Source organism: Urocampus carinirostris, chromosome 4, assembly GCF_059441175.1.
Source record: "Urocampus carinirostris isolate Australia breed hairy pipefish chromosome 4, RoL_Ucar_1.0, whole genome shotgun sequence".
NCBI classification, from domain to species: Eukaryota; Metazoa; Chordata; class Actinopteri; order Syngnathiformes; family Syngnathidae; genus Urocampus; species Urocampus carinirostris.
In genome coordinates this window covers 49,856,463-50,000,641 of record NC_142352.1, presented here as the reverse complement: position 1 = coordinate 50,000,641, position 144,179 = coordinate 49,856,463, and the positions used below count along the sequence as shown (strand labels likewise).

General features: G+C 40.5%; 2 protein-coding genes, 2 long non-coding RNA genes and 1 pseudogene across 4 annotated transcripts; 2 read left to right on the top strand and 3 right to left on the bottom strand.

The window, feature by feature from the left end:
- Positions 1-5,766: 5,766 nt before the first annotated feature.
- LOC148368076 (uncharacterized) lies at positions 5,767-14,241 on the top strand. Its single transcript, XR_015850218.1, has 2 exons — positions 5,767-6,011; positions 13,778-14,241. It is a non-coding gene; the product is annotated as an uncharacterized LOC148368076 (long non-coding RNA).
- On the bottom strand, positions 8,556-13,173 carry LOC148368077 (zinc finger BED domain-containing protein 4-like). Its single transcript, XM_088333300.1, has 3 exons — positions 13,089-13,173; positions 9,172-10,562; positions 8,556-8,966 (listed from the first exon to the last, which is right to left on the bottom strand). Exons 2-3 carry the CDS (start codon positions 10,397-10,399, stop codon positions 8,575-8,577), a joined length of 1,620 nt encoding a protein of 539 aa, XP_088189426.1. The 5' UTR covers positions 10,400-10,562; positions 13,089-13,173; the 3' UTR covers positions 8,556-8,574.
- Positions 14,242-14,324: 83 nt separating the features above from the next.
- Positions 14,325-15,485, bottom strand: LOC148368075 (uncharacterized). The gene is made up of 2 exons (XR_015850217.1): positions 15,118-15,485; positions 14,325-14,700 (listed from the first exon to the last, which is right to left on the bottom strand). It is a non-coding gene; the product is annotated as an uncharacterized LOC148368075 (long non-coding RNA).
- A 30,839-nt stretch (positions 15,486-46,324) lies between these two features.
- greb1 (growth regulating estrogen receptor binding 1) lies at positions 46,325-126,046 on the bottom strand. The gene is made up of 35 exons (XM_088334776.1): positions 125,941-126,046; positions 115,576-115,736; positions 108,385-108,492; positions 106,929-107,105; positions 106,653-106,835; positions 102,665-102,778; positions 102,461-102,588; positions 99,172-99,180; positions 98,860-98,998; positions 98,665-98,787; positions 98,378-98,563; positions 98,141-98,277; positions 96,873-97,143; positions 96,678-96,806; positions 96,371-96,541; positions 96,091-96,288; positions 95,165-95,348; positions 94,903-95,086; positions 93,210-93,346; positions 92,773-93,124; positions 91,753-91,868; positions 91,465-91,670; positions 90,781-91,378; positions 76,160-76,316; positions 75,986-76,088; positions 75,749-75,904; positions 75,518-75,654; positions 75,279-75,440; positions 74,603-74,807; positions 74,359-74,521; positions 70,851-70,969; positions 64,942-65,174; positions 64,676-64,876; positions 52,109-52,247; positions 46,325-49,161 (listed from the first exon to the last, which is right to left on the bottom strand). Exons 2-35 carry the CDS (start codon positions 115,727-115,729, stop codon positions 48,998-49,000), a joined length of 5,943 nt encoding a protein of 1,980 aa, XP_088190902.1. The 5' UTR covers positions 115,730-115,736; positions 125,941-126,046; the 3' UTR covers positions 46,325-48,997.
- On the top strand, positions 88,189-90,003 carry LOC148368074 (insulin-like growth factor 1 receptor pseudogene; annotated as a pseudogene).
- Positions 126,047-144,179: the final 18,133 nt, after the last annotated feature.

Here is a 144,179-nt window from a genome sequence, read left to right as displayed (position 1 = left end):
ACTCCACAAGGGAAGGCTGCCTGTGGGGCTGCATGCTAACCACCCAATCGCCGTGCCACCCGGGAACTATTATACCAATGTTATTTTTTTATGAGAAATCATAGGTCGGGAAATTTGTATTTCTTTTACATAGTGGAATACCTACCTAATGTCACTGCCATGTTTGTTTGTCATCTTTCTGCTACGCTGTGCTTTGTGGCACTGGTTTTTGTCTGCATTAGTCAACAGTGCCATTTAGTGGTCAACTATTACACACTGGGGCTTTAAATAAAAGGGGACACTGAATGGCATTTGACCACAAGATGTCCCTGTATTGTGTAGTGCAACTGGAAATGAGTGCTACAAAGCACAAAGAAGATTACAAACTACAGAGACCCAAAGTGACAAAATGCACCATTTGTTTTCATTTTTTTATCAGGCCTCCCATGAGGCTTTTTTTGGGGGGCACCCTTAGCAGCACAAAAGCGGACAATTATGTCCGCTCCCTCTAACTGAATCTCATTTATGTCAAATAAATACATATTGTTTGAACTTTAAACATTATAGATGCATGTTTATGTGATAGTTCATATATTTGTCTTATTATTCCAATCAATATTGTTTTTTAATGCCCTTTTACCACTACGAGGTGGTAAATAATACGCATTGTCCCTCTAAAATTCACAATTGAAATTAAGTTGAAAACAGTTCTGTGTTGCTAGGCAGACCTCACATCAGGGGTCAAGTACTTTTTGACCCAAAGAGCCATAAAAGCAAAAGTATTTTAATTTTTTTTAGATAGCCACACCATATATTTAAAGACAAAAATCAACAAATCCGCAAAATGCGCTCTACATTTAATTTTCGAGCCATAATAACGACTGTTGGGAATAACACCGGCGTTTTTTGTTTCTTTAGGAACGGGGCAATCGAACATAGTAATTTTTTCCTCCGAATGACGGTTAAAAGCAGTGAATTACTTTGCCTTGTAGAAATCAGCATAGAAAAGCAGGGCATCCTTGGTCAGCCTTTTAGCATATTTATTCACCAACAACACATGAATGTGAACACAGCTTTTATTCAACCTAACATGTCAGCCATCTACAATTGCACAAAACAATGCTTGCGTTATGACGTCACACAATGGAGAAGGTCCTACCGTAATATTACGAGTAAGAGGGCATTTAGTGTAGGATTTTATTTCTCAGTGGTTCCTGCGTATTTAAACACTAATTGTTTCAAAACTGCTGGAAAGAAGATCAAAGTTCAGATCAGATTAAATCAAAGATGGCTGTTCGGCTGCGGCTACATCGGCTCGCTACAGTTTTTTACACTTCGGTCATAAAATCCAGTCTTCGACTCAGTTTTGACGGCGCACAAAGTCAACTCAAACTGCAGATTAATATATGATCGCAGTTTTTTTGCTGGATATGCGATCATCCAGAAATCAAGCGCTCGGTGCAACGACCACTCGGGAGTGTTTATTTAGCCACGGACTGCTACGTCAACAAGACCCAGCGGCCTACAAAGCAGCGAAGCAGAGTGGCAAGAGAGCGGTGTGACCGGAGGAGGAAGCGATGTTGTCGGGCCGGGCTTACCACTGGGCTGAAGGCTAAACCTTTCAAAACGCCTCTCTCATCCATTTTCCTCTCCAACGTTCGCTCTCTGGACAATAAACTGGACCATTTACAACTGGAACTAACATCGAACCGCGAGATGACGAACTGCTGCGCTAAAATTCTGACGAAGACATGGTTAAACTTATCTATCCCGGCTGACGCTCAAGGAAACTGTGCGGGTCAGATGTATCGACATTTCGTTCTGTATACACGTGTACACGAATGACAATAAAGTATATCTGAATCGGAAGAAGGATAAAGAGAGGGAGAAAGGGGAGGTAGTGAGAGAGGTAGAGCTTGGAAATGTATAGTCACTTTATACTGTTTTACTGTCTATCTATCTATCTATCTATCTATCTATCTATCTATCTATCTATCTATCTATCTATCTATCTATCTATCTATCTACCTACCTACCTACCTACCTACCTACCTACCTACCTACCTACCTACCTATCTATCTATCTATCTATCTATCTATCTATCTATCTATCTATCTATCTATCTATCTATCTATCTATCTATCTATCTATCTATCTATCTATCTATCTATCTATCTATCTATCTATCTATCTATCTCTCTCTCTATCTATCTATCTATCTATCTATCTATCTATCTATCTATCTATCTATCTATCTATCTATCTATCTATCTATCTATCTATCTATCTATCTATCTATCTATCTATCTATCTATCCATTCATCCATCCATCTGTTTTTTGCACCGCTTATCCGCAGGGTCACAGGGCTGCTGGAACCCATCTCAGCCACCTTCGGGCAGTGGGCAGGGGACACCTTAAACTGATTGCCAGACAGTCACAGGGTACACAGGGACAGATAACTCACTCACTCATTTACACCAAGGGACAATTTGGACCAGTCAATTAACCTGGCACACGAACCATAGCTTGCCAACCCCCTGCCTCGCAGGGTATAAATTACAACTGCAACTACGGCTATTGTTTATAAAAAAGAGCGCTCGCCAGGATGCAAGATAGCAACTTTTTTGTAAAACATTTGTTTAGCAATTCTATCACTGCTTTTGTGTTGGATTTAAAAAAAAAAGTGTCAACACAACGGCTTGCGTCAGCATGTGTGTTCAAGTGCAGGATCGTTTGGCGTTATCAGTCCATATCTTTAACCGTGCAGCCGTTGGAACAAATGACCGTTTTGATTTGCTTACAAACGTATGCATACACACACAAACGCACATTATCGGATGCATGTTGGAGGAGAACAAGGCAACACGAGCTTTTCCAAGAAACAAATGTTCCACTAAGCAGCTGCCAGCAGAGAGTTCAGAGGGAGGAGACAAGAGAACAAACTTCTTTGGAGGGAAAAAGTCTGTGTGTTTGTGGGAACACTGTTAATTGCCCAACTGTGGTGAATGAGTTGCATTCAAATGTTGCATTCACAAAAATGATGTTCTGTCTATTTCACAAGTCATTCCCTCTGCGTGACGTTAAAAACACATTGGATGGCGGCTATTTTTGTATAGGGGCAAAATTAATGTAAAAAAAAATATTTATAGAGTTACGGCATGTAGTTTAATTGTTTATCACGTTGTAATATTGAAATGTGTCACTCACTGCATATTTACAGGGTGTTCCATTACTCATGGACACATTTGAAATCCCCAAATTTGCCTAACTATGAATGATGGTAAGAGCAAAGTTGTTCCATTTTAAAGCTATTTACATTAACACTTTTTTGACAGTATCATACAGGCCGCTTGGATTTGTCCGTAAAAAAGAGTCAGAAATCATGTTATGAGTGATTACTTTTGGTCCGTTTGTTAGATTATGATGTAGATCACTGAGAATGTTGTCAATATTTGTCACTAGTTTTCTTTCTATGTTTTTGATAATCACGTTATTCATTTTACTTGTTGTAAATACACCACATATTTATCCACATATTTTAGTAAAGTATTTACCTGCTGATTAGTGTAGATTCAAGCAATGGCCTTATCACATAACTTTGAAGACAATGTGCAGTACATATCTTGTAAAGGGAGTTCCTGTTTTTTGCTTTGTAATTTGAGGTCTGATTTCTGAGTGTCAGAAATGCTGGCATGTACAACTTTTTCCCTATAAGACAGGAGCCAAATTATTCTTGCATGCCTTTAGTGGGAGAACGCCTCTCAATCAATTGGTCCGTAGTGCACTCTGATTATATCTTTATTTTGGAACTTTGTAATAAATGTTCTCAACTGCATTGCTTCTTTCCAGCTCTATTTTTTCAAAGTCCGAACACTCAGTCTATACCGTAAAATAACGTGGCGAGACACCGGAATGTCCTTCGCCTTAATTTTTTTTTTTTTTCAGAACAACCCCAAACTTTGATATCTGGAATTATCTACCATAAATATGTGTTAAGACAATGTAATAACAATATGAAATGAAAAAAAAAACAAGAAACAGACTAAGATTTTTCAGGATTATATAGTGGTAACTCTACTTACTAATTTAATTTGTTCAGGGAGTAGCTTCGTAACCTGAAAATCTTTTAAGTAGAGACACATTTTAAATGTAAATGCGTTAATCTGTTTCAAGCCCCGCAAAAGTACAGTGCTACAAAAAGCACTGCACACATTTCACGGAGTGTGAATTCAATAAAGACTGTTCAAAGAATGCCACACATTTTAAATTTACCAAATCTGGACCGCTTTCTAAAAACTATGGACACTGCTGCCCTACAAACTATAGTTACACCAAGTGGTGAAGGACAATCATAAACCGGCTTGTCGTGACTTTTGAATTGGAATGCAAAAGAAGATGGATGACGAATTTGAAGACCGACTTGTTTTTAGCAATGAGGCCACTTTCCACGTGAATGGGAAAGTTAACAAGCATAAGACTCACATATCGAGCACTGAGAACCCACCTGAGCTTCTTGAGCATCAGCGAGATTTCCCAAAGGTGACCGTGTTTTGTGCTGTCAAAGAAAGTTGTCTACGGACCATTCTCCTTTAACAGTCAATGGTGAGACGTACCTCAACATGCTGGAAAACTCGTTAATGGGTACATTGAGGGAGAAAGAGTGGTGACTTAATTTTCCAACAGATGGGGTGCCACCACATAGGAGCCTCGGGGTTAGACAGTTTCTGAACACAACACTGCCAGAAAAATGGACAGTCTGGGCAGAATGATTAGAATCTCATGTCCTGGCCACCCAGATACTACACTATGCGATTTTTTTGGGGTGATTTGTGAAACGTTTGGTCTATGTACCCCTTATTCCAAGAGGATAGGATGAGCTGAAGGCACCAATAACAAGCTGTCGCAACCATTGGCAATGCAATGCTGGGACACGTTTGGCAATAATTTGACAATGGGCTTGACGTGTGTCGTGTGACAAATGGTGCTTGGATTAAACAGCTTTGAACATTCCATGGAAAAACTAAGTTTACAAGCTTTCTGAATTTTCCAGACTTGTGTTTATATCCTTACTAGTTTCCAAGATATTCAAAATAAAAATATTCTCCAGACTTTATGAACACCCTGTATAAATAAAGTCATGACTGGATGATTTCTTTCTTGGCTACCTTTCTCCTTTCATTCATTTATAATTAATTCATTTATCATTTATTCAGTAGTAATTAATTAACTTCTTCATTTATTCATTTGGTTTAGCCATGATTATTTGACTTCTTGATCTATCAATGTATTCAGACATTATTATTCATCTCCTCCACAATTTTAGTTGTGTTTAATTTTTTAGCCACTAAATGTCGGTGTATTGTGTCGTGAAACTGAAAACAAGTGCTAAAAAGCACAATGAAGAATACAAACAACAGGGACTCAAAGTGACCAAACCGCACGATTTTTCCTCTCATCTTTCTGCCCAATTTTTCAGGTACCTGTAGCAGCAAGATGGCCGGCAAATATTTCAGCTCCCTCTAGCTAAGCCTCATGTTGTGTAAAATAAATGCAAATTCCTCAACTTATTTTAAAACAGACTAGTTCATATAATTTTTAATGGACTCTTGCTTATTATTCAAATCAATATTGTTTTTTTTTAAATGAATCTTATCTTTCTTTCTTTCTTTTATCACTAGGCAACGCCTAATATTATTTACTGTCTCTTTAAACAATAACAGTACTTCTTAAAACCAGTTTAAATAAAGAGCTGCTGTGCACCGGAAGTTTTCACTTCCACTATACTTTGGCTGAGTCCCATTCTTCGCACTTTCACTCGCTATGTGCCCTAGTCACTCGGTTTGCGCGTTCACGTGAAAATGGGGTGTGTCCCGATACTCTCAAGTCCGAGGCAGAAGTGACCTCAAACCATGTCGTAACCACTTCAAGACCGAGGGGGCTCCCTACCTCACTTGGCGGCGAAGTGACTACCCAGAAGGCTTTGCGAATTCTCAATATCAACAAACATGCCCGGAAAGGAACCGCACAAATGTAAGTAGTTTTCCACAACCACGCATGTATTTGCAACAAAATGTATTGAGATATCTTAGTTAGACGTAAATGCAATAGAAAATCGTACTTTCGCGTTAAAACATGAACATTGCAAAATCGCTACTTTACGAAGTGCACAAATCTACCAAGGGAGCTGCCAAAAAATAATCTTCACGCTACAAACTGTAAAGTAGGATAACTGTGCAGAAAATCACGGTTCAGCCCATCCCTGTTTTTATCTTAAACGAGTCGTACTTTTACATCTACATGGAGCATAGTCAGAATACCGTTCTGGACATAAGCCCTTGTTTACTGCACACAATTTCAGGTGTCGTGTTTTATTTACAATATGATTATTTCATGTGAGATCAGAATGCATTAGTTTTCATCATGCATTATGAGTAATGTCTCCGAATTTCACGTGGAAATACAGTTGAAACAAATTACTATCACATAGTTCACTGCCTTCTCTGTAAACACATATTAAGTAAACTAATTACCAGACATGGGACCAAGTCACACATGTGCAAGTCTCAAGTAAGTCCCAAGTATTTTTTTCTTGGGCAAGTCAAGTCAAGTCAAGTCACAGGCTGTGTCAAGTCAAGTCAAGTCAAGTCCTGTAATAGGTCAAGTCAAGTCCAAGTCAAGTCACCTTTGGCGTACTGTTGTAATTTTAGCTTCAGAATCTGATCTTAATAAAGTGAAAGGCAATATATAAGAAATCAAGTAATCATCCTTGGCTAATGTGCCTAACCTGTAATAAAATATTTGTATCCTAAATACTCATGTTCAGTAAAATACATCATAGACTCAAACAAACAGTGATATCGTCAGTATTTGGTATTTATTGACAGAAAAAGTGATCTGTAGATCGAAACCCAAACTTTTACTTTTTTTTTACTTTTACAAAGTAACAATAACAGCTAAAACAAATACTAACTTACAGAGGATTAAACTGTCACATTTCTCTTGCTCTTTTCTTTGCAGATTTCTCTCTCACACGCTTTCTGTCACTCACTCAAACAGTATATCCATAAGTCAATCCCTTTTTATGAGGAAACAAATAACAGCTAAAACAAATAGCTTATTATTATTAAACTTTGTTACATTTCTCCTCTCTCTCTCACTCACACACTCACACACACTCACACACTCTCACTCACTCACTCACTCACTCACTCACTCACTCACTCACTCACTCACTCACTCACTCACTCACTCACTCACTCACTCACTCACTCACTCACTCACTCACAATGACACAAATTAACTCACTCACTCAGTCACTGTATATCCATACCTGCCAAGTACTACGGTTTTGCCGTAATGAGTACGGTTTTCTTTAAACCACTACGGTGATACGGTGCCATGACAGAAACTACGGGTTTCCACCGCAAGATGGAGACAAAGTACCATTTCAAACAACGGCTATATCAGCACTGCCAGTCCTGGCTGCTTATGCGCGAGGTTTATTTTTTAGCTCAATTGGAGCACCGCCATTGTTTAATTGGCAGCGGGGATAGAGGTCATGGAGTCTACCGGAGAAGTGCAGAAAGTTGTATAACATGGAGAACATTTGGATATTATTAATTTTGCTGAAGTGAATCAACCCATGAATGTTTATGGCTTTTCAGCGAATAAAAATCTTTCAGCCTCGCATGTTCAATTGACTCTGGTGTGCCTTGCTTCACTTTGAGAAGTGACTGATTCAATGGAGCAGTGACACTTAGAAATGTGCCAGTGAAATTGTTTGCATGATATATATAGATTTAGCCTTTAGTTTGTTTATTGCTTAAATATGTGCTGAAGTCAGTTAAGTGAAATTGGGAATTTCTAAGATGAGAAGTGACTGCCTCAATGGACATACACTTGTATGCAGTGCAGTGACACTTGGAAATGTGCCAGTGAAATGTTTTCTTAGTTAGATAATTAGTTTAATTATTGTTTGCCAAATTTTGTTTTATCTTCAACTGCTTCCAATAGTTAAATTGCATGTAAAATTTAACTATTAGTCAGTGTTGGGCCTGGTTGTTATTTTATTTATATAAAAACTGATCAAAATCAATTATATAATTATTCACTCACAAATATATTGGAATATCTCAAATAACAAGTTTCCAAACTAACCTGAAAACCAACCCAAGAACCAACACTGAATAATATTACTTCAATGATAAAAAATTAAATGTTTTGTTTCTTATTGTATCAAATATTGAAAAGAAAAGAAAACTATGAGGGTTTTCTATGACTTTGTTATATTAAATACATTGTTGAGCTTTAAAGAACTTTCTTTTGATTATTTCCATCAGTACAGTTTAGGTAAATTGACTGTAAACATGAGGTTGTGATTGTGAAAAAAATGTAAAATTTGTTACTTCTTAGCTGCATTTTAAGCCCTGAAAATGCTAAAAATCCTTTGACTTCAGGGGGGCTTCACCCCCCTGAACCCCCCACCGGACATCGTCCTGGACCTGACCAGGGCCTGCGGCCCCTGGACCCTAGCTACTAGGCTTTTTCACTTTCAAAAGTTGGCAGGTATGTATATCCATCAGTCATTCCCTTTTTACAAGGTATTGCATTTGCAAAATAGAAGATTAGACAGGGTCTTATCTGCAAGCCGAGCTCGATGGGGTCTCATAATGATTCCACCATGGCTGAAGACTCTTTCCACTGGGGAACTTGAGGCTGGCACTGACAAAGCTTTCATTGCAACAGGAAAAAGGGCAGGGAGGACAGCCCTGTTTGCGTCCCAGAAGGACAGACAAGGCTGCCCACAACAAAGAGAAAAATAGTTATTTAGTTGTGTCTCTGGGTTGGTGGTTGGGTCCTGCTTGCGGCGTTTTTTGTAGCCTGAGAATAGGCCAGTGCTGTCTTCTTGCTGGCTTTCGCTTTCCTCCTCTAGGAATTCAGGACTCTGGGATGTTGTGTGAGGTTGCACCTCACGTAGAATCAGATCTAATTAAAACAAAGAAAAAAAAGGGCAAGCGTAAGATCTCATGAGCATTATTCAAAATTGAACATCCACAGTTTGATACGCTTGCAAAATCATCTCTAAAATGGATTATAATACTCATATAACTGTTTTGAATTACATTTCCATAATTTGATAATGGTGACACGCCTAAGTGTACATCACGTTAAAAAAAAAAAATCCACTGACCTTTTACCATGTCAACAATGTTATTCTTGACATCATCGGTGACAAGCACATCATGCTGAAGCCACATCATGGAGAAAGCCGGGTCCAGGACAGCTGACCTGATGTAGACTGGGTCTGCAAATGGCAGCTCTTCCCCTGATGCAGCTGACAACATCTTCACATTAACGAAGATTCCCCGGAACCGTTTCTTCAAAGAGAATTGCAGGCTATGGATCATGCTTCCCAGGAAGCGCACTTGCGGCTTGAGTCTTTCCAAGTGGTGGTTAAGAGACAATACACAGGGGAGGACAGAGCTAATCGTCACAATCTTCTCTCCCTGAGTAAGATCAGTGGCCTCTGCAAATGGCTGTAGCACATCACAAAGTTCCTTCATCAAGTTCCACTCCCTAATTGAGAAGACCAGCTCACTGTGTCCCGTGTTCTGAACAACACTGCACAAGTCCTGGTGACTGAATGAGAGCACTGCCTTGACTTGTCGGAAAGTTGAATTCCACCGTGTGTTTACAGCAGCGGGTATCCCTCGCTGATCAAACTTCTCCTCAAACGCATCTTTAAAGGTGCTGGATGTATGCAAGAGAGAGCTAAGCTTGGAGCATTTTGCAAAGGAACTGTTCATGATCCGTGCATCCTTGAGACCATCACCAACAGCTAACTGCAGAGTATGCGCAAAGCATTGCTGACGTTTAGGGCTTCCTCTGTTGATTGTGCGGTCCACAGTCTCCCAGTCACCTCTGGAGAGGTCTTCCCACAATTCTTCATCATCCAGATTGTCATCATCGGTTACTTCGTCATCTTGATCCTTCGGAAAACAGACTGAAAATGCTCGCTTCATATTCGCAGCATTATCACAGATTATGAAGTCGAGTTTTTTCCGAATGCCATAATCCTCACACAGGGAATCAAAGGCTTCAGCAATGCGCTCTCCTGTGTGAGATCCCTTGAATCTGCTGCATGCCAGCAGGTATGACTTCAGCATGACTCCTTCTGAGGTTGTTAAGACATGGCCAGTGACTCCCAAAAAGCCGCGCATCCTCCTATCTGACCAAATGTCTATGGTAACCGACACATGGTCTACACCAGCAAGAATCACTTTGATCTTTTCTTGCATGTCTGCAACAAGTGATTCTATTGTTGAAGTTATTGTTCTGCGGCAGATAGGCTGGTATTTGGAGTCGACCACAGACATGAAGTGCCTGAAATGTTTATTTTCCGTCATTGAAAGGGGCATGCTACATCCAATCACAAGATCTGTAACAATAGCATTGGTTATGGACTTCTGTTTGGGATGATTTGCTGAATATGCTTCCAGAGGACGAGACTGGATGAACTGTGATATTGCAGGCTGTGTAGTATCAGTGCAGGCGTTTCTTGTCCTTTCATACTCTGCATATCTGTGAAGCAGATGCAAAAACAAGAATGAGATGTCCTGTATGGTTGGGCAGACATGAAATCATGACATATGGTTAAAAAAACAGTTGTTTGAAACTTTCTGTATTTTTTTTTATCTATCTTCTGGATGATATTACTTAATATCAAATCAACTGTAACTGAAGCTTTTACCACATTTTTTTACTTTTTTATGCTCATAAAGCTGGTATATCTTAACCATGTGATAGTTAATAAATAAAACAATTTATTTAACATTTCCAACCATGAAATCAAAATTTTTAAAGAAAATAATGAGCTAATATTTATTTTTATACTAAAAAGTTACTAAAAAAAAACTACAAAAAAAACTTCCATAATTGTCGACTTAGTGGTCTTAATTATAAGATTGGATTAACATTATTGTCACTATTTGATTTGGAGACTACTGGCATAACTTTTGATCTAGCCTGCACGATTGAGGCGGTTTTAGCGTGATGACGTTGTAGTCTGATTGGTTGTAGCATAGTCCAGTAGTACACAGAGGCATTTGATCAACGCAGCCTCTCGGATGGTTGGCCAGACTAAACTCGTGTGATGAGTTTATCACACGTTTATCACAGTTTATTAATAGTCGCGATAGCCAGGCTTTATTGTTGCACTTTTATTGCACTTTATTGTTGTCAATGTCTACGCATAGGACAGTGTGGAACGTAATTTCGATTCCGTTTTATGTCAAGTACATTTGAAGGAACTGGCAAATAAAACTGACTTTGACTTGACTATGTACGATCAGCATGCCTGTGAAAAAGAGCGGATCCCCCTGCAGCTGCCGCCAACCCCACACTCTCCCCAATCGTGGAAGGTGCCCTTTTGCCAACACTTCCAAATTATATGCAGATTGAGACTATAACATTAAGGCAAAGACACATTTTTCAGGGATGTGATTTTTCCGCTAATTCGCGGAATTCCGCTTTCGCTCCAAAAATAAAATTTTAAAATTTCCGATTCTTTTAAATGGTAAAAAAAACGATTTCGTCTCGACAGCGTTCCATTTTAGTGTTTCCGTAACTGAAATGAAACGTACTTGCGATTGGTTGAAGTCTCCGTGTTGACCAATAAACGCGCTCCTTATAAAGGCGTAGGAGTATGCCATTGTTCATTTCTCACACGTTTTTGCCGAGTGTTTAAAGAAAGATGTCCGAGATCGAACGCAAAGATGCTCCGCGAGTTAAAGAAATTGCTAAGATCGTAAAAAAACAAGTTTCGATCGGACTGGTTAGAGAAGGAATTATCTACAAATGTTGGTGACCCCGACGTGATCCAATGTAGCGAGCAGAGACGGGAGTCGTAAGCGGAGTGTCAAACAAAGGTGCCAACGAAAGCTGCTTTAATGACATTTAAACTGGCGATAACAAAACAAACACGAGAGTGGCTAGAACCGGCCGAATTAAGAGTCCCCCTAGGAACTCGCTAACTAAACAATGGTTCCGTGGGTGAATTATGTACAACCCACTACAGTACTTTCATTTATAGATAACATCTTCTTCTATAACAAAGACATTTATGGTATGTTCTAATATGAGTTACTTTTCATTTGGTCATGATACAATTATTTGTTCATGAAATTTGAACTCTTCAACATGATTTATGTGTTAACTTAGTAATCACATGAGTTAGATATGATGATATTCTCAGTGATAGTTTTTAATAGCAAAGGCAGTCCAATGTTTTTTAATGTGACTGATTTTGAGTTGACTTAAACTGTAATTTTATATGGGATAGTTCAAAATACATTGAAAATGTATGCTGTTGTTTTGTCTATTTCTTTGTCATCTGAGTGCATTGAAAGTACTTAAAAACACGGAAAACCCATGACCTCCGGGGGGCTTCGCCCCACTTCTCCCCCCACCAGGGCACTGCCCTGGACCTAGCTGGGTGCCCGCGGCCCCCAGACCCCCGCCTAATTTTCAGATAATTTCACTTTGGTCAAATCACATCCCTGATTTTTGATCATGTACAGTGCACGTGTCCTTCTCAACTTCACCGCTTAGCCTACCCTATTTTCTCAATTAGACAGCCCGTTTATCCGTAGCTCCTAGCTCAATATGCCTGGCTTGTCTTTTGCGTTACCCGTTGTAGGATAGACGAGGCACTATGAGCACAAATGCATTCGTTTTACTCAAACATACTGCAATGTTTATAAAAGTAAATGAATGAAGCATCATTGACGCAGGTTACGATAACCTCTCGTCTCTGCATAAGAATGTCACAATGATAAACTGAAACCCCCCTGTGCAGCGGCTAAATCGCCCTGCCGCTCACTCTTAGCTAACAACCAAAGAGTAAGCAACTGGACTTTTTAGAGATTGAGCTGTAGATGTTCCTCATGGAAGTTCCTCAAGCTCAAATTAGAAGTCCAGTTGCCTACAACTAAACTGTATGGATAAAATGACCTGGGTGAATGACAATATTCACAGACATTAGCCAACATCCAACTCACCAGATATTAACACATTGACAAACAGATATTAACACTGACAAACACTTACTGGGCAGAATGGCTCTTCAAATGTCGGATGAAATTTGAGGTGGTGGTCTGGCTGTCCGAAATTTTCCCGTTGCAAAATTTGCACTGCGCTGTTCGCCGTTTACCTTCTTCACAGAAGTTTTTGAAGCCAAAAGTTACTACCCTCGGAGCAGACATGCTGACTTCAGGTGGTTGCCGTGGAGGTGTGTGGCGCATGGGCAGAGTGGGCGTGACATGAGAGCGTTTCTCAGCCCGCATCCCGTACTGTAATTGTCAACATTATTTAAATAATGAAATATATATATATATATGAACACGCAAGTCATTCAAGTCATCGTGGCTCAAGTCAAGTCAAGTCCCGAGTCTTAGATTGCCAAGTCCAAGTCAAGTCACAAGTCATAAAAACAGCGACTCGAGTCGACTCGAGTCCAAGTCACTAAGTCTCAAGTCCCCATGTCTGCTAATTACCTTCTCAAAATGTTGTCCAAATGTGGAGACAATTCTAAAGCATATGTGATGCTGCCCAATAGAAGGCTCTTACAGCCATAAGAATAACATGTCATTTTTTGTATCTATTCACTATCAAATAATTATCCAGAACACATCCTATAATTTCCTGTCTCATATCAACTTGTTGAGCATCCTATACACAGTTGTTTTGTACAATACATCAGCATTAAGTAATTCTTGTTTTTTCCACCCAACCTAAAGGCCACTGTAGAACGTCCCGTGGAAGAGCTGGTCACCATCACAGCTACCACGCCATCCACACCACCGGGCACGTCGTTGGCACCTTCTAATCCGGCGCCAAACCCCAAATCACCCAGAAAAAAAAGGAAGCACGATACACTCCTTGACTTTTTGAAAGCGGAGTCTGCCGGAGCGAGGAAAAGGCTCGAAGAAACTGTGGCCAAAACTGAGCTGTTCCCGTCCTTTTTGGGAAGCTCGTGGACAAATTTCCAGAACAGTGACATCTCTGCAATGTTTCCCTTTGTTTTATAAAAGTTTTTTTTTTTTTTTTTAAGAACTCAATGAAGTTCCAGTTTGTGTTTCCAGCTTTATGGAAGTATTGGTATATTTTTGTTAAAATTTGTGACACATTATTTATTTACTATTATGTATTTTGGCCCAATGTGAGTTTGTTTTTCTGAAAGTAAACTATTATTTAAGCTGGAGTGATTTGTAGTTGTTTTCTGTCCAACAGTCACATAGTTCACACACAGTATCTCACATCATTATGAAATAAACCACCAAGGTGTTACTCAAAATGAAGATGTTTATTGAATAGTAATGCAGAAAAGCACATAATGCAAATGTGGGTCTGACTTCCAGAGCCTAAAATATGGCTTTTGGGCAATTTATTCCATATTAACTGTGGACAATTCTTTGTACGGTGGACCTGGGAACCCTGAAGACCCGTGACACCACACGGTAGGACAGAGCGTGGACCAGCCAGTACACGTAGATCAGGACCTCCAGCCATGGCCCTGTTCCCTCTTTAGCAGCTCCTGCAGGGCCCACATAACCTTCTTGCTCAACCTTAAGTCCTGAATGAGTTCTGACTCCACATCCAACCATAAGCACAGGATGGGAACATTCCTGTCCAACCTGTCCACGCTTATGGGACAGCCACTCTGGAACACAATAGATAACAAACAAATTAGACATAAATGTGGGCATAGAAAAGAAAAAGACCGCTTTAACTGTGATGTAAGCATCATGAAAAAATGTTGAAATGACCTTTTTATATTCAATGACAACTCTTTTGAATTAAATTCCTTATGAACTAAGGTTTTTGGGTTGTACAGGGAAGTTTGGTGACGATATTATGTCAGCTAAAGGGTCAGGTGGACTGTTCTTGTGTTTGTTTACGTTTCGTCATGTCACAGATTCAAGACCCCTACTATATGTCATAAAATGGCATTAAGATACTAATAAGTAGATTGCCATTTATGTCTACACAAACATAGGGTATTATGTGAACGTGCATTGTATGTTAACTCTTACTGTATTTGACCGAACGGGTCATTTTTTTTAATGAGTGTACGTACCTTGTAAAGATGAATCAGCACTACATAGCGCCGAAGCTGTCTTCAGTATAGCACATTTCTCCTCCGTTGATTGGAGACACGGAAAAGATGATGAGCTTTCAGGCAATCGGTAATAACACAGCAGTAGCGGGCATTTTTAACGTTGCACGAACTCTCCAACTGACACACTACAGGTTGAGACTCGAGTTGTTTACATGTGACGTAGACCAATACGTCACTGAGGTCTACAGCCAATTAATATTACCGCCATCTCCTGGACAGGGGTGGAACCTTGCAAGTCTTGTCCAAACCATCTCCACTTTGCACTCAACTCGCGGAGGGCACTCCTCTATCGAGGGACCTCACTGGAGGGTTCTCAGGGCCGAGTGAGAGAAATGGGATTGGGCCTTTGTCTTCTTTTCGTCAAAGTTTAGCTTTCGGTTTTCTGGACCACCCTTTGAATGTGTTTGTCCGACATTTTTTACTTTTTTCGGTTTCGTTTAGAGTCGTGCACTGTCCTGCTAGTAAAAAAGGAATTTTCAGCCATTTTGACTCCGTAGTTGTGAATTTGGAGCTGTTGTTGGTTAGCTCATTTGTCCCCTGAATATTATGTGCTAAAATTTCAACAGAACTGCTAATCTCTTTAGCTATTATTTGGACCGACCTCTTGTCTCTTAGTAGAAAAACCTTTTCATTTTCTTTTAGTAAATAAATATTTTTTTCACAATCAAACCCTTGGTCTTGGTCATAGTTAAATTATTATTAATAATAATAATAATAATAAAAGTAATAATAATAATAATAATAATAATAATAATAATAATAATTATGTAATAAACACTACTCTTTTGCTACGAATGTCAAGCCACAAACATGAACTTCTCTAGTCTTCTGTAGGATAAATCTTGAAAATTATTATATTTTTGCCCTATTTGATTCACAGATTACAATCAACCCCGGGGGACCTATGGCTTTAGTTTGGTTTTCTTGAATATTTTTCGGTCAAATGATGGGGAGGGCATTACACTACACAGGATTTCAGAAATTCATAGTCTTCGAAATGGTGAATGCAACACTCCTTGAAGCCTACACAAATGTTATTGTGACTAAAATTAATACATTTCTATTTTAGTGTTAAATATATCCTATTTTGAATATAAAAAATATATGTCTTTGTCAATTTTCCAGAGTTAAAAGTCAGACAAATCTTCCAATCTCCAAGTTATTGGGTATTGTTGTTGATTTCAAAATGTAACCCAAATTAATCTGTACATGATATGATGCTAACAATTGTAAATTATGAATGTGCTGACTCAAGTTACACTGACAACATATTGGAGGACAGAGTGCTTTCCTTCATTTATGCTTCTTGAGCAAACATGTGTGTGCGGTTAACCCTACAGTTGTCTCCAGCTCAAAATAAGCCACCATTGTGTTAAAAACAAAACAAAACAAAACAAAAATCCCCTACATAAGAATTTTATAATTTAAAACTATGACTTTTCTTAGATTGGCCCCAACAGTACAAACAGAGATTCTGTCTATAAAAGTTACGAACAGAAACGGTGACAAAGGAAAGCCCTGGCGGAGTCCAACTCCTACTGGAAACGAATCTGAATTACTGTCGGTAAAGTGGACCAGACTCTGGCACGAGGTATACAGGGACCGCACAGCCCGGATAAGACTGTGCGGTACCCCATACTCCCGAGGAACACAGTTGAATGCCTTCTCCAAGTCCACAAAACACATGTAGACCAGATGGGCAAACTCGCATGCACCCTCAAGGACCCTGCAGAGTGTCCTAGGATGTCGTGGTGCCAAGTGCACAGATAGACACCCTTATGTCTGAATATGGTGTCCGTTATGGACAAACCCTGACGGGCACATAAGTCCAATAACGATACACCACTCAGGTTTAGGTAATTGGGGCCCTTCTTCCCAATCACGCCCCTCCAGGTCTCACTGTCATTGCCCACGTGAGCGCTGAAGTCTCCCAACACTAGAAAGGATTCCCAGGGGCACGCTCTCAAGCACATCCTCCAAGGACTCCAAGAGGGGTGGGTACTCTGAACTGCTATTTGGTGCATAAGCACAATCAACAATCAGGACCCGTCCCCCCACCCGAAGGCGGAGGGAGGATACCCTCCCATCTACCGGGGTGAACCCCAACGTACAGGTGCTGAGTCGTGGAGCAACTAATATGCCCACGCCGGCTCTGCGCCTCACACCACAGGCAACTCCAGAGTGAAAAAGAGTCCAACCCCTCTCGAGGGGACTGGTACCAGAGCCCAAGCTGTGTGTGGAGGTGAGTCCGACTATATCTAGTTGGAATGTTGTAGAAATTGGAGGTCCGATAATCGAGAGAAAAGTCTTCTCATATGTGGATAAAAGAAATAGACAGAGAGCCAGCCTCGTTACGGAGGGAGATGTCACTTTATTGATGCGTCAATAAAGATCTCACAGAGCTAGGAACATGACAATGTATTTAAAGCTGGTAGTGACGATTAGGCTTCGATTGAGTACACCCCAAAAGGCGGTCCTGTATTACGTATCAAGTACAGAGCGTCCCGTCCCTTGCACGCTATCTTCAAGGAAACTTAATGTCTGCCAAGAGTATCTTCAAGGATGTCTACCCGACCGTTTCCCACAAACGTAAGCAAGTCTTTCTAAATTTCCACATGTATGCAAATCCATTCTACATTTGCAAGTGTATTTGCCACAACATATCCCCCCTTTTTTTTTTTTTTTTTTTTTTTCTTCTGTTACCTTATCCCCCCTTTTGGGAGTTTATACTCCCACTTTGAATGGAAATTAAAATTGAAAATCAATACAGAGTAGTGGCAAAGTATTACAAATCATAGACATCAATACACGGACAGAGTTTACGCGAATCGAAAATAAAATAAAATTCTGGCGGTCAGCCTGCTGTGATCATTCTAATTTTCATTGTTCATGTTTCACTTACAAAAACCCCCAACACTCCAAACATCTGACCCATGCACTAACCCCCCCTTCATTTATCTTTATCCGTACACACTGGATTATACACGCGGACCGTCGACGGTTGATCGGTACGTGATAAAGGTAAATGAATAAATGAACTGATAAGTGAGTGATAACAAATTTTGGTAACAGTCGTCGATACATTTCAAGATGAGTGCATGACTGGATAGTGATACAGCATACACATCGGCCTTTGGCCTGACTCCCGTGAACAATTTGAAGACCATGCATTGTCGTATTCGTCAACGGGTGTCGTGAAGTCAGATGTTTGAGTGAGTGTTCATCCCAGCAGGCATCACGCTCAGTTTCCATGCAGCCAAAAACCCGGAAGCGACGATGCATCCTGACCATCCCAGACAGCAGCTTGCTCCCCGGCAGTGTGACATACCAACAAAAGAATCACAATCAGAAACCAATATATTTGTTGTTGTTATTCCTAGTGCTATATAGTGTGTTACGTGTTTAACAATAGTGCTACTTGATATTGTTATTAGTGCAGATCATCATTTGTGTCTCTCTCCGCAGATGCTCCATTTTTTATTATAATGTAGACTGACTATCAACGTTGCCAGATAAAATTCAAGGCGTTGAATTTAGTTGAGTCATCTGTTCTTCCTCACTAAGGAATAGGCTTGGATATTTAATCACTAACTGTGCTCATTGAGCTTCTGCCACCCTAGTATCGCCACTACTGTCATTTGTTCTCCAAAAGTCTTAAGCATTCCTCTTTTAAGAATAGGTATGGCACAGAAACACAACAAACACATAATTATTACGACAGTTAGCACAATAATTTCCCCTTTCGCTAACAGACTACCCCAGTACCCAAATGTAGACGAGAACCAATCAAAAGAGATACTGTTCTTTTCAGTATTTACTGTCACTTCATTGCTCAACTCACGAATCTTCGACAGTGCTTTTGTGAAGCTTCCTGCTTCGGATGTATTTAAAGGTATATACATACAGCCTTCCTCCTTTATCATATGACACACGCCTCCTTTACTGGCTAAGAGAAAATCGCTTTGCTCTCCTACTGCACTAAAGGCCTCGTTAATGTAATTAATAAAACGTTGCTGGTTGTAATAAATGTAATTAATCCATTCTGCGTTCTTATTCGGAGTTATCCAGATAAACATTGATTCTAATCCAGACTTAATTTCATTCCTAACTTTAAATCCCTCTGGAATTCCTCTCGGTTGTCTGATGGTATCTAGATATACACGTCCACCCGGAACATATGCTTTCTTTACTGCGGCCAATTGTCAACAAAAATATTTCATTTAATTACTTTTTCCCCTTTACATTCCTTTCTTTTTGTCACTTGCATGTCCCCCTCTTCTCTTTTCCTCAATGCCTACTATCTCTCCCCTTTTTACCTTCTTTTACTAACATTTATCTTTCTGTATTTGTAACTTCCTTACTTGCTCTGCCAACAATCCATTTTCCACATAACTTTCCCTTCCCCTACGCCTTCTAACACTTTAGCCCATGGGAAAATTGACATATAACCATCTCACTTATCTATTTATTTATTTATTTTTCTTTCCAAACCAATTCAATCTACTATCTTAGCTTCACCTACTTAATGTGAAAATGACGTGCATTGATCTACAATGATTCATCTTACTCATTTTTATTCGACCCAATGAATATTTCCCTCCATATTCAATGAAAAGAAAGTATTTACACTATTCTCGTACAACAATGCTTCCATCTCAAATTACTCCATTCCAATTCACTCAATTGGATTTTTCCTAGTCTTCACATTCCCTAATCTTCCGATTTTGAACTGAAAACCGGAATAGGTTAACTTTTTTCTTTTTGTTATTGTATCTTTAGTAAGTGTTATTCTGGCATTAACTTCATTTAACGCATCTAAAATAACTCAAACATAAGTTCTCTAAACTTATCACATCTAAATTTATCGTTTTCCAATTGAAAAAACAACAAAAAAAATTTGGACCGAAAAAAAAACATTTTTTGGAACCCCTTAGGCCCGCAGGCGTTATGTTGTACACCGTTAGCGTCAAACCGATTTCTAAAAAAAAACGAACGTTTTCGATTCCTAACGAGACGTGCTATCGATTTTATCTAAAACAATACATTTTAAACCGTCTCCCTCTTTAAAAACGTTTTTCTCGTCTCAATGAGTACTGTGTTGTTCCCTTTTTCCTTTTCCTTCGATATTTTTCTGTTAATCCTTTCAGTTACGTGGGCCGATTAAACGCTGGACAACCATATAGACAAGAAAGATAAGAATACAGGAAAGAATACAAACACTTACAACATTGAACAAACATAAAACATAAAACAAGACAGATGGCCCACACAAATTTAAGTTAACTAGTCTAATTAAGTCAGTGCACACTGAGGCCATGCGCCTACACAACTACCGAGTTAGGGTTATGGTTTTCCTCTTCTACACAATTTCCCGAATTTTACGTACTGGCCGTGCACTCATTTTTGGCTGTCGGCGTTGTAACCTCACTCTTCAGTGCTGTCGCCGTGGGTGTAGGTTTTTCTGGACTTTGGCGTGTCGGTACCCTTCTCGCCTGTATCGTCACATTAAGGTTTAGCATATTATCCGTCACTTTAGTCTGTACTGTCGTTAACACATTTGGTTTTCGGTAGTCCATCGGCACTCCGACTGGTTGCACGTCTTTATATTTATTTTAAGTGAAAATCAAAATCCCCACTATAAGATGCCCTATCCATTTTGAGCATTCTATCCCAAAATTCTAACTAGAAAATAAACAATTTATTTTTTAAATTGTCAGTTCTAAATTTCAAATTTTGCTTTTTCACTAAATACAGTCACTGGATCAGTTTAACCATTATCCTTGTCAGAATCATTTACCCTGATTTGAGTGTTTGAGTGTTCTCTTTTGTAGATTGATCACATCCGAGAAAAAATTTGTATGCACTTTTTATTTGCATTTCCTTTTGATTTTCAACGTGTTATCTTGCTGTTGGCCATTCCCCTCGAGGCAGATGACCAGGATAGATTGTTAAATTGTCAATTTAACCCAAGAAAAGACGTTTTTATTGTTATGAGTCACTCTTTGTTTTGCCTTTTATAAAAATCATAACCTATATATGATCTTTTCAGTAAGTAAATTCGTTCAATATAACAGTATTTTGCCAAGAAAGTAGGTAATTCACGCTCAAAGTGAATGATTTTGCCAAAAATGAAAAATACCATCCCAAAATGTTCTCAATGTGGGCGATTTGCTAATGGTGAATGGTTATCTTAATTGATTTTTGTTAATCAATTTGACAAACATTGTAAATTTTGTAATATTACAACATTTCTTCTGTGTAATATTTTTCTATCCGTCCAAATTTCGTAATTTGAATCTCAAAAAACAGTTATATGGAGAGCTTATTCAGAAGACAATTTTTCATCAATTTCGGAAAAAACTAGGTTTTAACTTATTTTTACGGAATGTCTCAACTTCCCCCCTGAGTTAAAACCTAAGTTCACAATCTATGTCTCTCCTTCGTCTGACTCATCCCATAATACTCGGAATTTCAGTAATTCAAACTTGTCTTCTATCGCAATTGCACTATTTATACACGTCCTTCTACTCAATCAAGGAAGCAAGGTTTAGGGCGCTCTGAGGAGAGGGATGACTGAGTATGGGCGCCAAGAGTGGACTGAGAGTGTGATCGTGGCCACTGTGTTGTGCGGTGCAGAGACCTCTCTAGACGATTCAGTTTTATTAAGACGACAGCAGTGTGCGTGTGTGTGTGTCGTCGTATCGATACTAATAACTAAATGGAGTGGAATGGAACTATGACGACTATAACATGAAACCAAACGAGACGTCACGCTCTATAGAGAATTTATCGACCCATTTCATCATCGCCTACAATCAGCTCAAAAATTTTTTCCAACATTCTGCTTCTTAAAAGAACCTAAAAAGAAACCCGTCATTAAAAGCGCAATAAACCACCAGTCCATCGTCCCAAAAACAATGGTTCTAAGTCAAGGGTGGGCAAACTTTTGGCGTCACGAGCCTGGGGACACATCCAGTTTTTCTCATTTACAGTTATGATGTTATATTTCATTATATTTATTTCATGTTTATCTATTTTGTGTATATGTATGAACCCCTACTGAACACCAGCATACCTTCAGGGCAATTGCAGTTGATTCAACAAGGTTCGTTTGCTTTCGGAACGGACTAATCCCGTTTCAATCCAATTGATTCAAATTGATAATGTGTTTCGATTTACAATAGTTTCATCATTCCATATTTACTGCTAGAACCAATTAAACTTATAAGTAGAGGTACAACTGTGTCATTGTAGCTGTGCACGTATGTAGTATTTCTGTCATGTCCAGCATGGTCGCCGTGGCGACCGTCTAATTTGCGTGTGTCCTTCTTAAGGGCTTGCCCGTTCTGAGTAAAAGCCTGTTTTATGAGTATTCCTAGTCTGAGTTCCTGTTTGCCTGTAAGCCAGTTGCTGTTTTGTTTATTCCCTGAGCGTTGGACAATTTTGCTGAATAGAAGTAACCGGTCGTTAAGCGATTGAGTTCTGGTCCGCTCTGCACTTAACTCAAACATTCCTGCAGTAGTATCTTATAATACTTACAAAATAAGATTCTGTAATATTTTCGAAGTCTGTTGTAGTATTTTTGAAGGATTTTTTTTAGTAGCGCTAGTATTAATGCTGTTGTAGTTTTGTAGCAGTATTCTTGCAGAATTTCTGTAGTTGGTCTTTTTAGAATTATAGCCGTACCATATACTATGTCCCGTTTTCCAAGCTCTATATTCCATTTTCTAGTAATTTCATAGAATTTCTGTAGTAGGATTTACATTATTGTAATATTTTACCATCCCATTTCTTGTTTTCTTTTGGTTAACTGCACATGAATGGCATGATTAAACCCTAGAGGTTTAATTCTGACCCAATTGTGGAAAAATGTATTTGATAATGTTACTTCCGGCGCCGTCACGAATGGCAGCCACTCCAGCAGCTCCCGTGTTATTTTCGCTACTTTTGTGATTTATTTATTTGTTTATTTATTTTTGCTTACTTTATCAGTGCCCTGCAACACTTGGATTACTTTCTATCCTATGGATATGGGTTTCAACTCGCAAAAATACGTACATTAAACAACACCACCTACATTGGACATTACCGAATCTTACTGCAATATGTATTCTGTGTAGCACTATTTAGTTACTCTATATAATATGCTAAAGTAAGTAAGTGTTCTCAGCTCAGGGATGCTGCTGGAAATGTGAATTTCCCTCAGGGGATGAGTAAAGTATCTATCTATCTATCTATCTGATCAATTCGTTCACCCCTGTGCTCAGCATCTTTTTCTATAATAAAATTTTATGTATTGCGTGGTACGTATCTTCTTATTCTAAAGCAAAACAACATGTTATGTCTATGTTTATTTGCCTTCAATTAGATTTTGATCCTTTTAATAATTTCTTTTTATTTTCATAGCTTATCTATAAAAATACTGTTATATGTTTTGCACAATGCCGACAACTTTTTTTGCACTACAATGACTATTCTTCACCAAATGCATATTTACACAAACCTCAACTGTACATGCACATTTTTGTGTAAATATTGTATTAATTATAACTATAACCTTATCTTTTCCGTTCTTTTACCTAACTCTGAAGATGGAGTGTCACGCCAAATTTTAATTGTCAGTTACAATATGTGAACCCGTTTTGTAACTATGTCCGTAACGGTATATTCCATTCCATCATAAATGATCTGGATTTATATAGTACTTTTCAAGACCCTGGGAACTCCAAAAACACCACCTAATGTGTTGTTTTTCATACTTTTGTCTCAAGTTTTTCATACCCAATTTTCAGCAAATTATCCTTATTTAAATAACTTATGTTGTATGTTTGTCTTAGTGTTTCTTTTTCCTTTTCTTTCAGAATTAAAGCAAAACAATATACTAGGTTAACTTTTTTTGTGGAATTCAGGGGCACTTAGAGTCTCGTTAAGTTTTATCGTGATTACGTACTGAGATGTTTTAGTAAATTAGCCAGTTCATTCAATTTCTAAATTTTTCTCTAAATTTAAGTACTAGTAGACATTAATTATCTTAGTTTAATTAATTTCCATTCATTTCCCATGCAGTTATATTTTTAAATCACCATGATATGTCTCGAAATCCACTAATCCGTTATTTTTAATTCCTTTAATCCTTTCCAGGGTTGATCAATCTTTTTCTCATTGTCTTCCAAAAAAAAAATGCTCTTTTCCATAGACAATGTTTCATTTTAACTTAACCAAACCATAAGTCAGCTATTGTTTCACATTTATTAATCATTTGTCAAACGTAACACTCATTCTAAAAAATTCAGTGTGGAATCAATTGTCCTAAAAAACTGCCAACTCGAACTCAATGTCAAAAATTTCTAATTGTCTTTTCATCCCTCTGTAATCATAATCTCTTATTGTTGATTCGATATAAAGCAATACATACTCGTCACTCATGAATTATCTTTTTGACTCGTATTTATTTTATATTATTATCATAATCTTTTATTCCGCGCAACAATCTTCGTTTTTACGCAATTGTCTTAGTTCCCTTTGTTTTTCTTTTTCTTTTCTTTTTAAAAGAAATATTTCATTCAGTGACTGAAATAGCTTCAGCTACGTTATTAATGATTTCTAGTCTCGAATTTTCTTCCCTGGTGGTAATGTGTCGTCATTTTCAAACTTCTTTCAATTTTTGATAATTCGAAATCATTCATACCACTAGTAATCTATTATTGAATATGAGAAAAACTAAGGAAACAATCTTTTTATGTATTACGCCTCTTTTGAATTTGTCCATTTATAACCAACGAAAAGATGGACACTGAAATTATGGACGGTTTCCAGTCGTCTTCTTTGTTTTACTCGCCCTTGCTTTATTAGGAGCATAACTACACGTCTTAAAAATTCTTACCCTTTTGCCATTCGCATATTCAACGAGAGATGATTAGTTCTGTTATTTAAACATTCTTTCTTTTTAAACTATTCTGTATAATTATCTTGTATTATACACTCAGTGTTTTCATTTCACCATGTACCTGTGTCCCAGATGCATCATTCATGCTGGGGACGCAACCTTTTCCTTTAAATTGTCATTATCATTTAATTCCTCTATAACAAAGATTCAACGCATTACATCATCGTTACTTTGGTTTTGCTGTATGAGTTTTTATTTTTCTGCACGCCGACCTTAGCTAATGAGATCTCGTCGCTTCGAGATTACGTCATTGCTGTTGGTAATTGGTTAAGTCAGTCTTTTTCATTGGACAAAACTGCTTTTTTCTCAATTTATTGAAGAGAGCCAGCTCATAAATGCCCTTCTTGCACTTAACTTGGTATGTAGTTCTGTAGTTATTTATTTTTTATTTATTTTTAATTGATGTAGTGTACTATGTCTTTGTTTTAAAGTATTATATTGAATCGTTAGTTTTGTGATACTGTTTAGTATACCTCTAGGGCACAGGTGTCAAAGAGGCTGCAGGTTGAATTATGAAACCCAGGTGCCTTGAACAAAGACACTGTTCTGTATTTCTTTCGCTTTCTCTCTCTCTTTTCCACCCCTTTTCTCCCACTTTGTCTCTGTCTCTTTCACTTACTGTGTCTCTTTTTAACTTCTTTTGCTCTACCTTCATTTTTTCCTTTTCTCTCTTTTCTCTTTATTCCTACCCTTCACGCTTTCTTTTCTCTCCTTCTGTCTTTCTATTTCTCTTTGGATTTCTTTCTTCCTCCCCCTTTCTTTTCCCCCTCTCTCATGACTTTTTATCTCTTTTGTTTCTCATGCTCTCTCCGCCTCTCCTTTTCCTTCCCTCTTTTTCTTTTATTTCTCTCTCATTTTCTTTCTCTTGAATCTATCAGTCAGGCCCCCGACAGAATGTTTGTTCTATCGTGTGGCCCCCGAGTTCAAATGACTTTGACACCCTTGCTCTAGGGGCATTTCTCTATTACCGTATTACTGTCGTAGTATTTTTACGGTACTTTCATTTAGCGATTTTAATTTTCACTGTGTGACGTTTTGAGTGTCGAGCGACTTAGAATTCGACTCCCTCCCGCCGTCACTTATGAGTGCTGAGGCTCATTTTGTCTGTCATTTTGTCTCAAATTATTGATTCAAAACCTGATGCAAGCCAAGTTATTTTGTGAAAATGTCAAAAATTCCTACAACTGAAGATACTTACGTATTAACTTTTAGCACAGGCGCTGGGCAATGGAGTAAAATGCGCATGTCCTGTTTATAGTTCCTAACACTTACCCAATCAAAACGTTTGAGTTTCTTTGCTACAGCTTCTGGATACAACGTTCGTTCTCGGTTAAGGTTTTTTCCTGCGAGTTTTTATTAGAAATGTCTTGATAGTGAACCTAAATCGTTTAATTAGCTTTCTTATAAAGTATTTTTAGCAACTTACATCCAAAACAGGGACCGCTGGTGTGACTACGTGACTGTAAACTAGAGTAATAATTAGAAGAAAATAGTGCTTCTTTGGGCACTGTGACTCTCCTTATTTATCCTGTTCAGCACTTTTACTTCGGTTGCACTCCACAGTGCAAAGACATCTTGGGGTCAATGTATACACACTGTCCCTTTAAAAGATTTCGAGTGCATGCTTCTTATGGCACCATATTTTAAACATTATATTTTACACATTTTCGTCATATCTCACATTTTTTCTCTTTTCCTGTAATATTTTTGATTTTGGTACTTTCGAGCTTCCATACCTCAGGGCCAGTGAGCCCTTCATGAGGTAAAATGTACTTGTACTTCCCAAATCCTCAACCGTTTTGGCATGTCATACAGTAGTGTCACACTTAACCGGGCCGCTGTCTCTAGGATGCGTCATAGTCTGCAACTGCAGCGTCGCTTTTTGGATCTCCGGTTGCACTTTCGGACCCACAATTTCCATTCGCCGCTGCGATTTCTCGAGCTCTGCTCCTAGTAACAATCATATCAGACAATTTATTATCACACACAGCTTTGTCACCCACATCTTGTTTTCCTAATTTAACGTTACTGCCCTGTTGATCTTGCTTGGTCTCGTTGACGGTGGCAGCGTGAGCCGTGGTACAGTGGTTCAGATGGTACCATTTTGAGCTGCCCTCGACCTGGACTGCGGCCAGCGTTGCCCTCACGACGGTGTACGGTCCCTCACGCCTCGGATGGTTCCACTTTCGTTGAAACCTTGATGTAGACGAGATCCCCTGGGACGTCTTTTCAAATGGTTGTTCGACCTTGGGCTCTTGTCTCTTAACCAGCCGGTAGATGACAGCCGTCAATTGTCTCATACAGTCTCTCAGTTCAGTTTGTAGTTGCTCAAGTGGCGGCCCCTTATAGGGACCTCCCAGATGCGGCGCTGGTCTGCCTGTTAGCATTTCATGCGGTGTTAAATGCGTGATCCAATGAGTTTGCATGCGATAACTCATCAGCGCTAACTGTAGCGCATCCCCTCAGTTGAGCCTAGTACTCACAAAGATCTTGTTTATCTTTGATTTTGATATTCCATTTACTCTTTTCCACCATCCCTTGACTTTGTTGATAAACCTCACCGAACCGTTGTTTAATGTGTAGTTTTTGTAAGATGCCCTTCACGACCTTTTGAACAAATGTTATCCGAGCTTATTTCTGATGGTATGCCAAATCGCGGAATAACTTCTCTAATCAAAAACCTAATTACTGTTCCCGCACCTAGATCTTTTGATGGCACTGCTCCTATTATTCCTATTACTCCTATTATTATTATTCTCTCCGTCTACCGTGGCCTGTATCTGATATAAAGTCAAAGGTATTCCCCTGTTACCTATTCTCCTTAATAATCCTCCTGATGCTCCTGCATCTGGAGACACATCACCGTTTTCCTGGAAAGCAGATTCAAAATACAATTTTAGCAGTATTTCTGTGTCAAAAATAAAATAATTCACAATCCAAACGTATCAATATTCCTCAGATTTGTAAACACTACGTCAATCAACAAGATTCTAGCGTGATTCAACGCAGACTCGTGTTGTTCGTTATCACCGCCTCGTCGACGGCCTTGGCCGTCTGGCTCAGTCCATCGTGACGTTCCACTCGCAATCCGCTGCAGGAATGTGCCATGAGCTTTATCAGTGCCACACTGACCTTGGTGCCCAGTTGTCTACCTCTTTCTCCTCGAAACTGGCTGCAATCAGTTCAGATTGCCACCTGCTCACTGTTTGAGGACAGCCTGGATGTGCTCCAGTGTCCCCACGACCCTGCTGTAGACAAGCGGCGCAGACAACGGATGAGTGAACGTCTTTGTTTGTTCTTCAGCCTTTTTCAACAGTGCGTCTGACTTCTGAATCCTGTTAAATCGGTCATGTTTACAAACTCGGATGTTTAATCTAGGTTAAATGACCATGAAGACATCACCTTAGCAATTAAATTCTTAAATTTTTCATGGTCTTCCTCAAGATCGAGTAATCTGCTCCTCATTGTCTTTTGAAAATGCTTGCCAAATTGTTTCCTCAATTTACCCAAACTATACTTATCACGTTCATCGGAACAAGATCTCACAAATCAAAAGGCCACACGCAAACGGAGCACTTGACGAATTAAGTAATCCCTCCACTTTTTTTTTTTTTTCCATACAGTAAAGGAGCGAAAGACGGGGGAAAGACGGGGGTGGGGCGGGAATACACACGGTTGAGCTCAACTCACACAGAGCGAAAGACGGAGAGTGGTGGGGGTAAGCAAAACACTCTAAAGCACATACAAGACCGTAAAACGTAGAATAAGCAGTCACTCCATCAATCATCCATGCTTCCTTAACTCCTCTCCCAACGCCAAACAAAACAAAAAAAAACAAAAAACAGTTAAGTATAAATCACCCGCGCACACTCACTCAGGCGGGCGGGGGAGAAACCGAACCGAACAGAACACACATCCACAGACAGAGAGACACACGCACAATTAACGCCAGCTGGCACACACACCAACATCCCCGAATGAGACATCTCCCAGACTGAAAACATGTCAGCAATTCTCACACATTCTGTGTATCGCTTGTTTCTATGCGAATATATCTTAATAATACAACATCTGATTACTGCTCATTTTTCTAACGCCGGTATAACCTTTTAGATTGTAGAAAATGGCGAGGTTCCATGCACCACACTTTTTCTTAAGTGCAAGGTTACATTTCCCTCCCAAATCATCAATCGACTAGGGAAACACATAAAACATGCCCCGTATTAACCATACATAGATCGTCTACTCTCGAACTGTCACTTTAGCAAATGACGACGTCTTATCACAGCTTTACACAGATCTCAAGACAATCATAAATATACAAATACCGACGCCGCTGCAACCTCTTATCCAGGTTAAATTAGCCTTTTTCTTTTTTCAAGCAGCCTATGTCCCAAAACAGACAGGACTCTCTGAGCTCAGAATCCCGTCGGACATAAAAATCACAACTCAGCCTATATATCTCATCCGTCCGAACTTGGGCCTGACTATAGACGGAAAATCCCACGTGCACGCATTTTCATAATTTAGCTCCGACGCCACAGGCTCCTGTCCACCCACGAATCTCGACAAGCAAATTGAAACAAGGAGAGAAAAAAACTATCCTTACCTCAACCGCTCATTCGAGACCGTTCCACTGAGAAGTCTTTTCTCTTTTCTGTTTATTTAATTAGTGCCAATCCACGTTGCGGCGCCAAATGTTGTAGAAATTGGAGGTCCGATAATCGAGAGAAAAGTCTTCTCATATGTGGATAAAAGAAATAGACAGAGAGCCAGCCTCGTTACGGAGGGAGATGTCACTTTATTGATGCGTCAATAAAGATCTCACAGAGCTAGGAACATGACAATGTATTTAAAGCTGGTAGTGACGATTAGGCTTCGATTGAGTACACCCCAAAAGGCGGTCCTGTATTACGTATCAAGTACAGAGCGTCCCGTCCCTTGCACGCTATCTTCAAGGAAACTTAATGTCTGCCAAGAGTATCTTCAAGGATGTCTACCCGACCGTTTCCCACAAACGTAAGCAAGTCTTTCTAAATTTCCACATGTATGCAAATCCATTCTACATTTGCAAGTGTATTTGCCACAACAGGAACATCTCAACGTCACACACCAACTCGGGCTCCTTCCCCACCGGAGAAGTAAGATTTCATGTCCCAAAAGCCAGTTTTTGTAGCTGGGGATCGGCTCACCAAGGACCCCTCCTTTGGCTGTTACCCAGCTCTCTACACACCCGACTCCATTAGCACCTCCCACAGGTGGTGAGCCCATGGGAAGAGGGACCCACGCCGTCCCTTTGGGCTGTGCCCGGCCGTACCCCGTGAGAAAGGGCCTGGCCATCAGGTGCTCACCAGCGGACCCCACCTCCAGGCCTGGCTCCAGAGAGGGGCCCCGGTAGTCCGCGTCCGGGCGAGAGAATTCATGGACCAAAGTTTTGTGTCGTCATAAGCGGTCTTTTGATCTGTGTTTTGTCTGGCCCCTAACCTAGAACCTGTTTGTCTTGGGTCACCCTACCAGGGGCTTAAAGCTCCCAACAACATAGCCCATAGGATCATTGGGACACACGAACTCCTCCACCATGATAAGGTAGCAGATAATGGAGGAAACTTAACACATTTTACTTGGTAATAACATAGTAACAACACAGAAATAATATGATAAGTTGTTGCTTTAAAAATCCCTATAAAAACGGTACCATTTGCGCTAATTAGTAAAAAAAAAAGTAGCTCTCAGCTTGAAAGGGACCCTTGTCTAAAATGGTTTAGTAGAGAGTAGAGTGTTCAATGCTTGGTCAGAATTTCGTTTTGCAATGTCAGAAAATAATCAAACAATGTCAAAACATGTGAAGTAAATACAGGTATTTACTGTATTTTATGAGGTATATAAATATACTGTGGGTATATACTGTGGTATATACTGTGGTATATACACAGGTATATACTGTGTTTTAAGTTAATCACATAGATATGTTATCTGACTGATACTGCTGGAATGTGAGGTTGGGAATGGCTTAATTTGCACATCAAAGGTTGCCGTCCCTCCCGGGAGACTGGAATCCAGGGCTAGTACACATATCACCTCGCAAGGGCAGTCTGAATTTTGCCAGGAACAAGGAAAGAGGGCAAATCCTATCAAGCAGAACTGGATCAAAATCCTGGCCGGTCCTGACCAAGTCTCAGCTCAACAAGAAGTCAGCAGCCAAGCTTGATCAAGCCAGCGGCCAAACCGGTAGGACAAAGCCAGTGACCTCAGAGAAGCTTCAAGCCACCAGCAGTCAACCTCTCCTTCAACACTCTGCATCCTGTGGTCCTCATCCCTACTGGCTCTCGAGCCTACCGGGATTCTTCATCGCTCTACAGCTGTGGACATAAAGACTGGGCCGTCTTCATCGACGCCGAACTTCGCAGAACATCTTGTTGTTGCTAGGTATTGGTGTGACTTCAAAGGGGGAACTCTATCAAAATACAATAACGCAATAATCAAGCCAATGTTGGTGTCTACCCAAATGGTGCCAGTTTCAGTTCTCAACTTCTAGTTTTGATTTGTTTTATTTTCTTATTATTGTTTTGTGTTCTATTCAAGCTGTTTCAGTAGATGATTAGGAAAAGAAAAGTCTATAAATCCAAGTGTGTGTGTGTGTGTGTCTTGATTAAAATATATTGAACTATCAAAACGGTAAAAATAATTCACCTAAAGTGTGTATAGCCACCCTTCAGAATAACCAAACAAGGTTTTTCATCCGTTTTCCTAAAGTAATGATCTAAAAACGTATGCGGTGCTCCAAAAAGGCGAGACGGGTTTTAAAAAGAAGAATTCGGCTCATCAATTCAATTGGTCAATAAATTGTTTGTTAGAAAAAATTATTTACCACCCATATTTGCTACAGGAGGGAAAAAAAGACGTTTGTCATTGAAATTAACAGATATGCATCTCGAACTCCTTTTCGCTCATGTTTTCCTTTTCTATACCAATAGAAATACACCACAGTACCTGTGGTGAATGACAAGTTGTTTATTCAGGCAATATGAAATTAGGTGTTGTAATCAATGTAATCAATCGGCATATATTCGGATCTTAGTGACAATGGGTTGTTTTGACCCAGATGAGACAGGCGGTATACAGAAAATGAGGACAGCAGGAAGGGTAAACTACAATGTGTGATTGCTGATGTTTCCTCTCTTGGTTGAGCAAAAATTTACACAGCCTGTTACATGTACGAGAAAAGTGTTTTCCCTTAGACAAGAGTATCTTGGTGGCTTGCTCCCCTCAAGGTCAAGAATACTTTGGTTTTATCACTACGGGGGCATAACTTAGGGCCCGGTCACACAGCCGTTTGCGTCTGTATCGTGGGTAAAATTTTGCGTTTTTTTTTTTGCCCGTGGTTGCCCGCGATGGAAAATGCGCAAAATTGGCCAACCCGCTGTTCATCGGTGGTATGCCCGCAAAACAGATGCCGGCGACTGTTCCGCTTCCTCATCGCGTCATTTCCGCGTCATTTTCTCGTGTGGACCACGGGTATAAAAGCTCCCTTTCCGGTGTTGTGTCCAAATCCGACTCCTACGCAAAATCCCCCCCCCCCTCGCGTGAATGCGCATTCTGCTGCGATTACTTTTGTTGGAAGCGTGCACTGACGTTAGTGACTTTTTCATCCGCGTCAACAAACGCATTTTGTAGAATACGATCGCACTTTATTGTTTAAATAAACACGTTATATAGACTAGGATCTCCCAATTGTTATAATTAGCTCGCTTTATTGTTTTAATAAGCGTTTTATATAGAATACGATCGCTTTTGTTGGAAGCGCAGCAGAATGCGCGTTCACGCGAGGGCGGGAGGATTTTATATACGGTGTGCATTACCGTTCCATTACGTTCACAACAAAAACAAAGACGGAATGGTTTAAGTTGTATTACATTCCCAACAAATGCAAGACGAAGTGGTTTTGGTTATATGTTCGCCATTACATTCCCTAAAAGTGAGATAAAACGAGGTAAAAGTGGTTGTAGTAGCGAGGGGATGCAAATCTCGGCAGGGATGCATTTCTCGGCATAACACCGGGCTGTAGAAATCATAACCGCTCAAGACACAGTCCCGTGAAGATCAAGATTTCAAGCTATGGCACCGAAGAAGCCAATATGTTATTATTGTAATAGTTTTTCATTTTTATTTTATTATCTTGTTATCAAATGAAAAGAAATGTCAAGAAATAAAAATGGATTAATACGAAGTCACTACGGTGACGGGGATCCGTGTCCACCCCTTGACGTCTCGAGCACAACTGACGTGTGCTCGGCAAATCGCGCTGTATATACGCGGAGAAAGGCGTTTGACCGTCACACGCGTAACACACTAATTTCACGTAATAACACCGCGATACAGGCGCAGAACATGCTATTACCATGCTCCACCCACGATTACCCGCTGAAATTTCCCGTCCTACCCATGTGTAACCAGGCCCTGGCCGCGGCCAGAGCACGTCGTTCCGCGTCATTTCCGCGTCATTACCTCGTGTGCCGCCCGCGGTTAACACGTGCTCAAAGTTTTGAGCAGCTCAACCACGTGTGAATTGCACTGCTGTATCTCGTCTATATGGCGGTCTCAAAGCGTCCAACAGCATCTGCTTCACGGCCAGAAATTTCTGGCTGTGGTTCAGCCTCGATACGCCCGTGGAAGGCTGTGGACCCGTGCTCTAAAGTATTGAGCAGCGCAAAACTTTTTCGCGCTGCCAACCGTTCAATAGCGTCCGCCTCACAGGCAGAAATTTCCGGCCGTGATTCAGCCGCAAACGGCTGTGTGACCGGGTCCTTAAGAAGGCATTGGGGAAAGGGATTGGTTTGTCTCAGCTAATCAGAGGACAACCTGAGCCACACACCACAAAACCAACACATTGGATTCGCCTCCAATGACAGAATGCTGCAAGTTGTACTCTGTGCTGAACTTTCCAAAGAAACATTTTTTTGCCCTGCAGCTACATAGATCTACATTCTTAACTTACCAGGGCTGGAGTAGTTTAGACTTCATCTTTAAATAAGGTGTATGGAAACAAAGTATGCAGTTGCACATTGCTGTCAAAAACTTTATATTTCAAGTGAAAAGTAATATCATGTCAGGAAATGCGTATTAGTATGACTAAAATTAATTTGGAAGTGGAGTTGTATTTCAAAGTTAAGCCTCTGTATGCTGACTCCCTATCAATGTGATTTATTTTTGTGCTATCATAGTAAACCATTAAAACAGGCATAACAAAATCAGATTTGCTTGAGGCCCAGTTACAGACTTTATCAGAAAAATATGTCAAAGCCAAATTTGTTGTTTTTTTTATTTCAGTACAGTGGTACCTCTACTTACAAATGTCTCTACGAACAAAAATATTGCCTCTAGTTCCAAAGGCGTTTCAGGATAAAAAGTCAAAAATACAGTACAGTGCGCGCTGCCATTTGCTGATCCCAGAGTTCGACCCGGTATGTGTGAATCCCGGCATGCTCTACGTGTTCCCTTCCCATTCTGTAAACAGTCTACTGTATGGTACTGCCAAGAAGAGCTATCATTCACAATGGACCACACAAAAGACATGCAGAAATGTGGATAAAGAGAAAAGAGACTTTTTCTGGCCATCGATACAAACTCATCGAAACTAACAACCCTTCAAAGCCAACCCTGCAGATCTTGTATCTTGCCAACGAGTAAGAGTTGTCCTTTTTAATGTTGTTGTTGCAAAACAACAAAGACCTGCAGCCTGGGAAGAGAGGAGCCAATATTTTGGGACTGTGTTGAATTAGATTTGAATGTAAGCGTAAGTTTTTTTTTTATATAAATGTTTATTTGGTAGGTCAATGTAATTATATTTAAATGAAATGCAGTATGGCATGTTAAATTGAAATTCATGATCATTCTTGTTGTAGACTTTTACATGATCTATTCTTAAAGTATAGAATTTAACACATATCTCAGACTGTAATAAAATACTGATGGGAAACGTAGATGGCTAATAATAAGATGCACAGTTTCAATTGTGACTTTTTATTGGTAAAACAGACCGCAGGGACCCCACTGACTATGAAGAAAACGGTTGTACAAAGATGTGTTTTTTCCTAGTCTGGTCTCGAGCACACAACTCCTGCAACGATTAGTATGGGTGTCCATTTTCCTTTTATACAAGGACCACACCAAGAAAACTTTTTAAGGATTCAAGGGCCAGCTTGACTTTTTTTTATCCAGTTACCACTCAAAAATCAGTGTTACGATAGAGCACCTCCTCTAAAGGGCGCAAGTATAGACAAATTGACTGGAGGATCTCCAGGCCTGCTTCTAATAACCCGGACCTGACAAGCTCATTAACAACCCTGCATTTAATGCAGAAGCTGTCGATTTGTTGCTTTCCATGTCAATTTCCTGCCTCCGCTTGTTTCCCGACCCCATGACAACAGCTTGTGCAAAACTTGAGACATTCACTAACCTGCTAGCCGTGAGTTTAATCCAAGAAGCTTGGATTCAAGATGGCGGCGCACATGGATGCTGCGGCTCATTGCTCTCCAGCTAATTTTCTATTTATCACCCTTCTCCTGTCTTTTTTGCTTTCTTTTCTGGACACATGCGTGGCCAATAACACTTATAGTCGGGAGGAATTTATTAAATTGGGTGTGTGTCTGAATTTCGATTCTACGGGCACTTTTTATTCCACCTATGATATCCCGAACGAGATACGAAGAGACCCAGGATCTCCGTGGTCGGCCACCCCACCTCCGAAGCGACAAAGGCGCCGTAAAGCCAGGAAGCAGAAGCGGGGTGGTCGTGCAGGGAAGTGTGCGAAGCTGAAGGAGCAAGAAGGACACAAAGATGTGTCTAATTCAACCATTATTTCTTCAGCGATATTCAGATCCAGATTCAGATATACTTTATTGTCATTCTAGTACACGTGTATACAGAACGAAATGTCGATACATCTGACCCGCACAGTTTCCTTGAATGTACAGATATAAATAAAATGTTGTATTGAGTTGGAGTATGAAGTACTAATAATATACTAAATAATTATGGCTATGTATAGTATTATACAATAGTGCAAAGAGTGCAAGAGTAGCAGCTAACCAAATTTGCAAAATGGGCAGTCAGGTAAACAAGTCACTGTACAGTAACAATAACACTGTAGTACGAGGAGAACTGATGTGCAAAGGAGTAGCTAGGTATAAAGAACTCCTAGTATTGCAAAAAAAACAAAACAGACAAACAGATTAGCAGCAGTGTAGACTTACTATGTGTGTGATTGTTCATTTAACAGTCTAATGGCCAGGGGGACAAAACTATTGCAGAACCTGGAGGTCCTGCACCGCACACTGCAGTACCTCTTCCCAGAGGCTAGCAGAGTGAACAGTCCATGATGGGGGTGAGAGGGGTCCCTAATGATGTTCTTGGCTCGGGATAGGCAGCGCTTCTGGCCAATGGAGGGGAGAGAAGTCCCAATGATTTTCTCTGCTGTCCTCATCACCCTCCTCACACTACCCCAATCCGAGGCACTGCAGCCTCCACACCACACAGAGATACAGCTGGTCAGGATGCTCTCTATGGTGCCCCTGTAGAATGTGATTAGGGTGGGTGGGGGCAGGTGGGCTCTCCTCATCTTGTGGGTCAACCGACGCCTGAAATTCAACGCACCCGAACGGCGACATCGTGTGACGATCTCTACAAAGACTTCAGCTAAGTTAAACGATTCAGCAAAGCTAAAATTTGGTCTGTTAAATATTAGATCGCTTGCTCCTAAAGCTTTACTTGTTGATAATATTATTCGTGATTACAAACTTAATTTGATTGGTCTATGTGAAACTTGGTTGAGACGGGATGAGTTTTTACCGTTAAATGAGGCTTCTCCTCAAGACTACGTGAGCAGCCATGTAGCACGCACGTTGAAGAAGGGTGGCGGTGTTGCGCTAATTTCTGAAAAAACGCTCAAATTTACTCCTCGTACCTCTAATAATTACAAGGCGTTCGAGGCTCTTGTTATGCGGTCCTCTCTATTGTCAATTTATGTAGTAACTACTTATTGCGCACCAGGGCCATACGCAGCTTTCTTAGATGTTTTCGTTGAACTTTTGTCTAACCAAGTAACCTATGCAGACAAAATAATAATTATGGGGGACTTTACCATTCATATGAACTCCCCACTCAGTTCACTTACTGTTGCGTTTCGGTCTCTAATTGATACATTTGGTTTTAATCAACTGGTTGATTTGCCAACTCATAAAGATGGAAACACGCTAGATTTGGTTCTGACTCGAGGAGTTTCAACCTCACTACCGTTATTTCTGATTACTATTTTGTTACATTCGGGGTGCTAGTTAAATGTAGTACTAAAAAAACTGAAGGATTTAGCGGGCGCAATATAATTACTAGCATAGTTTCTGAGCTCTCTGATCTTCTTTCAGGAGCTATTGCGTCCTTTCCTTCATACAAAGGCTCTATTGACTCACTCATGAATGAATTTAATGCTACCCTGGCTAGTGTCCTGGATTCAGTAGCGCCCATACGGTTTAAATCACGAACTGAAAGACGCACGCCTTGGTTTACTGATGAAACTAGATCCCTTAAACAAGAATGCAGGAAATCTGAAAGAAAATGGCGCGCTACCAAGCTTGAGGTTTTCTATCAAACAGGGTGTGACAGCTTGTTAAAGTATAAAGCGGCCCTTGCCTCTGCAAGATCAGCCTACCTTTCGAAGGTGATTGCGTCACAAAAGAACAACCCCAAAATCCTTTTCGACACTGTAGCATCGCTTACTAGGCAAGAGATTATCCCAGATAGTTCTACCCATTCAGCCCATGACTTTGTGATCTTCTTTAATAAGAAGATTCAATGCATTCAGGAAGAAATTTCTAAAGACAGTATTGATACAACACATACTAAAGGGCTGAAATCTATAGATGCACGACATGGTGGCTGTCCAGGGAATTTGTCCCGATTTAGATAGATAGATAGATAGATAGATAGATAGATAGATAGATAGATAGATAGATAGATAGATAGATACTTTGTTCATCCCCGAAGGGAAATTCACATTTCCAGCAGCATCCCTGAGCTGAGAACAATCGAGAACAATCGAAAATAACACGGGAGCTGCTGGAGTGGCTGCCATTCGTGACGGCGCCGGAAGAAAAGATTCAATTTGAATCATGTACAAACAAACAAACAATTGAATCATGTACAAACAAACAAACAAACAAAATATTCATAATAAAATGGGGGGAAAATAATTTCTGATACTGATATAACCAGGTAAAACTAATTTTAAGTTACCTGTCCAAATGAATGTTGTGCCATCTCACCTTTCCCACTCTCTCTCCTCTCACCTTTCCCACTCTCTCTCCTGCAGTTGACTTAGGTGCAATATCCAGGTTAAGTGCAGATGCTTTTCGGCAGATCTTCACATAGGCCTAAATTTTTTGGGGCTTAATAAATGTAATCAACATTTCAAAACTGCATTTTGTATTCCCTTGGATATATTCTCTGCGTGATATCAGAAATCTTTGATTGATAAATATTTAGTGAACTGTCACTCGATAATCTTAAACAGGTGTTGAATACGGCCAAACCGACGACTTGCCTGTTCGACCCGCTTCCAGGTTCGCTTATTAAAGGTCTTTTTGGGGTCCTTGGACCTTTCGTTTTAAATATTATAAACATATCACTCTCCTCAGGTGTAGTTCCAGCGGCTTTTAAGTCCGCTGTTATCAAACCTTCAATGAAACGACCCAACCTTGATCCAGAAAGCTTATGTAATTATAGACCTGTGTCAAACCTACCGTTTCTTTCTAAAGTACTTGAAAAAGTAGTGGCACAGCAGCTGAATTATTTCATATCCGAGAACAATCTTTTTGAATCAATGCAATCAGGATTCAGGGCTAACCACTCTTCTGAGACAGCTCTGATTAAGGTAACCAATGATCTCCTACTGGCAATGGACTCTGGCGCTTCATCACTTTTGCTGCTGCTGGACCTTAGTGCTGCTTTTGACTCAGTGGACCATAATATCCTACAATGGATTGGTCTCTCAGGAACCGTCCTCTCATGGTTCAGATCCTACCTCTCAGATAGGACGCACTGTGTTAAATATGGCGAAATGACATCTGAGCCCTTTAGTGTTACCTGTGGTGTTCCGCAGGGTTCAGTGCTTGGCCCCCTTCTTTTCAGCACGTACATGCTTCCATTAGGTGATATTATTCGCAAGTATGATATCAGTTTCCACTGCTACGCAGATGACACTCAACTATATCTTCCGTTGGAGTAATCTGCCACACTAAATTGTGGAAATTTGGAGGCCTGCCTCACGGGGATAAAAGAGTGGATGTCACTCAATTTCTTGCATATTAACTCTGAAAAGACCGAAATGTTAGTTATTGGTCCATCTAAATGCCGTAACATATTCTCAAAAACTGTTGTGAACATTGACAAATGTCACATCACACAGAGTGACTCAGTTAAAAATTTAAGTGTGATATTTGACCCCGATCTGTCCTTTCAAACACATGTGAAGAAAATTACTAGAACCGCTTTCTTCCATCTTCGCAACATTGCTAAAATTCGTCCTATACTGTCACAGTCGGATGCGGAGATTATAATTCACACCTTTGTTATCTCCCGTCTCGATTACTGTAATGCACTACTCTCCGGTCTCCCGAAGTCCAGAATCAAGAGTCTTCAGCTGGTACAAAATGCTGCAGCGAGGCTTTTAAATAGGACGAAAAAGTCCGATCACATCACGCCGATTTTGGCTACCCTGCATTGGCTTCCTGTTAGCCTAAGATGTGATATCAAGATTGTCTTGATATTATACAAAATCATACATGGACTTGCTCCCTCATATCTTTCAGATCTGATTTCCCCCTATGTTCCGGTCCGAAGCCTTTGTTCTGAGAGCGCCGGTCTTCTGGTGATCCCAAGAGCCAAGAAGTGTTCTGCTGGTTCGAGAGCGTTCTCCATCCGGGCACCGGTGCTGTGGAATGCTCTCCCCCCTGGGATCCGATCTGCAACCTCAGTGGAAATGTTTAAATCTAAGCTTAAAACACACTTCTACTCTATGGCATATGAATAACATATACTTTTCGTGAACAATATCTCTGTATTATTTGTGATTGCAACATCCTTTGCTGTCTGGTAATCCTGAAAGGGGGATGCTACATGTGCGGTCCCTTCTAAAGGTTTCTTCATTTTCCTCATGTTGAGGTTTTTGAGTTTTTCCTTGCCCTCATGTTGGTTCCAGATCAGGGGACGGTGTAATAATAGTCTGTAAAATAGTCTGTGTAATAACCTGTGCAGCCCTTTGAGACTCTTTGTGATTAAGGCCTATACAAATAAAAATGACTTGACTTGACATGTATACATGGTAAATGTATTCGATCTATGCTGAGGACCTCTTAAATGTGGATGATTGGCCACAAATGGACCGCAGGCTGTAGTTTGGGAACCAATGTCTGTGATTCAATGTACCGTAAATTCTGGACTATAGAGGGCACCTGATTATAAGCCGCACCCACCACATTTTAAGAGGATAATCGCTTTTGTACTTACACAAGCCGCACCTGTATATAAGCCGCATGCGCCCACATTAAAACATGTAACACAATCACAAAATTAACCCAGACCCTACTTTGAGTCCCGCGATTTTAACTGAATATAAAGTGCACAGTTCAAAAACCATAGCCGGCAAAATGAACGGAAAATGACACCGGTAGTTAAGATTTGATGCAGACCTACAGAGTCCGGGTCCCGTTAAAAGTAATCCAAGGAAAAAAGTGTATATTTCCAAAGGTAAGGGTGGGAAAAATATATATCCACTATTGTCTGCCGTGTCCACAAACACTCACCTTTACCGGTCCCCACTTCCCGTCATCCCCCGTGTCTGTTACGCCCCTTCTTTTTAATTGGTCAGTGCAAGACTTATCAGAATAAGTGTCCAAAATAAATACAAATAAATACATTACAAAAATATACAGTTGCAAATACATATTATACATGGTTACACATATTTACAAAGAAAGACGGTACACCGAGGGAGTTTTCAAAGCTTTAATGATAATATTATAACTTTCATCCCAAACCGTGCCTAAGAAGGGTAGCAAAACGCTACCAACAACACGCTCGCAATACAGTTAGTGGGTCTGTTAAAAAAAACATGCCGTACATGTAGAAATCACGGTAAACCGTTAACATCTTCTTCCCTATAACTGACGTCTTCAAAGTTGTCCTCCTTTAGTATGGGAAGGAGACTTTGTCAGATTGACGTCATCCCACGCTCCCTTATTCAAAAACACGCTAGCAACACGCTCGCAAGGTAAAGTTTGCGTGCAGTAGCTCTGTTTCCTTCTTTATCGGACTGCTCGATTGCGTTTAGCTTGTAAGCTGCGTCATGTGCCTTGAACTCGAGCGCCGCTGGCGGCTGTTAGAAAAATTACATAAATTGGCCGCATCACTAAATAAGCCGCAGGGTTGAACGTTTGGGAAAAAAGTAGCGGCTTATAGTCCGGAATTTACGGTATTTATGTATTTTGACTGTTGTTGGGAATTAATTATCAAAATGTACCGTTTACCAAATTGTTCGAATTAGTTATCTGACTCCATTAACCAAACATGACCTACATTCACCCAACAATTTATGCGCGCTTATTTCTTGAGGGAAAAATGAACAGGAAAGTCAACATTTCCACACGGGGGCAGATTTATTTTCCCTAACAATTTAACTAAGAGTACTCCATCGAAGACGGCCGAAGTGACGTTAGTGTCTGTGGGGGAAGCCCTTTTCTGAAATCCGGTAGCTTTCTCTTATTGGCCATGCCTCCCCGCAAGATAGCGTCTCGGCTCCTCCCATGGGCGTGCCAAGCGGTTGTTTTGCGCCCAACGTTCTTACAACATAGCGCTTTGATGTCCGGAACATTCTATGTCAGCACACTCACGCGTCCTGTTATCAACAGAACTAGACAAAATATTATGCATCTTGAACAGCCTGCCCTGTAATTGAACTAAAGCCCGCTCGGTGAGAATCTTGCATTAAACTGAGTCAATCGTATAAAATACTTTATGGTCAAAATGTATAAAATCCTTCACTGTTCACATTCTTTATATTGGGCATTTATATGGGCAGATGCCATAAGTTTCCATTTCTTTGTGTCTTCGTTTCATTTTTTGTTAGGCTTGAAATAGGCAAATGAAAATGCCCCCTTGTGTATTATAGCACGACCTCTAGCAATGTAAAAAAAAAAATCTTTATTTAAAAAAGCACTATCAATTTAAATATTAAGCAACACATGTACTCTCATAAACGTGACGTTTTTTCAAAGGTCGGCAGGTTAAAAATAAAATTCCATTACGTTACACAACTTGAGAAGTCTTGTGAAGAAGCAAAAGTTTGGCTGCCATCTTTTACTACAGAAGCAGAATGTTGATATTGTCTGAGTTGCTTTGGGAACTTACCTTTCACAGTTGAGCCCATTATGTATTGGTTGCCGCGTACGCATCTGGCGCTTTTTCTTCCAACTGTTTCCTTCTCCAGCCACCAATGTACACCAATTTTAAAATCACTGAAGTGGCTCCCTGTGCGTTTCAATTTTTAGGTCCTTTTACTAGTTTTTTAAATGTCTTAATGGTCTTTCTCATTTGCTTTTATTATATTGGCCCTAGCGAACCCTAAGGTTTTCTGGCAGTGGTTTGCTGACTGTTCCTAGGGTGTGGACCTATGGTGAAGTAACATTCAGCCACTTTGGTCCTCACCTATGGAACAATCTGCTGGAGGACATCAGGTCTGCGGGAACCCTTGATTTTTTTAAGAGGAGGCTCAAACCCATTATTTTAATATGGCTTTTAATTGGTCATTTTTATTTAGTTTTGATTTGTTTAACTTCCAATCTTTTACTGTATCATACTTTACTTTTACTTCATCTCATCTCATCTCATCTCATTAGCCGTACCGCTTATCCTTATTAGGGTCGCGGGGGGGCTGGAGCCCATCCCAGCCATCTCCGGGCAGTGGGCAGGGGACACCCTGAACTGGTTGCCAGCCAATCGCAGGGCACACAGGGACAGACAACTCACTCGCTCATTCACACCTACGGACAATTTGGACCGGCCAATTCACCTGATATGCATGTTTTTGGAATGTGGGAGGAAACCGGAGTGCCCGGAGGAAACCCACGCAAGCACGGGGAGAACATACAAACTCCGCACAGGAAGTCTGGAGCTGGATTTGAACCCACGCAGGAGGTTCCCAAGACATGAACTGTGCCGCACATGCGCTAACCACTGCGCCGCCGTGCTGCCCTTCTTTTACTTCATATTTTTTGTTTTTGTTCTGCAATTGTTTTGGTTTATGTTTTTATTTTTCAGTGGTTCCTCCGTTCGGGACCCCGCACTGGTGGCGTGTGGTTCAACGGTTCAAATCCAGAGGCCATCTGCTACTGTACCTAACAGTCTGGCTAACCCTGAATCAGGTCCCTTTCCTCACATGGTTAGTCTGCGCCTTGTCATTGTCGTATTTTATTTCTATTACTGTTTTATTTTTGTTTTGTGAGAGATATACAAGATATAAACTCTCTGTTGGCAGAATTATTCAGATATAAACACTTATTGAGGTTTTAAATCTACATCGTGGATATCCCGGTCAGGCCTGAGAAATGCATCCCTGCCGAGATTTGCATCCCCTAGCTACTCGTTTTATTTCACTTTTATATCACTTTTCGGGAATGTGATGGCAAACATAGAACCAAAACCACTTCGTCTTGCATTTGTTGGGAATGTAATAACATTTAAACCATTCCTTCTTTGTATTTGTTGTGAATGTAATCGAACGGTAATGCACACCGTATACAAATCACTTTTGAGCAGGTAACGTGTTTATTTTGCCCTTTTCTATTCAAATCGCTCGTATTGAAACTATTATGCACTCTACCATAAAACTTATTTCAGCATAATAAGCTTTACGGTATAGTGCATAACAGTTCTCAAAAGTGATTTATGTACGGTGTGCTGTGTGTGCATTACCGTTCGATTACATTCACAACAAATACAAAGACGGAATGGTTTAGGTTGTATTACATTCCCAACAAATGCAAGACGAAGTGGTTTTTGTTATATGTTCGCCATTACATTGCAGAAAAGTGATATAAAAGTGAGATAAAACGAGGTAATAGTAACGAGGGGATGCAGATTTCGGCAGGGATGCATTTCTCGGCATAACACCGGCCATGCTCGCTGGCCGCCCAGGCTAAACTGAAAACATCCGGTCAGTAGGCGCGGTTTATTGACGTCTCACATAAACAGAAATGAAGTCACACATGAGTGTGACTTCTCAAGAAAAGGAAAATAAGGAAAGGAAATAAGATTGAAAAACGTATTTACAAATAACGGAATTAGACTGATCTTTGAAACGTGACTATGTGTGTGTGTGATTGTTTTTACATTTAGGAATATAAAAACTGTCACGAGACGTGGTGGCGTGGAAGGTGACCGGACCAGAACGGAGGCAGGAGGCATGAAGGGAGAACTCAAATGCGTTGACGATCCATAGGTTTTATTTAATAAAATAAAAGTCGCCCAATACTCCGAGGCAAAACAGAACAATACAGAGTTCCTCCGGCACGAACTCAACAGGACAAGGCATAACAGACTAAAACATGACAAGGCATAACAGACTAAAACAGGACAAGCATAACAGACCGGGATTGTGTATAAGAGTAATGAACCAGCACCCGCCAAACCCAAAATCCAGCCTTAAATAGCAGAACAGCAATCAGCTGATCTGCTTCAGCTTGAGTTCGGGGCGTGGCATACTGGTCGTCATGGCGACCGTGACAGAGCCCCCCTCTTAAGGGACAGCTCCCGAGGTCCCAAAAAAGAAAAAATTACTACCTCGCGCCCCGGAATGTTGACGATCGCGATTGGGGCAACCCTGCTCCCACCTCCGAACACGCAGGAACGGGGAGAGGCAGGCGCCATCTGCGTCGGGCGGATCGGAGTCGGCGCTCGGCAGGGGGGGTCTGGTGGCCAACTGGACAGGGGATGACAGACAGGCAGAACCGACGAGAACAGGACAGATAAACAGGACAGGCAAAATCAGAACAGATAAACAGGACAGGCCTCTACAGAAGAGTCGCACTCAGGACAGGCCTCTACAGAAGAGTCGCACTCAGGACAGGCCTCTACAGAAGAGTCGCACTCAGGACAGGCCGATGCAGAAGAGTCGCACTCAGGACAGGCCGATGCAGAAGAGTCGCACTCAGGACAGGCCGATGCAGAAGAGTCGCACTCAGGACAGGCCGATGCAGAAGAGTCGCACTCAGGACAGGCCGATGCAGAAGAGTCGCACTCAGGTCAGGCCGATGCAGAAGAGTCGCACTCAGGTCAGGCCGATGCAGAAGAGTCGCACTCAGGTCAGGCCGATGCAGAAGAGTCGCACTCAGGTCAGGCCGATGCAGAAGAGTCGCACTCTGGGGGTTCGGGTTCAGAAGAGTCGCACTCTGGGGGTTCGGGTTCAGAAGAGTCGCACTCTGGGGGTTCGGGTTCAGAAGAGTCAGACTCAGGGGGTTCGGGTTCAGAGTGGCGATTCAGACAGGACAGGCGGAATCAGAACAGGCAAGACATGAGAGGGTCAAAATCAAAACAGACAAGACATGAGAGAGTCAAAATCAGAACAGACAAGACATAAGAGAGTCAAAATCAGAACAGACAAGACATAAGAGAGTCAAAATCAGAACAGACAAGACATGAGAGAGTCAAAATCAGAACAGACAAAACAGGAGGAGCGGAGTCGGACTGGCAGGCAGCGGAGTCGGCCCGACGGGCAGCGGAGTCGGAGTCGGCCCGACGGGCAGCGGAGTCGGAGTCGGCCCGACGGGCAGCAGAGTCGGAGTCGGGCTGGCACGCAGGGAAGACGGAATAGCAGGCAATCGGCACGGGAGTCGGGCAGGCAGGCATGAGAGTTGAACAGGCAGGCGTCAATTCTTCCCGGGACCCCATTCGAGGCACAGCAAGGGCCACGACGGGCGGGGCCGTGGTTCGAACGGGCAGGGAAGGCCAACTCAGTAGGCGCCTGCCGAACTGCGCTCTCCAGCTCTCCCCAAGTCGCGCTGGGATCGTTCGCTGAGTTCTATTTGTTGGCTGGTTCATTCTGTCACGAGACGTGGTGGCGTGGAAGGTGACCGGACCAGAACGGAGGCAGGAGGCATGAAGGGAGAACTCAAATGCGTTGACGATCCATAGGTTTTATTTAATAAAATAAAAGTCGCCCAATACTCCGAGGCAAAACAGAACAATACAGAGTTCCTCCGGCACGAACTCAACAGGACAAGGCATAACAGACTAAAACATGACAAGGCATAACAGACTAAAACAGGACAAGCATAACAGACCGGGATTGTGTATAAGAGTAATGAACCAGCACCCGCCAAACCCAAAATCCAGCCTTAAATAGCAGAACAGCAATCAGCTGATCTGCTTCAGCTTGAGTTCGGGGCGTGGCATACTGGTCGTCATGGCGACCGTGACAAAAACAGGTTAATTTCATAGCATGGAAGTCTGAGAAATACACAACCAAAAACAGCCAACTTTACAGTTTTTACGGTATTTTAACAATTTTGTGTCTGCATATTACGTGTTTTCCGGGTTGTTGGGTGGGGATAAAAGAGGGGTTTTATTGTCTAATTGTACACCGAATGTTCTTATACAGTACTTTTCAGGATATTTATTGGTTTACAAATACTTTCGTATTGACGTTAGCCAATTAGCTGAAGGCTAGGGTTCGCCGCTGGCCGCTATTGTTAGCTTGAATTTTGCTAAGTAGTGTCCTTCGGGCTTTCATAGTGTGTCTTCTTCGAATGCACACGCTTCAGCTCAATTCTTAGCTTCAATAACATATGGTGATATTTATACTCACTTTCACGTTAAATGGATAGAAAGGTCCTATATTGATTAATTATGCATCCCATAGCATTGCCCACAATATGCAAAAATTAGCATTATGGAGTCCATACCTGTCAACCTTCAGGGCTCCATGCCCTTACAAACTGTCGTATTTTCCCTTATAAAATCATCTTACACCATATTTTTTTTTCAGACCTGTTTATTTATGTAGTTTAACATGTTATATTGTACATGCGTTTCGTTATATCATATATATTGTCAATTAACATTTTGTTGTGAGATCCTGAGTTGCTCGACATGAATGAGGTTTATTATAAAAAAGTTCAAAAATGAAGTAGCTTGGACGTTCACTGTAGAAGGAAAAAATACATGCAAATATAATTAAGTAGAATTTTCTTATTCAAATTATTAATTCATTTTCTGCATTCAATTATTGTTGGTAATATGCTGATTAAAGGGATAACCACAAACCTGTTTTTTTTTCATTTTCTCCTTTTATAATTCCTTTTTTCTTAACTTCTTTATACAATATCATAATTCTTAATATAATGCATCAAAGGAAGTGAGCCGTTTGAGAGCCGGATCTCTTTAATGAGTTGAGCCGAAAAAGCCGGTTCTCTAAAAAGAGACGGACTTCCTTTCACTACATCAAAGCGCTCGCTTCGTTTGCAATGAAAAAAACGATACCGAGATAGAGGATACTGCGGCAAACTCGTTTGACTTTATTGATTTGCCGTTTGGTGATAGTCGGTGTATACCGGATGGTACCCATAATTGACAAATTTGCGTTTTTCCGTACAGATTTTCTCGTACGTTGTACACGTCTTAAAATGCATAATAAACGTACTTTGTACCGCAAAAACATACAGGTTGACAGGTATGGGAGTCTAACACTCCACAAAGCAGTTACGACATAATAAATGGATTAGGCGGTAAAAATATCTGTACATTTATACAAATGAAAACATTCAAAGCTGTACATTGTGACATGCAATTCACAATACAAAAAACATCAATGGAGGCATGAGAAATTCTACATCCTGACAGAGACCACACCTACTGCACATGCAGTGGATAAGTACTCCAAAATAATAATAAAATAATTTACATGCATATACATGTACATCTCAACATCAAAGTTCTATGGTATAGTGACTACAAAAGATTTTTTTGCCAAAAATGGGCTACCCTCATAAATGAATGATTGTGTCAACAGTTTAAAAGTCTCTAGAAAAGGGCATGTCAAACAAAGGGTCAATGGGATTGATCTCGCCTGTTGGAAGATTTAATCCAACCTGCCATGAATTTCTAAATCCAGTATGTTAAAAATAGGAGTGAATCACCAAGTCATTTCCATCAGAGGGCAGTGTTGAGTTTGTATAGCAATGTGAGTTGGGTCAGGTGTAAAAATGCATTAACAAACCAATTAAAATAAACCAGATAACACATTCAATGCAAAACATGTAAATCATTTTATTCCTATTGTTTGAGAATAAATGTGTTATACTTAGAAATTATCTCTTGCCATCCCTGACTATATGTAGGGTAGGCTACGAAAGACGGCGGAATAATAAAACATAATACTGAAAAACCACAGCAAGCTAAAAATCTTAAGATAACATCCTTTCACTGAACCAGCCAGCCCGAGAACACAAAGGCTGGATTGCGGCCTCAGAGCCAAACTGAGTTTGACATGCCTGCCTTAGAAAATTGCCTTGAGACATTGCACACAATTGTACCTGCATCATCTTCTTTCACACATCGTGTAGGAAAGTGCACAAAACATGTGAAGCACTACATTACATTCATCATTGTCCAACCTTTTTTTTGTGCATGACATTTGGTACAAAAACTCACCACTTCATTGCAAAACCAAGTACCCTGCTAACACATTGAGAAATTACATAGTGGTGTGTTTCTCAAAGAAATTCAAAATGGAAGTTTTCCATTCAGAGCGCATGTAAACATTTTTTTAGTGAACATTTATGTCACGCATCATATATGTTTTCCTGTCAGGAAGAAAAGTGGTCGGTCCTCCTTGGCGTTGGCCGTCTGGAATTCGTCACTAAGTCGGAAGCGCCATTCCTCTTCTAGCTCAAGCCTGCCCACAGTCTGCCTCAAAGAGCTGCGATCTGCACTGATCACACAAAGAGTCGCACCTACGGAGAAGAGAAATAACTCTCAAGATGATTTAAATCACAGCAGGGGTGTTAAACCATAGCTTCCCAACTGGTCTGACTTCAGGACCACTGTAATTGACCTTAGACAAAGCCTCGCACTCAAATGCAGTGAGCCAATCACAGTGTGCACCGCCAACCCAATACACTAAAAAAGTCCATTCAATTGCATTGCAGTTAGTCAGTTTCCGTTCGTTTTTTTCGTGTTTTTATTACATTTTAAACTTTAAAATGGTCTAAAGGTGTGAATGGGGTACATGCAAATCTGATACGAGGTTTTCAGAGAGGCTGATCGATGGGGTGTATTTTTTACCCTCTCCTAAGCCACATTTAAATTGAGTCGGCTACAACGACAACTCAACGTGTATAACGTTCATAGGGATGTTTACATCTTTTCTAAGGTAAGTCAACATAGTATTTGAGGCAACATATTGAGACTTTGCTGGAGAGAAATATAAAGTTATTTACACCGTTAACATCTCTAACGTCAGGCTGTTGTTAGCTAACAATAGCTCTTGGCTGCATTGCACTTCATGTCACTTTGTTCCGTGGGAATTCAGTGGCCTGTTATGAGCTAGTTTTTGTACTTTGGTAATCATACGTGATTGTTAGCTGTTGTCCAAAAGGCTCCAGTCATAGTAATGTTAACTTTTGGAGCTTAGAATATCTTCACCCGCAGCTGGTCCACATAATGGAACAGAAGGGTGTGGGAGCAGTAACTCGGTTCCCTACGGATTCAAGCCAAATGACATGTCAGATCAATGACACCCAACTTGTTAGTGTATATCAGGGGTCGGCAACCTATGACACCCGTGCCAGGAGTGGCACGCGAGCGCACGGCAAAATAATAATGATTTTTTTTAAGCACATTCACCTGGAATTTAGACATTTTCAGTTGTGCGCCGTGTTGTTTAGAGGCTTTACGGTTGCGCCCCTCCTCCGTTTGTGAGCGTGTGTCTGCGTGGCGCCGAGGAGAGGAAGAGAGATCTGTGTTTTAATCCAGCCAACGAAACACAGGCGCGCGCGCGATAAATGGATGAATCATGACGGCTCCTCCAGCGAAAAAATGTCGTTCTTTTCAGCCAGCGTGGACCGGGGCTTTGTGCAAAAAAAGCCCGTGCTGTTTGTGCATTATGCCTCGAGAGTGTTGTATGTCGTTGTTGTATGTCACACTGGGTATTTGTATATTGTATTCTTTTGGCTTTATTATTGTACTGTTCTCAGCTCAGGGATGCTGCTGGAAATGTGAATTTCCCTTCGGGGATGAATAAAGTTTCGATCTATCTATCTATCTATCTATCTCGCACATCAAGTGTTAAACGCCATTTACGACACGAAACATGAACATGAATTAAAGGATAAGTCTGACAAAATGGAGATATTAAAACACGCTGTGTCCAGGTACGGCAAACAAACACAGACCCTGAAAACCATTGCTCACCGCATAGCAAAGCACGGAAAATCTTTTACTTAATGCGAATATATTAAAGAAGTGTTCTTTTCGAGCTTGGAGGTTTTGTTTGGTGGCTTGCCTAACAAATAGACAATCAAAAACAAGAATAAATAACATCCCCATGTCAGCCAGAAGTGTTGAACGTCAAGAGGAGGAGCTGGCAGAAAGCGTGCGTGTGTGTTCCAATTTGATATTTTCTGCAATAAGATTTCATTGGTGAATAGTATGGTAGCTGTCCATATCACTTGTTTTTTGATTGTAGTTCATTGTTGATGAAAAATGGTTGATTCTTGTGGTCAAAAGTTGAATTCATGAATGTCTACGGGCCTTTCCACGCGTTGCTCACATTCACTTCTTAGTTTACTGATGAACAAGAATAGTGCTAGATAAATAGGTCAGTAATACGATTTCAATGTCTATCCATGTTGTATATTTGGACTAGTGTAAAATGACAGCTCAGTTGGATATAAAAAAAATGTTGTGCGAGTCATTAATCATGGCACACTGATTTACAAGGAAATTTGAAAGTGGCACTCCACACCGAAAAGGTTGCTGACCCCTGGTGTATATGAACAGATATTTGTAAAAGCCGAGAATTTGATTAAACTCTGCTTTAACAGAAAAAATGTAGCCAGGCTAACATGGAGCTTCAGGGTTAGGTTTAGATCAACAAAAACTAGTAGCAATAACAAAGCATATTTTACAAGTTACGTCAAGTTGGTTAAATAATTTGAAGGGGAAACAATGCTTATTCTCTATCATGATGACAAAGAGATGCGGTTAACCTCCGCCTATTGCTCCCCTTATTAATGAGAGCAAATTCTCCTTGTTTAAGTGATAATAAAGTTTACTAACAAAATATGCACCTATTTACTCACAGCTAGACGGACTACATAAAATACAGAGACAATATTAGCAATCTACGATGATGTTATCGTCTGCTGCCAGTGACAAGATACAATCGTGATTAGAGCTGAATCGGGCAAGATGAGATTAGTCTTTTTAAAAATTGTTTTTTCCCCCATTTAAAAACTGCAATCTAGCGTACGCAATGCAAAATGATAAAAAACGAATACGGGAAAAAACGTTTAAGTTGACAAGTATGTGATCTGTCTTTTCACTTTGCAATATCTCCAATCCTCAGCACCACACGCACACTTCGTTATTGCATTTATAATAAACTTGCATTTTGTTTCGTTAATATAATCTTATTTATATTATTACTGTATTTTTTTAATATGTTTAATCACTATTCTAATGTGCTTTTAGTAATCAGGAAGATGTGTCTTATAGCTATTTAGGGTTCAATTGATTTTGGGAGGACGGGAGCAGACCAGTTAGTTTTCAAGCATTTCATTTCAGGAAAATGCACGCTTTACATGAGCAATCTAGGCTGCGAGCACAAACCTGGAATTAATAAAGCACGTAAGAAGAGGTACCACTGTTTTTTGTCTGTCAAGTGGCTAGCAGGTGTACCTTTGAGGAAGCTGAACTTCTTTAGGAAGCTGGGTGTGACAAAGGCATCAGCGAAACAGAGAAGAAGGCCGCTGAAGAGCAGACCTGTGGTGCAGATGTTGACAGAGTGAGGTCTTGAACTCACGAAACACACCGTCACCTGAGAGACAAAGGCAAAAGTGTCACGTCACTTAAAATCCATGCTAAGCAGGTGTCGGAGACCCATGGCTCGTGAGCTCTGTTTGGCTCTTTTCATGAGTACATGCGGCTCGTGGTAAAGGAGTACTTTTTCTAGTAAGTTCAGTGGTAGGTTTGGTGCGTGAATAGCCTGAGCAATGCTGTTTTACTGAACCGTCCAGTGTAATATATTACAGGGAGTGCAGAATTATTAGGCAAATGAGTATTTTGACCACATCATCCTCTTTATGCATGTTGTCTTACTCCAAGCTGTATAGGCTCGAAAGCCTACTACCAATTAAGCATATCAGGTGATGTGCATCTCTGTAATGAGAAGGGGTGTGGTCTAATGACATCAACACCCTATATCAGGTGTGCATAATTATAAGGCAACTTCCTTTCCTTTGGCAAAATGGGTCAGAAGAGGGACTTGACAGGCTCTGAAAAGTCAAAAATAGTGAGATATCTTGCAGAGGGATGCAGCACTCTTAAAATTGCCAAGCTTCTGAAGCGTGATCATCGAACAATCAAGCGTTACATTCAAAATAGTCAACAGGGTCGCAAGAAGCGTGTAGAAAAACCAAGGCGCAAAATAACTGCCCGTGAACTGAGAAAAGTCAAGCGTACAGCTGCCAAGATGCCACTTGCCACCAGTTTTGCCATATTTCAGAGCTGCAACATCACTGGAGTGCCCAAAAGCACAAGGTGTGCAATACTCAGAGACATGGCCAAGGTAAGAAAGGCTGAAAAACGACCACCACTGAACAAGACACACAAGCTGAAACGTCAAGACTGGGCCAAGAAAAATCTCAAGACGGATTTTTCTAAGGTTTTATGGACTGATGAAATGAGAGTGAGTCTTGATGGGCCAGATGGATGGGCCCGTGGCTGGATCGGTAAAGGGCAGAGAGCTCCAGTCCGCCTCAGACGCCAGCAAGGTGGAGGTGGGGTACTGGTATGGGCTGGTATCATCAAAGATGAGCTTGTGGGGCCTTTTTGGGTTGAGGATGGACTCAAGCTCAACTCCCAGTCCTACTGCCAGTTTCTGGAAGACACCTTCTTCAAGCAGTGGTACAGAAGAAGTCCGCATCCTTCAAGAAAAACATGATTTTCATGCAGGACAACGCTCCATCACACGCATCCAAGTACTCCACAGCGTGGCTGGCAAGAAAGGGTCTAAAAGAAGAAAAACTAATGACATGGCCTCCTTGTTCACCTGATCTGAACCCCATAGAGAACCTGTGGTCCCTCATCAAATGTGAGATTTACAAGGAGGGAAAACAGTACACCTCTCTGAACAGTGTCTGGGAGGCTGTGGTTGCTGCTGCACGCAATGTTGATCGTGAACAGATCAAAGCACTGACAGAATCCATGGATGGCAGGCTTTTGAGTGTCCTTGCAAAGAAAGGTGGCTATATTGGTCACTGATTTCTTTTTGTTTTGTTTTTGAAAGTCAGAAATGTATATTTGTGAATGTTGAGCTGTTATATTGGTTTCCCTGATGAAAATAAATAATTGAAATGGGTATACATTTGTTTTTTGTTAAGTTGCCTAATAATTATGCACAGTAATAGTCACCTGCACACACAGATATCCTCCTAAAATAGCTAAAACTAAAAAAGCCCCACTCCAACTTCCAAAATATTCAGCTTTGATATTAATGAGACTTTTGGGTTCATTAAGAACATGGTTGTTGTTCAATAATAAAATTAATCCTCAAAAATACAACTTGCCTAATAATTCTGCACTCCCTGTAATGGCAGTTTTACCTATAGTTTACAGTCAAGGTGTCAAACCAACAGACCCTGTTTTGGCTGTACATTGCTAAAGAATCATTTTTTATGGAAGCTCATTAAACAATGTTTGTTCATTGTTGAGACACTTTATGATAAATACCCACATGACAAACTGTAATTACCCACAAACAAAAGCCAAGCACACAGAAGCACTTGATTGGGTGAGTGGTAGGGTTGGATAGAGCTATGCAACACAGCACGCTCCCTTCTCACACATGCTGCCACTGCGCAGGAGGTAAATATATCCATGAATTTTTTTGTTTGCAGTTTTTTTGTGACATATTCAAGAAAGAACTCTGCTTGCACCTGGTTTTGAAACAAATTTTTACAAAAAAAAAATGAAGGTCTAAATGAGCCTCAATGATCTTAAGTAACTGTGGTAGGGAGTAAAGTGGTATATTTGTGACACAGGTTCTGGCATTATTATATTGTTTCAGAAATAATATAAAATAATCTAAAGTCACACAGAAAAATAAAATCTGCTGAAAAATGTACTTTGGTCTGTAGAGCGGGTTTGGGGGTTTTGCTGATGTTATGGTTCTCTCATTCAAAAAATAAATAGAATATTTTGCTATTATGGCTTTTTAGTCCAGACCACAAAGTAAACTGACCACAAACGTCAAAGTTTAATCTCGGACAGCAAGATCAAGTTTTTTTCCATACTTGGTTTTATGAACACAAGAAGTAAAGAAAATACGAAAAAAATAATGATCTTCTTCAAATCTTTCCTTTGGCGGCCAGCTAAATATGCTTATCTGAAGTTCGATTTAAATTTACCCTGCAAGAACTTAAGGAGTTGAAAAAAGAAAAACCAATAAAATATCTTTTCCAATAAAATGTTCTTGTTATGTTTGTGCAGGGTGCAAACAATGAAAAAGGCTTTTTGTTTCAACAGGTAAATTTATTAGGACAAGTAACTTCCTGAAAAGTTTGTGGTAAGGGTGAGAAAACCTTCTGGTTAGGTGAACCACAAATTTTCTTGTCTTAACCACAAAGTTTCTTGTCTTAACCAGATCATTTCTCATTTCAGATGAGAAATATATTCCTCATCTAGAGACCCTACTGAGGATAAGCTGTGCAGAAAATGGATGGATGGAAAAGTCAACAGTAAAACAACATAAAGTGACTATCAATCCCTCGCTTCACCTCTCTCACTTCGTCTCTATTCTCCCCTTTTCTCTATCCCTCTATCCAGTTTTGGAACAATTAGTGTGTAAAAACACAGGAACCACGGGTTTCATTACCCAATTTGGCTGTCAGAGGGTGTTAGAGACCCCACGAAAGCAGACCACACCAATGTAGAAATTAATGGTTTTGTTGGTATTTATCAGCGGTGCCTTGACACGAAGCCTAGCTAAAGACACCCGCGGAGGCCTAGAGTACAACTGAGTAGTTTCCCCAAAATCGGTTCAGCTGTTTCGGAGCCTATAACTCACATACAAACACACACACATACACTCACAGATACATGCACTAGAAGTAAGATCGGCTGACCCGACCAGGGTCGCGGATATATAAACCCGAACCCGCCCAAACCCGACGGATCAACTTGATTTAATAAAGGAGTCAGAAATAAACCTGAAGCATTAATTTGCCGCCATAGTAAACACGAAGCTTTACTCCGGCCATGCTTACTTCAGCTCCGAACTGTGCGTTTTGGCTGAACTATGCAGCTTGGGGTTTACGAGGGGCCGTGTCCCTCAAATTAAGTGTGCACTACAAGCGCGGCTCCAAAACGAACAATTTGGCGCAGAAGTGCGCATCTCTGCGACGTGCAGCAAACGAAAATGAAACTGAACTAAATGGTACTGAGAAGAAAATCCAATTCTGCAGATTAGAAGATGTAAATAGTGAACTATTAGGCCAAAGAGCAAAAAGAATTTTATTTAAGCTTGTAAGCTATTGACAAGAAGCAGAAACTACGTCTGACGTGGGGGAAGTTGAAGGAAGAGACGCGTCTTTTACCCCAACACAGGAGGAATATTGATTTTGTCGTGATTGCCTAAGTGGAGCCACCTGGGGTAATCGTTTGGCGCGCTGGAGCGCACTTCCTGATTGGATGGTGTTCCCCACTTAAGCTGTCAGCGTCCAGGGATGGACGTTCGAGTGTACTCCTCGTATCTCTGAGTGTGACTCCAGATTACAAGGTACCCACGACTTCCCTTGCCTGATTCATGCCTGCCTCTCGTTGTTTGACCTATTTCCGTTACAGGTTTTGCGACCTACTCTCCCGCCCCGGCCATCGATTTACCCGCTACGCTGCACCTTACGTCTTCCGTCACGGAGCTGCCGTTCCGCCCGAAGAGGCTTTCGACCAACAAGCGCCGACGTCCCAAGCCTGCTCCAACGATCCTTTCTAATAAAAACTCTGAAACTAACGCTATTGGATCCGAGAGTCTGTTCTGGTTCATGACAGATTTAGATTTAGTAGTTAAGACTTTCATTGATAGTCTGGTAAGCATTTTCTTTATCTAAATAATGATTTGAGTAAAAGAAAAAGCATGCTGAGTAGTAATGATTGACATTTTAAGCTCAAAGTTCGGGGCGGGTTTAAGCCCAGGCCCAAGATCTTACCTCTAACACACACATATGCACACAGGCACACACAAATTGGGATTAATAAAGTAGTTTCGATTTGGAGGATGGATTGGAAAAAATGATTTACATAGATTGATTAAGATTTGGATATATATATATATATATATATATATATATATATACATAAATACTATTACATGCACTTCTAATCAGTGCAACTTCTGCAGTCACTCAAACTGTGACTGTAGCCTTCAACCAGGAGAAGATGTCGTCAGGTGGTGTCCTCGAGTTGGCGGGCTGGCAATGATGGCCAGTCACTGCCCATCTTCTCCTGGCTCCAAGCTAAACTCCTCTCTCCTACTCCAGAGCCAGCAAGAGGCTCTCTCTGCGGCTTCCCCCACCCTTTTGGCAGCGGCCTTCCTCTCTCTTCCACTTATTCCCAGAGCTGTTAATGTGTCCCATACAGACTGTGCTGGGAAGCCCCTGCACCCAACCTCCACTGGGAATAGCCAGGTCTGCCATCCCTTGTCTCCGCACTGTTGGACCAGTTCTTGATATTTGGCATTTTTCCTTTCATGGGCTTCGCTGCATGCTTCTTCCCACGGTACAATTAGCTCAATCAGGATGATTTTTTGAGCCTCTTCTGACCAAATCACGATGTCTGGCCTCAAGGAAGTTTGGACTACCTGGGGAAAGTGTAATCTCCTTCCCAGGGCTACCCTCATCTCCCACGCTGGTGCTGTTTGCAGGAGACTCTTTTTGGTCTTCTTGGAGGATGCTGGTTTCTCCCCTTCCCTGACGAACTGGATGGAATATATTGGACTGGGTTGAGGTTGGTGTTTCTTCTGCCTTTCCTGCTCCAAGATGTAAGCCAGTGCACCGAGGACCTTGTCATGGCACTGGCGCTATCTGCCCTGGCTTAGAGCATTCTGGCATCCTGCCAGAATATGCGCCCTATCCCACCACATAGCCTGCACATTGGGTCCTCCCTCAACCCCCACCTGTACAGATCGGTTGGTGTTGGAAGGGTGTCGTACACTGACCGGAGCAAGAAGGAGATCCGGAACGGTTCCAACCTCCAGAGTTCTGGCCAGGTGGTCCTTCGCTTTGGTAGGTCCCACTTCGTCCAGGCTCCTTGGACTCCAAACCCCACCGCCCTGGACCACCTGCCTTCCTTCTCCAGTTGACAGACCTCTGCCTACACCATGTCTCTCCTCTGCCTTAGATCAGCTTTTGACCACTGCTGGAAATGAGTAGACCCTAGTCCCTGACACCCTATGCATGCATTTCCGATGACATCTTTCAACCTCAGCCTGCCTTCTGCACTTGGCTGTCTGCGGCCCATTCACGCCCCGATCTTGTAATCACGCCCGCGCCCCTAACCATCTCGTCGCTGGAATCTTTGAGCATCATGACAGCCCTACACTTGGCCACCTTGAACTCTTCCACTACCGAAGACAGGGGAAACTGCAGCTGCCCCGACCTGATGTAAAGCCGTAATGATGTGAAGCTTGGTGGAATCCCAAGCCACCTGCGGAGATGTTTATTTGCCCTCCTCTCAATTCCTTCGACCGCCGTCATAGAGATTTCATAGATCGTTAGCAGCCACAACAGTCTTGGTAGCAGACCGTACTGGAACAACCAAGTCTTGAACTTGCCTGGTAGTCCTGATCGCTCAATCCTTTATATATATATATATATATATATATATATATATATATATATATATATATATATATATGTATATATATATATATATATATATATATGAATGAATGAATGAATGAATGAAAATTTTATTTCGAACATAAAAATAAAAACAGGACAAAAACAATGAGTCAACAACGAAATAATGTCCCACAAAATGTTCGAAAAGGGGTAGTCAGAAGCAGATGCTTATTTTTCCTACCCCTTTATCTTCCCTATTAAATACATTTTATAGATAGCTCCCTCTTGTGTACAATACAACAAAATCTCATGGATATACTTATTACATAGGTCAGATATCAATAATTATAAGTTACAATAATCACATATTTTATACACTAATCTTCGCAATACCCATCCCTCAACATCATAATGCGCATAATGTCACTGCGGCACCAGTGATAATATCAATAAAAATGAACACAATGTTTATAACAGTTCTGATGTGATAATAGCACAATAACAACAAGTTAGCCATGGTTTGAAGTGCAGTATTTCCAGTCTCCCTCATATCCCATTTTCTTCATCTCTGTATTTCGCCAGTAATGCTTTTTTGTATTTAAATTTGAACACATGGATATTTGGACATTGTTTGATTTCATTTTGCAAATTATTCCAAAGTCTGACTCCACACACAGACACACACATACTTCTCCTGGTGGTTCTCACCTTTGGGATTATGAATTCACCACAGCCCCTCAAGTTATAATTTCCCTCTTTCCGAGTGAATAATCTTTGTATGTTTTCTGGCACTATGTTTTTGTTGACTTTAAATAACAGTTGTGAAGTGAAAAATTTTATTAAATCATCCAGTTTCAATAAATTGGACTGCATGAATAAAATATTGGTATGATCCCGATATCCTACCCTGTGTATGGTTCTTATTGCACGTTTTTGAAGGATAAAAAGGGGCTGTAGTGAACTTTTGTAATTATTTCCCCAGACTTCTGCACCATATGTTAAATATGGCTGAACGAGAGAACAATATAATAAATACAATGCATTATAATGTAAAAGAACTTTGGTTTTATTAATTATTGAAATGCTTTTAGATACCTTTGTTTGTATGTGTCTGATGTGTGTTTTCCAACTTAGTTTATTGTCTATTATGACCCCTAAAAACTTAATTTCTGATACAATGTCTATTGTGACACCATCCATTTTTACTTCTAAATTTTGATTTGCCTTACGATTACCAAAGAATATTACTTTGGTTTTATTTAAATTTAAAGATAATTTATTTATATCCATCCATACTTTTAGGTTAATTAGTTCACGATTAATACAGGTTACCAAATCCATATAGTTATCATTTGAATAGAAAATGTTAGTGTCATCTGCAAATACTACTATTTTCAATAGTTTTGAAACATTAAAAATATCGTTAATATATAAATTAAATAGCTTTGGTCCCAGGAGAGAACCCTGTGGTACTCCCCAACAGATGTCCAAATATTCAGATGAAAACTCTCCCAATTTTACATATTGCTTCCTCCCCGTCAAATAACTTTGAATCCATTTCAAAGCCACTCCCCTGATGCCATATCTTTCCAGTTTTTTTAATAGTATATTATGATTAATGGTATCAAATGCTTTTTTTAAGTCAATAAATACCCCGACTGCGTATCTCTTCTTTTCTATACTGTGGGTGATTTCTTCTACTGCATCAATAATTGCCATTGTTGCTGATCTGTTTGCTCTAAAACCATATTGACTTTCATTAATCAATTTATGTTTATCTACAAATTGTTCCAGTCTATTATTGTAAAGTCTCTCTAATATTTTAGAGAACTGAGGAAGCAGAGATACCGGTCTATAGTTTGTAAAAATGTGCTTGTTCCCATTTTTGTATATTGGTATAACTTTTGCTATTTTCATTTGATTTGGAAATGTGCCTGTTAGAAATGATAGATTACAGATGTAGGTCAATGGTTTCACAATGCTGTTTATAATTTGCTTAATTAGTACCATATCGATGTCAAAACAATCCATAGACGTTTTGTTTTTACAGTTGTTAACCACGTCTAAGATTTCTGATTCCGTAACCCCGGATAAAAACATGGTCTTGGAGTTCATTTTTATTAGTGACTCAAATTGTTTACCACTGCACTCTGGGATATTTGCAGCGAGCTCTGGTCCAACATTTACAAAATAACTATTGAAATTCTCCACAACTTGATTTAAATTATAATTTTCACTGTTCTTATCAATAAAATAGTTTGGATATGCATTGCTTACATTCTTTCCTTTTATTATACTATTTAATATATCCCAAATACCTTTGATATTACTTTTGTTATGATGTAATAAATTGGTATAGTATAATTTCTTGCTTGCTCTTAATATTCCTGTCAATTTGTTTTTATACGTTTTATACCGGGTTTCGGCTTCCTTAGTTCTTAGTTTAATAAATTTTCTATATAAGTAGTTTTTTTTCTTACAAGCATTATGTAAACCCTTAGTTATCCATGGATGATTTACAGATTTATTCTTAATATTAATTTGTCTCATTGGGCAATTTTTGTTGTACTTGTTGGTGAATATTTCCAAAAATATGTCAAACGCACCATCCACATCATCTGTACCATATATAGCATTCCAGTTTTGTTTAACTAAGTCATCATACAGTGATATAATAGTCGCTTCAGTTCTAACTCGTTTGTAAACATAATCCTTAATTGATTCTTGTCTAGTAACCTTTTCATCATATACTGTAAATACTGGTAGGTGATCAGAAATATCACAAACCAGTAACCCGCTGACATTTGTAAATTCCATATTATTTGTAAATATATTGTCAATGAGTGTTGCACTGTGTGAAGTGAGTCTACTAGGCCTTAATATAGTTGGGTACAAACTCATACTGTACATCATATTAATATAGTCATCAATGTTTTTATGGTTGTTTGGATTCATTAGATCGATGTTGAAATCTCCACAAATGAATAGTGTTTTGGCGCTTATTGTTGAATATGTTTTTTCAGCCCAGTTTGTGAAGGTTTCCAGATTTGAGCCCGGTGTTCTATACACACAACTGACTATGATATTTTTCCTTTTTTCATTTATAATTTCTATTGTAATACATTTAAGTAAATCGTCAATGACAAATGACATGTTTTGTAATATTTTCGATTTTAATCTTTTGTGCACATATATAGCTACTCCACCTCCTATTTTGTTAGTTCTATTTACATAGTTCAGATTATAATTATTTAATTCAAAATTTACACCCCTTCCCTCACTGAACCACGTTTCAGAAACTGCAATAACACTAAACGTTATATGTATATATATATATATATATATATATATATATATATATATATATATATATATATATATATATATATATATATATGTATACAGTATATATGTATATTTTTAATCAATAAAGTTATCTATTAATATAATGAATACAGTATTTAATTACACAACAAAATAATAATTGTCTGTCAACACAATTGCTTTACTGTACATGAAGGTCTACACCCAAAATGTTTATCCAGGAACACATAAAAAAAGTAAAACATTTCACCCTCTACAAAAATAAAGCAGAGAAAGAACACATGCTATGAGGTAGGTAAGTTACAAGAGTGAAAAGAAGCTAAATCAGGACTGATGTCGAAGGATCTAAGTCAGGCATGACCAAAGTCCGTCCTGCCAATAGTGTTGACCGCAGTATGAAATAAATTTGTAATTCCCCTTGAAATAAATGAAAACAAAAATTTCAATTCGGCTTTCTGTGAGAATTTTAGCCCACTCAATTTCCGACATGGCGACAGTTTATAAAAAAGGGAAGTTGACTGTGAGGGCTGCTGCTTCCAGGAAAAGTGAAAATTTGAGCATTTTTTTTTCACTGCCTAATGTGCCAAGAGAATGTAAATAAAATTAAGACAGTAGAGCGCACCTGATCATAAACCAAACCCGGTAACTTTGTTACATCAAGGACAATCCATAGAATCCAACCGTGTAAAATATTTTCGCCAAAGGACACGATAATGCCGAAAAATAAAGAGAAACCCGTCTAAACATTTTATGCCTTGTTGGACGTTGCTTCTTGTAATCTGTTCATTTCGCCACATTACTTCCGTTCACAAATAAACTGACGAGAAAATTATTCTCAAAATGGAAGTTAGCCCTCCCCTTTCAATTGACACCTTTTCCATGATGAGGGCCTGTTCATACTGGTTGTATTTATGCACAAAGTGCAAAGTTACAACAAACTTGACACATATATTACGCCTGTCTCACTCTTACCTTTACTGCTCGGGCGCCCCTGGCGGCCGTTAGAAAAAAAAATCCATAAATTAGCAGCATCATTGCATAAACTGCAGGATGGAAAACTTGTGAAAAAGTCGCGGCTTATAGTCCGAACTCTACGGTATATCAAAAGGCACAATCAGACGAAACAAGCTGACTACAAAAAGCTAACTGGAAGCGAACGCTGAGAAAAGGTGAAGATACTGGAAGCTGTTTTAAGGCCACAACAGCACTTTTTCACAAGACCAGGGGAGGCAAATGAAAATACTACAAAGGCAAGCCAAAAGGTCGCGTCGCTGATCGCCAAGCACTGCAAACGTTTCACGGAGGGTGAATGTATCAAATATTGTTCCAAGGATGCCGGGCTAAATAGTTGGCCCTCACACATTTTCGGTTGACCAAATCTGGCCCGCTTTCTGAAAAGTTTGGACACCCCTGATCTAACGAATGAAGTTAGGACAAAAACAAAGAAGGCAGAAAGAATTAAGGAAGATCCCACCCAAATCAGGGAGCAGGTTGATAGGAAAGCAAGTTTAGGCAAAAAGGATAGAGATGTGATTGGAAGGAATATACAACAGAGAGATGGTAGGAACAAAAGAAGAATAGAAAAAGTAGGTTTTAGTGAAAGGGTCTCCAATATGGTACCCTGGTAGTCCCCTAAGAACACCTTTGTACCCTACGTGCACGTTCCGAAAGCAGTTCACCAGAGATGGATCATTGTGTTTTTGTAGCAAATTTGATTTCTAACTGACATGATGTTTTATTATTTATGCTTCTGATAATTACAACAACGTAATAACATGGTAACAACATAGTAATAACATATGTTTTAACTTTACAAATGTATATTAAAACGGTAGCCCTTCGCAACAATCAGGAACAAAAGATAGCTCTCCTCTTCAAGGTTTATAACCCCTATTGTAATGTATGCAATGGAAGGAGGTTATCAGAAGAAAAACGACAAAATCAGGTCTGAAATAAAAATGAAATACATATTGAAGGACGCCCTGAAGAAAAGAAATGAAAAGAGGTCAAGGAGGACTGGAACTGGTAAACAAAGGAGGGCAAAAAACAAGTTTACGTGAAGGAAACTGAAGGTCTAAAAAAGGGAGCACGGAGGAAACGTAAGAACAAAGTAAGACAAAAAAGTAGGTTCATTTAATGCTTGAAGTCTCAGGAATTTTCTTAACCCTCCAGAATGACCAGCGGGCAGCCCAAAGGCTGTGTTATTTAAAACCAACAATTCAACGGCTCAGCTTGTCACCATTATTCTGTAAATGCGGCCAGGTGGGGTTGTTCAAATGGACTGTGGTGGGTGCGGTGTTGATGGATGCATAACGAGCTTGAGGACGGGGCCCTTGTTCAATAACTCACTCAAATAAGAAGTGAAGATGCCAAAGCACAACAACACTAAAGAGAGTTTGAAAATGATCCTGGCTGAAGTCCACTCTTGTGACTTGGAGGGAGAAGATATAACACACCGCAGGAATATAATACTACAAAAGTGCAACTACTGTAATGGTACAAAAATACTGCAAAAAATAGCCAATGGAAATACGACCAAAAAAACCCACTGTAGAAATACTACAAAATAAAAGTACAATAATACTATAAAAATACTACAGAAATACTACAAAACTCAGACTGCAGAAATACTACAAAAATACCAAATAAATACTACAAAAATACCACAAAAATACGACTAGAGTAATACTACAAAAAAAACGGGCTTGTTACCGTACCACCAAACATTCTTTTCTTCACATTAGCATGCGAATGGTCATAGCTGAGTTGTGTTGTTCACACCAGAGTTGGCCTTATTTGCAGATCAATGCTGAAACTAATCCAGTCAGTTGGTTGTCTTTTGGGCATTCTATGTAGGAAAGCCAAACGGCTTGTCTGTGGTAATTCTAGTGTTCAAAGTGAGAAATGTATAGGGGTAAGGAAGGAAAAAAGAGAGTAAAGTATTCATAAGTGAAAGAAGAAATGATGCATGAATAAATATCAGTCATGGGGGATGTACGGAATAGTACAAAAAGCTTTCTTTTTGACCTTAAGTGTAAATCAGCAACTTGACCATCACAATCACAATCTGTTTTGGTGTGTTTACCTCAGGGCCCAGGTTGATGTAACAATCCACAGACAGGACTGGATGCTCATAGTTCTTGGTGCTGAGAGGGAAGAGCTTGTGGCTGGTGTGCTGAAGATATTTCTCCAGGAGAAGCTGAGCTGGAGTGGCCAGAAAAAGGTGCTTGCTGTCGGGGGCGCACACGTACTGAGACGGCGTCACCGAAGTGGGCACGTCCGTCATCTGGCCACAAATTCACTCTCGTTAGTCACTGAAAACCACTCCCAAAAGATAAATTTTTCAGTTGCCTTGGTTTTGATGATGAAGGTCCTGTAGCCGCCGATGGCGATCTGTTTCTTCATGACGCTGAAGTTGTTAAAGCGGCAGACGAGGAGCCCGGCGCTGTGCAGCCGCAGGGTGAAGTCCACGTCGTGGCAGGTGAAGCGCTTCTGGTCGTACTGGACGTTTTGGCTGCGGTCCACGTTGAGAAGGAGGAAATCGTGGAGGTGACCTCTGGAGAAAGGCTCTCTGTTGTTGGGGCCTAGACACGTAAAGAGTTAATTCCAAAGTGAATTTTTTAGTGCCGTAGCATTTTTGCCACTGGTAGTACCACAGCCAAGCCATTTGGCTGTCCTACATAGAATGCCTATTAGTTTCAACATTGATCTGCAAATAAGCCCAACTCTGGGGTTAATAACACAACTCAGTGATGTCACTTTGAATGCTAATGTGAAGAAAAGAATGTTTGCTGGGTGCGTAACTGGCCCGTATTTTTGTAGTATTACTCTAGTTGTATTTGTCTGGTCTTTTTGGAGTATTTCGTAAATATTTTTGTTGTATTACTGTACTTTGATTTTGTAGTATTTCTACAGTTTTACAGTTTCTTTTATTGTATTTTCCTAAGATATGTTTGTAGTTTATCTGTGCACAGTTGACAACAGTTCTTCGTAAGGTCTAACTGGATTTTTTTATCCCGTGAGCTAGAAGTAAAGCAGCCGAGTCCTGCCATGCCGGCGGGCGGAGACATAACTGCGTACAATTCTTGTTCAAAGATGTAGGAATATCAAGACTTGTTTATGAGCAAGTTTATTGAAAAACTTCTGAAGTTTAAACCGGAGGAGTTACATTGCGTCATACAGTAAGCTTGCCTTCTGGCAAGGGCTTTGATGTAAGTTTTGTAACGGCGGCTCTTTTTCAAGAGTTTTGGGATCGCTTTGAGGGGGTGAGGCCCCAGTTTTCAGAATTTACAGTGGAGAAGCTGACTGATAATGCTAGCAAGATAGTCATTGTCAGAATGTTTAATGAAGTGGTGAATGCTGATGACATCTGTTATTGGTTGAGTAGATATTGCTCGATAAAAGGCCAGAATATGAAGGTGAGGGATGAGAAAAACGTTTGGACTTGTGCCTGGAGGATACCCATCCAGCAATGGCAAGATCCTCAGGGCTTTCAGGGACTGAAACACCTCCCGTCAATGATGGTCCTGGGGGAAAACCGTGGCTTTATCCACTATCAAGGACAACCGAAACTCTGTCGCAAATGTGGTGAGCATGGGCATCTGGCTGAGGTATGTGATCGATTTTTTTGTGGAAAGTGCAGGACAATTGGACATTCCTTTGAGGAATGTACCAATAGCAGAAAATGCAATCTCTGTGGAGAAACGAACCACCTCTATAGGAACTGCCCGAAATCGTTTGCTAACAAGATGAAAGCTAGGAAGGCAGTTAACAAAGACAATGAAATGATTTTAGACAACATAGATAATGAAATGAATAAATGCAACAAAGACAATTAAATTAATAAAGATAACAAAGACAATGAAATGAATAAAGTTATAGAAATACCAAATGAAAATGAACAAGAAATGAATAAAGTTATGGAAATACCCAATGAAGATGTACAGGAAATGAATAAAGTTATGGAACTACCCAATGAAGATGAACAAGAAATGCACAAAGAAAATGGACAAGACAAACAAATTGAAAATACAGATGTCCCTCCCAAAACCCCTGGAGGAGAGACCAAAGAATCAAATTTGAGTCAGGAAGGACCTGGAAATTCTAATTCGATTTTTCATACAATACCTGAATTTAGACAAGACAAACAAATAGAAAAGGCAACTGCCACTCCAAAAGCACATATTAATCAGGAAGGGCCTGGAAGAGAGTCCAAAATAGCAAAATTGTTTGCTACGCCACTATCGGGATTTGAAAAAGACAAACAAATCGAAAAGGCGAATGACTCTCCAAAAACCCATACGGGCACTGGAAAGAGGGGTAAAAGTAGGACAAAATTGGGGGTGGTGAAAACACCGGAAACAAAGAGAAGACATTTAGAAGAAAGCCGATTGCCGATGAAAAAGCCCACAAGGGAACTGTATGAAGTTGAGCCAGAGGAAGTCGGGGAGGGAAAAAAACTGACCCTTTGTGGGCAGGGAAGTAAGAGACCCCTCGATAGGTCCTCTGGCTCACCCCCTAACCCAGAAAAAAGGGGAAGACCTGGAACCACAGACAGAGTCAGAGAATTCCAGAGTTTTCCCCGGTGAGTCTCCAAATGAGGTACTGCTCTTAAGTGGTGAGTCTGACAAAGGTGACACTCTCGATGACCACCAAAGAATGGACTCGGATCCCCCGGTTTTGTCTAAGTAGTTTAAATACTTTAACAACACTTATGAACATTACATTCTCTACTATCAATGTGAGAAGTGTGAGATCAAAGGTTAAGGCTCAGAGCGTTTTATCGTTCTTAAAAACTATCAGAACGGATGTGTTTTTACTACAAGAATGCTGCATCCCCTTTCTAAAAAATTATAAACAGTGGGAAGAGATTTGGCCATATCCGTCATTATGGGGTGGCTCGAATGAAAACCGTAACGATGGGGTGGCCATTTTAATAAACAACCCTCAACTCATCATAAAGGGGAGTACTGTGGGGATCAATATCCCAGGAAGTGGGGGACAAATTACCAAGTGTGTTTTGTACATGGATGATTTTAATATTTTATGTACTGACCTCGTATCCGTTAGAGGAGCCCTTGACTTAACTGACCTGTTTGGGAGGGTGTCTGGGTCGAGGTTAAATAGAGAAAAATCACAAGTGAAGTTTTATGGACCGTGGACAGAGACAGAAAATGCAGGACTCCCACTGACGGTGTTAAAGACAGACCAGAAAATTCTAGGGATAAAATTCAATGCAGATGGAGGAGGCGAGACCAACTGGGACGATGTGACAAGGAAAGTTAAGCGAAGACTTGTTTTTTGGACACTAAGAAAATTGACAATAGAGGGGAAGGTCCTAATCATCAAAGCGATCATCCTCCCACTGCTTTTATCAATCAGTTTGATTTTTATGCCCAAAAGAAATGTGCTGTTACAACTGGACCGAGCCATATTTCACTTTATCTGGGGCTCAAAGTGGGAAAGGATAAAAAGAGATACAATGAAAAAGAAAAAGGAAAAAGGGGGGAATGGAGTGCCTGACCTCCAGCTTTTCCTGGGAAGCAAATATGTCTCCCTCCACTTCCAAAACGCTATGGGCCCACCCAACAACCCGAGGGGTCAAGCTATGACCCGGTTCTGGATGGGCTCGTACTTGCGGAAGCTAAAGCTTGTACCAAACAATCATTTGATTCCAGTTTCCTTTAACTTGCCACCAACACATCTCTTTATTCGGGACTTTTTAAAGAAATTTCATCTGGAAACACAAGAAGGTCACACTTTACAAACCACAGGGCCCTTGTTGCTATTGTGCAAGCGCGAGCAACAGTAAGTCCCGTAAGGGGGCTTGCGTTTGGCGAACCTACAACGGTTTGGAGCAACGTGAATCATCCTGCCCTCCCAAACAGATTACGAGACTTGTCATGGATGGTGGCTCATGAGGTTCTCCCAGTCAGAGCCGTAATGCACCACCGAGGAATGTCAGCGACTTCGACATGCCCTCGACCTGGCTGTGGCGCCCAGGAGTCGGTGAGGCACCTTTTTTGTGAGTGCAGCGCTGCCGAGGACCTGTGGACAATGGCCGACCACCTAGGAAAATTCCCGGACTTGCCAGCAGGTGCACAGTACGTGCTTTACGGGGTGAGTCGGTCGAGGAGGTCACGGAACGACTTTGCCAGGGACTGGCTCACTCTCGCCGCCATCAAGGACGCCATCTGGACCTCCAGAAACCTGCTGGTATGGAGGTGCAGGCAGATCCCCCCCGTGGCTGTGCTCCAAATGGCTGCAGATACCATACATCCTGCGAGCGGCGGGCCTAGGACGCAACCATAAAGAAGAATCGTCTGCGCCCACCCGGGTGGGGGGAACCGGAGCTACACTGTGGAGGTCCCGGCATCAACGGCCTGGTTGTGTAAAGTAGAAGTAAGAAGGGAGAGGACCCACACAGAGGACTGGAGGATGCTGCTTGGGAGGGTGGGATGGCAGAGCTATGCCCTTGCACAATAGTATTGCCCTTTACATGTTGGTTAACTACTGGTAAAAGATAATATGAAATTGTTTAATTGATGTTGGAAATGTCAGAAAAAAATGTTAAAACGTCATATTGTCACGTCACATAACAAAATTGTGAATATGCTTGTTTGATGTTGAGATTGTCGTGTTTGTTTGCGGCTGTTGGTGTCGGTGGATTTGTTCAGACCAAAAAACAATCGACTTTGGCCTGGACGGATCTATTGACACTAACAAAGATGTTACATAACGAAATTGTGAATATGCTTGATTGCTGTTAAGATTGTCGAGAAGGGTTGTTCAAACCTCACATCATTTGTTTGCTGTTATTAGTGTCAATAAATTTGTTCAAACTGAGCTATCAAAGATCAAAGCGGCGCCGCCATCGAGCAGCTGCCTTTCCAGCAGCTCCCCTGTTATCTCTCACTTTTTGTGATTTATTGTTTTATTGTGTGCTCCTATCTTCGGTGTTTTTCTTCCCGTTTGACAACTACACTTTGGATGACTTTCTATCCTATGGACATGGGTTTTAACGCACAAAAATGCGTTTATTCGAGGAATCAACTCCCTGCCCTGAAGAATTCTCGTGCCGGCGTGATGAGGGGGCCTGTGGTGAGAGAAGAGCCGGAGCTAGCTAAGCGGCTAGCGGCGTTATAAGCCAGACATGGGACCAAGTCACACATGTGCAAGTCTCAAGTAAGTCTCAAGTCTTCACCTTCAAGTCCCAAGTAAGTCCCAAGTATTTTTTTTCTTGGGCAAGTCAAGTCACAAGTCAAGTCCCGAGTCTTAGATTGCCAAGTCCAAGTCAAGTCACAAGTCATAGAAACAGCGACTCGAGTCGACTCGAGTCCAAGTCACTAAGTCTCAAGTCCCCATGTCTGTTATAAGCCTTCGGTACCATCCGTTATCATGGTAAATGTGAACTCACTACCAAATAAGACCAACGAGTGCTGGTGGAAAACATCGAAGCGCACGGGGAGCTCAGTTGCTGTGTTTCGCGGAAACGTGGCTCACGTTTAGCACCCTGGACGCTAACGTGTAGCCACCCGGAGCTATCCGGCTTCAGCACCGCTATACAGAGACACGAAAGCCTACGGGAATCGGAGAGGAGACGGACTCGCTAACACGAGGTGGTGTATCCCTGGACACAAAGAAAAAGATTTCCATCTGCCGCAGGGATGTCAAACTTTTGGTCTCGCGTGTGACTTCATCCACTCCGCTACAAGCACCCCTAGGGCATCATGTTAATCTGTTAATAAACAACAGGGTAGACTGCTGGAAGTGTGATTTTCCCTACGGGGATGAATAAAGTATCTATCTATAAAAAAAGGTTAAAAATGTCAGAATTTTTTTTAAATTGTCATATTGCCAGACATAACGAAATTGTGAATATGCTTGATTGCTGTTAAGGTTGTCGAGAAGGGTTGTCCAAACCTCACATTGTTTGTTTGCTGTTATTAGTGTCAATAAATTTGTTCAAACCAAAAAATTACATGTTTACCCTGGAAAGCCATGTCTAATCTTGTTGCATACAATGTTTCACAAAGTTATTATCAGTGACAATAAAGACAATTCAATTCAATTTGTTTTAGCAAGTTAGTCACAAGCTACATGTAACTGTTTTTGCACTATGACTGTTAAGTTTTTATTAAACTGATTTAAAAAATGTTTCTTTGAAAATATTTCCCACTCCTGATTACAAGTAAAGAATTAAGAACACAGCAGATAGAGTTTTTTTTTATGTCTACTGATTTGAACAAACAAATACTAACCTGCGATAACACGACTGCTCCACTTCTTGATCCCGCACAGGCCATAGTGAGCCAACTCCGGGCAGCCTTCCATGTGCTGCAAGACCTGCTTCAGTGATGCGGAGTGTTCCACTGGACCGCTACTTGCAGCAAACACATAAAACAGAAAAGTATTAAATCATCATGCATCTTGCAGAACTCAAATGCATGGGGGGAGGCACAACTATCCATCCATTATCGGCACCGACCTCACTAGGGTCACGGGAGCACTAGAGCCCATCTCGGCTATCCATAGGCAGTGGGCACGGGTCACCCTAAACTGGTTGTCAGCCAGTCGCAGGGCACACAAAGACAACCATTCACTCACTCATTCACACCTAGGGACAATTTTGACTGGCCAATGAACCTGACATGCATGTTTCTTGGAATGTGGAAGGACACCAGAGTGCCCATAGTAAACCCACGAAAGCATAGGTAGAACATGCAAACTCAGCACAGGCAGGCTGGTAGCTGGATTTGATGCCATGACCTCAGAACCTTGCTGCAGACGCACTAATCAGCTACCGTGGGGGCACAACTATTATGACATTAATAACTCTTATTACACTGAAGTCAATATTTTAAATGTACATTTTGTTGTGCCACATAGGGATTCTAGTTGCTTGACTTTAAAGTTGCTTGGTATAAAAAGGTTAAAGAAGTTAAAAGTTTACTAGATTGTAAAAAAACATGAATGCTACTATAATTCAGTAATATAATAGCTTTCACAAAATCTTAATTATTTAATGCATATTACATTATAATTGGTATAATTATTGGTAAAAAACTGATCAAAAGACCCCTAAAAACCTGTATTTGTCCTATTTTCGTTTTTTTCTTGTTTTCCCCCCAAACAAATTTCCTGCTTTTTTTCTTGTTTTTTTCTTTTTCTTTTTTATTGTGCCAGCAATTTTGTTTTTGTTGTGGTTGAATCTTTAAGTTTAACAAACAATGCCGTAAATATTTTAAATGTACATAGGATTATCAACCTTGTATTGAGTTTAACATGACTTGAGTTAAACACGTCATAATTATTATTTTTCTTTATTTCATTTATTTTACATTACTTTTCTCTCTGTATTTCTATGGCACAGTCTGCTCCTGGGAACTTGATTGCTTTGTATTGTTATTTGGTTGTTCCATGGCGATTCTGTTTGAAACGATGCCTTGTCCAGAAAAAGCATTAAAAAAAAAAATCAAGCCAGCCTGTTTTGTTTCCTTATCATTAACGGAACATTGGCTCCCTCTAGCGGTAGAGATTTTATGTACTGTACATACCGTAAATTCCGGACCATAAGCCGCATATTTTTCCCCAAATGTTCAGCCCTGCAGCTTATTCAGTGATGCGGCTTATTTAAGTAATTTTTCTAACGAACACCAGCGGCACAGAGTACAAAAGGTAAAATCTAGACCGGTGGAATTGTGCGCCGAGGTACATTGCATCTGTGAGGAAGACGCCATTGAAGACGTACGTTTTGTAAGGTTTATTGTTCTATATTCTTTATCAATTATTGCGGCACAGCTTTATTTTAACAGCTACGCTTTGAGCCCTGCGAGTGTGTTAGGAGTAGCGTGGTGGTACCGTTCAAGTCAAGTCATTTTTATTTGTATAGCCCTAAATCACGAAGAGTCTCAAAGGGCTTCACAGATTATTACACTCTTTCACAGGCACGGTTTGGGATGAAAGTTATATTATTATTATTAAAGCTTTGAAAACTCTCTCGGTGTACCGTCTTTCTTCGTAAAAATGTGTAACCATGTATAATATGTATTTGCAACTGTATATTTTTGTCATGTATTTATTTGTATTTATTTTGGACACTTGTTCTGATAAGTCTTTCACTGACCATTTAAAAAGAGGGGTGTAACAGATGCGGGGGATTATGGGAAATTGGGACCAGTAAAGGTGAGTGTTTGTGGACACCGCAGACAAAGGTGCATATATATTTTTCCCACCCTTACCTTTGGAAATATACACTTTTTTTCCCTTGGATTACTTTCAACTGGTACCTGGACTTTGCAGGTCTGCATCAAATGATAAGAACCGGTATCATTTTCCGTTCAATCAGCCGGTTATGAAAATCTAGATGTGTAGGCGTGTGACTCTCCGGGAACGGTGCATTCGCAATGATCGCAGCAAGGCTTTAGGGCTAGGACCTTAGCTTGGCCTTTTGGCTGAGAGTAAGTGTCCCGGCTCCTAGGCTTTGTAGCGTATTATGAACTGACCGATAACGGATAATGGATAATGAATAACGAAGATAGATCAATAACCCTTAAAAACCCCAAACCCCATCAGGTCAGTACCTTGATTCAGCCCCTCCATTGAAAACAAGCGTTTGAACCTAGTGGCTCAGAGGTGTAGTATAAAATGTCTCATAATTAGCAAGCAACAGAGAAACATCAAATCTATACAAGTTCTCACCAATAAAACTGTTCAGTTAAAAAGGACTTCTGTTCCCAATGTGGATAAATGCGGCTAATATACCGGTCCCCCCGAAATGTGGGGGGTGCGGCTTATAATCAGGTGCACCTTATAGTCCGGAATTTACGGTATTTTACTGACGCTCGGAGTGAACCTACCGACTTTTTTTTTTACATTCGTTTTACTTTCAAAACTTAATATACCTTTAAAATTTATAAATGATGTGTTCTGATGAAAAATGTTATCCTTTAATTCATATTTGTATGTATAATACACACACACACATTATGTATGTATGTATATATATATATATATATATATATATATATATATGCCTTTTAATGGCCAGCACAGGGGCGCAGTGGTTAGCTCATGTGCGGCACAGTTCTGAGGTCATGAGATCGAACCTCCGGTGTGGAGTTTGTATGGTCTCCCCGTGCTTGCATCCGGGCACTCCGGTTTCCTCCTATATTTCAAAAACATGCATGTCAGGTTAATTGGCCGGTCCGAATTGTCCCTAGGTGTGAATGAGCGAGTGAGTTGTCTGTTCCTGTGGCAACCAGTTCAGGGTGTCCCCTGCCCACTGCCCGAAGAAAGGGATGGGCTTCAGCACCCCCGTGACCTTGCTTGTTTTCTTCTTCTATTTTACCCTATTTTTCTTTTGTTCCGTTTTCTCCGAGCTTTTTTTACCCCTTTTCTTGCTTGATTTGTTTTTCCTCCTTTTTCGTAGCTTTTTATTTTCCTTGATTTTTCCTAATTTTCTTACTTTTTTCAGTTCTTATCCAGTTTTTTCTCCTTTTCCTTTTCTTCTTTTGTGTCCTTGCTTGTTTCTTTGTGCTTTTTTTCTTGGTAGATTTTTTTTTCTCTCATTTTCACTTCCTTTTTCCTTTTGTTTGTCTTTTTTCTTTTTTTACAGAACACCCTCACAACTACATCCTGTTTTCTTTGGGTGGGCAGAGCTTGTCCATGGGTGGGTGCTTCCCACCCACTACCCCCCTTGGTTACTCCCCTGAGTATAACCCTTATTGGACTTTAAAAAGCACTGTTAGGAAGAGTGTGAGCACTTGCTTTCGAGCGTTGAAGTCGATGACATTCCACATCACGCATGAATCATCGGCCAGGACGATGAAGGGCCAAACATCGCTGGTGGGCCCGCTTCCCTCCTGCCGCCGACTGCGCTCCAGCTCTAGATTGTGGTATGAGAGCTCTTTGATCAAAAAGTGAGCAGCTCCTAGTAAATAAAAACAAGCACTTTTTAAAAATGCACTAGAGGAAAAAAAAACTGTGTTTTGTGTGATCATAAGATAGGCACCGATCCCAGCTCCATTGAAGACAGGAGGCAACACCAGAAGAATATGGTTGGGCCAATACTTCTTGTAGACGGCCATTTCGTACTCTTTGACTACCAGGATGTGGAGATGCGAGGCTCCGTCCATAGCGTGATAAAGGTTGAAGAGGCCGTGCTCATGGCGCCCCGTAGTGGGAGTAAAAATTGGACTTTTGATGCAATCTGGGCTCTATTTTGAACAAAAGAGGAAATAATTGACTTTTTTTGTTATAAACCAATAGATTATTTTAACCAGAGAAATCTCAGTATATTTAAGCCTTCCCCCTCTCCCTTTTCTCCTACCCAATGTGTTGCGTGTCCTGAAGAGCGTTGCAAAAAGTAAAATAGGAACAGATAGACGCGGTCAGGGGGGAAAATAAGCTCTTTGAACCCAATTGGGTATTGTTAATAAATACCGAATGGAGAAAATATATATACTATCAACTTTTAACGACAAATAAAGCCCATGTTTTAGTTGATCAGGAAATCTTGAAAACTATGTCTCAGTTTTATATTCAAATGAATAAATAAATCGGTTCAGCAATTACACGTATATTCTGATAAACCGAGTACAAAAAAAAGTGCTCCTATTGGCAAGGTTATGCGTGACCACCAGCACCATCTAGGATTCCAAAATAAACATTACAGTTTACTGACTCACCCGGTCTGCAGCGAGAGGCAATCGCATCCCCTCTAACTGTCCTCCTGGTTGGTTGAAACTGAAGTAGTGCTCTTTGGACTTGGGTATGATGAAGTACAACTGGATTTCTTCCCCAAGTAGCAAATGGGTGAATGTGAACGCATGAAGTGTGGATTCATACATCTAGAATGGAGAAATAAATCTTGACATTTCCAGATTTTGAAAACCAAAAACATGAATTATTTATAATTATATTTGACCTGGTATCTGGGGTTGAAGCCCAAGTACAGGTGACACTGTTCACAATGGTGGTAAGTGTTGAAGGCTGCGTACTTGGACAGTTTGATTCTGGTTGTGCGTCTTCGGAGGCACACTTCATCCTGTTGCACGAGGTTGGCTAAAAGGCAAAATAAACACTTTACATAATTGCATACTGTTATGTAATTAATCTTCATATGTAAATATACATGTTTTGGTCATGGAGGGCTCACCATCAGAACCTGGTTTATAACCAGGGTTATAGACTAAGCTGATGTCATCATATTTGGGGTCATGTACGGTATAGTCAAAGAGCAAAGTCTTCATGATGGCTGGGTCCGGTAACGAGGCATTGGGTGGTTTGTACTGAACGCCGTTCGATTGTAAATCTAGTTCCACATAACCATTGCACAGACATCACTTTAATCCAAGTATGTAACAGTTGATTCACACCTGCTTCTTTTACTCACTCAAGTGGATCTCCTCTTCATTGTAAATGTCCACTTCCATGAGCCTGATAAGCATCCGAGACAAAATACCCAGAAAGTGCAGATAAGCGCCTGTCTTACCCACCTAGCAAATTACATCGTAGCCAAAAGAAGGTAAATAAATATGCAAGATTTTGACCAAAAGGCATAAGTTACCTGTGGAGGTCCGCTGAGGAGTAGGCGACGAGGGTGAAAGTTGTCACTGCGCCCTTCAGTGCGATTGCTGCTATCCATGTGGTAAGCACGTGGGACCGTCCACTGGCGGTAGTATAGCGACTGTTCTGTGCATGTCATCATCTTACTCAACAAAGGCCTTTACACAAAAAAAACAACGTTTTTTTCTCCGAGTGTGTTTAGATCAATTATGCCACCTGTACTTATTCATCAGCATGGACATTTGACTACTTTTTTCTTGCTCAATTTCCTCTTTTTTTCTTTTCTTTTGTTTGTCTTTTTTCTTTTTTTCAGACTGCCCTCACCACTACATTCTGTTTTTTTCGGGTGGGCAGAGCGTGTCCACCTCTGCCCCCCTTGGTACCGCCTCTGAGTGTAGCCCCTTTCTTTTTTACTTCTAGCAGATGCTGCAGTTCCTTTAAAATTAGGACTAACAGGCTCAGAGGCAGTTTCTTCCGAAAGGTCATCAACACCCTAAACAAGCACACAAGAATGTAAACAATAAATATTTTGCCTATGTATAAAAATGAGTATTGATATCTTATTTCATGACTAATTTTGGAATTATGTTTCTGCTAAATGTCATTGCACGCTTTTTTTTGCACTACTGTTCTTATGGGGGAAGCATGGTGACTGGGTGGTCAGCATGCAGCCCCACAGTGCGGAGGTTCAGGGATCAATTCCAGCTAGTGCAGACTCCCCGGGCACTCCGGTTTCCTTCCACATTCCCCAAAACATGCATGTCAGGTTAATTGGCCAGTCCAAATTTTCCCTAGGTGTGAATGAGCAAGAGAGTTGTCTGTCTCTGTGTGCCCTGCGACTGGCTGGCAACCAGTTCAGGGTGTTCCCTGTCCACTCCCCAAAGATAGCTGGGGTGGGCTACAGCACCCCAACCACCCTACTGAGGATAAACGATGCAGATGATGAATGGATGGATGGATATTGTTCTTATGCACTTAAAACTTAGGCACGTCTCCAAGCACTACATTGTAAATATATTTGCCTATTTATACTAGCATTACATTTTTATGATATTTAAGTCTATTCTGTAGTGCCATGTCTAATTTCGTTGTAAACAATATTGTTGTCAATTACAGTAAAGACGATTCTAATTTTAGGATAGCTAAGGGTTATGATAAATCTGGGTAGATTAAACTGACATGGCAACACATACAGGCTAAAATCTAAGTGGAAAGTATTTCACACCTGTTTATACTTGCCAAAAGTAGTGGAGCCAATAAAAAAGCGTGCTCAGTTTTAATTAATAGAACACAATCAAAAATCAATACAGAAAAATGTAGTAAAATAAGGAAAACAACCAAGCAAAAAAAGGCAAATCAAGAATACATTTTTTGCACCAATGACAAATATTTTCTTTCTTATTTCAAATATCAGTTTTATTATCTCATGATGTTTTTATTATTTTAAGAATTATTTCTAGTAAAGTAAAAAATACAGTGTGCTTCAGATCGACATGTTACCCCATTTAAAAAAAAAGAAATATAAAAAGAAAAAATATGGTTTAAAATGTGCAATATTATCTGCAACCCCCAATGTCAAACGCTTTTGTCAAGTTTCTGTATATCCATCCATCCATCCATCCTTTTTCTGCATCGCTTATCCTCAGCAGGGTCGCAGGGGGTGCTGGAGCCCATCCCAGCCATCTTCGGGCAGTGGGCAGGAGACACCCTGAACTGGTTGCCAGGCAGTCGAAGGGCACACAGGGACAGACAACTCGCTCGCTCAGTCACACCTCGGGACAACTGGACCAGCCAATTAACCTTACATGCATGTTTTTGGAATGTGGGAGGATACCGGAGTGCCCGGAGGAAACCCACGCAAGCACGGGGAGAATATGCAAACTCCACACAGGAGGTTCGATCTTATGACCTCAGAACTGTGCCGCACACGCTCTAACCACTGCGCCGCGGTGCTGCCCCACATTTTCCCAATATGAAATAAAAACTAATTGGCCCTTTCCCAATGTCTCAAAAGGATAAAAATTACCCATCATCTCATCTCATTAGCTGCACCGCTTATCCTCAGTAGGGTCGCGGGGGTGCTGGAGCCCATCCCAGCAATCATCGGGCAGTGGGAGGGGACACCCTGAACTGGTTGCCAGCCAATCGCAGGGCACACAGGGATATACAACTCGCTCGCTCATTCACACCTAGGGACAATTTGGACTGGCCAATCCACCTGAAATGCATGTCTTTGGAATGTGGGAGGAAACCGGAGTGCCCGGAGGAAACCCACGCAAGCACGGGGAGAACATACAAACTCCGCACAGGAAGTCCTGTAGCTGGATTTGAACCCACACAGGAGGTTCCCGAGACCTTAGAACAGTGCCGCACACGCGCTAACCACTGCGCCGCCGTGCTGCCCCACATTTTCCCAATATGAAATAAAAACTAATTGGCCCTTTCCCAATGTCTCAAAAGGATAAAAATTACCCTAAATAGCTAAAAACACTGTAACTTTAAATGAATGTGTACCTCACAACATTTTTACAGCACATCTAAAAAAGAAAATACTGCCTGTTTTATTTTTTATTAATCACTTTGTTTTGCCCTTTCAGCTTGACTCGCAACTCTATCACTTTCTACAATTCTTTTGAAAAGAAACCTAACCAAGATGATTTGTCCCTGCCTCCGCTTCAATATGTTAGGGAAATGCGTAAGGCAAGTGTCATTAAAGAGAGCTGTCATGAGACCAGTTGCCACTTTGTCTGGATGGTTTTTTTCAACGAAAGCAGCAACTTCCTCCTACTTGGCCAGCACCTCTATAATCCCCTTTGTAGATGCTGTTTTTTGCAATAGGAATATAACTTCCCCTCGAAATTATTGCAGCCAAGCACTGGTAAATTTTTCCCAAGTTTTGTTATCAGCACTCGCAGCTTCTGGATTGTACTACTTGGCTTGGTCACTCACAAGAACACCGCCTTCGTGTTTTTCTTTCTTTCTTGCTTTGTTTCAATTGTCATCCTCCTCCTTTAATTACAGTTGCCATGTCAAAAATAGGGTGTGTTAAAGTTCTCACACAAAGCCAAGGGAAAGGTGGCCAGATTGCCACTGCCATCATTTGGTGAAATAATGATATATATATATATATATATATATATATATATATATATATATATATATATATATATATATATATATATATTTGTAAAAATGTATTTTTTACTGCGGTCAACATTACTAACTTTATGACAGAGGCCACAGGCCAGTATAAATTTGATCACAGGCTTTAACTTGTCCCCAGGCCGGTTTTTGGACATGCCTGCCGTATTGTTTCTCTTTCTGAAACTCATGTCTAAGGTCACAAAAAGAAATGCTACAAAATGTGATTAAAAAGATGTAATCAAAACAAATTTGCTGCAGAATACAGGTACTGTACTCTACTCTATATAGTAACAACATAGTAATAACTTGATGAGTTGTTACGTTAGAAATTGATGGATTTAAACTCTAAAGATGTTATTCTACTATTGCACAAGCTTCTTTGCATACAATGCGCCTTTCTTGCTTGTGTTTGAAGAAGGAGGAAACAGGATGAAACCTTATCTGCGGCGAGATAAGGGACCTCTCTGACCGCAGGCACACCTAGTTTTTGTTTGCTATAGATAACATGTTATCGTATAAACAGGTCTCAACTGTTTGTTTTGTTACTCCCCTTCCCTTAGCAGAGGAGACCTTATGTAAATTAGGGCCTTCCGAACACAATAAATAGACAAGGAGCATAAGAATATTTCAGAGTATCCAGCAGACTGCCTTAGGGTAGACTATGGATATTTCTCCTTGCAAGTAAGTTATACTCACGATTCTTTGTGTCTTTTTGTATATAGGTTTTGTACATCTGTTGGGTTAAACCTGACATTTATTTGGTCCTTCGAGAGCCGGATTCCAAGATACCTGACGATCCCAGCGTGTGAGTAAAGATCCAGGCAAGTCTGTGGCCACAGCATTAAGACCCTTTTCGGGACTGGTCCTTTTCCTTACAAGTTGGGATCCGAAGGTTGACGGAAAGTCCAAGGACTCAGAGAACTGTGAGTAAAACTTTTATTTTAAAAAGGAATGCATGTGACTAAAGTAAAAGGGTATGAGTGTGAAGAATTCAAAACAGAGTTAAGAAAATAAATCCTAACAATCCTAGGCACTATTAGGTAAAAGAGAAACGTGGCCAGTAAGACTTAAGACACAGATAGATGGATAGATAGATAGATAGATACTTTGTTCATCCCCGAAGGGAAATTCACATTTCCAGCAGCATCCCTGAGCTGAGAACAATCGAGAACAATCGAAAATAACACGGGAGCTGCTGGAGTGGCTGCCATTCGTGACGGCGCCGGAAGAAAAGATTCAATTTGAATCATTTACAAACAAACAAACAAACAATTGAATCATGTACAAACAAACAAACAAAATATTCATGTTTCAATAAGTGAAGTCTTAAGTAAGAGGGAAAGGGTTCCTCTCCGTTTCAAAAAGAACTCAAGGGAAGTTCTTTAAGTAAGAGGGCAAGGGTTCCTCTAAGCAGGGATGTGATTTGACCAAAGTGAAATTATCTGAAAATTAGCGGGGGGGGGGGGGGGGGTGTGTGATTGCTAGCTGGGGGGGGGGGGGGGGGGAAACCAGGTAGGACCAGGGCAGTGCCCTGGTGGGGGGAAAAGTGGGGCGAAGCCCCCCCCGGAGCTCATGGGTTTTTTTAAGTACTTTCAATGCACTCAGATGACAAAGAAATAGACAAGACAACAGCATAAATTTTCAATGTATATTGAACTATCCCATATAAAATTACAGTTTAAGTCAACTCAAAATCAGTCACATTAAAAAACATTTCCCCAACGCCACTATCTTAATTGTAAAGAAGATGGTTATTTTTAAATTTCCTAAATCATATTTTAAATGTAATAATTTATTTCTTTAATAGCAGCGTATCCAAGTATTTGATAAATGAAAGTACAATAAGTATAGGCCCTACAGTAAAGTGTTGGTGTAATGTACACATGAAAATCTATTATTGTAATTGTTAAATATTTATGGCCATTTTTATTACGTTATAATATTTTCGAAAAAAATGGGAAAACTGTCAAATAAATTTGAAAAGTTTACCACCTACCTCAAAATTCACGACTCTATCAGCAACTGGTACAGGTTGTTGGGGTGGATCACGTCTCTTTATTACCGCTTCCGATTGTGATGTCAATAAGGGATGGAGGCCGTAAAGTTTTGGAGTTTTCGTTTGGGCACCGAAACTTCCAGCGATGGAATAATTTGTCGTTCTTGACTGGAGTTCTTTCACGTGTTTTTTGCTCTTTGCGTGACTTTCAAGAGCTTTGAAACCTCTCCCACCATAGTCGATGGTATCATGACACCAAATGCAAAGTGCTTTCCCGGCACGATCGATCTTCCGAATAAAGTCATTGAACAAATTCGTCACAGTCTTCTTTCCAACATTCGTAGATAATTCCTTCTCCAACCAGTCCCATCGAAACTTGTTTTTTACAATCTTATCAATTTCTTTAGCTCGCGGAGCATCTTTGCGTTCGATCACGGACATCTTTCTTTAAACACCCGGCAAAAACGTGTGAGAAATGAACAATGGCACACTCCTATAACAAGCGCGTTTATTGGTCAACACGAGACTTCAACCAATCGCAAGTACGTTTCATTTCAGTTACGGAAACACTCAAATGGCATGCTGTCGAGACGAAATCGTTTTTTTTTACCAATTAAAACACCGGAAATTTTAAAATTTTATTTTTGGAGATAAAAAAAGCGGAATTCCGCGAATTAGCGGAAAAATCACATCCCTGTCTAAGTAAAAGGGCAAGGGTTCCTCTCTGTTTAAAAAGAACTCAAGGGAAGTTCTTTGTTCTTCAAAAAGAGTGAAAGTGAGTGTGAAAGAAAATACTATTACCACTAGGTAATTGTATTTTATACCAAAGCAACAGGGAATAAATGGTGAGCCTTTGTGGATGCATGTATGCAAGAAAATTCCACCTGCATAGGTTGAAGTGAGTTTTACCACAAAAGGTTATTTATCACCATCCTGTTGAAAGAGAAACTCAGTGTTAGAATACACTAGGTATTAAAAACCACTGAGTCCAAATTTAGTTCTAAAAATGGGAAAGGGGCAAAGTAAAGTAAAACAGAAGCTTTTAGAAGATTTTTCGTGCAAAGACTGGAAAGTTATTGAAAAGGAAGATTCCTCAGCAATAGAACCCCTATGTTACTGGATAAAACAATATAACTTTAATGGGAAGTTGTCCACAGCAGGCATTAGAGAACTACAACAAAAAATAAGAAACAAATGCAAACAGAAAAATAATAAGATGAGAAAAGAATGTTATGAACAGACACAAGTCTGGATAAAAATAGCAGGACAGCGAGAGGAAGGTGAAAGGAGGCCAAGACAGGAGAGAGAGGATGTAGAGGAATTCATAACGCAGATAGAAAATCTAAGGCGATCTTATCATCTAAACGGAATGGAAGTACAGCAAGTTTGGATGACACAATTAGGGCCAGATTGGTTCCACGTAAAAGTAGCATACTCTCCAACTAATGACGCTAACCCTCCCGTGATACTTGCACCCGAATCTGAACGATTGACACAACAGGTGACCCCTCTCCTAGAAAGAATCAGAACTAAATACAGGAAAAGAGCAAATTACACTGAAATAGGGAGATGTAAACAAAAACCAGATGAGCCATTTGATGAATACAGAGTAAGAATGGAAAAGGTGTTTAGGGCACATAGTGGGTTAGAACCTGGTGATGGAGCTGACGAGGGCCCCTATAAACAACAATTAAAAAATGCATTGCACTCAGGCTCCTTACCAGAGATTAGTGGATGGGTAAATCGCCACTATAGAAGCATGAATGGAGGAACACTTGCAGAATACATAAATCATGCCCTCCATGCTGAGAAAGTGATCAAAAGTAAGAAAGGGGAGAAGAAGCCATCAACAATTTTCTACCAAGAAGATGAAGGAACCACAGTGTTCTTTCAACAATCTAGAGGTAGAGGCAGAGGTTTTGGATCACGTGCAAGCAATAAACCTAGAACCTGTTGGTCTTGTGGGAAGGAAGGGCATATTGCTATAAATTGCAGAGGCAACTCTTCCCCACAAGACTATCAGAGTGCATGACTAGGCCCGGAACCAGGACCAAAGCCTGAAATGAAATTTGAGATAGAGATAAAGCTAAAGGATAAAAATGAGGAAGAGGAAGAATATCTTTTCAAAACTCGCCATGAGAAATTTGAAGAACAGGTTTTAAACTTAGAAAACATACTGTATAAAGAAAAAATAAGAAACCTAAATCACCAAATTTTGTTAAATTTATTAGAAGTTTGATTGTTTGGGCCCTGTGTATGTCTTATGTTATATGTTTGTCTGTCTTACTTGTCAAAAAGAAAGCTAAACGCTAAAAAAAGTACGTTTTCAAAAGAGCTGAGATTGTTTAAAGAGTGATATTTAAGAAGAATTGATAGAACAGATTAAAGGAGTTGGAAAAAGTAGATTTTTTGAGGATTAGGTGTTCACCATAAGGGTGTTTAACACAGGCACCACAGATGGTTCTGGAGATTTTTTTTCTTGCGGTCCGAATTTTTTAGTTGAAAATCGATAAATTAAAAACTGAGAAATTTAGGGAAAAAATGAGTGAGTTATTTTAGATGCGTTAATTCAAGATAATGACAGAATAATACAGAAAAAGATAAGATATTCCTGTTTTCAGTAAAAAAAATTGGTAAAATAAGGACTGGGAAGACTAGGAAAAATCTAATTGAGTGAATTGGAATAAATTAATTTGAGATAAAGGCATTTTTATACAAAAAGTATTGAAAAAGCGTTAATAAATAATTTATTTTCAATGAATATGGAGGAAAAATGTATTGAGTGGAATACAAATGAGTAATATTACTTGTTGCACATCAATATATGTGAATTTCACATTAAATAAGTGAAGCTAAAATAGTAGATTTAATTGGTTTGAAGGAAAAAATTAAAATTAAGTGAGATGATTAAACGTCATTTTCGCATTAAACTAGTGAGCTAAAAAGCTATTGTGAGAGAGCGTGTAAGGAAGGAATGTTATGTTGAGAATGGATTGTTGGCAGAACAGGTAGGGAAGTTACAAATACAGAAAGATAAGAGTAAGTAAAAGAAGGTATAAAGGGAAAAGAAAATAAATATTAAGAAAAGGAGCATACAAAAAAAAAAAGAGAAACATAAAGGGGAAAGTTAATTAAATATCAAAAAAGATAATTGGTTGAAAATTAAGTGAGACTAACCGTAATACCATAGATTGGGACAAATAACTTTACTTTTTCAACATTGAATTGTGTTAAGTCTAGATGACTAAAAAAGCAAATGGGTGAGAGTGAAGCACATTATAGAGTGCTTTTGGAGGTCTTCGTTGACTTGAAAAGCGCTGTATAAATGCAGACCATTTACCATTTATAACATTACTTTTATAGAAAAGCTACTAATATAAAAGAAAATTATGAATATCTAATTAAATGCTAATAAGCATGGACATAATATGTTGTTTTGCTTTAGAAGAAGAAGAAGAAAGAAATACCACAATATTTATACACAAATAATATTACAGAGGAGAAAATGTACGGTACTGGGTAGCAACAGGCGTTAACACATGGTTCAGCGATTCTACTGGACTATCCAGGAAGTCATTATTCTGGACTATAATAGTAAACTCAGGAGTACATCTGAAAAAAAAGAAGGAATGACACATTTACTTTACTAAGGAACAGCAGGAGCTATTAAAACAAATTCCTAATAAACTATGGTCCCAGGGACCCACAGATGTAGGACTAGTAAAAGGAGCACAACCTATAATAATAAGACCCAAAACAGAACATCGGCCCAGAATAAAACAATATCCTTTAAGACCAGATGCAATGGAACGAATAAAACCAATAATAGAAGATCTAAAGAAGGCGGGAGTACTAATAGAATGTGCTGAGTCGCCCGTAAACACACCGATATTTCCTGTAAATGAGGCACCCCCATCAACATGATGGACAATTGTTCAGGATTTGATAGCAGTAAATAATACAGTGATCCAAAGGTCCCTGTTTGGTGGATCCACACACGCTATTGAACTCACTGAACCCAAAGGCAAAATATTTCACAGTGGTAGATATAAGCAACGCATTCTTCTCAGTACCAGTGCATAAAGACAATCAATTTTGGTTTGCATTTACGTTTAAAGGTAAAATATATACCTACACCAGATTACCTCAAGGGTATTGTGAAAGTCCAAGAATTTACTCTCAAGTAAGTTTCGAGCCTCTAAATAAGAGCGAACTATTAACTTATGTAGATGATATATTAGTAGAACCAGGGAAAGAAAAAGAATATTGCATAGTAAAGAGCAGGAAATCTGAGTCATTTCAAATAATCAAAATTTTGAAATAAGTTTGAAAATAACGACTTATTAACACAGAAAAAGAAATCGTGAGATTGGAAATTAAATTTTCTGTTTTAATCTCTAAATGAGATGTGCTTTGTTTTTAAAAGGAAAAAAAATACACACAGTATTAAGTATTAATTCAGATAACGTCATGTTTATTTGTATAGCTCTTAATCTCTAAGGATATTAAGGGGCTGCAAAGAGAAAAGACTATTGCAAACCGAAGATTATGATAATAATATAATATAATACAATGCGAGTTGATAAGGCAATTTATTAGTGACAAGTATATGTTGTTTTATATTGAATCAATGAGAAAAGATAGTTGATTATGATTGAAGAGAGAGGAAATGACAATTAAAAAAGATTTGACGTTGAGTTCCATTTGGCATTTTTGAGATTTTTGATGTTTAGACAGTGTGATGGTTTGGAATTTTGATGAGTTTAGCGCCAAGAACAAGATCCCCTAGGAGGACAACTGATAAAAAGTCCTTCAAGAGAAGGTGAAATAAGCCACGCTTAATTTTTAAGTATAAGCATGTTACAATTAACAAATGATTAATAAATACGTAACAAATGCTGACTTATAGTTAAAAAGAAACAATTTCTATGGAAGGAGTGTTTTCAGAAGATAACGAGAAACTGATTGAGGTTGAGGAGGTAGGATCATAGGAATTTAAAAATAGCAGATTAATTATCTTGAGACAGATCATGAGAATTTAAAAATATATCTGCATGGATAAAAAATAATGTTTACATGGTCATTTAACTTAAAGAAGAAAGGAAACAAAACGTGAACAAAAGAAAAAAAGGCTAAAATAACAGAGAAAGTATTGTTTCGTAGGAAAGAAAGATGAAACAGGAAAAAGGAGGACAGGCTATGCTGTAGTAACACATGATAAAGTATTAAAGGCAGAAGCATTAACTCAACATTGTTCAGCTCAAGCTGCAGAATTAGTGATCCTAACAGAAGCCTGCAAACTTATGAAAGAACAACAACAACAATATACACAGATAGCCAGTATGCCTATGCAACAACTCACACGTTTGCACAACACTGGAAAAATAGAGGTATGATAACATCAACAGGAAAACCAGTGACACATGCAAAACTGCTAACAGAACTATTACAAGCAGTGCAGCTGCCAAAACAGTTAGCTATATGTAAATGTGTGGCCCACACACCAGAAACAAACCCAGTTTCAAAGGGCAATGCATTTGCAGATAAAATAGCAAAACAAGCTGCACAACGAGAAATAACAGTTCTAAGTCTAACAGAAAATGCCTTAAAAAAAACAAAATACTACAAGAAATGCAACAACAATCGCCTAAACCAGAGCAAGAACTCTGGAAAAGAAAAGGAGTACACCTAAAAGATGGAATCTGTAAATGACAAGAAGATAAACCAATCCTACCAAAAAATCTATACAAATGGGCAGAAATATTGAGACAAGGGAAGACATGTCTCAACAGGAGGGATAGTAGGATTGATAAACCAGATATTGATAACCTATGGTTTTAACTCCTATTAAAATAATAATAATAATAATAATAAAATAAAAAATTGTAGAACATGTTTGATATGTGCAAAGCACAATGCTCAGGGTAATCTAAGACCAAAGAGAGGACAGTTTCCAAAGATAGAGAACTGTAATTAATCACCTTTTATGGACTTTATAGAACTTAACAATAGTGAAGGGAAAAAGTTATGTTTAATGATAATAGGTTCATTCTCAAAATCGATAGAGCTTTTTCCTACAAAACACCCAGATGCGCTAACAGTAGCTAAAGCATTATGCCAAGACATAATTCCATGTTATGGGATTCCAGAAAAGATCTATAGTGATAATGGTTCACATTTTGTAAATCAAAAAAATTAACTAAAATAGGCATTTCATATAGACCTAAAAGATCACTGTGCTTATCACCCATAAAGTGCAGGGTTAGTGGAAATAAAAGAATGGAACTATAAAAAAACAGACTTAGGAAGTGTATGGAAGAAACCAAAAGACCATGGACTAAATGTCTAGAATTAGTAAAACTGTATATTAACATCACCAGTACAAATGTGCTAACACCATATGAAGTAATATTTGGTGAATTACCATTATTTAAAAATATGTGGGAAACTGATGATGAAAGTACTCTGGTTGATTACATGAGAAAAATGTTGCAGCACCAGAAGCAACAGGCGGATCATAATGATAACGATGATACACTTTTTATGTCTCCATAGGAAAGCCAATTAGTTGAACCAGGTGATTGGGTCCTGATAAAAAGCAGTAAAGATTGCAGAAAAACACATGAGCTCATTTGACACACTGTAAGAAAGTAATTAAGCATGAGTAAAATAACTGTTTCAATGTTTCTATTTTAGCATACGCTTTGATTGTTCTTAGGCGTCATTGTAATAGCACTGTGGTACCTACTGGAGAGCTGTTATTCCTCAACAAAACTTTCAGAGGAAGTCTGGCTACAAAGGGGGCTGCAATTATAGTTTGCAGTCGTCTCAAACCAGTGAAGATTGTCCACAACTCTGGAAGTGTTAGGAGGAATTGTATATCTGCAGGTAGAATGCTAACAGGTAGAATGGTAGCGGTAGGCGAATTGATAGTAGCAATTATAGCAACGTTTTTATTGTTATTTGAAGAAAACCTTAATGTGCAAAAGAGAAGAAGAAAAAGTAAAAGAACTCTCAGGAAGACAACTGGGATGGCGTTCCCCAGGTTTCTCCAAGAACCCCACGGGCGCTGAGATGCTTTTGCACCCGGCAGTGGTGAAGCCATATTTGACACTCCTTGCTGAGAGCTCCAACCCTGCAACTCTGGAGGGCGCTGCAGGGTCACTTCAAAACCTCTCACTGGAAGTTTGCGGCATACAACCGTGCTGCAGTGTGGTAGGAAAAAGAACTTTCCATCCTGGTGGAGCTGCTGCGAATGGGCAACGATTAATGTGTCCCAGCCGTTGCAAGCACGCATGCACCGAAAAAGGCGAATGCTGCCACCGCCAATGTCTGGGCAGCTGCACGCACGCAAACAGCGACACGGCATGCGCCGCCTGCCTGCATTATTACCACGAAGGCCGCTGCGTGCCCGACTGCCCGCCCGGCACTTTCAAGTTCGAGGGCTGGCGCTGCATCACCATGGACCTTTGCTCACAAGTTCACCTGCCCAGCGACGTTCACTTCGTCATCCACGAGGGCGAGTGCATGCCCGACTGCCCTTCCGGGTCCGCACCAACGAGAGTAATCGGATGCTGTGCAGCGCCTGCAACGGCCTATGCGACAAAATCTGCTCCACCTCCGTCATCGACTCGGTGAACGCCGCTCAGTCCCTCAAGGACTGCACCGTCATCGCCGGCAATCTGGACATCAACATCCAGCACCTTCACAACCTCTGGGACTGGACTCAGCACAACCTAACCATCCGTGCGGGACGCCTCTTCTTCCGCCTCAATACCAAACTCTGCATGTCTGAGATCCACACCATGTGGGAGAAAACCAGCGTCACGGAAAAGCCCCAGGAAGGCGACTTTCGCAATAACGGCGAAAGAGCCAGTTGTGTGAGCCACGTCCTCAGGATTTTGTCCAACAGCACGTCCAGCTATGCCATCCGCCTGATGTGGGAGCGCTACCATCCACGGGATTACAAAGGCCTTATCAGCTTTATGGTCTACTACAAGGAGGCCCGTTCTCAAGAACATCACCGAATTCGACGACCAGGACGGCTGCGGTTCCAACAGCTGGCACATGGTGGACGTGGATCTTCCGAAGGATAATAATACGGACCCCAAAGTCGCCATTCACCACCTCAAACCCTGGACCCAGTATGCCATTTTTGTCAAGGCCATTACCCTGCGGGTGGAGGACAAGCACATTCCTGGTGCAAAGAGTGACATTATTTGAATTCGAACTCGTCTGTCATTGCCGACCGTGCCCAAAGAACCCCGTGCCTACGCAAATTCATCCACGAAGCTGCTGGTCAAATGGTCGCCGCCTTTTTTCCCAACGGCAACCTAACTTACTACCTCGTCAGATGGCAGCGGCAGCCAGAAGACCGAGAGCTATACCTGCACAATTACTGCTCCAAAGAGCTGAAGATCCCGATCCGGATCCCTGCCACGGGATTTAGCGATATGGAGGAGATCAGCAAGCCCACCAAGTCAGAATTGTCCGGGGCCAAGAAGGGTCCTTGCTGCGTTTGCCCAAAGACCCCAGAGGAGAAGGACCGGGAGAAGGATGACCGCGTCTTTCTCAAGCTCTTTGAGAACTTCCTCCACAACGCCATTTTTTTTGCAAAGACCTCAAGATCGTCGTCGCCGGGACCTTTTTGGCCTGGCAAATGCCACTTCCTTACATTTTCCAGATCTTTTTTCAGAAGTTTTTGACTACGGTGAATCAGACGACAAAGTTTAACCTCTAAGTGTAACATGAGTACTATAACATGATTCTGTAACTGAAAATCGAGAGAAGAAGTTATTGGATGACAAAAAGAAATAGTGCAAAGTGAATAAACAGGAGGGAAATGATGGATTTAAACTCTAAAGATGTTATTCTACTATTGCACAAGCTTCTTTGCATACAATGCGCCTTTCTTGCTTGTGTTTGAAGAAGGAGGAAACAGGATGAAACCTTATCTGCGGCGAGATAAGGGACCTCTCTGACCGCAGGCACACCTAGTTTTTGTTTGCTATAGATAACATGTTATCGTATAAACAGGTCTCAACTGTTTGTTTTGTTACTCCCCTTCCCTTAGCAGAGGAGACCTTATGTAAATTAGGGCCTTCCGAACACAATAAATAGACAAGGAGCATAAGAATATTTCAGAGTATCCAGCAGACTGCCTTAGGGTAGACTATGGATATTTCTCCTTGCAAGTAAGTTATACTCACGATTCTTTGTGTCTTTTTGTTTATAGGTTTTGTACATCTGTTGGGTTAAACCTGACAGAAATTCATATCAAATTGAGTGCCCTTTGCGCTCATTCGTAAAAAAAGGAGCTCTCAGCTTGAAAAAGGTTGGCGACTCCTGCTTCAGTGGCAGCCCCTGAGACTGCTCATGAACTGTATTTTCCTTCATAAAGCAAGAACATTTTTTGTAAAAAGCTCGTGTATCAAAATTCTTGTGTGTAAAGAGAAGTACCACTGTACATACGTAAGTCTCACCTAAAGCTGCTGGCCCATGCTACTGACATGTGTGGCAGGAAGGAGGTACATCGTGGAAGACCGCTCCCATCGTTGGCGGTGATGATGTCGTAAAGCGAGCGGGGGAGGAGCACGGAGGGTGGTCGGCTCACTCCCCGCGCCCATGAGCAACTCAGGTGAGGGGAAGAGGCTCGGGGGGACGAAGAGCTAGAAGAGGTAGACTTTGAAGGGTGACGCTTAGGGCGGACCGGGGCCAGGGGTTGAGGCGGCGGGTGGGAAACTTGGAAGTAAGGTTGAGAGTTTGACTGGGCCAGCGGATGGCTTTGAGTCAGAATGTGGGGCTGGAAAATAGGTTGGGTTAGAGTATACGCCTGGGCTATAGACTGGCTTGTGTGATGAAATGAAGGTTGAGGGTATAAAAAGGACTGAGGAGAGGCCTGGGGAGGCAGTTGAGGAGGCGGGGGAGGAAGCTGAGCCCGTGAGGGGGAGGGAATGGTATCCACGATGCTCTTTGGGGCGTTTGGAGACGTAGACGAGCTGCTTTGTATCGGGAATGTCTCTAATGCTGTGATATCTGGGCTGGACTGGAGAGGCTGGTTGGAGGAGACAGGAGAGCTTTCTAGAAGGACAGACAAGAGGAACACATGAACAAACATTGATAGCACTGAAGGAACAAAAGAGATAACTGTGACAGTCAAAAACTACCATTATCCTGGCCCTCCTCTTCCTCGTTGTCAGTGCTGCTGAGTTTTTCTGCGTCACTCCCCAGTAGGTCACTTCCTGGGCCCGAATTCTGCGGCGACCGAGATTCTGCCTTCAGCAGGTATGCTGCTAGCCCCAACTCTTGTTCAAGCGTGGTACGTTGCAGATATGAGCAACTTATCACCCGAAGGTCACAGTACTTCAGTGACCTGCAGGAACAATGTAGACAGAGACAAGGCTAACTTTCTGCTCACTGTTTTGAGTTCTCAGAGGTGGTTTTTACGTGCCAACCTGGGAAGTGATTCTCCTTGAGGTTCAGCTCCAGATAGGATGAGAATGCAGGGGAGCGCCTCGAGCTCCAGGTAAGTACGAGGAACCCAATCAGCTTCTTGGATTTTCAACCACAGCTACAAAAAACAACAACAACAAAAAAACAGAAATGGGAATATAAATAAATCACACAAAAAGAAAGAGGGATGATGGGTTGAAGCCAAAGCTTATAGGAGACCCTTCCCCTAAACATCTTTTGACATTTGTTCTATCAATAATATCAACTCATTATAATATCATATTATTTTTCTATTGTTATAATAGTCATTAATCCAGAAATTATCACAATGTACAATTCATATTTGTAGTATCTTCACTTTAGTATTCTTCTTAATCTATAGCAAACAAGCCATTCTGTACGAGCTGGGACAAAAAGGCATTTTTCATATTGTCGCTCTTATGTTAAATATGTATCAGTTTTTTGTTAGTTTGCCTAATTTTTAACTTTTTTGTCTTCATCTAATGTTTATGTTGGAATGTTTAGAATGTAAAGATAAAGACAAAAATGCAAAAAATACAAAAACTGAAATTCTTGCTCGTACAGTTATATTACAGCTGATTATATTTGGTCTGTATACATTTCCATATCTTTGCTTTCATTTGAAAAAAACATTTTTTTACTTTTTTGTATAAATGGCAGCAAGGGCATACAAATATATAGACCACACAAAAGGGAATTGGGTGTGAAAGCCAGAGACGCCTTCCACCATATTCATTAATCCACATTTTCTGCACTGCTTACCCTCACCAGAATTGCGAGCATGCTGGAGCAGTGGGCAGAGGACACGCTCAACTGGTTGACAGCCAGTCGCAGGACACACAGAGACAACCATTCTTTCAAGCCACCAGCATGTCTTTGAGATTTAGGAGGAAACCAGAAGTCCCGTAGAAAACCCACACAAGCACTTGAAGAACATGCGAACTCCGCAAAGAGCGCTCTCTTCACATACTTGAGAAAATTCCTCGACTACTTTTGCATACCTTGATCTGATCAATAAAGTTGTGTCCGACATTCAGCGGTTGGCTTGGATTCCCCAATATGATTTCAAAGCTTTCCTCGAGACCCAGCTGCCTCCTGACTCGGGCCAATCGCCGATGCGCCCAAGCTGCAAGGGCCAAGGACGGGATCCGTAGCAGGATCATGTGACCGTGGTTCGCCGGGCATTGCTCGGCAGCACTGAGCAGCGCCTGCACAATCCCCAAAGTCTCCACTGATGTGTGCTTGTGAAGGTTGTGTGAGCCGCCAATTCTTCCGGAAACAGCCATCAGCGCTGTGCAGTAGTGGTGGATCAGAACTGTGGTGCGGATCACAGCGCTGTGCAGCTTTGGAAACCTAGCGGAAAAGCAAAATAGTTCATATCTGTATTATAAGTTTAAAACATTTGAGTGGCTATATATATTTTACTGACAGTGTGTACCTTTCCTCTAGTGCAGATGCCATGCTTTCAAAAGAAGAATCACATCGCATCAGAGGCAGGCTGCTTCCTGTGCGTGTGGACTCCAAAAGCTCCGACACACCAAAGTAGCGTGTTTTCTCATGATACAGGTCCACGTCCTAAACAAGCACACACCACTGTATGCTATCATTATGTTTCTGTTGTATGTACCGTATTTCCAGACTAGAATGCGTGACTTTGTTCCTTGACTTTGAACCGCAAGGCTCATACAAATTTTCTTCGGTTGTTAGGGGCGTTCTAACCATTTCAGACCAAAAATAAGATGAAAAATTCATGTAAAAACAAATACACCAACTTTTATTTAAAGGTACACAGGGTAATATTTGACCATTACATATTGCTGTATTGTATTGTGTACCCAACAACTAGTGCTACGAAGCACAGGTAAGAAAAAAAAACTACAGTGACTCAATGTGACCAAACCACACAATTTTTCTTCTCATTTTTCTCCCAGTCTTTTACAAGGTTTGGAATATTCGGGGACACCTTTAGCAGCAAGATGGCAGACAATCATGTCAGCTCCCTCTAGGTGGGTCACATGTTATGCAAAATACAGACGCTCCCTTATTTACGACTATTCGACCTACGTAAAAGGGTAGATACAACATTTTTTTTAGGGATGCCGAAAAATATCCGGACATTGCTGTAAGTTAGATTTTGTATTGAGTGCACCGTTTCCCGAGTACATGACATTACTGTAGTGCTTCTTTCCGCCCCTACTGGTGTGTGGCCCTGTGAGAGGTCACTCAGCATCCACCCAGAAGAAAAGAAATCCACTTCCTCTTCCTAGTTCGTGTGTAAACATTCTATGTCTATACTCCAGCGCACTAAGAACATCAACATTTTTATTGTTTAATAACTCATGCGACCATTTAATTTGGTTGGTGTAAAGTCTAAAGAAGAGGCGAACCGTTTCTTTTGAAATGAAAGTGGAATAAGAAAGCTTGATGCGGTTGAGAAAATGGTCAGAACGCTTTTTTTCCGGCTACTTTTTACCACGGAGGAGGACCTCTTGAAGTGCATTTTTCAAAAGTAAGTTAAACTCAAATTTATTTATATTTATAGATGTTTAAAATGTGTATTCATTTTGTACAAAACAATACAGGTTACTCATACAAGCCTTAAACATACACATAAACCTGCAACATACAAAATATAGCACTGAAGCAATTTGCGAACAAATTCAACTTACGAACGCTTGTCCAGAACTTGTTCGTAAATACACATTTCTCAACCTAAGAGGATTTAAAAATGCACATTAATATGAAAGTTAATGTATTAAAATCCAAATTAGTTTCAAAATCCGTATTGCTTTTTTAAAGAATTGTTTTTTTGTTTTTCTTCCAACTAAGCAGTGCTAAATAATACACAATGTCCATTAAACAGATTTACAGAAATATTAACTGTTGATTATTTTCAAACCCTTGCTCTTTCAACATCGAACCCAGATGGAGATGTTCGTTTCAAGTTAAGGATTTGTTTTTGGATAACTGGATCTCATAATTATATACAGCTTGAATATTTTTAAGGGAGATTAAAAATTCTCTGTGCATCTTATATACAGGGGCAGCAAACAGTTGAGAAAATACAGCACATTCTTTTGTTTTGTTTTTATTTTATGTGCATGCATGCATTAAATAAAATGAAACCTCACGTTACTGAATGAAGAGGGCCAGTGGATCTCATTATAGGGACTGATGCGTGTAAATTGCGTCTGCAGCGCAAACGGGAAAGATGTAACATGGAGAATCAAGATGTTTGGAGCATCTCTGACCTTCCTGGAATTTAGCAACTGGTCCACGAGACCCAAACCAGAATCTTTGCTACAGTAAGAGGCACTGAGAAGCAAAAAGGAAATATGATAATATGACTGTAGGTGACTTAAAATCGACTTCTCTTTTCTGTCTGACAAAGACCTGCTGACGTCCCAGTGGGCGTGGTCATGAACCAGGATGTAAAGCGTGTAGGAGTTGCTGTGTGCTTCCTGTATTAGGCTGTCAACTCGCACTTGAGCACTTTGATCCATCTTGACCACATAGCGCTCAGCTTCCCGCTGTGATGCACAATCTTGTTCGACACTTCCAATTTCTTGAAGAACACCTAAAGAAGTTAGAAATCTGATAAAAAATACTAAAAATGATAAATTAATCCAAAAGAAAAAAAAATACCAAAAAGATAAGGGATAGGTTTATTCTGTTTTTAATATTGAACACCTGCAAAGGAGATTTCACAAAATGCCAGTTCTTTACCCTGACTATTACATCTCATTGTTGTTTGTTATTTTCACCCAATACTGTCTACATCATTGTCAACATCAGCCAATAATGTTGATGTTCTCTGATTTCCATACTCTTTTGTATCCAAGGAGATTTATTAGAAAGTTAGGCACAGGGGAGGGCTTTTAGAACTTGGTGGAATTTCTCTCCTGCTCTCTTTCTGCTTTTAAAATCCATTGATGTATTCTCTCAATAAGTGACCAAAATTATGTAACCTTTCTACCTGCTAAGGCATGCCTGCCACAAATAATTCATTCTATTCAAGACATGTTGGATAAGAACCATTTTATATTGTCAAATCAGGCAGGATTATAGGCTGTATTGACAATGTTAAAATGTTGAAATTGTAAACTGGGATTTCATCTTTTAACAATTCAATGGGTGATTTGTCTCAATAAAAGAAGTGTGCACATGAGGTTCACAAATGTTTGAGAAACACTGTTTTATAGCACAGAACTGAACTATTTGATCGCAACTGCTGTTATTACATGGGATTTATTTTATCATATTATTACGGATGTTTAATCCATCAAAAAAGGGATGAGGTTTGAACTGATAAAACTAACCGGAGGTCCATAGGTGGAGTACAGTCTGTTGAAAGGTGACCTCAGAGGGAGGGACTAGGATGAGGAAGTTGACCCTGTCAAAGGACACAAGGTCCAGGTTCTGTGTGCTGGAATCTGCTATGGCGCAAACGTGAGACAGCAGCTTTCTGGCTACTGCCAGCTGGATGGGCCGAATATCCCTCCATTGAACAGAGTACTCTACATACAAACAGGGGAAGGTTTGTATGGTAACTTAAACAGCACAAACAGCACTTCATTGTGTTTGTGTCATCTGTGTCACCTGAACAAGTTTCCTTAGTTGGAACAATTTTATTTTTAGGGCTGTGTAAGTCTTTGGGACTGGGTGTGTTTTTCACACACTTTTCCTCTGTAGATTCCTGACTGCTGGATAAGGGAGAAGGCTCATTGCATTCCAAGTTTGCGCTGTCCAGTAGGGAATCCATATCACCATCTGCCAAAAAGGAAGTAAGATAGCGGTTTTAATATGCCTCGTGTCCTCGCACCAGCGTATCATTAGACAATTTTAATTGAAGAAAACAAGCACACAATCAACACAAGAGGGATTTAAGGAGGATAGTCAACCACACCTTGTCCAAGAGAACTGCAGAACTTTATGAGCTCCTGGGCTTCACAAGAAGAAAGCTGATGGTTGATTTCTCTTAATCCCTCATTAGGAGAGAACATATTTTCTGCCAAGGCACGGCACTGATGTTTACCTTAATCACACAACAAAGTTTTGGTATTCGTTTTTAAACCAATAATTTTAGAGACATAAAACCAACCTGTGACCACCACACAAGACTGTGTCTCATGTCCCGAAGCTGTCACAATGACGACTATGTAGTTTGTGTTCTCGAAGCGTCCCTCCATCAATTTGCTGAACATCTGTTGAAGGCCCTGAGCTAAAGAGCCGAACTGCTCCCCCAAAACCACCACTCCTTCGCCACAGGACGATGCAGCCAGCTGGGCAAGCCAAGGAAGCTGGCTGGGTGTCAGAGGCTGCTGTGGTACAAGGCCAAGATGCTGAGGGAGACCTGGAAGGGCAGGGGGTAGCTGCAGGGACAAATGCAGTTTCATAAAATGAATTGTGAATACTTTACAAATATTTCACATGGTATAACATTGATTATATTTGTTGCAAAGTTTTTACAGGCACCTAAATTTGTTAATTATGATTTTGAAAGTGAGGTGTTTAGTATGTCACAAACTCCCCACCTAATCCTGAATGTTTTTTCAATTTCTTTGCCATAACTCCAAAATGTGTTAATTTGTTTTAAACATGCAGGATAAATGTTTTTAAATTTTTGAAGGTGCTGTCCGAAATTTAGAAATTTGCTAATGGATGACGCGATCTTCTGGCTTAAGTCACCAGTGAAGCCTCTGTCAAGCTCCTTTTGTTGTGCAAGCATGTGCATTTCTTAGGCGATTTGAATAAACTCTTTTTGGGGGTTTTGGATGGCTTTTGGCCAGTACTTGAATCAGGCCTTTTCTTAGTTTCACCATTTTCATGCAACACTAACAAAATCTGGAGTAATGTGCATAAAGTCACTCTCTATCCCCAGCCTAATGTATTCTTTCAGTAAGATAAAAATAGGTGCTGGGATTTTTTTTGAGCTTTTTGCGCTCAGTTGGGCATTGTTAACACATATTTTTTAAAGAAAATATTCTTCTTGAAAAAAGTTAAGGACACCTCAAACGACGCACCCAACTTTTGAATAAAGTAAAGAAAAATTAATTTGAAAAAAAAACAACTTCTAACTTTGCCATGCAAAAAGTGGTATTGTTCATAAAAAATATTCCTTGAAAGATGGGTTGTGCTGATTTAAAACAACAACAAAAAACAGGTAATTTTGTTTAGTACACCCAAAAATTGGGTTATTCTGGAAACAAATAAACAAAAAATAAAATCATGAAAGTAAAGTTGAAGCAAATTAATCCTTTTAATTCTGGTACATTTTTGACCAAGATTGGGTTGTTAGTGACCCAAGTGTTTTATAGTGAGACTTTGGTGTTGTGCAAACATATACAGGTATATCTATAAGAAATTAACCTCAATTCCATAGTGCCTTCCCTGGGTGGCTGCTGCTTGAGGCTGTTGATTCTGCCTTATTTCACTTAGGTGGGACTCTCGCCAAGACCTCATAAAAATCTGCTCTAGATCCTCAATCAGGGGCACCTGCTCGGGGCCTTTTGTGAGAAAGACAAAAATCATTAGCAGGGACAAAAAACACATTATATTATTTTTTGGATTGTGTTCCCAGATTATTGCAGAGAGTAACACACTCACCCAGCTGAACAAGGTAATAGACAGTGAGAAGAATCTGCATCTCAGTAGACAGTGGCTGGATGGGTGAGGGTCCGTAGTGTTGATAAATTCTAGGGAGAGTCTGAGAGCTTAGGTAACAACTCTGCAAAAGAGAGCTGACAAGCACCTCAGTAAAATTGCCAGTCAGTTGAGGCAGAGGGCCATGACCTGTGCATACAGATAAAACCTTTCAAAAATCAATTTTTTTGTGTACATGGTAAGAAGCAGATCTGTGTGCTGAATAGATATAATTTTATAAAAGATCAGACCTTTAAAGATGACAGGTTGCAGCCCACAAGTGAGCAATAGCTGATCAGGCACGGCTACTGACAGCCCAGATGGAGAAAGTGTGGTTAAGGACTTCTGTGAGGAACTTTGTGTGGCTGAGGTATCTGGATATCAGACAAAAGTAGTCATATAAGACAAATCACATCATATAAAACAAAGAGCTTTCCTAATTTTACCTGGTCTGGCGCAATTTGTGATCACTGTTGATGATGGCAAAACTGATGGTGGCATTTTTCCTGTGTTTTCTAACAAACCGTTTGAAGTGGATTCAGGAGACCAACCCTTGTGCCTCTTTTTAGGAGGTGCAGCATTTGTCTGCAAGGCTGCAGCACAAAAAAACATGCCTGCTTTTGTTTTACAAAAAAAAATATAGAACTGTAAAAAGAGCTATACAGTGTTCCCATCCGTGACCACCTGTATTGACTGAATTTCCACAAAGTAGGAACCATATTTATCTATTATAGCGTAACACATAGAAATCGGTTTACTTGTGTGCCCTGGTTTTCACACGCAAATTCCCTCATCCTGGATTCTTTTTTTTATGCTGCATAGCACTTTGGGACTTGTTGTCCAGGGATGAACGATACACGCAAACTCCAACTTACTCGCTAAAAAAACCCCATGTGTATTAGTTGCTTTCGCCAGGTCATATCCCTTTCATTTTGGAGCCTCTGGTGAAAATGCTACAATCCATATCTAGTGGATACAAGTTGTAGCCATCCATATGTAGTGTAAGGCAATGCTTGTAGCAAGCCACATTGTGAAGAGATAAGACACACCAATGGAGCCCAGTTTTGGAGCAAGAGAAAGCAAGCACACCACTTGATTTTGGTAAGTAGCATGAATAAAATCATCCTTTGAAGCAGGGTTCTCCAACGTCGTCCCCGTGGGCACCAGGGTGCCCCCTACGGAGTTCTAAGGTGCCCGCGGAAACAGTTCTGAAAATAGCTCCCCAGTACTGGATAAATGTGATCTTCTAGTTAAATGATTATTTTAGTGGTTGAATGAGTCTAACTTTTATTTTACTGCCAAATATTAACCTGGTAATAATATAGTAACACCATAGTAATACCATAAGTTGTCATTTTAGAAATGCATATCAAACTGGGTGCCCTCAGCACTAATTATTGACAAAAAGTAGCTCTGACCTTGAAAAAGTTAGGCGACCCCTGCTTTAAAGGGACAGAGAGCAGTATTCAGCTCTTCTGAGAGTTACAAAAAACTTTCATTCAGTAAAAGAAACAACACATTGAAATGAAATGAAATGATCTGCATTTATATAGCGCTTTTCAAGTCAATGACTTCCCAAAGCGCTTTACAGTGGGCTTCACATTTCCCAATAGCGGCCGTGATCTCTGCCATGTAAGGCGCTAACCTGCTTATTGGGGGTAATTGGGGGTTCAATGTCTTACCCAAGGACACTTCGACATGTAACACGGACAAGCCGGGATTCGAACTGGGATCCCTTAATCCTAAAACGATCGCTCTACCTCCTGAGCTACTGCCGCCCCGACATTGATAAGAATACTAAGCAAAAATGCATTAACTATTATACCAATGTTAATTCTTATTTAAAAAAAAAATCATCTATCTGTCTGTCCTTCAGACAGTCCGCCCCCCCCAATCAAGCCACCCAGGACCCCAGGTTAGCCAGTTTGAGCTACGTCGATATCAGTTATTCTTAACTGCCCTTCGCCATTTAAATTTAGCCCTATAGGTCGAGAAATTTTCATTTCATTTACCGTATTTTCCGCACAATAAGGCGCACCTAAAAGCCTTTATTTTTTTCAAAAGCTGACCATGCGCCTTATAATACAGTGCGCCTTATTTATGGATCAATAATAATTCGCAAAGTCTTGCAACTAATGCAGCAGCCGCCGACTAGATTTCCCCCCGTACGCCAGTAGTCCGCGGTGTATGCTGGGATTTATTTACCTGCGTTTCATTGGCTAACCAATGTGTCAATCATCATTTGAATCGATCACTATTGGCTAAAGTTATTCTGAGGTAAAGGGGGCGGATCCTTTTATCATTTACAGGCTTGTATAGGCTAAGGGGCAAAACAAAGCCTGCAATTGGCCGAAAAAGATGTGTCAATCATCAGTTAAATCGATCACTATTGGCTAAAGTTATTCTGAGGTAAAGAGGGCGGATCCTTTTTATCATTTACAGGCTGGCATTGGCTAAAGCGGCAAAACAAAGCCTGCAATTGGCTGAAAAAGATGAATGTGAATAGCAAGTGTGGTTGTCCACGGCATAAAGGAAACATGTTAAACCATTCTGTATTTGTAAATATTTCATTCTCCTGGATTTACTACACTCACGGATATAAGAGGACCTTGGTTGCACATTATTATTGAACACAAAAACTTCGGTGAGCTACTCCGGCTATGTATTTTCCCAGTATCTTGTTTCAGACTGAACTCGATGTTTCTGTGATAAGCGGTGCAGATAATGGATGGAAATGGAGTGTCTATTTTTAAATTAAACTCAATTACAAGTGTTTATTGTCATATGCACAGTAAAGTTGCGAGCGAAAAAGAAAATAGAAACTAAGGAATGGTTGGCATTTCTTGAATCCCAAGACTTTAACCTTCCGAATGATATTTGGAACGATGCATTTGAGTGACATCGTATGGACACCGCATCCTCACGTGTCTACGACACGTATTTGCTTCTTTGCAAGCTTTCGGAATGTTAAGGGGGTAATAAGTTTGACTGAACTATCTGACTGTTTTGTCGACGTTCCCATTGTAGCGCCTAATAATCCGGTGCGTCCTATGTATGTCAAATATAGGACCAAAAACTATTTTTTCGGTGCGCCTTATAGTGCGGAAAATACGGTACATGGTATAATCCATACCTAGTGGTTGCCGCCATGTTTGTCTGACGTCTTGTTGCTTGCTGTGACACTGTTTTTCGTACGCATTAGACAACAGTGCCATCTTGTGGTCAAATATTACACACTGGAGGCTTTGAACATGTCAAAAGTTAAATGTGGAATGAAGTCAATTTGCTTAATGATGTCGCTTGTGCTTGCCCACCTGATCATATCGCTCGAAAAAGGCATCTGTATGGAGTTATTCGTTTGTCACTAATCATGTCAGCGCCCAGGAATCAGAAGGCAGTTCTCCAATTGCTTTGACTGTACTGGCGCTCTCAAAGTGACGCAAAAATTCTGCAATGTATGCAAAAATCCTCAGAACTATTAGAAAGAGATACACGATGCACCTCAGAAACAGAAGTTGCTGTATTTTCTGTACTTTGTAATGAAATGCAGTCATAAAAAGCGGAGTCAAAAAGTCCCACTATTTACAAGAACCATCAAAAAAATACGCAAGACTAAAAGGAAGGAAGCATTTTCATTCAGCGAGAACGTAGGACACAAAAATAGAGTATTTTACAACCTTGGTTTATGGAGGCTATTGATTAAAGAAGAGAGAAGAAAGAAATTTTTAGTGCCTCAAGTGTTGGCAAATGAAATCAGGAAGACAAAAGATGATCCCAGAAACAATGCAGCGAGCCGCCTCCTTAAAGCAGTGGTTTTATAATACAGAGGGGGCTTTGCTTCCCCCTAAGAAGTGTGAACAAACCCACGGGGTTAATGACAGCAGACACAATGACCTTTCGACATGATAGAGCACTTGCTTTGAGGTGAATAATAAATTATTTAATAAGGAAATTGCGCAGATACAGCTAGAATTTTACAAAAAATTATTAATGTGTCATATTTGGCATACTGCAATCCATTTGATATTAGTGTGCATAAATGCAAACTGTACCTGATGGTCTTCCTGGTCCAGAATGATTTATTGTCGGTGGAGCCCTTGAAGAAGCGGCACGGTTGCCATTTGTCAGAGGCTGCATTGCATTGGAGATTTGATTACTGCCATTTGCATGAGACGCTGTTGCACAGAAGTCATGTGATGCAAATGAGGTACTTTGTATAGGAATAATAGGATGTCGTTCTAGTGACTGTACCTGCACAGCTGCCGGCTGTGTTTGAGGAATGCATCAACGCCGCAACTGGCGGCGGTTCATCTGACTTTGCGTGAGCCTCGGAAAGACTTGAAGTCATCTGTCTTATTCGGCCATCTGAAACAAAACAGAGATCTTTTATTATTATTTATGTTGCGAAGCATAGTCCTAGAACAAGGGTTGGAAACCTAGGGCTCGCAAACCAGATATGGCTCTTTTTATAGGTACATGTGGCTGAGAGATAAATCATAATCACAGAAACCACCATCTCGAGCATTCTAATCTAGTGTGCACATATTTGACATGCTCTTAAAATAATTGGTTCAATCCAGTATATAAAGGGCACAGTATCCACTACAGTTTTCAGTCAAGGTGTCACACTAACGCACCTCGTTTTGGTCCTACGTTGCTAAGGAATCCGCTATATCCGGGGTCAGGAACCTTTGCCTCGTGAGCCATATATGGCTCTTTACATGAATGCACATGGCTCGGAGATAAAATAAAAGTTGTGCAATTATTTAATATATTGTTACAGTAAAATCCTTTATATGGATGCTCATGAAACGGAATATATTCATTGTTGAGAAACTTTATGAAAAAAAGCCACAAGAAAACTTTAAAAACCAAGAAGCTCTAGCAAAGCACCTTGAGCAATTTGACTGGGTGAGCGATAGGAAAGGGTGGAGCTATACACACAGCAAGCGCACCGCCTTTTCTCCTCGCCTAGTGCATACATTTAGGGGTACCCCCGTTTGCAGTGATTTTTGACATTTTTACAAAGGAACTTTGCTCGCACCTTGTTTTGAAACCATTTTTTATGGAAAATTGAAAGTAAACATTAGTCTCAACACTCTTAGTTAAGAGGGAGACACATTTTAAGTGGTATATTTATATTGAGTGTGGCTGTCAGGTTTGGTTCTCTTTTGGCCTCTTGCTTTGGCCGGCTGTGGTTGTTGAACTGAGTACTTCATGCTCTGTCCACTCCACGCATCGGCCCGGTATTGCAGTACCTCCGGGAACGGTGCATTCGCAATGATCGCAGCAAGGCTTTAGGGCTAGGACCTTAGCTTGGCCTTTTGGCTGAGAGTAAGTGTCCCGGCTCCTAGGCTTTGTAGCGTATTATGAACTGACCGATAACGGATAATGGATAATGAATAACGAAGATAGAACAATAACCCTTAAAAACCCCAAACCCCACCCTTTTCCTTTTTTGGTCACTTCCTCATTGGCTCTGATTTCCACTCACACCTGGTGTCACTTGCCCTGATTGCACCCTAATCACCTCTGCTGCTCACTATTCAAGCACTTCAGTTTTTTGACACATTTGCTAATTTTTTGCCACTTTTATCTTTTTCAAGCGTCTCAGCCTGCCAGATATTTGGACTCTTTTCAAATGTGATTTTACTATATTACTGACACCTTGACTGCCCCTGGACCTTGACAACTGCCTTCAGTTATTCAGATACGATTGCCTTGACATTTTGCTACCGTGCCACCCAGAGGGGGTCCATGAAACAAGGGGTTTGGCAATATTATTATTTGATAAATTTAATCAAATCATCAAACACACAGTGAAATAAAATGTGCAGATTAATTAACTTAATTATCAGATTTGGCAATTTTGTTTATTTTTTGTCTCATTGTATGGTGTGAGCCCCCCCTTAAAAAAAAAAAAAAATCAAAATTTTGCTTTTGAAAAAAGATCCCCTACTTTATACAAAAAAATAATTTAACAAATTAGGTTCACTGTAGAGCCTCTTAATGATGTAAATGCACGGAGGAAAAAACGCCCATAGTAATTGTGGCGGGTGCTATGCACACAGCGCACTTCTCTCTGCCCAGCACTGTCCAAAGGTAAATACGTCAGTGTCCCTGTTTGCAATATTTTGTGATATTCTTACAAAATAACTAGTTTTGAAAACATTAAAACATTATGAAAAAAATGAAGATCAAAATAAGCATCAACGATCTTTAGTATTGAGGAAGACAGGTTTAAAGTGGTATATTTGTTGATATCAGACACAGCCTCAGGCATTACTGTATTCTTATTTCATAAATTTGATCAAGTCATCTAACATCCCACAATGAAATAAAATGCGCTGAGAAATTAGGTTTCGTCTGAAGAGCGGGTTATGTTGAAATTTGTCTTTAAATATATTTGTTTTCCAATACTGTAAAATTCTAGAAGAAATAAATACTAAACAGCTAACTTTTACGTATAATTCCACTTTTTGTCATAATTTAAGAACAGGATTGTACATTGTTTACAGTACCGGTGGTGTTTTAATTCGTCGTGGCTTTTTCTAAAATGTATATCAATCTTAATCTTTTACGTAACAATATACTATGTAAACTTTTTATAGATTAGGAAAATTTGTTAAAATTGAAGTTTGGAAATAATTTCTAAGAAAATAAAATGCTTTTTAGACAATGCACTTTTATTTTACAATTATAGTTATTGATTTATTATTAAAAATTATAGTATTGAGTATTACGATCAAAGATATACGATTTTTGGGTTACACTTAAGTGATTGTGACATGTTATTCTAATAACAAAAATAATGAAATCATTTTACCAAACTCTCTTTCCACAAAATAGAATTTGGAACCCTTGCCATTAATAATTAAGTTATTTAAATACAAAAGTAGTTGCGTATGAATTAATATTGTTATGCATTAATTTGTCGCACGTCCCGAACACGTCTGATAAAAGTAAGATAAAAGCAGATGGCCGCAGTGGGCAAGAAATATAAAGACTATTTGAACTCACTTAGGCATTGTTAACACATACAGTAATCCCTCGGTTATCGCGGTTAATGGGGACCAAAACCACCCGCGAAAAGAGAAAATCCGCGAAGTAGCGACGCCCCGTCAAAAATGCTTAAAAAAAAACAAACAAAAAAAAACAATTTAAAAAAAAAAATGTTTTAAATTATTTTATTTTATTATTTTTATTATTTTTTAGACCCGCTTAATGGGGACCATAACCACCCGCGAAAAGTGAAAATCCGCAAAGTGGCTACGCCACTTCAAAAATGCTTAAAAAAAATAAAACATAAATAATATATATTTTTCTAAATTATTATTTTTTAGACTCGCGAAGCTCTGAACCCGCGAACGTGGAACCGCGAAGTAGCGAGGTCCTACTGTACTTAATAGAGAAAATATTCCACTGTCAACTTTTTTAAGACACCTCAAATGATGAAATGATCTACACCTAAATAACACCTAAAACTCACATATGTCATGGGTTTGTGCCTGCAGTCTCGCCAAAAAGTCTTCTCCAAAAGATGGTGGCTTTATTCAATTTTCTAATCCCCTTTACTTTTCCTCTACCAAGGTGATTTCAGTTAGACAATCAGCCACCTCTGCTATAAATACCGGGGATCCCTCGTCTTTTTGCTGAACCTTTTTTTTGATTCCTGAAAACTTTCACTCACTAAAACAAAAAGCTTCACCTCCTACAACCTCTTCCTTCACGTTCCAAATTCTCCACTCCAAGACCTGCCACTCCAACTTCCTTTTTAAATGTATTCCTAAGTCTCCTTTTCAAGATTCCCTCCAACACAAGATCGCCTCTAAGGTTTCCCTCCTTGTCCCAAGACTTGCAACTCCAATAGTCTTCTTAAAGTTATTCGCAATTCAAGTTTCCCTCTCAAGATCTCCTCTTCTGCTATTCCGGTCCCACACCCACTTCTCGTCTGCAAAGTCTCTTGCTGTTGCTGTGTGAATAAACGTCCCTCTAGTGGGGTTAGACCACATCCCTTGTATCCTGCATTTGGTACTGTCCAACACCTTGTGACACAACAACTTATGAAGCTTGAAATAGACCGAAGAATTTCCGAATAGAAATAGTTAGGAAAACTAACAAAGCTTTCCCTAAAGCTAATAAAAACAAATGGAATTAGCAAAATCTAAGAAAAAAAAAACATAGAAAGACTAACTACAGTGAAAAATCCAAAAATATTTTACAATATGACCAATCTTACCGTGTCCCCTCCAGCAGATGGGAGCTCCTTTAACCAGCACACCTTGGTTGTTGCGATACAGGTGGAACTTTAAGTGCTTTTGTTTCTTAGGCTGCGTGTTGAGTTTCAGATTTATATGATTGGCAAAGTCTGTGAAGTATCGGAAGCCTTTTTCCCCACATCCCATGCAATACCCCGAGAAGCCTGCAGGCAAAAACACGTGAGAGTAAATCGGATGGCTTTCCAGCTGTCGCTAATGGACACTTTACGCTCAGCGCTGTTTGCTTTCCATCTAACCCAGCAGAGCGTTGTGACCCCGTTCATCCGGCAGGAAACGATGGTCGACTGCGCCCACCAGCAGGTTATCAGGAAGGGAGGGGGACTTCAGCCCGATCAGCATGAATCCTGGCAATACATCCAAGGAGTCGGACGCCAATGATGACAGACGCAGATCCCTCCCTGCCTGACAGAAGCCTGTTGGGAAGAACGCTTGTTATTTTTGACTTGCTGTTCTGGCGGCTCATGAAGAGTACCGTATTTTCCGCACTATAAGGCGCACCTAAAAGTCTTAATTTTTTTCAAAAGCTGACCATGCGCCTTATAACACAGTGCGCCTTATATATGGCTCAATATTAAATTCGCAAGGTCTCGCAACTTACTCAACAACCGCCGACTCGATTTTACCCCGAACGTGGAGTAGTCCGCGGTGTATGCTGGGATTTATATACCGGCGTTTCATTGGCTAACCAATGTGTCAATCATCATTTGAATCGATCACTATTGGCTGAAGTTATTCGGAGCCTCGGATTGGCTAGATGGCCAAAACAAACCCTGCAATCGGCCGAGTTTAGCAATGGCGTAGCAAGTCCGCGGTGTATGCTGGGATTTATATACCGGCGTTTCATAGGCTAACCAATGTGTCAATCATCCGTTAAATCGATCGCTATTGGCTGAAGTTATTCGGAGCCTCGGATTGGCTAGAGGGCCAAAACAAACCCTGCAATTGGCCGAAAAAGATGTGTCAATCATCCGTTAAATCGATCGCTATTGGCTGAAGTTATTCGGAGCCTCGGATTGGCTAGATGGCCAAAACAAACCCTGCAATCGGCCGAGTTTAGCAATGGCGTAGCAAGCTTGCTAAAGTACGCCACAAAGAAACATGTTTCATTAGTCTGTATTTGTAAATATTCTACTCTCCTGGATTTACTTCACTCACGGTTGTAAGAAGACCATGATTGCGTATCATTATTGAACGTGAGAACTTAGGTGAGTTATGCGGCTTTATATTTTCCCGGTATCTTGTTTTAGAACGATCTTGATGTTGCTGTGATGAGTTGAGTGAATTAAACTCAATTATAAGTGTTTATTGTCATATGCACAATAAAGTTGTGAGCGAAAAAGAAAATAGAAACATAGAAATGTTTGGCATTTCTTGAATCCCAAGACTTCAACCTTCCGAATGATATTTGAAATGACGCATTTAAGTGACATCGTACGGAAACCGCATCCGCACGTGTCTACGACACATATTTGCTTCTTTGCAAGCTTTGGGAATGTTAAGGGGGTAATCAGTTTGACTGAATCATCTGACTGTTTTGTCGACGTTCCCATTGTAGCGCCTTATAATCCGGTGCGCCTTATCTATGGAAGATATAGGACCAAAAACTATTTTTTGGGGGTGCGCCCTATAACCCGGTGCGCCCTATAGTGCGGAAAATACGGTAAACCTATTCTAAACAGAATGTGTGCAAACCATCAGTGGCGCAGCATCCCTCAGGTGGGGGTTTCATCTGATAAGGAATCGGCGGACTGTTGGATTCTGAGCCATCTTCATCTTCTTCATCATCGTTCTCGGTGCTACCTGTTGAGGGCGATGTTAGGGAAACAAGGAATATTGCAAATAATGATATTATACGTGCATACAGGGTTCCTTGAGGTTAAAGCAAGTTCAGTTTAAGACTTTTTAATGCCTTCTCAAATCAAATTGAAGAACAAGTCGACAAAAGTGCACACACACAAAAAAAATTCTTGCAATCAATACATCATGCCTAATGCATATTACCTGACACTGATTTTAACCATGGTGGACAACCACTTCTCACTAAATGTACACTTTCCCATGGTCCAAAGTAAACATGCCTGTCCAAAGTTGCTACAGTGCATCCGGAAAGTATTCACAGCGCTTCACTTTTTCCACATTTTGTTATGTTACAGCCTCATTCCAAATTGTATTAATTTAATCTCTTATCTCAAAATTCTAGACAAAATACTCCATAATGACAATGTGAAAAAGTTTTGGAAATAGAAAACTAAGAAATCACATTTACATAAGTATTCACAGCCTTTGCCATGAAGCTCAAAATTGATCTTTTTTCCACTGATCATCCTTGACATCTTTCTACAGCTTAATTGGAGTCCACCTGCAGTAAATTCAGTTGATTGGACATGATTTGGAAAGGCACACACCTGTCAATATAAGGTCCCACAGTTGAGTGTGCATGTCAGAGCACAAACACCAAACATGAAGTCAAAAGAGCTGTCTGTAGACCTGCGAGATAGGATTGTCTTGAGGCACAAATCTGGGGAAGGATACAGAAAGATTTCTGCTGCTTTAAAGGTCCCAATGAGCACAGGGGCCTCCATTATTCGTAAATGGAAGACATTTGGAACCACCAGGACTCTTCCTAGAGCTGGCCGGCCTTCTAAACTGAGCGATCGGGGAAGAAGGGTCTTAGTCAGGGAGGTGACCAAGAACCTGATGGTCACTCTGTCAGAGCTCCAGCGTTCCTCTGTGGAGAGATGAGAGCCTTCCAGAAGGACAACCATCTCTGCAGCAATCCACCAATCAGGCCTGTATGGTAGAGTGGCCAGACGAAAGCCACTCCTTGGTAAAAGGAACATGGAAGCCCGTCTGGAATTTGCCAAAAAGCACCTGAATGACTTTCAGACCATGAGAAACAAAATTCTCTGGTCTGATGAGACAAAGATTGAACTCTTTGGTGTGAATGCCAGGCGCCATGTTTGGAGGAAACCAGGCACCGCTCATCACCAGGCCAATATCATCCCTACAGTGAAGCATGGTGGTGGCAGCATCATGCTGTGGGGATGTTTTTCAGCAGCAGGAACTGGCAGACTAGTCAGGATAGAAGGAAAAACGAATGCAGCAATATATAGAGATATCCTGGATGAAAACCTGCTCCAGAGCGCTCTTGACCTCAGGCTGGGGCGAAGGTTCATTTTTCAGCAGGACAACAACCCAAAGCACACAGCCAAGATCTCAAAAGATTGGCTTCAGAACTACTCCGTGAATGTCCTGGAGTGATCCAGAGTCCAGACTTGAATCCGATCGAACATCTCTGGAGAGATCTGAAAATGGCTGTGCACAAACGTCTCCCATCCAACCTGATTGAGCTTGAGACTTATTGCAAAGAAGAATGGGCAAAACTGCCTAAAGATAGGTGTGCCAAACTTGTGGGATCATATTCAAAAAGACTTGAGGCTGTATTTGCTGCCAAAGGTGGATCAACAAAGTATTAAGCAAAGGCTGTGAATACTTATGTAAATGTGATTTCTTAGTTTTCTATTTTTAATAAATTAAAAAAAAGGTAAAAAAAAAAACGTTTTCACATTGTCATAATGGAGTATTTTGTGTAGAATTTTGAGATAAGAGATTAAATTAATACAATTTGGAATGAGGCTGTAACATAACAAAATGTGGAAAAAGTGAAGCGCTGTGAATACTTTCCGGATGCACTGTATGTGTATTGTGGGTAGACCTAAGACCTGGGTCTGCTTTGAAAGGCCCGACAAAAACCACATCAGCGTTTTGTCACGTGATGTTCCAATGCATCAGTGAATTATTAAAAGACAATTGATAAATGTGACAATCTTTTTTAACAAATATAAATTGTAATAATGTGTTCACATTTTAAGACTTTTTAATGCCAATTAAAGGCTTATTTTTAGAAAAACGAATTCAATGTATTTAAAGACTTTTCAAAAATCTGCAGGAACCCTGTTATAATGTTCACCTCTCATTTATTTGATAAAAGAATTTGATAAAATGTTTTCCTTTTTTCTCATCTCAAACAGCATTTGGGGGTTTGGTCACCTAATGACTCCCAATGACAGGTGTTTAAACACATTGGTTGGGTTGAGGGAGGAGGCTGGGAATCCCCTCCGCTGTATCAATCTTCTAAAACGAGTCAAGAATGTGAGTGTGTTCCTGACTCTTGCCACCTCCCACTAGAGCACACGTGTAAACTCCCGGCACACAGGCCTCATTCGGCCCGCCGTGTAATCATATCCGGCCCGCAAGACCATTTTACATTATTGTTATTAATGGCCCGTCAATGTGAACAACGCCGCCTCATCCCTGGACATCATATTATGAAGTTTTAGTCACTGCACCTATTCCTTCATATATGACGTATACTCCACTATATACCAGGGGTCGGGAACCTATGGTTCGCGAGTCATATATGGCTTTTTCTATGAGTACCTATGGCTCAGAGACAAATTTAATTGTATGCAAATTTTTCTCCATCTCGTTAAAAACTTGAGCTATAATTCCTGTTCAGATACACGCATAGCCAAACCAAAGCTGAAATGTAAAGCAGTACTTTTCAGGATATATAGGGCACGTTTTCACTACGATTTACAATCAAGGTGTCACACAAAAAAACCTCGTTTTGGCTGTACAACGCTAAAGAATCCTTTATATAAAAGCTCACTATATAATCTGTGTTTTGTGTTGAGATACTTTTTGATGAATCCACGGAACAAATTGTAAATACGCGAAAACACCGGAAGAGAACTTAAAGTTATTTGATTGGGTGAGTGGGAGGGGTGGGTGGAGCTATGCAAAACGTGCAAGCACTCCCTCCCATCTCTCACCCTACTCCGTCTGCGCCAAAGGTAAGCACATCAGGCTCCCTGTTCTCAGAATGTGACGTTTTTACAAAATAACTGCTTGCATCTGGTTTTGAAACCAATATGTATGAAAAAAAAGGGTCAAAATGAGTTTAACCAATCTTGAGTAATTGCAAGAAAGAGACAAGTTTAAAGTGGTATGTTTGTTGATTTTGGGACACTGGCTCTGGCATTATTCTCTTTTCATAATTTTTATCAAATCATCAAAAATAAATGTGTTGAAAACTAAGCTTTTGAGTCATAAGAGCAAAGAAAACTTAATGATTAGAATTGTAATTTCTGAAAAATACATGTTTTATGTATATTTCCAGGTTTTGTAGCATTTTTATATTTCTACTTTTGACAGGAGATATATTAAGGAGAGCAAAATCTTTTGGGATATTTTTTTTCAAATATATACATTGACATAGGAGCAAAGGAATTTGAATGTTAATTTTAATGTTAAGTTTAACTTAAGTTCTAAGTTGTATAATTTAACAAGATATCTTTCTTTAGATCAAAATAATAAATACTGTATAAGTGATTTAAGGTTTAAATTTAATATTCTTGTCTGTTTTTATTCATATTTATGTTCCAAAAACATTCAGTTTAAGTATGTTCAATAAATGTTTATCCTGGTTGGCCCGCGACCTTGTGTGTTTTGAATTTTGGCCCCTTGTGCAAATTGAGTTTGACTTCCCTGCACTAGAGGGATATGGCTCCGCAGGTTCGAGAGCGTTCTCCATTTGGGCCCCGATGTTGTGGAATGCTCTGCTCCCTGAGATTCGATCTGCAACCTCAGTGGAACTGTTTAAATCTAAGCTTAAAACACACTTCTATACTATAGTTTATAAATGACCTATATTTTCATGTTGACAATATCTGTAATATTTGTTATTGCAATATCCATTGCCGCCTGGTCATCCTGGAAGGTGGATTACCTCATGTGTGATCCCTTCTCAAGGTTTCTTCATTTTCCTCATGTTGAGGTTTTTGAGTTTTTCCTTGCCCTCATGTAGGTTTTAGATCAGGGGATGGTGTAACAATAGTCTGTGGTCTGTGCAGCCCTTTGAAATTCCTTGTGATTAAGGGCTATACAAATAAACATGACTTGACATGAGTACATACATACAAACTAAGCATTGTAGGTAACAAATGTGTTGAAGTATCGCAACAGGATTTGGTGGTAAGAGCACCAATTCTCAACTATTAGACAACTGGGTTAGACATGACACATGAAAAGGAATTACATTTTATGGCATCATAACACTATTTTAACAGTATGTGGCTGAATACGTTGGGCCATGATTAAAATAATTTATTGACACTAAATCTGACTTGGAAATACATTAAATAAATACATCAGAAGTTTCATTTTGGTATTCTGCTCATAATTTACTTTGTCAATAAATGATTTTAATCATTTCCTCTTTGTTATTAAGCCTATTACTTTGACACAGATAACCCAAAGTGGTCTTGTGGTTACGAATGTAACGGGCACCAAAACTTTATTTTTTGGGTACAAAAAGTGTGCGTTATACACGTATAAATATGGGATTTCGAGGATTTATATGTTTTTTTTTTGCAACAGTTCTACTATTTATTGGTATTTAACCATTTTCTGACAGACGGATGGGTTGAGAGGGTGGATGGATGGAAAGAGGGATGGAAGGATACCTGGAAAAGTGGGTGAAAGGATCAGATAGATAGATAGATAGATAGATAGATAGATGGATGATTAGATAATGTACAGTGACTTGCGAAACTATTTTGGCCCCCTTGAACTTTGTGACCTTTTGCCACTTCAAACATAAAGAAATAAGACTGTAATTTCTTGTGAAGAATCAACAATAAGTGGGACACAATCATGAAGTGGAACACACTTTATTCGATATTTTAAACTTTTTCAACAAATAAAAAACGAAAAAGTGGGTGTGCAAAATTATTCAGCCCCAATGAGTTAATACTTTGTAGCGCCACCTTTTGCTGCGATTACAGATGCAAGTCGCAGCTGTAATCGCAGCAAAAGTCAGTTTTGCACATCGAGAAATTGATATTTTTGCCCATTCCTCCTTGCAAAATAGCTTGAGTTCAGTGAGGTTGGATGGAAAGCGTTTGTGAACAGTAGTTTTCAGTTCTTTCCACAGATTCTCAATTGGATTGAGGTCTGGACTTTGACTTGGCCATTCTAACACCTTGATATGTTTTTGGTGAACCATTCCATTGTAGCTTTTGCTTTACGTCTTGGATCATTGTCTTGTTGGAAGACAAATCTCAGTCCCAGTCTCAGGTCTTTTGCAGACTCCATCAGGTTTTCTTTCAGAATGGTCCTGTTTTTGGCTCCATCCATCTTCCCATCAATTCTAACCATATTACTTGTCCCTGCTGAAGAAAAGCAGGTCCAAACCATGATGCGGCCACCACCATGTTTGACTGTGGGGATGGTGTGTTAAGGGTGATGAGCTGTGCTGCTTTTACGCCAAACATAATGTCTTGCATTGTTGCCAAAAAGTTCGATTTTGGTCTCATCTGACTAGAGCACCTTCTTCCACATTTTTGGTGTGTCTCCCAGGTGGCTTGTGGCAAACTTTAAACAAAACCTTTTATGGATATCTATAAGAAATGGCTTCCTTCTTGACGACACTCTTCCATTAAGGCCAGATTTGTGCAGTATACGACTGATTGTTGTCCAATGGACAGATTCTCCCACCTCAGCTGTAGACTTTTGCAGTTCATCCAGAGTGATCTTGGGCCTCTTGGCTGCATCTCTGATCAGTTTTCTCCTTGTATGAGCTGAAAGTTTAGGGGGACGGCCCGATCTTGGTAGATTTGCAATGGTCTAATACTCATTCAATTTCAATATTATTGCTTGCACATGCTCCTTGGGATGTTTAAAGCTTGGGAAATCTGTTTGTATCCAAATCCAGCTTTAAACTTCTCCACAACAGTATCTCTGACCTTCCTGGTTTGTTCCTCGTTCTTCATGATGCTCTCTGCACTTTAAACAAACCTCTGAGACTATCACAGTGCAGGTGCATTTATACAGAGACTTGATTACACTTAGGTGGATTCCATTTATCATTGTTAGTCATTTAGATCAACATTGAATCATTTAGAGATCCTCACTAAACCAATGGACAGAGTTGGCTGCACTGAAAGTAAAGGGGCTGAATAATTTTGCACCCCCACTTTTTTTTTTTTTTAACTTTGTTAAAAAAGTTTAAAATATCAAATAAAGTGCGTTCCACTACATGATTGTGTCCCACTTATTGTTGATGCTTCACAAAAAATTACAGTTTTATATCTTTATGTTTGAAGTCTGAAATGTGGCAAAAAGTCACAAAGTTCAAAGGGGGCAAATCGTTTCGCAAGCCACTGTAGTTACAAAAATTGCTGGCTCGATAAATAGAAAATAAGGGGATAAAATAGTTTTCTGACTAAGTATTTTGAAGTTCTTATGAAAGCTAAAATGTTAGCTACATAGGTAGTTGTTAGCTACATAGTAAGTTAGTGTCAAAATCGAGAATAAAGATTGTCTTTGTTCAAAGTTGAAGTATCTATCTTGCCAGCTACTTAAATTGGTAGAGGAAAATCTAAACAATAAAAAAACATGGAGAGATAGTTACACAAATCTAGTTAATAATTATTATTTAGGGGGAGGTATAATTTTCTGATCTATTATCTTATTGTGCTTATGGTAACCAGTTGATTAGTTACATAGGTAGCTAGGTATCATACTATTTTACTAAGTATCTATAAAGATACAACCAGGATAGCCTGTAAATGTAGTTTTTATATCTCTGTACATGGGTAGTTATGTTATTAGCGACACAGTTAACTGGTAACATGATTTTTCAAGAGTTTAAAGCAACTATTTAAAAATGCTGACTTTATGTTCCACACCCACCCTTGACAATTACTCTTGGAAAGCTTTGATTTTTAATTTTTTCTTCGGGGGTTGGCAGGTTTACCTCCATTTAACTCAATTTAATCGAGATTGTGAAAGTTGCACGTGGGGGTCAGGCTAACTCACCAATGTGTGCCAATGGCTGCTCTGCCTCCAGGTAGAGTTGGGAGAAAACTGGCCGTGGAACAACAATGTTGGACCTTAGTGATGCTTCAATAGAGTTGTGAAGGACTTCTTCAAAGCGTGTGGTCCGTAGCTGGCCCGCATAGGAGTTCCCCATTGGTGGTCTGAGAAAATAAAATAACGTTTTGTTAGGAGGATATTCATGACTCTTTGTTGTTTACGTCCTTACATATTTGATCAACAAACAGACTGCCAAAATAGGCCTATTCATGAGTGTATTGATTAGAATCATTATAATCATGTCATTAATCACTCAGTACATTCCATTTCTTTTATCTGACTGTATTCCTTACTTCTTATTCTGTAGTAAAGGTGAATCATCAACCAGTCTGTGTGCTAACTGCAGTTTTCCAAACGTTATTTGTTGAGATAATGTTATTGAAACTGGGGAGGAAGTATCCAGAAGTGCATTCAGTGTACAAATTGTGCCAAACAAATCATGCAAATGATTATGTGGTAACCACTGATGGGAAAAGCCTACCCAGCTGCTAATCTGTACATCTGTTTTTTTTTTTGTCCTTGCACTACTGGCAGTTCTCTTGTACCTAGCCACTCCTTTGCACATGTGTTCTCCTCTGCACTACCGTACTCCATTGTTATTGTTATTTTATAGTGACTTGTTTACCTGACTGCCCATTTTGCACATCTGTTCAGCTGCTCCTCTTGCACTCTTTGCATTACTGTATAGTACTCATAGCTATGATTATTTAGAATATTATTTAGTATTTCAGTACTTCAACTCAATACTACATATTTATATCTGTACATTCAAGGAAACTGTGCGGGTCAGATGTATCGACATTTCGTTCTGTATACATGTGTACAAGAATGACAATAAAGTAAATCTGAATCGGAATCTGAAAAGCTTACACTACATCATATTATGAATTATCTGATGAGGGAAAAAGCGAACAACCGATTCTTAAAATGTGTTTTAGCAAAATCTTATCAATTGTTACCCACTATGCAGTCGATAGTACAATATTACGACAAAAACAGATCAAAATGTTTATCTCCAAACACTGTATGATTAAAAGTGAAGAGAAGAAATAAAAGGCAAACGAGAATCCTTATAAGATAATTGATTACACAACCATGTCTGATTGAAGACGTAATTGTTCTTCTTTTATTCCAAGCGTGATCAACCCCAAAAAAAAGCAGAGACAGAAGCCCGAAATTTCCAGAGGAACATCTTCACCTTAAGTAAAGTTACTAATGGAAGCATGTGTCCAGACAGCATGCCATAAAATCAGTTGTACTGACAGAGTAAGGACACCCTGACCTAGACGCTACTCCCTTTTTTTCTCCCTTCTCTCTCTCGTTCCTGACAGCTCTCAATGGTTGACCACAACTTTAACGCAGAAAACACTCGCTCAAAATGTAGTCTTTACAACTGACACTCGGATTCAAAGTCATGTCGAGTGAGTACAGTCTAAATCATTCATTTATTATGTATAATAATGTATTGTTCTCTACAATACTCGTTATGCAGAATAAATAAATTTGCCAGTTTTGTAAGTTGTATTTAATACTATCAAACACTGCAATAGGTTCAGTAGGTATATTGATGACCAAAGTGGGTCTGACTGGAGGTAAATTACAGGGGTGGATGTTCACGCCAACATAATCTCCCCTCCGCCCATATGCTGACAACCCCCACTTCACATGCAAATACACACATGAAGACAAACACGACTGGTTGACCGAGCAACGTGTAGTTCAGCAACAAATATAAACAGACCATGTATGCCATTTTTCTGACACAACGCCTTTTCTAAATTCCTAAAAATACTAACCAAGAACCTTTGTGGTGAAACCATTTTACGCAAAAGAAAGGAACAATACACCAAGAACTCTGGACAAAGAGAAGCAGTCTGTCCCCACAGTGAAAAACGTGTGTACATTTTTTTTCACAGCAGGAACAAAACATTCGGTCACTGGACACACTCAGGATCCACTTCAAAACTGTGTAACCCTTAATTGTGTGTGAGAAAGACCCATTAAAAGATGGAATAACAATGGAATTGTATTCTGATTCAGGTTCACACTGTATTCTTGTATTTTTGATACAGTGTTCTTTCTAGGGCTACAAAATTAATCGATAAATTCTAATTTAATCGACTATTAAAAGTGTCGGGAACTAATGACATCATTGATTAATTGTTACGAACAATTTATGAGCTACTAAGCATGTTAAATCAGAGTAAATAAGCATTGCATTTTGTTGAGAAGTTGAGTACTGTAGTACTACTTTTGTCTGGCATAGGCTGCCTTTGTTTTGTAAAAAGAAAAATCATATTGTACGTTTCATCATTACAACTGAAATTGGCTCTAAATATTTAAACACTAAAAAGTGAACAGTTTTCTAGGGAACAAGCGTGTTGCTTCTTGAAATACAGAATATATAAAACAAGATAAAGTAAAAAGAAAAATAATAATAGTGGCATGTTTAGTTCAACTCAAGGGGCAAATTCTATTATATCATTCGCAAATTTGGAATGCTTATCATATTCAAATCAAGTCAAGTTATTTTTATTTGTATAGCCCTTAATCACAATTAGTCTCTAAGGGCTTCACAAGTTATTACATATAAGATTAGGTTACTCGTATGCTATAGAGTAGAAGTGAGTTTTAAGCCTAGATTTAAACATTTCCACCGAGGTTGCAGATCGGATCTCTATTCAAAGTTTCAACCCAAAAAGTGAATTTGTTGACAACATTTGGAAAAGTGGTTTGTTTTTGCCTTGTTTTTGTATAAGTCAAAATGTAATATGATATTAGGGTAAGATAGTAGGAAATTATTATATTGCATATCTACATGTGTATAGCATACATGTTTATGTGTTTTTATGTATTTTCTGCCACGGTCGCCATGGCGACCAGTCTGCCGCGCCCCCGAACTCAAGCTGAAGCAGATCAGCTGATTGCTGGTCTGCTATTTAAGGCTGGATTGTGGGGTTTGCGGGTGCTGGCTCATTATATATATCCACATTCCCTGTCTGTTATGCCTTGTCCTGTTTTAGTTTAAAACTTTGTCCGTTCTGTTATGCCTTGTCCTGTTTAGTTGAGTTGGAAGAATCAACTGTTTGTTTTGTCACGTCCCAGAGTTTTGGACAACTTTTATTTTGTTAAATAAAACTTATGGATCGTCACGCAATTGAGTTCTCCCTTCCTGCCTCCTGCCTCCGTTCTGGTCCGATCACTCCTTCCCCCCACCACGCCTCGTGACATTTTCGTTTATTGTTTTTTTTTTGACACTTGTTTTTTTAAATTATTTTATATTATAGAATACTCTGTTTTTGTGCACTATATTTCCATTTTTCAATACCTATATTTGGACGAAGAGGACGAAATTAAAGGTGTGTTTTTTTAAGGATCCATTTAATTTATAATTATCAATTATTAAAACATTCAGTAGTTATAGCACTCGTTTTTCAGACTAATACAAGCACACATTTTACTATTACTCCCCAATAGTTTACTTGAAGTATATCTAAAATTACCTTTTACAGTCCCCAACTGCAGTTGTATAGATACAACTACTAGCTTTTTTCAGGGATGTCCAAACTATAACCTGGGGGTCATTTGTAAACCAGAGCCTGATTTATTCTTAAAATAACATTTAACATGGTCAATGATGCCAGTTGAAAATGAAAAACAGTTGGACACAGTGATAAAGGGATGGCAAATAATAAGCTCAACAGCCACTAATAAATTTTTGTACAAACACCTTTTCTAGACATGCAAATCTGTAAATAATCGGTTTCTGAATAAAATAACACTAATACTCACAGTAAAATATTAATTCCAGTTTTTGCTTTGTGTCGAGGTCTAAGTCTTACATTAACATCATTATTCAACAGGTACTAGAATCCTTTTTTTCCTTGTTTGGCTCTGAATGTAGATTTGCATGGGTGGATATACAGTGCATCCGGAAAGTATTCACAGCGTTCACTTGTTCCACATTTTGTTATGTTACAGCCTCATTCCAAATTGTATTAATTTAATCTCTTATCTCAAAATTCTACACAAAACACTCCATTAAGACAATGTGAAAAAGTTTTTTTTAACTTTTTTTGAATTTATTAAAAATAGAAAACTAAGAAATCACATTTACATAAGTATTCACAGCCTTTGCTTGATACTTTGTTGATCCACCTTTGGCAGCAAATACAGCCTCAAGTCTTTTTGAATATGATGCCACAAGTTTAGCACACCTATCTTTAGGCAGTTTTGCCCGTTCTTCTTTGCAATAAGTCTCAAACTCAATCAAGTTGGATGGGAGACTTTTGTGCACAGCCATTTTCAGATCTCTCCAGAGATGTTCGATCGGATTCAAGTCTGGACTCTGGCTGGGCCACTCCAGGACATTCACGGAGTGGTTCTGAAGCCAATCTTTTGAAATCTTGGCTGTGTGCTTTGGGTCGTTGTCCTGCTGAAAAATGAACCTTCGCCCCAGCCTGAGGTCAAGAGCGCTCTGGAGCAGGTTTTCATCCAGGATATCTCTATATATTGCTGCATTCATTTTTCCTTCTATCCTGACTAGTCTGCCAGTTCCTGCTGCTGAAAAACATCCCCATAGCATGATGCTCCCACCACCATGCTTCACTGTAGGGATGGTGATGAGCGTTGCCTGATTTCCTCCAAACATGGCGCCTGGCATTCACACCAAAGAGTTCAATCTTTGTCTCATCAGACCAGAGAATTTTGTTTCTCATGGTCTGAGAGTCATTCAGGTGCTTTTTGGCAAATTCCAGACGGGCTTCCATGTTCCTTTTACTAAGGAGTGGCTATCGTCTGGCCACTCTACCATACAGGCCTGACTGGTGGATTGCTGCAGAGATGGTTGTCCTTCTGGAAGGCTCTCCTCTCCCTCCCCACAGAGGAACGCTGGAGCTCTGACAGAGTGACCATCGGATTCTTGGTCACCTCCCTGACTAAGGCCCTTCTTCCCCGATCGCTCAGTTTAGAAGGCCGGCCAGCTCTAGGAAGAGTCCTGGTGGTTCTAAATGTCTTCCATTTACGAATAATGGAGGACACTGTGCTCATTGGGACCTTCAAAGCAGCAGACATTTTTCTGTATCCTTCCCCGGATATGTGCCTCAAGACAATCCTGTCTCGCAAGTCTACAGACAGTTCTTTTGACTTCATGCTTGGTGTTTGTGCTCTGACATGCACACTCAACTGTGGGACCTTGTATAGACAGGTGTGTGCCTTTCCAAATCATGTCCAATCAACTGAATTTACTGCAGGTGGACTCCAATTAAGCTGTAGAAAGATCTCAAGGATGATCAGTGGAAAAATTATGCACCTGAGCTCAATTTTGAGCTTCATGGCAAAATACTTATGTAAATGTGATTTCTTAGTTTTCTATTTTTAATAAATTCAAAAAAAGTTAAAAAAAAAAAAACTTTTCACATTGTCATAAAGGAGTATTTTGTGTAGAACTTTGAGATCAGAGATTAAATTAATACAATTTGGAATGAGGCTGTAACATAACAAAATGTGAAAAAAGTGAAGCGCTGTGAATACTTTCTGGATGCACTGTATCTCGATAGAGTTGTTAGCCACCCTGAAATCATGTGTATTAGTTTTATAAGTTTATCTTATGTGTCAAAAACTGGTATCAGCAGGCCACACAAGTATCGAATACCTTAAACTAAGACTGTGCTGTTCATATTAATATATGTAAAAGAAACGTGTAATTCATCATGAGAAAAATCTGTGAAAATGTTTCAAAGTTTTGGATAAGAAAATTATGCCATTTTATTTTAAAGTCTGTTTCACATCATTAGTTACCATTAGCAATCATGCGGAAAAAGTTAAATTAACCTGAGCTTATCCAAGCTTAGATAACCCTTTTACCTTTTATAAAGTCTAAGAATTGCCTCAAATCCAGGCCGTGAACATCTGTATTAAAAAAATGGTACTCAGGTAAGTTCGATGAGCTAGCATTACATTGTTATAAACTGATTATAAAAAAATAAACTGGGATCAGAATTCGAATGTATGCAACACGATAGTCCTAAAATGGGTTGGACATGGTTCAGTGTTTTTTCCTCAAACAGATGTACTCAGATGTTCTATATTCTGACATTTGTTTAGGAGAAACGCATGTTTCGACAAACACCTTCTGCTTCTACACTTCTATATGTAAAGAAACAATACAGAACGACATTGCCTCACGCCACAGACAGAGAAGGCGGTCATAATATAGAAAGAGCGGAAACAGAGGAAGTAATCACACCTTCTGGCAAACAGCAGACTGACGTTTACAACCATGGGGAGACACAGGATGAAAGAAGGGAAATGTTCTCCTGACCAAAAACTGGGACCAGCAGTCAAGCAACATAACAATCTAAATGACAAAGTGTCACTTTGCATTAGTAGCCTACTGAAATATGACAGGAAGAATATTTTATTTTCACAGCATGTGTTGAAGCATGTTGGACACCCCTGTTTAAAAGGGTATTTACCATTCAAAAAATTAAGGGATAAACAGTGAATATGCTATTGCTAATTCGGTTTTCATTTTTTCCCATGTGTTCAGTGGTTACAAAAATGTATCATATCGCAATCAATAATTTTCCACACTTAAGCAACATTTCATAGGCAGTTTACAACGAAAAAAATAAAATGGATGTTGAAAAGACATGTACTATGAGTGCTTAAATCTTTCACATAACCTTTGTTGATCTCTTCTGTGGCATGCCCCCCACCTCTGACATGGAAGTGGGAGATCCTTTCATCCCTAAATCCCCCTCTAGCCCCCGCCTCTCCATCCCTTCTTCTCTTTCTGTCTGTCTTTCACCCTGGGGTGAGCGACACTATTGTGGTGTTTTATGACCCTTTGGTCCCTGTCTTCTCATCACCACACTCAAGCACTCAAACACAAAACCTGTAGTTAGGACCCCCTTTAAACTCAGCAGCCCCTTTTCTTTCAGGATGTCACCGATACAGGCTGCTTAGCATTTCAACACTTTCTCGCTCTTATTTGAAGTTAACAACTTACTGGCTTTCATTTAACATCAATCCACAACATTCACATATTTGTGTTATGCCTAATTCACAACTGACATATAAAACACTTGAGCTTGCTAACGTATCTGAATATTTGTGTGGAGGAAACTTTTAAAAATATAAAGGCTTCAGTGAGATCTCTCTGCCAGTGAGCAGAGTCAAGATAAGAATGTTTAGGAAAGACTTTGATGCAACACGCACGGATGCGCACACAATCGGACGTGTTCTCGTTGGTTGGAGTTCTGTGGACACAAAGCTTGTCTTGGATAAGGGGTGAAAGGTCAACCCAGGAGAGGTCAGATAAGAACCCCAGGGTCTTTCTCTATTAACCAGGGCTGCATTCCAGTCGCACACACACCGTCCCTGCTATTCTCTGTCTTTTCAGTCTCACAATCTGGATTACAGTATCTCTCATCAACCACAGAACCTTGTACATATTGCATTTACAAATCCAAACACACACCTTCATGCAGTTGTGTATGACTTTAAAATATGGCATGTGCCGAAAGCAAAAGCTTTGCATGCCAGCCCAAGGTCCGAACACATGCGAAACGATGTCACACAAAAGCACACCCTTCGATGTGTTCCCAGTGCTGACCTATGACCCCGACGGAAAGCTCCCATTCACAGGTTGCTCAACCGTCATCGGATCGATGGCAGAGGGTAGACAACTGGCCCGCTGACAAGTCATCACCCCTTCTTCAAACACACACAGCGGGCCACACAATAAAACATCCACGCGTGACCACTTTGTGTCATTATATTCAATGCGATCAATCTAACTGCATGCCAGAATTGTCCCTGCTGATAACGTGATGTTTTAAAGCAGGGGTCGAGAACATATCGCTCGAAGATAAAATCGAACTTGCTCAATAATTTAATGAACAGTTAGACGAGGAGACAATTGTCACAAAAGAGAAGCCGAGAAAATACAGACTCCATAAAGGGTTTGATCCAGTATATATATTGGACACAATTTGAATTACAGTCAGGGTGTCACAGCCTAAATAATAAGCAGACTCTGTTTTGGCTGTAAATCACGAAATAATCAGGTATATGGAAGCTCATTAAATAATTTAGGGTTACGGTTGAGACACTATGATAAAAACTTAAAGAACAAACTTTAACTTTAACCCAAAATAAACATTTTACCTAATGGCTCGAGCAAAGTACCTAGAGCAATTTGATTGAGTGAGCCAGAGGAATTGGTAGAGGTGTACGCGGCCACTCTTTCTTCTTTGCCCAGTGCCGTCTGCACTAAAGGTAAACACGTTGGTATCTTTGTTTGCGGTATTTTGTGACATTTATGAAATAACCTGCACCTTGTTTTAAAATCATTATTTAGGACCAAAATGACAGAAAAGCCTATACACTCTTAAGTAACTGCGGGAGGCAGTCAAATTTTAAGTGGAATCTATATATTGATATGGGACACAGCCTCTGGCATTATTATGTCATAGATTTTAGAATTGCAAAGGCAATTTCTTAAATACATTTAGTCCATGTCGGACTATTTTTGGACTCAGTCAAATTTAGAACAGACTGCAGCAGATTTAGCCCAAAATGTCACAGTAAAAGTTGGGTTACTGATGGACAATGTTATAGATGTTGAACTGTCAATCAAAATAGCAAAAGTAATAACACAACCACTAGGAACCAGATTTATTATAACAAGTTAATGATGCAAATTACAGTGAATGGTGATGTTCTGCATTATACATTTTAGTGTTCCATTTTTTAAAAAATGTACTCACTTGAAAAAATAATGTGTACATTTGTAAAAATGTATATTTACTAATATAATAATTATTTACCAAATGTGATTCCAACCCCCACAGACAGATTACTTGTATGTTTCCTCATACTTGGCCCAAAAAGATGATTCTGATTCCACCAAGAACGTTGCATATGCTATCATACTACTGTGTCCTTGAGATGATTATTCCTTTTTGTCTTTCTCCAATAACTCCCTGTGTTGTCTAGCGTCAAGACAATCTGGATTATAAGCACGCACAACATGCAGTCCGTTCCCTGTCATCATGACTCACAACAAGCTCAGTTTATTTATGTGTCAGCTCATGAATGTGCTGCATACACAAGCATGAACACACACTCACAGTATTTTGTGATATGTTTCAAACAAAAACCCGGTGGCTAGCATGAAAATAGATTTTTCAAAAACAATATTGTTAGTATATTATATCAACTTCCTACAGCAGGGGTGGGAAAGTGTTTGGCCTTAAGCGCAACTTTGTTTTTCAAACAGACGGGCCAGTTATTTTAAAGAAGAGGGTTAAAAGCTAGAGGTGCAGTATATTCAATACATTCAATGGTTTATTATAGTAAAAACATAATATCATTTAAATACAAATTATTACCTTTTGAAAATATTGTATTAATGGGTCATTGCTACCCATTCAATGTTGGATAATGAAAAAGGGTTATTTTTCAAATTTTGGATGTATTAGTATTTTCTATGTGATTAGTAATTATGGCGATATCATAAATGATTGTAAAAATTCTGTCTAAAATTAAAACTTTGAAAGCTCAAGTAGATTTAAAGCTTTAACTCCAAGTCTCAACCTTTAAAGTTTTAACTTTGAGAGTATTGTTAATACTGAGTAAGTTGTGTAAACATTTGAATTTTGGACTCCATTTTAATCGTGAGTATTTCTATTAAGTCAGTACATTGTATGGAATTAAATACCACTATGAATAGATTTTTTTAACAATCATATTTTTTTAAACAATTAACATTTTACACTCCCTGAAAAAGATGTACTTCAATTTAGATTAGGAAAATATCGGATGGGTAAGTTATATGTTTGTTTTATCATCTAAATTAATTGATACAAATAGTTTTTATAATCAGGATTCTGGTGTCATGCTTTTCCCTGCTCAGTGACACACTAATGTAATAACTTGTGAGACATCTGAATTTTTACGAGTGGCAGTTATTAAAACTCCTTGTAGAAAAAGAGACACAAATGCCAAACATAAAAATACATTAAATTGGGTGACGTCACGTAAAATTAACATTTGAAAAAAAGTATCAGGAAGTGATAATTTCATTGGAGGAGATCAAAACTATTATTCTAACTCGCAAAACATTCTATGCCGCATTAATGTTGAATTTGATAGGAAATTCCCTTTAACAGGCAACACACACGCCATCATTGATTATTTTCCGATTGATCTTAAACACAGCATCACGATCCTCCTCTGAAGTGGAAAAAAATGTGTGCTGCGATGACACCACCCCTAAAATGTCGATTGAAACATACTCACCTTTTCTGCCGTACTGGACAAAGTTCGTAATTATTGTGAGGGAAAAGTCAGAAAATTGAGCCAGCTGTCTCCATCTCACCGGCCCGATACCAACTGAGGGTCGCGCGTGTCATCAATTTTGGTTTGATCCCTGCAGGAGGACAAGACCTCCCCCTCGTTTGGTGATGATATTGGTACGGTCCAACACCGTGCACGTTAGGTTGCATCCTTTATCTATTTCTTTGGTCGTATTTTGTTATATTATGGGCACATAAACGACAGACGGTAAATTGATGACAATTTTATTTCCAAAGGTATTTTGGTTTTCGATGAAATCATGTGCATTTAAAAAGTAAAAACACAATTGTTCCTTCTAAAGGAAATACAATAGGACTGTCTTTATAATTCACAGCAACGTAGTGAACATTCATTACACCGTGATTAGACGTGGCACCGCAGGATTAAAATGTAATAGAATACCGAAAAGGAAAAAATAAGATTAAAAAAAGAATGTTGAGATAAATAGACAAATGTTTACAAGAAACTGGCTTAAGTCATAATTGCACCACACATTTACCTTGGTTAAACATTTTCTGACTAATGTCTTCTCACAAAAACTCCACTCCAATTTCCCAATTATGTTGTAATTTGAATTATTTGCAAGTAATTATTGAAATAATTATCCCACACACCAGTGACTTGCATTCAGGGGAGGCATTAGTCATCATAGAAATATGAAAATAAAAACTTAATAAATTGTTAGATGTATCCAGTGTTAACGTTCTTTCTCCTTTAACTTCACAAATCAGGGATTATCTTTTTTCCAAATCGCTGCTTTTCACATGATAGTATGAATATTATGAGTACATTTAGTATGTGACGTATTACTCTGCCGAGTGTCTGCAGATGCAGAGTGAGGCACACGATTCTCTTGCCACACGGCAGAGGGCAATAATCAAACCAAGAGTTCTAATTGCGCTCACCTCAGCCTAAAACGATTTTCATTTGCGTGTTTGTAAACAAGTGTGTTCTCGCCAAACTGTTCGCACAGTTGAGGTAGAGAGACGGAATTCATGTCAGTTTGTACCTGTCGATTTTGAGAAAAACAGCATGGACTGTAGATAGTAACGTCTTAAATAAGCACAAAGTATGGACAAGCAGCAATATGCCTCACACACCACCCCTTTTAACTATAATGTGTTTTATTGGCTATTTATTACTTGCTTGTTTTACTCTTGTTTTACTCTTCATTTGTTGTTGCGTCCTACTCATCTGTACAGCAACCGTGGGTGTCTGTGCTTTGCAATCATCTGTGGTCTGTGCAGCCCTTTAAGACTCCTTGTGATTAGGGGCTGTACAAATAAACATGACTTAACCTCATTATCTCATCTCATTAGCTGCACCGCTTATCCTCAGTAGGGTCGCGGGGGTGCTGGAGCCCATTCCAGCACTCATGGGGCAGTGGGCAGGGGACACCCTGAACTGGTTGCCAGCCAATTGCAGGGCACACAGGGACAGACAACTCGCTCGCTCATTCACACCTAAGGACAATTTGGACCTGAAATGCATGCCTTTGGAATGTGGGAGGAAACTGGAGTGCCCGGAGGAAACCCACGCAAGCACGGGGAGAACTTACAAACTCCGCACAGGAAGTTCGGTAGCTGGATTTGAACCCACACAGGAGGTTCGCAAGACCTTAGAACTTTGCCGCACACGCGCTAACTACTGCGCCGCCGTGCTGCCCATGACTTAACCTGACAATGTATTTTTATTTTTATTATTATTATTATTATTATTATTATCATCACGACTCTATTTTAGTGATCAAAGTCAACAACAAGAAGAACATGTTCTTTTAATCGGCACTACTCATAAATTGTGCAAGCCACTAAGAGGAGCTTTTCTTAGTGACTTTTTTGCTTCACAAACAACGCTGCTACATATCGGTAAGTCCATCCATCCATTGTCTGCACCGCTTATCCTCAGTAGGGTCGCGGGGGTGCTGGAGCCCATCCCAGCCTTCCTCGGGCAGTGGGCAGGGGACACCCTGAACTGGTTGCCAGCCAGTTGCAGGGCACACAGTGACAGACAATTTGCTCACTCATTCACACCTAGGGACAATTTGGACTAGCCAATTAACCTAACATGCATGTTTTTGGGAGAAAACCGGAGAAAACCCACGCAAGCACGGGAAGAACATGCAAACTTCACACATGAGGTTCAATCTCATAACCTCAGAACAGTGCCACACATGCGCTAATCACTGCGCCGCCGTGCTGCCCTTATCGGGTAAATAACGAGTAAGATACCTTATTATGCCAGGAGGTCAAATGGGTGAAAAAGTGGGCTCAGATGGTGGGTTCTCTTAATCACTAAAGTTGCAGGGGCACCATTTCCTGTGGTGTGTACGGCTTGGTGGCACCCATTCCTCTCCAGGTCAACAAATGTTTTCACCCAGTCTCGAACTACGGACCTTGACCAGTTCATATTTATAGTAGCTAGTTAATTCACACCCAAGTTAAACTTTCGAAGAATTGACTTTTCTTGGCTTGCACCCACCTTAAATACATCTTTAGTGTTTGTGGGATCAACAGTTAATATATATATATATATATATATATATATATATATATATATATATATATATATATATATATATATATATATATATATATATATATATATATATATATTTATATATATATATAAGAATCTAGATCAGAGCCGGTTTATGGAGTCACTCCATTTACAATATAGTAGTTCAGATCGTGTGGACTGAAGTCCGGCCGATTTGTTTAGATGTTTAAATATGTCAGGAGGAAGAAGGTTTGGGTCGGTCCTCAATTTCTCCAAATAGCGATTCTTGTGCCTTTCGACAAGATGAGCCACCTCATCTGACAGCTGCACAATATTTGTTTGACTAGTCATTGCCAATGGTGTTGAATGAATAGTATATATTTTTGTTGTTGTTGTTGTCTACTGTTTTCTGGTCATACCCACTGTTTACTACGGGTTACTGCCGTCCGTTCTGTTGTCGTAACATGGTCAGCTTGACTGGGGGTGAAAACCCGAGGAGAGACTCACCGAGGCCCCGAGCAGACTACAGAACTTCTTCCAGAACCTGGAAGAGAACTGGGGGCCCCGTTTGGGAAAAATGTCCATAGGAATGCCATCGACGCTGAGGACATGGAGCTGGACTGCCTGCTTCGGGAGTGGAACGAAGTGGACCGTCTTACAGAAGTGGTCCACCTCAGTGAGGATGGTCATCATCCCTTTAGAAGTAGGCCGTCCAGTCCCAAAGTCAATGACAATGTGGGAAGAGGGGCGGGTGGGAATGATCAGGGGCGGAAGAAGGCCAGCCGGTGGCTGGTTGGATGACTTATTCCGGGAGCAAGTCTGCCATGCATGGATGTATTCCCGGGTGTCTTTCACCAAGGAGAGCCACCAGAAGCGTAGAGAGAGGAGGCTGCAAGTGTGGGCAGCCCCCGGGTGGCAGGCCAGGCAGGAGTCATGCCCCCTTTGGAGGACCTCAGATTGGAGAGCCTCTGGTATAAAATAGGCGACCATCATGGAAGGTGCTGGGTTCTGGTTGGTCCTGAAGCACCCTCCCCACGCGGTCCTCGACGTCCCAGGTAAGTGCAGTCACCACACGGGAACCGGGTGGGTGCTGGGCCCTGGGGAAGACTGTCCCCCTTCTAGAACTGGCGGGAGAGGGCATCAGGTTTACCGTTGTGGGAACCCGGGCGGTAGCAGAGGGTAAAGTTGAACCGGGCAAAAGATAGAGACCAACTTGATTGTCGGGTTTCAGGCGCTTAGCCGAGCGGATATATTTGAGATTCTTGTGTTCTGTCCTAACCAGGAATGTAACCGTCGCTCCTCCAGCCGGTGTCGCCATTCTTTCACGGCGAGCTTTGGAAAAGATCAGGATGTCGTCGAGGTAAACGAAAACAAAGCGGTTCAACACATCATTAATTAGTCCTTGGGAGACGGCAGGTGCGTTGGTAAGTCCAAAGGGCAAAACCAGGTACTCATAGAGCCCTGTAAGGGTGTTAAACGCAGTCTTCCACTTGTCACCCTCCCGGATTAGCACCAGATGGTAGGCGTTGCGGAGATCCAGCTTGGTGAAGACCGTGGCCCCCTGGAGTAGCTCAAAGGCGGAGGAAAGCAGTGGGAGAAGGTTGCGGTTCTTCACAGTGATGTTGTTCAGCCCCTGGTAATTGATGCAGGGGCAGAGTGACCCTTCCTTCTTCCCCACGAAGAAGAAGCCCGCCCCTGCCGGACAGGAGGATGGGTGGATGATGCCAGCAGTCAGGGCGTTGGAGATGTACTCCTCCATGGATCGTCTCTCTGGAACTGAAAGGGGTTAGAGATGGCCCCTGGGAGGAGTGGAGCCCAAGAGGAGGTGAGTGGCACAATCATAAGGTTGATGCGGTGGCAGAAAAGAGGCTTTGGCCTTACTGAAGCTGGTGGTAGCAGACGGGAACATTGGACTGATCGGGCGGTGAAGGCATGGAACTGGACCGGACGAGATGAGAGGCGGCGTATAGGCAGATCTGGTGAAATTCAACGCCCGACCCCAGAACCGCCCCTGTCCGCCAGTTGAGGTGAGGGTTGTGCTGAACCAACTAGGGATCACCCAAGACGAGAGGCTGCCTGGGAGAGGGAAGCAGGTGGAACCAGATCTTCTCGCGATGATTTCCAGACAGCCTCATCTCTACCTGCTCTGGACAAATGTGTCACTGTGTCCAGCAGGTGACCGTCCAGAGCTCGGGCAGAAAACGGGGTTGGAAGGGGGAGGAGCTTTAACCCCATCCTCCGGGCTAAGACCGTGTTCACGATATTGCGTCAGAGTCAACAAGGGCGGACAGAGACTGCGTGGAACTGGGAATTAGAAGATGAGCTTTAAGTACTTGTCTCTCGGTTCTGGAGGTATGGGTGAGGGCTGAGCTCAGTCGGACTCCTCCAACGTGCGCTGAGCTCTTCCCTTTTAATGGGCATGATGAGACCCGGTGTTCTTGCCCGCCACAGTATAAACAAAGTCCCCTATACAGACACCGCCGACGCTCCGCCACTGACAGGGACGCACGACCTACCTCTGGTTGATCTTGATGGGTCCCGGGTGGTGGCTGGGATGCCGAAGTGGTGCCCACCCCTGTAGGTGAAACGGGAGCTGGCCGACTCTGGCGACCCCTCTCATGGCGTCGCACCTGGACCCGACGATCGACGCGGGCCGTCAGCATTATAGCATCGTCGAGATTGGTCTGTGGAGAGTGGGACACAAGCTCATCTTTCATGTAATTGGCCAGGCTGTGGAGGTAGGCGTCAACCAACGCCTCCAAGTTCCAGTTGCTGTAGCTGGCAAATGTTCGGTCTCTATGGATTAATCGGTGATGGTGCGTTGTCCGTGCCGGATGCGCATGAGGGTTCTCGACGCGTCGGCCAATGTTGATCCTGCGTCTAAAACTTTGATCATCTCCTGGGCGAGTAGACGGAATGAGGAGCAGGCTAAAGACCCCTGTTCCGACTCTGACGTTCCCCAAAGCCAAGCCCTTCCGGACAGGTGATTGATAGTGTACGCTACCTTGGCCGCCTCGGAAACGAAGTTCCTGGGCTGGCAATTAATAATGAAAGCCCGGATCTGAGCAGGATCCCCGCTGAACTCAGCAAAACCCATGGCGGACAAGTCAGTGGGCTGGAGGGGCGGGTAAGGCGACGGTATGACAGGTAGAGAATCCCTGGTGGGCGGGGCCGATGACGGCAGCTGACGGGAAAGGAGCTCCGTGAGCGTAGCCATTTGATTTTGCTGACGCTGAAGCAGCTGTTGATGCTGTTGGACTTGTTACAGAAGGGCGAAGACGTCACCCGACATCCGTTGGACCTCTCCCTCATTCCATTGCAGATGCTGCAGGGCATAGGGACCTTCCGTCAGCGCTTGTGTGAGCGTTCGCTGGGTCCATTCCTGGTCAATCCGTACTGTCACGACCGGTACAAGCAGTGGACCCAAATGCGCAACGTTACACTCAATGTTTTATTGAGGGATCGGGGAGTCAGGGCGAGAGGTAAGAACAACAGTGATCCGGTGCTCGCTGGGCAGGAGAAGCAGTGGTCGGGGATCGGAAGCAAGTCGGGTAACCGGAGACAATCGGGAAGCCTGGGACAGGGGATCAATACAGGTTACAGGAACACGTCGGGACAGACGGGAGTCAGAGTCAAAAAGTACTTGCCTTGCGTGTGAGGAGTTTTGCTGACAAGGAGTGAACGAGAATGACGTGCTTAATAGGAGGACTAATTAGGGAATGAGTGGCAGCTGGTTTGACTGGAACAAATTATCATTAAATATGAGCAAAACTAAGTTTATGTTATTTGGCAAAGGCGCAGTTAACACAGAGGTATGACTAGAAATCGATGGATTTGAAATTCAACAGGTGCATTAAAATAAATTCCTTGGAGTTATAGTAGGCTGAGTTAGAAAGCAAACATCAAGCACTTACAGTCCAAAGTTTCAAAAAGCATCGCTGTTATATACAAAGTAAAACAACTATTGGATCATAATTCTCTTTGCACACTCTACTGTTTACTTGTTTTGCCATACTTACACTTCTGTGCTGAGGTTTGGGGAAATAACTATAAAACTTCATTAAAGTCACAAGTAAGGATTATTGATCAAGTCAACTATTTAGAACACACAAATCCACTTTTTATTCAATCAAAACTGTTGAAATTTCCTCACATTGCATCATATCAAATAGCAATTATCATGTATAAGGCAAAAAAACAGGTTATAACCACAAACTATTCAGAACCTATCAGGAAACCTGGAGTTAAGAGGGAGAAATAATTTAAAAATCTTAAAAGTAAGAACATTGAACATTTCTGTATTTCTATAGCCAGTGTCAAACTATGTAAGGACCTGAAGCATATTAAAAATATTGATCAGTTCAAGAAAAGGTCTACATTTGTGAAAATTAGTTGTTATAAAGAGAATGAACATGAACAATTGCTGGGGAATTGATTAATGTGTGTGTGTGTGTGTGTATGAAGATTTAATATATATATATATATATATATATATATATATATACCACGGCAGCGCAGTGGTTAGCGCGTGTGCGGCACAGTTATAAGGTCTTGGGAACCTCCTGTGTGGGTTCAAATCCAGCTACCGGACTTACTGTGCGGAGTTTGTATGTTCTCCCCGTGCTTGCGTAGGTTTTCTCCAGGCACTCCGGTTTCCTCCCACATTCCAAAGACATGCATTTCAGGTGGATTGGCCGGTCCAAATTGTCCCTAGGTGTGAATGAGTGAGTGAGTTGTCTGTCCCCGTGTGCCCTGCGATTGGCTGGCAACCAGTTCAGGGTGTCCCCTGCCCACTGATTGCTGGGATGGGCTCCAGCACCCCCGCGACCCTACTGAGGATAAGCGGTGCAGCTGATGAGATGAGATGAGATATATATTTATATATATCCTTGTGTAAGTATACATATGGGATTGAGTTTGTATACATGTAGAATTGTATACATTTATATGCATGTATGTACATTTATTTATATTTGTTTTGTTTTTATAAATGGGTGGGAGGTAATAAGCTATGCTTCTTCGCACTCCTTTCTGAATATGTCTTGTTTTCTCTTACTTTGTTTTGTGGTTTCCTCATTTTTCTTTTTTTCCATTTTTACATGTTTTCATTTCCCTAAATCTTTTGACAATGATCAGGAAGCGTTGCACTGCTTGTGATGCATATTCAGAATAAATAAATAACATACAAACAGACAGACAGACAAACAAACAAATAGTAACAATATTATTTATTATTATTATTATCAACAAGTTTTAAGGCAATGACATCCTGATCTTTTCCAAAGCTCGCCGTGAAATCCAGCTTCCAGCCTTCCTGTTTGGAGTTTGCATGTTCTTCTGTGCTTGTGTGGATTTCTTCCTGGCACTCCAGTTTACTTCCACATTCCAAAAAACATGCATGTTAGGTTAATTGCCCGCTTTTGACACAGTGCACCACAATTTCCTACTAGAACGGTTGGAAAAATGGATTGGTCTCTCAGGAACCGTCCTCTCATGGTTCAGATCCTACCTCTCAGGTAGGACGCACTGTGTTAAATATGGCGAAATGACATCTGAGCCCTTTATTGTTACCTGTGGTGTTCCGCAGGGTTCAGTGCTTGCCCCCCTTCTTTTCAGCATTTACATGCTTCCATTAGGTGATATTATTTGCAAGTACAATATCAGTTTCCACTGCTACGCAGATGACACTCAACTATATCTTCCGTTGGAGGAATCTGCCACACTAAACTGTGGAAATTTGGAGGCCTGCCTCATTGAGATAAAAGAGTGGATGACACTCAATTTCTTGCGTCTTAACTCTGAAAAGACTGAAATGTTAGTCATTGGTCCATCTAAATGCCGTGACTTATTCTCAAAAACTGCTGTGAACATTGACAAATGTCACATCACACAGAGTGACTCAGTTAAAAATTTAGGTGTCATATTTGACCCTGATCTCTCCTTTGAAACGCATGTAAAGAAAATTACTAGAACCGCTTTCTTCCATCTTCGTAACATTGCTAAAATTCGTTCTATACTGTCTCAGTCGGATGCGGAAATTATAATTCATGCGTTTGTTACCTCCCGTCTCAATTACTGTAATGCACTACTCTCTGGTCTCCCGAAGTCTAGAATCAAATCTCTTCAGCTGGTACAAAATGCCGCAGCGAGGCTTTTAACTAGGACAAAAAAGTCCGATCACATCACACCGATTTTGGTTAACTTGCATTGGCTCCCAGTTAGCCTTAGATGTGATTTCAAGGTTCTTTTAGTATTATACAAAATCATACATGGACTTGCTCCCTCTTATCTTTCAGATCTGATTCCCCCCTATGTCCCGGTCCGAAGCCTACGTTCTGAGAGTGCCGGTCTTCTGGTGATCCCAAGGGCAAAGAAGTGTTCTGCTGGTTCGAGAGCGTTCTCCATCCGGGCACCGGTGCTGTGGAATGCTCTTCCCCCTGAGATCCGATCTGCAACCTCAGTGGAAATGTTTAAATCTAAGCTTAAAACTCATTTCTACTCTATAGCATATGAATAACCTACTCTTTTCGTCGGCTCCAGAGCAGGGGAATGTATGATAATATTCTGAAAATAGTCTGTGTAATATAGTGTAATGATCTGTGAAGCCCTTTGAGACCCTTCGTGATTTAGGGCTATACAAATAAAAATGACTTGACTTGACTTGACTTTAAATTGTCCCTTGGTGTGAATGAGCAAGTGAGTTGTATGTCATTGACCGGCTGGCAGACAGTTAACGGTATTCCCTGCCCACTGCCCAAAGAAGCCCCAGCACTAACACGACCCTGCGTAGGATAAGCGGTGCATATAATGGATGGATGGATGGATCAAAATAAAAAAAGATCTTCCAGCTCGAAACCGGTAGTTGCAAAGATAAAGGCTTTAGTAGGTATTGGTGGCAAACACATAGCATTTCCTCAAAGCTTATCCTACTTCCACTTATTTAGGTATTTGGCATTCAAGTAATTTTAAACTAGATCGCCACAATAACTTAGCAGATATGAAATGCACACCTCAAATTACAGGTAAAATCTTGGACCCGAGCCGAACCTAAAATTCAAAGGGGATTCAGCCAAAAACACCCATCCTCCTCCCGAGTCCTCACAAATAAAACGTGAAAATTCGGTTTGCTTCAGCTTCTATAAGTTTAATTGATAGGGCTCGGCCTGGGTCGGATTGGGCTGGCAGGATTTAGGTCCGACATAACCTCTTCCGCAAATGCGTGCATTCCTACTGATGTCCTTGGTCTGGTCCGTTATTTTAATGGTTTGCAGTCACATACAGCTCCAACGGTGTTTCCAATTTGAATAAAAAAAAAAAAAACCTTTTCCCGAAAATTTTTATTTTTGCACCCGAACACACAACAGCCAAAGATGGGCTTTTTAAATTAATTTAGTAATTTTAACATTTCGACTCTAAAAACTTAACACAACATAATAACCCTCTCTTGTTCCATTCAAACTAGTACAAGTACACCCGCTGTTTTAGGTCTTTCTGTCGTGATCCGGTGATTATGTAGGCTGAAAAGGGGTCTATAGAATTAGTAATCGTATTAGCAAGCTAACATCAAGTCAAACCATTCAGTATTGTTTTTCTCCTTTTTTTCATAATGGAGGATTGCCTATCTATTGATGTTTACTATAATGTTTATTCAAAAGGAGCAGTGCATGGACTTAAGTTAAGGTAAGACAATAAAAGTTTTTTTACATAGTATATATGTTGCTTTATTTCTCTGCCAATCAAATTATAAAAAAGATGTTGGTTCATTTATTTGTAAATCTGACTGTGCCTCACTGGACACGTATCTCACTGCACGTCACTGCCACACACAGTTGCAGTGGCTTGCGAAACTGTTTGGCCGCCTTGGTGTAAAATTTTTAGTTTATTTCTCAGACTCCCATGCTATAAAATTAACTTGTTTAACCTGTTTTTATATTCCTAATATACAAGTAATCATCACACACGCACATAGTCACGTTTCAAAGATCAGTCTAAGTAATCATCACACACACACACATAGTCACGTTTCAAAGATTAGTAGATAGATAGATAGATAGATACTTTATTCATCCCGAAGGGAAATTCACATTTCCAGCAGCATCCCTGAGCTGAGAACAATACAATAATAAAGCAAAAAGAATACAATATACAAATAGTGTGACGTGCAAATGCCCACTGTAGCGTGTTATATAGAATAACTAAATAGTGCTACACAGAATACATATTGCAATAAGATTCGGTAATATGCAATGTAGGTGGTGTGGTTTACTGTGGGCTTTTACTCTGCCGGGTAAAGTTAAAGAGCCTCATGGCATGAGGAAGAAAAGATCTCTTCAGTCTGTCCGTAGTACAAGACAGTGACAGCAGTCTGTCGCTGAAACTGCTCTTCTGTCTGGAGATAATGCTGTGTAGTGGATGCGATGGATTGTCCATGATTGACCGCAGCTTTTTCAGTGCCCGTCTCTCAGCTACTGTTGTTAGGCTGTCTAGCTCTTTGCCCACAACAGAGCTCGCTTTCCTAGCCAGTTTATTGAGACGAGAGGCATCCTTCTTCTTGACGCTGCCTCCCCAACACGCTGCCGCATAGAAGAGGGCGCTGTCTCATAGAATATTTTCAGGAGCTTTTTGCAGATTTTGAAGGAGGCCAGCCTTCTGAGGAAGTAAAGTCGGCTTTGCCCTTTCCTACATAGAGCTTCTGTGTTGGCAGTCCAGTCCAGTTTGTTGTCCAGCTGCACACCCAGGTATTTGTAGGTCTGGACAAATTCTACACATTCTCCTTTGATGGTTACAGGAACCGGGTGAGTTCTGGTTCTCCTGAAGTCCACCACGATCTCTCTGGTCTTGGTGGTGTTTAGGTGCAGGTGGTTAGCGTCGCTCCATCGGACAAAGTCCTGAATAAATTTCCTGTACTCCTCCTCCTGCCCATTTCTGATACATCCCACGATCGCAGTGTCATCGGCAAACTTTTGCACATGGCTGGACTCAGAGTTGTACTTAAAGTCCGATGTATACAGAGTGAATAGGAACGGAGAGAGCACGGTCCCCTGCGGAGATCCTGTGCTGCTAACCACAGTGTGCACGACACAAGGTTTCACAATCTCTGGTTTATAGCCTGCATTCAATAAACAAAACAATACAAAAGTCAGGGGCTTCTGTTCACGACTGCAATTATCTTCAACGCTTACAAACTTATTTAAGCTACGGCAAGCGCTGAAGCCCATAAAGTGCCAAATGAAAAGAACAGTCGCAGACGCCCATGACTTAACAACTGAATGAGGTACCGGAATATTAACAGTAATACAACAAAAACACAGATTTTGTGAGAATTCAAAAAAACATTCAAAACAATCAAATTTCAACTCTGTTACACCCACCCCCACCGAATTCTGGACAAAATCTGACACTTGGTTATAAAATCAAAATCAATATATAACAGTAGTCATTGGGTCACACATATTAGGACCGACTTGAGAAGTATCCTTTAAGGATGCAGTGGACAGAGAAAATTCTCTGAACCAGCCACCGGCTATAGAATGCCTTACACATTCCACATTCACCCAAGACATATATAAGACATAAATGAGCACAAAACATTATCTCGAAAACCAAGTTATTTCAGAAGAATTTTAAAGGGAAAAAATGTCATGCCCCAAGAGCTCGAACTACTGTGTTACGCATAGTCTAAACATTACACTGTAGGTGTCTGGTGACATCTTGTCTAGCCATAGTGTGAAGAAGCCTGTTGACTGGTCGTATAACACGACCCAGGCGTGTAGTGCGGTGTGGTGCAGACTCTGGTTGATCAGTGTGGCTAACGTTACCTCCAGAGACAGCAGCCACTACAGATTGAACATGATCATGCTCACTAAGAGTCGAAATGTCATCCCTAACAGCAGTGTCGTGAGTATGAGTGGTCAAGGAATGACCAGAGTGATCAGAACTTTCAGAGTTCAGCCCATGCACCCACTCTCTGGTTCTCTCCCCAGATGCAGGTGTGAGATCTGTGTAGTTGTCAAGGCCTGAGATGCTTACAAGACTCTGCGCATCATCTGCCGCACATCCAGACCGGTTTAGCTGAGCAGGCACTCGAGCATGAGACTCTTCGGAGACAGTGGGACTGGTCATTGAAGAACAAACAGAGGCAGATGATTGTGCAGAGGACAAAGACAAATCAGACTGGGGAGAGGGCTGGTCTTGAACTGGGAGAAAGTTAACCAACATCAGCAGGTTACGGTGAACAACCTTCTCATTCCCTGTGATGGTGTCTTGAATTTTGAATGTGTGTGTTTGAGGGTTCATCTCAATAACAGTGTAGATGATAGACTCCCACCTATCAGCCAATTTTCGCTTGCCCCTCTCATTTTTGTTCGCCACAAGGACTCTATCTCCAACTTCAATTGACGGCCCTTTTGCTGCCCTGTTATAGAGTCGAGTCTGTCTGCCCTGTTCCTTTTTTGCATGTTCCTGAGCAATTGACATAGCCTCCTTCAGGTCTTCAGACAGTTTTGCAACATATCTGCCGTAGGTGGTAATGTCAGGGTCAGACAAAATGTTCCCAAACAGAGTGTCAACTGGGAGGCGAGGAACTCTCCCAAACATCAAGTAAAATGGTGCATATCCAGTAGTTTCATGAGCAGTGCAATTGTACATGAATGTGAGTGTTTGTAAACGTCTTGGCCAGTCCTGCTTTGATTCAGGGGGCAGAGATTGCTGTCCAGTACGCACCAAACTTCTTTGACTCATGCAATATGTTTCTGATAACATTAGTTCCAATGATTAGGTCATCAGGTTGCCCCTCAACAACAATTGTTGGCACAATCATTTTACAATTATTGATTTCCATTTCGATGTTGAAAGCTGACTTTGGGCACACTCGTCGACCCCCAACACCAATGAGTGTCACGTTGATGGAAAATTCGTCTTCTGTACGTACTGCTCCAACAGAGAGCATCTTACGCAGAGCAGTCTCACTCACGGTACAGGCCATGGAGCCACTATCCAACATCCCCCCCAAAGTCATACTGCTCCCCACTCTAACTGGTACATAAAACAAACTGTCGCGGCCCCCTACAGTATGTGTGTTTTGATAAACAATATTAGGCAACTGAGATTGTGTGAACGTGTCAGAATTAAAAACTGAATTGAAATTGAGATCAAATGGGTGGGAGAACTCATTTTGACCTGTACGGCCTCCCTCTGAATACAGGTCAGCTAGTTTCCCGAAACTGAACTGATTTGGGGAGAAACTTTGTCGGGGCAATGCTGCTTAGAGTGACCAGGGGCTAGGCACTTGAAACACAGATTATTCAATTTGCAATGATATAAAGTGGAGTGATCAGCGCCACCACACACCTTACATGGAGGAGAGTTGAAAGGACTTAGGCGCCTCTGAATACGCTCAGGATTCAGTGGCTCCACTCTAGACAAAACTCTCTCTAGCATGCTCATCATTCGGCCAAGGACATCACTGTCATCTTTCTGAGCAGGCTGTGGGACATACTGTGGTGAGACATACTGTGGTGGGACATGCTGTGATGGGACACGGACAGGCGGTGAGACATGCTGTGGGCGCTGGGCATGCTGTCGAACACACGAAAAATGTGTATATGGATCGGGGTTAACATGGGTGGGACAAATGGACTGGAGACCCGTCTCTATAGAGCCAGAGTAGGAACAACAAGGAGATTCACTGTCAAGCACTGCAGTCGGGTAATTCTTCAGTGGAGGGACACTGCAAGACCTAGTTGACGCTCCTGATTCCCTTTGATACTCATCTATCCTGAGTTGAACGTCCTTAGAGGTCCACTCATTAACAGGCTTGCATCTGAAAATGTTTGATAGCTGTGGATCAGGACAGTACTTTGCAAACATTTGTGCCACTTCCCCGCCAAGGTTTTCCATTTTTCTGCCCAAGCGACGCAAACCCTCATCAGCAGTGTCTGCTGCTTTGTTTAGTCTGATCCAGTAGTCAACTGGATTTTCCTTTGGCGTGGGTAGCGTGGTGTAAAAATCTTGCAACGGGAGAGTTGACGAGGAATGACTAAAGTATCGTATTAGAATGTCATAAATGATATCTGGGTCTTGCCTCACATCAAGTGCCTCATCACTCCTGAGAGCTACTCTGACAACGTCTCTTGCCCTCCCTAAAAGCCTGCTTAGTATCTCATCTGCTTTCTCAGCTGTTGTATAGGACTGTTTCCGAAGCTGGGCTTTAGTCATGGTGATCCATTCTTGAATTGAACACTTGTCAGAACCATTTCCCCTGAAAGTCACAATTTCACGTTCAGTCTTGACATGGACAATTACCGGTGTAGTGTTTTCCTGCGTTGTGTTATGTGGTCTAGGGTCGTCTTTAGTCATAACAGTCGCTGCTTTTCCAGTCATTGGTGTGTCATGTGCATGTGTGCGATCAATGAAACCAGAAGAGAGCAGACTAGCCAATACTGAGTTGCCTATCTGCTCTCCAATTCGGCCTACCATGTCAGTCAGGTGTTGCAGGGCAATATTATCACTCATTTGGGTTGAAGTCTGTGCACTCTCCCTCAAGAACTGTTCACTTGGAGACCAGTTTGGGCTCATACCATGCCCCCTGTCCCTCCCATCACTAACATGTTCTTGGAGACCACCTACACCTTTACTTCCATACCCACTAGTAAGTGTGTTTGCATTCAAACCATTAAAATGGACACCCCTGCCAATAGAAAAGCCCTGAAAATCGTCATTTTGACTACTATATCCTTCAGCCATTATACTTTCGATAATACAAAGAATAGAAAATAAAACAGGAAAAATAAAAACCAGAAATTAACTAATAATTTACGTATTGATAGCAAATGCACAGTGGCACAAATACATAAAACAAAATCAAAGCGCCAATGCAGTACAACAGTACCCTCTAGTGGACACAAGAAGAATATGCAGCAATGCCGGGATCTGCTCAGAGGCTGATCGAAATGATCCAGTTGCGTAGTCACGGCACCAGTGTAGCGACCCTCGTTCATGCACGACACAAGGTTTCACAATCTCTGGTTTATTGCCTGCATTCAATAAACAAAACAATACAAAAGTCAGGGGCTTCTGTTCACGACTGCAATTATCTTCAACGCTTACAAACTTATTTAAGCTACGGCAAGCGCTGAAGCCCATAAAGTGCCAAACGAAAAGAACAGTCGCAGACGCCCATGACTTAACAACTGAATGAGGTACCGGAATATTAACAGTAATACAACAAAAACACAGATTTTGTGAGAATTCAAAAAAACATTCAAAACAATCAAATTTCAACTCTGTTACACAAACCTGTTGAAAAAGTTGTTCAACTGGTTGACTCGCCCCACATCTATATCCACAGCCACACCCTGCTCGGTGCTGCAGCCAGTAATTGTTTTCATCCTTTCCCACACCTCCTTCATGTTGTTGTTCTGCAGCTTTTTCTCCAACTTCCTCCTGTACTGCTCCTTCCCTTTCCGGAGCTGGACTTTGAGCTCCTTATGCACTCGTTTTAGCTCCTGCTGATCACCATTTTAAAGGCCCTGTTCTTTTGGTTCAGAAGGCACTTGATGTCGCTCGTGATCCAGGGCTTGTTGTTGGCATAGCAGCGTACAGTCTTTATAGGAACAACATTGTCCATGCAGAAGTTAATGTAGTCAGTAGTGCAGTTTGCCATCTCCTCAATGTCCCAACTGCTGGACCCTAGCAGGACATCCCAGTCCGTACATCCAAAGCAGTCTCTCAGAGCCTGCTCTGCCTCGGTGGACCATTTTGTAAAAGAGCGTGTGGTTGTTGGTAGCCTCCTCACTTTTGGTTTGTACTGTGGTTTAAGCAGAATGAGGTTGTGGTCTCCTTTTCCAAGGTCAGGCAGTGGTTTAGCACTGTATGCATTTTTGATATTCGCATACAGAAGGTCAATAGTCCTATTTCCCCTGGTCTTGCAGTTCACATACTGCACGAAAGAGGGCAGTGTCTTATCAAGAGTCACGTGGTTGAAGTCCCCAGAGATTAACATTGCAGCCTCCGGGTGTTGTGTTTGAAGTTTTGCCACCGCGGAGTGGATGACGTCACACGCTACTTCCGCATCAGCGCGCGGTGGGATGTAAACAATGACAACAATGGCGTGTCCGAACTCTCTGGGCATGTAATAGGGACGCAGACTTACAGCCAAAAGTTCGACATCACGGCAGCAGATAGAAAGCTTTGTTTTTACATGCCCGGGGTTACACCACCTCGTGTTCACGTAGATAGCCAGTCCCCCTCCTTTGCGCTTCCCACTGACTTTTGTGCCTCTGTCAGCCCGAACAGCGCAGAAGCCGTTTAGCGCGATGTTAGTCTATTTCTATTATTTGTAATATGTTTTCAGTCTAATTTTCATCGTAATGTAATATGACACTCACGTGTGACTCCATTTCCTGCTTATGTGTGACGTCAATAAACCACGCTGTAGTTCAGTTCGGCCCGGGCAGCCTGGCAAGATGGCGACCGGGCCGTCCTCTCTACATTCGCGGAGTAGATCAAAACTAAATAAATGCTTGGACCTGAATAATTTCGCCAGCAACGAGTTTATATATTTATAAACTCTGACACTTGGACTTTGTGACCTTTTGCCACATGTCAGACTTCAAACTTAAAGATATAAAACTGTAATTTATTGTGAAGCTTCAACAATAAGTGGGACACAATCATGAAGCTGAACACACTTTATTGGATAATTTAACCTTTTAACCAGCTCGTGGCCTTGGGGGTATGGCGCCCGCCCCGAGAGTGGGAGGTTGTGGTAATCATACAGAATAGTTTAAAAAGAAAGAATATGTAAATAACAACAAGACTAATCATTTTTCGTTGAACATGCGAATAGCAGAAGGGTAAAAACTCTAAGACGTGTAGTTCTCCTAATAAAGCAAAGACGGCGACCGGACAGCAGGTAATCCAAATACCTGTGAGCAGGGTGACTGGAAACGTCCATAATTTTAGTGTCCATTTTCTCGTTCGTTCAATGAATGGACCAGTAAGAGGCTTAGTACGGAAATCTATTATTTGATAAGTTTTTACCCATATTCAATGTCAGATTACTCTCAATAGAATATTGCACACAAAAGAGCAGATGATCTGAATCGTTTCAAATAATCAAAATTTTGAAATAAGTTTGAAAATAACGACGTATTAACACAGAAAAGGAAATTTGAGACTAGAAATCATTAATAACGTGGCTGAAGCTGTTTCTGCAAAGGACATATTAAACTGTCAAAAAGGGGGCACATCAGAGTGAAGATGGACAAAATATTATTTGCTGGGATGGGGAACACGGTTGAGAAAAATTAACAAAGACATCCATTCATCCATTGTCTGCGCCGCTTATCAACAGCGAGGTCACGGGGGTGATGGAGCACTCCCCAGCTGCTTTTCGGACAGCTAACAGGAGATACCCTGAACTGATTGTCAGCCAGTTGCAGTGGAACTGACAAAAGACAATGGAGTCATTTCATTTTTGAGATGGTCACATTTTGGAAAAATACTTTTGATGGGCCAAGAGCAACATTCAAGCAGTGAATGTACTGTGGAATACGCAAATCAAGGCCTGGAACACAAGAACATTCAAGAATACGTCTGCTTGAAGTTACATAGAGTCTTGTTATTAAAAAATGTATATGTACATGAGGAAGATTGATAAATTTATCTTGCAAAATTATATA

Coding starts and splice junctions, on each gene's coding strand:
- LOC148368077 (XM_088333300.1), bottom strand. CDS start 10,399: ATGCCCCTTTCAATGACGGAAAATAAACATTTCAGGCACTTCATGTCT. Junction 8,967..9,171: donor CATTGTTGACATGGTAAAAG/GTCAGTGGATTT, acceptor TGTTTTAATTAG/ATCTGATTCTACGTGAGGTG.
- greb1 (XM_088334776.1), bottom strand. CDS start 115,729: ATGGGGAACTCCTATGCGGGCCAGCTACGGACCACACGCTTTGAAGAA. Junction 91,671..91,752: donor CAAGGAGAATCACTTCCCAG/GTTGGCACGTAA, acceptor TTGTTCCTGCAG/GTCACTGAAGTACTGTGACC. Junction 91,379..91,464: donor AGAGGAGGGCCAGGATAATG/GTAGTTTTTGAC, acceptor CTGTCCTTCTAG/AAAGCTCTCCTGTCTCCTCC.